The 144,179-nt window shown below is 38.9% G+C and overlaps 3 protein-coding genes and 1 long non-coding RNA gene across 9 annotated transcripts in view; 2 read left to right on the top strand and 2 right to left on the bottom strand.

Moving 5' to 3' along the window:
* The window catches only part of SSBP2 (single stranded DNA binding protein 2), a gene marked incomplete at its 3' end in the record, with an annotated part of 330,177 nt that extends 322,356 nt beyond the window's left edge, over positions 1 to 7,821 (top strand). For all 4 annotated transcript variants that reach the window (XM_081231547.1, XM_081231546.1, XM_081231543.1 and 1 more), the window contains one exon: positions 7,221 to 7,821. In XM_081231547.1, the coding sequence (XP_081087673.1) occupies positions 7,221 to 7,250 (30 nt within the window). The remainder of the gene's footprint in view (positions 1 to 7,220) is intronic.
* A 42,752-nt stretch (positions 7,822 to 50,573) lies between these two features.
* Positions 50,574 to 110,320, top strand: ACOT12 (acyl-CoA thioesterase 12). 3 transcript variants are annotated; one of them, XM_081231079.1, is made up of 15 exons: positions 50,574 to 50,956; positions 55,783 to 55,852; positions 60,753 to 60,813; positions 71,838 to 71,939; positions 76,643 to 76,778; positions 81,060 to 81,216; positions 82,772 to 82,891; positions 83,752 to 83,902; positions 84,409 to 84,464; positions 84,750 to 84,813; positions 85,488 to 85,571; positions 103,451 to 103,584; positions 105,333 to 105,461; positions 106,837 to 106,963; positions 107,227 to 110,320. In XM_081231079.1, exons 1-15 carry the CDS (start codon positions 50,824 to 50,826, stop codon positions 107,374 to 107,376), a joined length of 1,674 nt encoding a protein of 557 aa, XP_081087205.1. In that variant the 5' UTR covers positions 50,574 to 50,823; the 3' UTR covers positions 107,377 to 110,320. The 3 variants fall into 3 exon arrangements, with proteins under 3 accessions (XP_081087205.1, XP_081087206.1, XP_081087207.1); XM_081231080.1 differs by lacking the exon at positions 71,838 to 71,939; XM_081231081.1 differs by lacking the exons at positions 50,574 to 50,956; positions 55,783 to 55,852; positions 60,753 to 60,813 and adding an exon at positions 60,828 to 60,958.
* On the bottom strand, positions 82,902 to 110,432 carry LOC308615549. The gene is made up of 5 exons (XR_014015524.1): positions 110,314 to 110,432; positions 107,236 to 107,321; positions 102,459 to 102,672; positions 98,980 to 99,325; positions 82,902 to 83,846 (listed from the first exon to the last, which is right to left on the bottom strand). It is a non-coding gene; the product is annotated as an uncharacterized lncRNA (long non-coding RNA).
* A 5,799-nt stretch (positions 110,433 to 116,231) lies between these two features.
* Positions 116,232 to 125,696, bottom strand: ZCCHC9 (zinc finger CCHC-type containing 9). Its single transcript, XM_081231082.1, has 6 exons — positions 125,617 to 125,696; positions 124,081 to 124,487; positions 121,263 to 121,413; positions 120,868 to 120,960; positions 118,661 to 118,729; positions 116,232 to 117,390 (listed from the first exon to the last, which is right to left on the bottom strand). The coding sequence occupies exons 2-6, from the start codon at positions 124,462 to 124,464 to the stop codon at positions 117,272 to 117,274; spliced, it is 816 nt and encodes a 271-aa protein (XP_081087208.1). The 5' UTR covers positions 124,465 to 124,487; positions 125,617 to 125,696; the 3' UTR covers positions 116,232 to 117,271.
* Between the last annotated feature and the right edge of the window lie 18,483 nt (positions 125,697 to 144,179).

The following is a 144,179-nucleotide window of genomic DNA, read 5'->3' as shown; positions in this document are numbered from 1 at the left end:
AGGTATATTATGATAATTAATTCAGTTCAATTCAACATGTATTGAGCCTGCACTATGCAAAGCACTAGGTTAAGGACAAAATATTCTGAAACAAACATAACACATCCCTAACCTCAAAGAATGCAATCTGATGGGAAGAACATGTTTACACAACTAATTAAACCATATGTCAGATTAATAAGTGCTACAATAGATATAAACCAGGTGTTTTAAGAGCACCAAGGAAAGTATTAATTTTGTATTGGAAAAGAAAACTTCTTTAAAAAGGTTCCACGTGACTTTAACTTTAGGGGCATCGACGACAGGAACTCTCCCCCCTTCCTTCCCAGATTTGTTGTGGGCGACTGCCGCCTTGTTTGCCAGAGAGGGGAGCTGCTTCAGAGTTGGCATCAGAAAGCTCTTCACGGGGATCAGAGAATCAGATAGAACAGGACTTAAAAAACTACTTCATGCAGAATAAACACCAGCCTCATCCTTTAACCCCAAGTGGATTATGCACATGCTGGATAGCAGATCCCTCTGGGAATATGTGCGTAGCATATAGAGCCACTGGAGTAGGGCTTCCCCCACCCCTGACTCCTGACCCAGCCTCGCTACCCTTGAAGCCAAGAAGCAGGTAAAACGCCAGACTGTTGTGCAGAATTAGCAGAAAACAGAAGCTCCCTCCTGTCTCCCCCCTCCCTCTCTCCTGTCCCCACTAGCAAAGTCCCCAAAAAAGAAATACTTGGATGGTGGTTGAGAACCTGCACCACCACCTGGAGGGTACTGCAGCCTTGGAAGCGGGTCCACACTGGCTGCGCTGTTCTGTCTGCCGGGTGAGGGGTCTACATGCTGTGAGTGACACCCTGGTTATCTGTGGCTTCCTCTATCACATCCACACATTTTTGTTTGCACCTTTTTAAAAGATCAAGAAAAGAGAGCAGAGAGGAAGAAGACAAAAGAGATTCATTGCTGACAAATGTAGTAAGGCCTTAAAGAAGTAAATAGACTAGGTATCTCCACTAAGTTAGCTTTACTATCATCAAGGAAAACCAGGAGGTCCAAGAGGGAGGGGATATATGTATACATATAGTTGATTCACTTCACTGTACAGCAGAAACTAACACAACATTGTAAAGCAATTATAATCCAATTAAAAATAAATAAATAAATAAATTTTAAAAAGAAAACACTTCCAGTGACTAAACATGCAAACTGAATTCTAGTGGTTTTTAATGCACATAAGTCTGAAAAGCACAGATTTTTTAACAGTCTGCCTTTTGAGGGTTTGTCGGTCTTTATCTTGAAGTTTAACCACATAAGAGGCCTGGGAAGAGAGCAAACGTCTATTGACAGATAATCATGTGCAGATACTATCCCAGTCACCTTACACATACTACTTAATGTAATCAATATAGAAACAGAAATGTCCAACCCAAAGGCAGAAACCTTGCAGTGCCAACACGCTTTACACAAGAAAATAGGAATCAAAAAATGTTTCAACATTCAGACTCTTGGGGGGGGATCAAAAAAAAAGCCTTAATTTCAAGAAACAAAGATGCCCCCTAGTGTTCAAATTCTATAAAATGTTTGGCTTTAAAAACAATACAAAAAGGCTTAATTCAAAGAATAGTGCTTCGTGCCTCTCAAGTAAAGAAAGCAGTTAGTCTTATTTCTTGAATTAATTTAGCAGAATATTTTCACCATAGCATTGAACTATAACCAACTGAGCAAACATGCTATTAAAATCATGGTGTCAAATAGAAATTATAAACAAGGTGGTAGATCATTTCCTATTACCCTTACTGCCTTTTTTCTTTTTCTTCTATTGTAAAGAAATCACATATGCCCCAATTTTTTTTTTACATAGTCACATACACACTAGATTTATTTCACTTTAGTTCAGCTCAGGTATCTGTAGTATTATCTCTCATTAAGAAAATAAAATATTATACAGATGCTTAGAAATAGAAATGTAAGATCTGAAGTGTTCTTGAAGTGTATGAAGAGAAATGTAAGATCTGAAGTGTTCTTGAAGTGTGTGAACAGAAATGTATGCACATTGTTCAAAGATTTAATGGATATTTCTGATGGAGTCCATGGTACATGAACTGGGTATAATAAATTCTCTAGCTCATGTTTTACACGCTAAACCAAACACTGATGCAGTCAACAGCATTGTAAGGCCATTTTATCATTTGATCGAGGAGAACCAGACTCAGAATAGTTTTGAATGCTGTGATATCAGGGCAACCTGATATCACAGCATTCTGACACAAACACTAGAATATGTCATGGCATACTGATGCAGCCGTACAACAGAAACATTGCAGTGTGGTCTCAGGACAACACACCGTGAATATTTTATGTCTCTAAACATGACACCCCATTTAACACTTGCTCTTCTACTTCTAGAAAACTGTAAGCCACTTCTGCTTGAATAGTAATCAATAGCAAAATTCCTTTTTGCTGGCACATTCTGTGAGTTTCCCTAGAATGTTTGCAATTTCCCTCAATCTTACTTAGTTGAAGCAGTTTCAATAAAGGCAGCAGGAGATGAGCAGTTTACAGCCTTAGCAGTGCAAATAGCACATCGCTTATAAAGACAGTCACACACAAATACAATCTATTTTACTGTACCAGATACACTTAGGGCATCATTTTATAGTTACTTGTACTATTCAAAATTTAAATTTCATTAGATGCTTGCTAATTTTTGAGCTGTATTGCTTGGAGATGGTGCTTCCATCCTTTCTGACTGAATCTGGCCCTGACTTTCTTGTTGTACCCTATTTTCCACTCAGTTTCCTCCCTGAATAAGCCTAACTCTCTTAACTTCCCAATGAATCTGTAACAAATTCTCATTTTACTGTAAGATTTGCTTAAGACATTTGAAGTAACACAGGTTAAAAATCCTAACAATTGCCAGTGTTAAGAAATGGGAGCAACCAATACCCATGCTTGGTAGCAGAGAATGTGCATATATACTTGTCTCTACATACACATACTTTTAATGGTGTATAATTAGAATGAAGGCTATAATATATTCTTAACTATATTCCTTAATGTTACATTGCATTTGAATGAACTGGAATAATCCTTGTGAAAAAAGGATTCAGGGATTTTTAAAATCTGATTATTCAGGGTGTGCATTAAATGAGATGGTCTCTAGAATTAACTATGACTTATCCAGAAAATTTTTTTCTGACATATCCTTTGAAGTCCTTTTAAAAAAAGGAGACTTTAAAAAAGCTTTAAAGTCTTTCACTGTTTTTAGATTGGCACAATATACCCATTAAAATCTTTGTCTTTAAAATAATGATTGATGGGCTTCCCTGGTGGTGCAGTGGTTGAGAGTCCGCCTGCCGTTGCAGGGGACACGGGTTCGTGGCCCGGTCCAGGAAGATCCCACATGCTGCGGAGCAGCTGGGCCTGTGAGCCATGGCCGCTGAGCCTGCGCGTACAGAGCCTGTGCTCTGCAACGGGAGAGGCCACAACAGTGAGAGGCCTGCGTACCACAAAAAAATAATAATAATAATAATAATGATTGATGATCTAGCTGTGCTATTTAAAATTAAATACAGTTAAATTTTCAGTTCCTAAATTACACTAGCTACGTTTTAAGAGCTCAGCAGCCATGTGTGGGCGCTGTGCTGAACAGCACGGAATAGAACATATCCATCATCACAGAAGGTTCTACTGGGCAGTACTGACTGGCTCACTGATCCTTACTATAAATAACAGTAGCCATAGAAAGCATAGATTAAATTTCCTATGCCCATTTTGCCATATTCTTATGTTTTCTACTTTTAATAAAACCTTAGTATCCATTTATCTTCTTGTTTTAGTCTTGCCCCTAAAGGTCAAATGCCAAATTATGATGATTTTGTCAAAGGTTGTGGATAGGTCACGGCAGTGTGCTGTCATTATTTGTAGTGGAGATTTGCATGGTATCTCCTGTTGAGATGGGGGTAGATCCCCTCCCAGCTCAGGGACAGGATGGGCTCCACTTCACTGATCCTTCTCAATGATTATTTGGGGGTTTGGGGTTTTGCTTAGCTTTGCTTTTTCGTTTCCACTATCAAGCATAAAGAGAGAGTTTTTCTATCAAACTGAATCCCCTTTCGCTTCTCTGGTGGTCTCCCCTTTATATCACCCTACTCACTGTAATCCAATGTGGAAGGTCAGTAACATATATAAATTAGCTTTCCTATACGGAGGAAATTTGAGGCTATTAAGGGATTAACAAGTAGATTTTTCCTTGATTTGACCTGTGTTTAAAGGATTAACAATCCTCCCCCTAAGGTCGTGACCCGTTTTCAGGCCTAGTCATCTGCTTTTACTCAGGATCAATGTGGGTTTTTTGGTTTGAGCACTAGATCAAACTCTAATGACCTCCAGTCCAGAATTCTGCCAGATGAGCCACTGTCACCTGTACTCTTCCCTGGGAAATCCTGCTTTCTCCATATTAACAAATCCATCCCTATCTAGTACACACCTTATACTTCATTTCTGGTTCCTGCACAACCTCCGCTCATTTGGAATTCACTTCTTTCTGTTCTGTCTGTTCCTTTTTTAGAAGGTTCATGCTCCCCTTCCCAGGACCATCACTGTTCCTGGTTAAGCCCCTGCAGCCTGGGACCAAACCCTCTCACTTTCCTCTTTCCATGAGGTGCAATCATTATTAGCGCATTAAAAGGAATTCCCTTTTGCCCTGGTCCTCACAGGTTCTTATAAAGGATTTAAAATATTCAAGAGGTCATATTAAATACGGAAACTGTTACCACTTGGAAATAGACGCGCCTCCTTCCTGTCACAGGTGATCTATAATGTGCTGTCCAAGATGGTAGCCACCAGCTACGTGGGGATATTTAAATAAGTTAAAGTTAAATAACATTAAAATTTTAGTTCCTGGGCTTCCCTGGTGGCGCAGTGGTTGAGGGTCCACCAGCCGATGCAGGGGACACGGGTTCGTGCCCCGGTCCGGGAAGATCCCACATGCCACGGAGAGGCTGGGCCCGTGAGCCATGGCTGCTGAGCCTGCGCGTCCGGAGCCTGTGCTCCACAACGGGAGAGGCCACAACAGTGAGAGGCCCGCGTACCGCAAAAAAAAAAAAAAAAAAAATTTAGTTCCTCAGTGGCACTGGCCACACTTCATGGGCTCAAGTTGCCACATGTGGCTAGTGGCTTTCGTACTGGACACCACAGGTTGTGGAATGTATCCATCGTTGAAGTAAGTTCTGTTGGGCAGAGCTGCTCTAGAATTTTTCTGTCACAGTCTATTCCTTAAGCATATGAGGGTAGATTGGCATCAATATCAAAATAATTGCTGTTTGTCATTTGTTAAGACCACTTTTCCAAATTTCTGAAAGTCTCACCTTTTACCAATGGTCAGCCTCAAACTGACAAGTAACATGTAACAAGAATGCCCCTACTCCCACCCAGAAATGCCTGTGGACTGAGATAGGAGTCACAGCTTCAAGTAAGAAGTTTATATGCTAAAGTATAAATCAGACTCTTAAGTATTTTCTAAATGCTTTAATAAGGATTTCTTATGGCCAGCTGGGAGTTATACTATTACTCCAGCATTTACTGAGCACTTTCCGTGTATTCAATAAATATAGTTTTAAGGGTTATATACTCAGTCCTCCCAAAACCCGTTTAAGATTGATATTATCAAAGACAACCCTCAGAATGGGAGAAAATATTTGCAAATGAAGCAACTGACAAAGGATTAATCTCCAAAATTTATAAGCAGCTCATGCAGCTAAATAACAAAAAAACAAACAACCCAATCCAAAAATGGGCAGAAGACCTAAATAGACATTTCTCCAAAGAAGATATACAGACTGCCAACAAACACATGAAAGAATGCGCAACATCATTAATCATTAGAGAAATGCAAATCAAAACTACAATGAGATATCATCTCACACCAGTCAGAATGGCCATCATCAAAAAATCTAGAAACAATAAATGCTAGAGAGGGTGTGGAGAAAAGGGAACACTCTTGCACTGCTGGTGGGAATGTGAATTGGTACAGCCACTATGGAGAACAGTATGGAGGTTCCTTAAAAAACTACAAATAGAACTACCATATGACCCAGCAATCCCACTACTAGGCATATACCCTGAGAAAACCATAATTCAGAAAGAGTCATGTACCACAATGTTCATTGCAGCTCTATTTACAATAGCCCGGAGATGGAAACAACCTAAGTGTCCATCATCGGATGAATGGATAAAGAAGATGTGGCACATATATACAATGGAATATTACTCAGCCATAAAAGAAATGAAATTGAGCTATTTGTAATGAGGTGGATGGACCTAGAGTCTGTCATACAGAGTGAAGTAAGTCAGAAAGAGAAAGACAAATATCGTATGCTAACACATATATATGGAATTTAAGGAAAAAAAATGTCATGAAGAACCTAGGGGTAAGACAGGAATAAAGACACAGACCTACTAGAGAATGGACTTGAGGATATGGGGAGGGGGAAGGGTAAGCTGTGACAAAGCGAGAGAGTGGCATGGACATATATACACTACCAAACGTAAGGTAGATAGCTAGTGGGAAGCAGTCACATAGCACAGGGAGATCAGCTCGGTGCTTTGTGACCACCTAGAGGGGTGGGATAGGGAGGGTGGGAGGGAGGAAGATGCAAGAGGGAAGAGATATGGGAACATATATATATATGTATAACTGATTCACTTTGTTATAAAGCAGAAACTAACACACCATTGTAAAGCAATTATACTCCAATAAAGATGTAAAAAAAAAAAGATCGATACTATCATTAAGCTGATTTTACAGGTGAGGAAGCAAGCACAGAGAGGTTAGTAACCTCCCAAGTTTACACAGCTAACAAAGACTATCCTATCCCTCACATGTATTTGATTATTATGAATCAACCTTGGACTAGATTTACCCAAATTGTTCCAAGGGCCTATGAAACATGAATCTGGCTAGAAGGAGAAAGCTGAGGGACTAGGTACTTATCAAACCCCTAAGCTCAGAGAGAGAATGAGACTGCTTGCTTTCCAGAGGAAATATTTAACAGTTCAGGACAGTCAATTCTATATAATTTTACTCTTTTTATGCTTTCTTATTTTTATGCTGTATTTAAAGCTTGTGCATAAAAGACATTAGAATTCACAGTTACTATTGTTTACCAAGGGGAATGTTAGTGGCCTGTAGAAGAATTGTTGTTAAAATATGGATTCTTCTCTCCTTCTAGTACTCCCCTAGCATGACAATGAGTGTGTGATCCATTACCAAGTCTCCTCATGGAAACCACAGTGAGTCAGCCCTTCACAGAACTACTACGGAAGAAAATTATTCATCACAGTGTACAGTTAAACAAAGGAATCTCAGTCACACCAAACCAACCTTTTTATTTCCTGCTCTCTCCCCTATTTTGTGAAGAAAGCGGGTCCAAACGTGATTCGAACAACTGTACAGAGCGGCACATTAGAATTGCCCTCAACGGAACTGCAAATGATTATCTGTGTATGTATATGTGTGGGAAAGAGAATGTATTGTATGTGTGTATGTTATATGGACACATGCACATACATACATTGACCCACAGGACATTGTAAAATACTATCACATGACATCTTAAGTAGAAATAAGTAGGGACTTTTATTCCATCCTTTTTTTCACGTTTACATTTTAATTATTAAAAGTTGCTCCTGCCCCTCCCTGATCTATTTTGTGCTGTGTATATCACTGCTTTATATAAGTTATTTTTTAAGGTGAACTCAGATGTTATGGTTTTGTAAATGTCTGCAATCATGGATAGGAATAAAATCGCTTATTTGAGAGCTTTCATTAAATTGCGTGTGATGCAAGTTATCCTGTGAATCACAAAGTGTACTGTCTCAGAAAAGAAGTGTGTCTTCATCTTTATGTCAAATCAAACAACTTCTCAGTAACCTTCAGTGAATATTTTTGTACTTTTTATGTAGGAAAAATATTACTTCAAATCAACAAAAGCTTAACTGGGGCCTAACACAGTATATTTCTGCAATAACTGCTCTAGATGGAATTCTTGATTTGTCTTAGATGATACAGAAAATCATTAATTAGCTGTGATTGCTTAGCAATAAAGTGACAGGGGTCGTCATATTTTTAGCAGCATATTTCCTCTTTAATATGATAAAGCCCAGAAGTGATAACACAGCTATTTGCTTGAATATGTCACTTGTCACCAGGAATGCTAGAGCTAAATTTTTAATAACGTACTAACGTGAAATGTACCTCATTTTTATTCAGACTTGTGAACATCTCCACATAGACACTGCAAAGGAGATACATTCAAATGATTGAGACTTTCAGCACAAGGGGGAGGGACTTTTTAATCACATGCCAGGGGCTCTGGAGTGCTGCTTCTCTACCCAGGTATCTTAGTAGCAGCAAAACTGACCGTCCCTTCTTGCTGCCAGCAGAGCACCTGCTCTGTTCCCAGGATGTAGGACTTATAGTAGAGCAAAATTATTGATAGTAACTATAGTTCATCTAGCCATTGACTTCAGTAGGCTACATCTGCCTCATATAACTGTTCATAAAACATTAGAAAAATTTAAACAAAACACTTCCCTACTGAAAGCACATTGCTCTATGGCCCTTTCCAGATCGTTTGGGTTTTCTGTGTTGAATCAGGCATACAAACACCAAAGTCATAATAGAAAAGTCTGAAGACTGATTTTACATTCTAAAGCTAAGTTGGTGATCCTTTCTTTGAAAATTGTGATAAAAATAACCATTGATCAACAACTATATATCCAGACTCCAGAGACTTTGAAAAGCATTGTTTAATCTCAGGTAAGGGGCATCCATCTTTCTTTAGGCGTATGGTCTCTAAAGTGAAATTTTGGCACTATATTTACTAGTTCCTCATCCCAGATGACTTATTTCTCTCAAATCCATAAGGATTTATTCCTTCTGAAAATAAAGATTCTTGCCTGTGCATGACAGGGATGTCAGGCAGAACTGTTAAGAGGGGAAAAGGAAGCTGAATTAAAATTTATGTTCCAGATTTAAACTAATCAAACTAGTTGCCATTAATCACACAGTGTGCAGAGGCTAGGACTGCACGCTGGAGAACAACTTCAAGCTTTCAAGCCACAGAGAGGCTTTCATGAAAAATTCAAACGACAAGGTCTTTAACTCAAGCCAAGGTAACCTGAAGATGACACCTTGTACAGACACATGAATTTACCAAGAATAATTTTAACTTTCACTTTTTATGACAACTGTGTGAACACTGAGAGTCTTGTGATTATTAAGCTTAATCTTATAATGCTAGAATTTTGAAACCTTTTGTTGACTCTTTTCTCTATTGTTACTGATCTTGAATTTCTTTCGTTTGCCTTCTAAGAAGGCATTGTTTCTTATAATCAAAGAATCCTGAGCATGATTTTACTTGCTCTTATTTTGGAAGTAATATTGAAATATGAAGGCAATAGGGTCCCATTATTTCTAGCCTATTTGGTCAAAATAGTAAAATTGACTTTTTCCAAGGTATAGCAATCAATTCAGCGTATTTCTCTTTCTCTTGGAACCCAGATTAAAAACAGCTAGTTTTTTAAATTCCTGAGATCATTGAAAATTTGAAGAAGTTGTATTCAAGAAAACCAGAAAACAAAGATATTTAATTCCAATATCAAATAATTTTCTCATGCACCGAATGGAGGATAGTATATCTGTATATTAATTTTGTTTAGGTTTTGAATCATTTAAACCTTAGCCTTTTCTCTTTTCACCCATGTTTTCCATGCATTTGTGTTGGTCTTTATATATACTACCTGTTCCTGAGTTACTTTTAACATTTCACCTCGCAGTAACATTAGCAATTCTTGCCTACTTTGAACATATAAAATATACATGTGAAATATAAAAATAAATAGGTGAAAACATTAACTCTTATTACTCTGCTTTGCATTCTGCCTAACTCACTACAGTTGAAAATATATGTCAGAGTCTTTCTAAGGTACATATGTCCTTAACCAGCTGCCTTTCTTATAGCAAAGCTGCACACAGGAACAGAGGCTGTGAGGTGCCACTGATCTGGTAACAACCCACACATTTGATGGGTGAATGTTCATTCTCCTTTCCAAGTGTTCCAGTTTGGACTCAGTTGCTGATGAACAGGAATTACATGGGGAAGAATCTGAGGTTAAGGTTTCTCTATTGCCAGAAAATTAACAAATCTGCTCCCTGAGCCATGGAAAGTGCCCAAAACAACCCTTTCCCTCCAGGAATAAAATAGAGAAAAGTGCCATTTCTATGTTTATGATTCTCTAAGCTATCTGAACTCTGTTGCATTTCATAGGATCATTCAGTTAACGCTCTTCTTGTAGTTTAAAAGAGCAAATGAAAATACATGAGTTCAGTTTGGACATGAGGAGGCCCTACGTCTGTCCATACCTTTTCTCTATCATTTCATCCTGAGAATGTGCAGCAAAGCATTTAGAACTGTGCCCTTGGCAAAGAGTTTTCCATAGTCCTTAATACCATGAAGTCTTGATTGGGCTTTTTCTCCATGCCTCCTTCCCAATCCCTGCATCCTCCAGTAGAAATAAGATACAAACTGACATTTTTACCTTCTTAGCCCTTACAGTTTTCTTCTTCATATAGTATATAGTTTTCCTAGGGGACGTAATCACAATTTCCACTTTCTGACTGCCACTGTTAATTGGGTCAGTGAACCATACCTTGAGAAATACTGGAAAAGTGAACCACTATTAATACACTTCCATTTGGCATATTAAACTTGCGTGTGTGTGTTGGGGGTGGCAGTGTGAAGTTTGCTCACAAAACACTTCCCTTATGACTTATGTTATATTATTGCACAACTGGTATCTATTAATTCCTTCCTTTGATTGTATGTTATTTCAATGGTAAAATAGCTGATTAAAGTGATTTTGGATGGAAAGAGTAATACAAAACATAAGCAGATGGACTCGCCTGCTCTCACATCCTCTGCTAGCTTGTCCACATTAGGCTTTCTTAAGAAGGCACTGCATCTAGAGGTAAGAGCATAATGACCATCTAATCCTTGGTCACTTCACTGCCACGAATTGTGCAATAATTACAGTCTTTTGATGTAGACATTTGTTTAGAAGAAATTGAGTTGATGTTATTTCACCAAAAATGTCAACTTTACCCATGAACTGTAATTCACATTGAAAGGAGTGACCTACAGATGAAAACACCGGAGACCTCTTTAATTACTTTCCTGAACTATATTCTAAAGAGAAATTATCAGTTGAGTAGGTCTCCTAAGGAGGATTTCCTCTAAGTTTCCCATGTTAACTTAGTACAAATGGTCTTCCTGAGTAGAAGAAAAATAATTTCTGTAAGTATTGATAGTTTAATGTGAATATTTTTGCTGTCTACATCCTTAAGTATGTAGACAAATATATAGATACTGTAAAATTTAAAGTGGGACTAAGTGTTTTCATGTATAGTTTGTCTTTTCCCCCTTTGCGGATTTACTGTCCTCAGGATAAATTGGACTCACTTTGATTATCCCAGTTATTGAAATGTAATGATATGTCCCTAGAAATATTTAGCATTTCCATTTTTTAAGTGAGATGTGCAATTAACATGACAAAGGCAAGTATTAATATTCCCATTAAAAAAGTATTCCCAGTATTTTTTCCCAGTTAACATTAAAACTTTATCCCACTTTTCTCTTTTGTGCCAAATGACCTCGGTACATTGCACAGAAAATGAAATTTGGATTCTTCAGTGTTCTCAGAACCAAGACAACATGTTATTAGCTAAATTACCATCATGACCTGACAGAATTGCTCAAGAAAACACAATTAATCATCTACTTATTAGAAAACAACAACTCAAATAACCTTTCCAGTTTACGTAATTTGAAAATAAATCTAATTTTAGCCACACCTTAGAAATGTTTTTAATATAAACAGATTAAACTGTGTATGTGGCTTTCTATTAGATTATATTTCAAAATATGTACTTTCCATGCATTACAACAGTTAAAAACTTAACAGAAACTATATGTTAGAATAAATAAAGGACATGGTGTTGTTTCAAACATGAATGGACAAGTCTTTATAAAGAGGGTTCTTTATAGCCATCAGCTTATTTTACTGTTTAATTTGTCTAATTGTGATTTTAAGAATTTAAGATGTTTTCTTACTACATGTGTTAAAATGTTACTTATAATATCTTCCTGGAAAAACAATTATTTGTCAGGCTTTTATGAACGCACAATTAATGTATATCTGTAACTGGAGTCTGCGATGCCTCTTCATAATCTCCTGTCCTTCATTCTACTATGGCCACCAGCTACCCAATACATTTTGTAAATTTAGCGTCTGCCTGTGTGTGTGTGTGCACACATGCATGCACATATGTGCATTATTACATTTTCAATTGGATTTATCACTCCCCATTTTTGTACAGATATTTGAGCTAGTCACGCAATGGAAAAGGTTGCCATAAAGATGTACGTAAATATCCCTTAATTTCGCACATTTTCACATTTAATTCTAAAAATAGAGATTTTCATCTACAGTTTCTACCATTTCTAGCCTCTAACTTCATTACTTATTGAAAAAGTAAAGGAAATTGTTCATATGAAGCTAGCATAAATGCTGTCTGAATGATAAAATTGTAATTAATGTGGACATCTGTGTCTATAATTGAATTAGACATTATGCTTTATGTAAAAACCAGGTGTCTCTAATATCAAAGAATTTCTTTATATGCATTTAAATAGGTTATGATGAGTGGCTAGCTCTATGTGGTCAGATAACTAAACTGTGAATACCAAAAATATAACTAATATTATTAGCAAATCTGTTAATGGGTAAAAGTTCAGTATTTTATTCCAAGTAGGATTGCACATAATGTGGAAATCTGAAGCAATTATGCAGGTAATTCATGTAAAACTCTGCTTCTCCTCAAGTACATTCATCTTTCTGATGAATTATACAGATGGTCGCCTCAGCTCACCATGAGCATTTGCCCAAATACAAATTCTGAAGTAGGTTCTGCACACTACTGCATAGATATTTAAGAATATAGGAGGAGGGAGGTCTATAACTGAGATTAAGAATTCATCCTAGATAAAATGGAAGCATATAAATTATTTTTTAAATAAATTCTTAAATGCTGTTTCTGTATTATTCAAGAGAATTTAAGTGTTAATTATTTTTAGCATTATGGTTTTGATCCACACAGTGTCTTCTAGCTCACTGCTGCCACACATTTGTACGTAGTCTTTAGAAAGGGTAATGCTGTAAATCCCACTGGGCAGACACCTTATTGAGCTGAAGGTTACCTCAAGTAACTTATGAGGCAGTTTTAGCAAGGTGTCTGGATTTCTGGGAGATGGAAGGTAGGTAGCAAGGCAACTGGAGAGTCCCTGAATTGAAACAGGTAGAGTCCTATAACTAAGAACTTCTCTGGACGTTGTTACTTAAGCTATTTCTAATGGTGCAAAAGTGGCTATTAGTGGTAGTAACATCCTGTAGATTCTGGACAAGAGTAACATACATTAAAAAAAAAAGTCAGTAGAATTAGTTTAATGCCTCCTCGGCTCCTTTTGGTAAGTGAGATAACAGTAAAAGTACAAAATGAAGGCTAAGGGGCTGGAGACTGCACACCCAGGCCCACACAGTGAGACCAAGTGTTTGTTCCCATAGCTCAGTGTATCTCTAAAGGTAAAACAAACCCTTTATATCTAGAGAGGCATAAAAATTAAAAGAAATTCCAGAAGTTTTACTCCCTACAAAATTGTCTGATGAGGAATATGGTATTGCCGTTTAGAAAGCTCTAGAGCCAATAGACATTATACATGTAAATGTTTATCTGTCTTACTCAGTTTGCAAAGTTTCCCTTGAAGTCTGAAGGGCTCTGCTTGGCTACAGGTGCATTTCTCAATGTACAATGATATCAAATTTTCCTCACGTGACTGTATCTTTGCATCTTATAGCATGTAATGCTTGACGATAATAGGAAACTCTTGATATCTACTCATGTCACATGAAAAACTTTGCTTTTAAATGTGCTCACAATATAATCTCAGTTATCACATATAATATAAAACATAAAAATTAGAATACATTGTATAAAAGAATTCAGTGTTTATTATTTTTGTAAATATTGTTCCAGAGAAAGAAATAGTTTAAGAATTGAAAAGTCAAAAGTATTCTCTTGACAGTCTTAATGGTGCTCACTGTCTTGTCATGAAGTTAATCATTATTCACTTATGACTGAAGGGATAGTACACATATTTAATGGTCTCAAAATTGTTTTAACAGAACACATGTATAAATAATTGAAGTAGTAATTAATTTTAATTTTGAGAACTCAGCATGCTATTACAACAAGCGGTTACTAGCCAAATTTCATATATTTACTTCATCTTTGAGAAGTACTTACCTAGGTAAAATTTTTTTTTTTTTTTTTTTTTTTTTTTTGCGTGGTACACAGGCCTCTCACTGTTGTGGCCTCTCCCGTCGCGTAGCACAGGCTCCGGACACGCAGGCTCAGCGGCCATGGCTCACGGGCCTAGCCGCTCCACGGCATGTGGGATCTTCCCAGACCGGGGCACGAACCCGTGTCTCCTGCATCGGCAGGCGGACTCTCAACCACTGTGCCACCAGGGAAGCCCTACCTAGGTAAAATTTTTAATTTGATTGAAAAACCTCCAGAGAGTTGAACTTATACCCACTGAAAAAGAGAATACGATGAACACTTTCAAACATATAAGCAATAGGGGCTTCCCTGGTGGCGCAGTGGTTGACAGTCCGCCTGCCGATGCAGGGGACACGGGTTCGTGCCCCCGTCCGGGAAGATCCCACATGCTGCGGAGCGGCTGGGCCCGTAAGCCATGGCCGCTGAGCCTGTGCGTCCAGAGCCTGTGCTCCGTGACGGGAGAGGCCACAACAGTAAGAGGCCCGTGTACTGAAAAAAAAAAAATATATATATATATATATATATATATATATATATGCAATATATGAAAGTGTTTTATGAAAATAGATCACTAGCAATTGCAAGAGATCATCTCACCATAAAAGTTCTCAAACTAATACACAATTCAAAATTGAAATGTTCAGTATAAGAGTTACTAATAAGAAATTTATTGAATCCAATAACCAAATCAAAACCAACATAGGAGCCATATCTAATTTGTACCAAAAGCACATTAATAAGACCAGTACCAGTATTTCTAAGATAATTATCTCCACAAAAATCAGAACATAACCAAATTCTCAATATTGAGACAGAGTTTAAAATTCAATCCATTTAGTGAAAATTCCTTTTGAAATAGGCAGCAAAATCATCTCAGGCCCTTCTCAAAAAATAGTAATCTTGCTGAAAGATTTCTGGTTGTAAAACTACATGGTCCAGTGAAGCTCAGTTTAGAATGTAAAGCATTCAAGGTCCAAATCTCAGTAGAACATATATGCTGCGAGTATCTCTAAGATGAGCCTTTTAAATCATCTCCGAGGGGAGGTGGTCTGGGGTGAGTAGAAGTCTGGCAAGCTCTCACTGGTTACTTCACTTCCCAGATGACTCAAAACCTTGTTTAATAAGGTAGTTACTACTGTATTTAAGTTATAGAAAGCTTTTGTATAGTGTTTCTGTGTAAGAGAGTTACTGAACTGTGTATCTGCAAAAATGAGTAAGCAATATCAACATCTTTTCCTTCAAGTAACCAGAAATATTATGTTGTTTTGCTCTGGGAGGCAGCACTTCAGGAAACATGAAATGTAGACTGGAAAAGTATCTGTTCCAGATAACTTTGATCTTCATTTGAAATCTGTTAAATAAAATATCTTTCTGGTTCACTTGGCAGTATTATTTCTCATCAAGTTTGCCATGACACGAGCTCTTGCATTGGGCCTCAAAAATTGAGGTCCACACTTGTGCATTGAAGAGGCACTGAGGGACTTCCCTGGTGGCACAGTGGTTAAGAATCCGCCTGCCAATGAAGGGGACACGGGTTTGAGCCCTGGTCCAGGAAGATCCCACATGCTGCGGAGCAGCTAAGCCTGTGCGCCACAACTACTGAGCCTGCACTCTAGAGCCCATGAGCCACAACTGCTGAGCCTGCATGCCACAACTACTGAAGCCCATGCATCTAGAGCCCGTGCTCCACAACAAGAGAAGCCACAACAATGAGAAGCCCATGCACCACAACAAAGACCCAACACAGCCAAAAATAAAAACAAATAAATAATTTCTTTTAAAAAAAAGGCACTGGAAATGTAAAAGCTTATCCAGCTGAAGAGGAGTTTTGGAGCAGACAAATAATTAAATCACATATCTTTTCCATTTGAGTTGCACAAATAGATGTACTTACTCCTAATAAATAGGAAATTGGCATTTACCAAGGTTAGTGATTAATCACTGAACTGCCACATAAACTTCAGAAGTAAATGTGTACAGTTAATCCCTAACCTATTGTGGATTTCTTCCCACTAAAGACAAAAATTTATGCTATAGGCTCTATATTATGGATCGCTTTGTGGTGGATCTTGATTCTGCTTGCCAAAATAAGCTACATCATTCCAACTGTTTTCAGATATAAATGCCAGCAATTGAAACACTTCAAATCTGTTTTTGACAAAAACTTAAACACAAAAGAGGGGATTCAAACAAAAGAATTGTGAAAAATAACTAGGTAATTTGGGACTTGGACAGCGAGAGAGAGTATATATGTGCTAACAGTGATTTATTAACATTTCAACTTTCAAACTCTTTAGAATAAATGCTTATTTCACAAATTGAATTTATATTTTACCATTTGATTAAAAGTTGAAAATCAACATAAATATTCAGAATGTGCTTAGAGTTCAAGACATTTCTTGGTTACTTGGCTATGAATTTTTATTTTCAATGATTATGTTAAAAGAATATATTGAAAAATTCGACTTAATTATAAGAAATCAGAGATCTAAGAGTTTGAGATCACGATGGCAGAGTAGGAGGATGTGAAGCTCACCTCGCCTGATGAACACATCAAAAATACATCTACATGTGGAACAACTGTCACTGAAAACTGGAAACTGGCAGAAGGACTCCTGTACAACCAAGGATCTAAGAAAGATACACAGGTAATCAGGTGGGAAGGGAAGAAAAGCAATAGGATTGGAACCTGTGCCACTGGGAGGGGACTCAGAGGAAAAGGAGAATACACGGGGGGACACCCACCCTGGGGAGTGAATGGTTGGAACCACAGATTGGGCACCCCAGTCCTGGGGTCCTACTTGGAGGAGAAAAGCCCCCTTGGCTGGTTGGAGGACTGCTAGGAGTAACGGAAGGGCTGGGGGAGCCTGGACTCTCCTTGTAAGGAACGCACGTTCACTGCCTTGTCTCTGAGGCAAGACAGAGAGAGTTCTGCTCTAATGGCTGCTGGGTTTCCTGCAGTCACTTTGCCACACATTCCAGCCTGAGCCAAGCCAACACTCTGGCCCCACTCACGTCACACCACAGTGCAGCACAGGATCTGGAGCAGCCATGACCAGGGGAAAGACGTGACCGTGGGACACAGAGGCAGCCTGGTCCTGGGGTGGAGCCTGGGTTGGATGGCAGTGCCACTGTTAGTGATTACACAAGCAGCGCATCAGAAGCTGCCGAGATCTCTGACAGTAGCCACTCCACCACATTTCACCCCCCAGTACACACCAAGAGTCTGCATGGGGCCTGCCTGCCCTGAGGAGCAATTCTACACAGGGCAGGGGCAGCAGAGGCTGGGGGCAGCGATTGGCTGTGAGGGACAAAGGGGACTTACACCTGAGGCTGCATCTAAACAGAGCAAAGGAAACAATTGTGGGTGCCTGCAAAGGCAGCACATCGGACACAGCTCCGATCTCTGTCAGCAGAGGACATGTTCTGAGGGCCTGCACAGGCCCCACTTGCTTCAGCATGCCCCCACTCTGGGGCAAGGGTCGCAATGAGGGGAAAGGGAAAAAAACATACACTTAAAGGGAACAGAGCCAGCTCAGACCCAGCTCTCAGGCTTCTGACAGCCCTCAGGGCCTCAGGGTAGTGACAGCCACTGAGCAAAGGGGAAGTCCCACACCCAGAACCAGCTCTAGTGACTCCATCTCCAGCCCCACCACCTACCAAGGTGATAGCTGCCAGCACACCCTGAAGAAAGATGTGACTTACATCCATGTCAAATCCAGCTCACCCACCAAAGGCACTGGGCACACTCAGTCTGCATAGGGATGCTCCCACATAAGAACACCCCTTCAAGACCACAATAGGTAACTGTTTCACATAAACTCATAGAGGCAGAGAAAGTTAAGCAAAAAGGCAGAAGAACTACTCTCAATTGAAAAAGAGCAAGAGAAACCCCCTGAAAAAATAATGAAATAGAAATAAACCATTTACCAGATAAAGAACACAAAACATTAGTAATAAAACTATTAACTGAATTAGGGAAAAGGATTGATGTACACAGTGAACATTTTAACAAGGGACTAGAAAATAAATACCTGATCATAAATGAAGAATTCAATAGCTGAAATCAAAAACACACTAGAAGGAATGAATAGCCGACTGACACAGAAGAATGCATAAGTGATATGGAAAATAGAATAATGGATATCACCCAATTATTAGAATATCTAAAGAAAAACAAAAATTTTTTAATGAAAACAATTTAAGAGATCTCTGGTATAACATTAAGTATACCAACATTCACATTATAAGGATCACAGAGGAGAAGAGAGTGAAAAGGGGATCAAAAATGTATTTGAGGAAATTACGACTAAAGACTTCCCAAACATCAAGAAGGAAATAGATACCCATGTACAGGAATCACACAGGGTCCCAAAAAAGATGAACCCAAACAGACCCACAGCAAGACATATCAGAATCAAGATGACAAAAAGACAGAGAATTCTAAAGGCAGCAAGAGAAAAACAAAGAGTCATATACAAGGGAATCCCCATAAGGCTATCAATCAGCTGATTTCTCTGCAGAAACTTTTCAGGCCAGAAGGGAGTGGCATGATAAATTCAAAGCTCTGAAAAGGAAAAATATGCAACCTAGGATACTATACCCAGCAAGATTATCATTTACAATAGAATGAGAGATGAAGAACTTCTCAGATAAGCAAAGACTAAAAGAGTTCATCAATACTAAACCTACCCTAAAGAAATGTTAAAAGGGTCTTCTCTAAGTGGAAAACAGGTAAGTATCTGTGGCAAAAGGAAAATCCCACTAGGACAGGCAAATATATTGTAAAGACTGAGGATCAACCACTTAAGCCAGTCTGAAGATTAAAAGACAAAAACTATAAAATCAACTACAACTATAATAAACAGTTAAGAGATAAACATGAAGATATAAAATATGACATAAAAATGCAAAAAGTGGGGTAGGGGAATAAAAATTTAGATATTTTAGAATGTGTTTGAACTTAAATGACTACAAGTTTGAAACAAGTAGATATAGCTATAGGACAACATATATGAACTCCATAGTAACCACAAATCAAAAACCTAAATAGATTCATAAAAACTAAAAAGAAAGGAACACAAGCATACTACTGAAGAAAATCAAACCACAAGGGAAAAAGCAAAAAGAAGAAATGAAAAAGCAAAAAGAAGAAATGAACAGAGAGGAACTAAAAAAGAAAGAAAAATGGAAAACAAGTAATAAAATGGCAGTAAGTACATAAATGCTCCAAACAAAAGACACAGGATGGCTGATTGGATAAAAAAATGACCCTTCTATATGCTGCGTACAAGAGACTCACTTCAGAGCTAAAGACACACACAGACAAAGTGAGAGGATGGAAAAAGATTTTATACAAACAGGAACAAGAAAGCAGGGGTAGCAATACTCATACCAGACAAATTAGACTTTAAAACAAAGGCTATAACAAAAGACAAAGAAGGGCATTATATAATGATAAAGGGATCAATACAAAAAGAGGATAGTACACTCATCAACCTATATGCACCCAATACTGGAGCACCTAAATATAGAAAGCAGATATTAACAGACATAAAGGGAGAAATTGACAATAACACCATAATAGTAGGAGACTTTAACACCCCATTTACATCAGTGGACAGATCATCCAGATTGAAAATCACAAAGGAAACAGTGGTTTTAAATGACACCTTAGACAAGTTGGATTTAATATCTACAGGATATTCCATCCCAAAACAGAAGAATACACATTCTTTTCAAGCACATGGAATGTTCTCCACAATAGGTCATATGCTAGCCCACAAAAAAGTCTTAACAAATTTAAGAGGATAGAAGTTATTTCAAGCATTTTTCCAACCACACAGCATGAAACTAGAGTACAGAAAGAAAAATGGGAAAAGAACAAGCACTTGGAGACTAAACAACATGTTACTAAAAATCAAATGGGTCAGTGAAGAAATCAAACAGGAAATCAGAAAATACCTCAAGATAAATGAAAATGGAAACACAATACTCCAAAATCTACAGGATGCAGCAAAAGCAGTTCTGAGGGAAGTTTATAGTGATACCAACCTTCCTCAAGAAACAGTAAGGATCTCAAATAGACAACCTAAACTACCACCTATAGGAATTTTAAAAAGAACAAACACAGCCCAAAGTCAGCAGAAGGAAGGGAATAATAAAGATCAGAGAGGAAATAATTAAAATAGAGATTTAAAAGATAGAAAAGATCAATGAAAGCAAGAACAGTTGTTTTCTTTTTTTTGAAAAGATTAAAAAAATGATAGGGTTTCCCTGGTGGAGTCTGCCTGCCAATGCAGGGGACTCGGGTTCGTGCCCCGGTCCGGGAAGATCCCACATGCTGTGGAGCAGCTGGGCCCGTGAGCCATGGCTGCTGGGCCTGCGTGTCCAGAGCCTGTGCTCCACAACAGGAGAGGCCACAACAGTGAGAGGCCTGCATACCGCAAAAAATATATATATTTTTATAAAACTTTAGCCAGGCTCACCAAGAAGAGAAGAAAGAGGACCCAAATAAAACAAAATAAAAACTGAAAGAGAAGAACAGATAACAACAGATACCATTCAGATACAAAAAATCATAATACTGTCAACAGTTATATGCCAATAAATTGGACAACCTAGAAGAAATGGACAAGTTTCTAGCAACATGCACTTGCCAAGACTGAAGCAAGAAGAAACAGACAACTTGAACAGACCAGTCACTAGTAGTGAAAACAAAAATAGTAATTAAAAAAAAAACTACCAACAAACCAAGTCCAGGACCAGATGGCTTCACAGGCAAATTCTACAAACATTTACAGAAGAGTTAACACCTATCCTTCTCAAACTATTCCAAAAAATTGCAGAGGAAGGAATGCTTCCAAACTCATTCCATGAGGCCAACATTACCCTGATACCAAAACCAAGCAAAGATATCACACAAAAAAGAAAATTACAGGCCAATATCACTGATAAACATAGATTAAAAAATCTTCCATAAAATATTAGCAAACACAAATCCCACACTACCTCAAGAGAATCATACACTATGATCAAGTGGGATTTATCCCAGGGATGCAAGGATTTTTCAATATCTATAAAATCAATCAAAGTGATACACCACATTAACAAATTGAATAAAAACCATATGATCATCTTAGTAGATGCAGAAAAAGCTTTTGACAAAATTCAACATCCCTTATGATAAAAACTCTCCAGAAAGAGGGCATAGAGGGAACATACCTCAATATAATAAAGGCCATATATAACAAACCCACAGCTAACATCATACTCAATGGTGAAAAGCTTAAAGCATTTCTTCTAAGATCAAGGACAAGACAAGTATGTCCACTCTCGCCACTTTTATTCAATGCAGTTTTGGAAGTCCAAGCCACAGCGGTCAGGAGAAAGAGAAATAAAAGGAATCCAATAAATTGGAAAGGAAGAAGTTTGCAGATGACATGATACTACACATACAAAATCCTAAAGACACCACCATAAAACAAAGCTCAACGAATTCAGTTAACTTGCAGGATACAAAATTAATATACAGAAATCTGTTGCATTTCTATACACTGACAGTGAAACATCAGAAAGAGAAATTAAGAACACAACCCCATTTACAATCCCATCCAAAAGAATAAAATACCCAGGAATAAACCTACCTAAGGAGGTAAAAGACCTGTATTCAGAAATCTATGACACTGATGGAAGTAACTGAAGAGAAAAAACAAACAGATGGAAAGATATACCCTGTTCATGGATTAGAAGAAGTAATATTGTTAAAATAACCATACTACCCAAGGCCATCTACAGATTCAATGCAATCCCTATGGAAGACCCCAAATAGTCCAAATGTTCTTGAGAAAGAACAGAGCTGGAGGAATCACACTGACTTTAGACTATACTACAAAGCTACAGTAATCAAAAGCATATAAATAGATCAATAGAACAAAATGGAAAGTCCAGAATAAACCCATGCACTTATGGTCAGTTAACGTACAAAGGAGGTAAGGATATACAATGGAGAAAAGACCGTCTCTTCAACAAATGGTGCTGGGAAAACTGGACAGCTATATGTGAAAGAACGAAATTGGAACGTTTTCTCACAAATAAACTCAAAATGGATTAAAGACCTAAATTTGAGACCTGAAACCATAAACCTCCTAATAGAAAACATTGGCAGAACACTTTGACATAAATTGTAGCAATATTTTTTTCAATCTGTCTCCTAACGCAAAGGAAACAAAAGCAAAAAGAAACAAATGGGACCTAATTAAACTTAAAAATTTACACACAGCAAAGGAAACCATCAACAAAACTAAAAGTCAACATACTGATTGGAAGAAATTATTTACAAATGATGTGAATGACAAGGGGTAAATATCCGAAATATATGAACGGCTCATACAACTCAACATCAAAACAAACAACCCAATTTAAAAAATGGGCAGAAGAACTGAATAGACATTTTTCCAAAGAAGACAAAGAGATAGCCAACAGGCATATGAAAAGATGCTCAACGCTAATCAGAGGAGTGTAAACAAATCAAAAGCACCATGAGATATCACCTCATACCTGTCAGAATACTTACCTTCAAAAAATCTACAAATAACAAATGTTGACGAGGATGTGGAGAAAAGGAAACTCTCACACATTGTTGGTGGGAATGTAGATAGTGCAGTCACTATAGGAAACTGTATGGAGGTTTCTCAAAAAACTAAATATATAATAGAACTACCATATGATCCAACATTCTCTCCTGGGTATATATCCAGAAAAAGATGAAAACACTAATTTGAAAAGATACATGCACCCCAGTGTTCATAGTAGCACTACTTCCAATAGCCATGATATGGAAGCAACCCAAGTGCCCATGAAGAGACAAATGGATAATAAAGATGTGGACTATATATATACATATATACAATATTATATTACTCAGACATAAAAATGAAATTCTGCCATTTGTAGCAACATAGATGGACCTAGAAAATATTATGCTTAATGAAATAAGTCAGACAGAGAAAGACAAATACTATATGATATCACTTATATGTGGAATCTAAAAAATAATACTGATGAATGTATATAGCAAAATAGAAACAGTCTCACAGATATAGAAAATAAACTACTGGATACCAGTGGGGCAGGGGAAGGGGAAAGGAGCATGTTAGGGGTATATGATTAAGAGATACAAACTAGTATGTATAAAATAGATAAGCAACAAGGCTATATTGTACAGCACAGGGAATTACAGCCATTATCCTGTAATAACTTTTAATGGAGTATAATCTGTAAAAATACTGAATCACTATGCAGTACTTCTGAAACTAATATTGCAAATCAAGTATATTTCAGTAAAAAGAAAAAAGAAATCAGACATCTTAAAGAACTTGTTTTTGAAGATGTTTGTATATAGAACTGTTTCAACTGGAAACCATAATCTGAACATTTCTGGAATGCAAAGAGAATTATAAGATTACTTTCCCATTAGGTAAACTTTGTCCTCCTAAGACATTTAGCCAGTATACGGAGATGAGAAGCTAGCTGTGTGAAGTTTACTTTGACCTTTACATTCTAGAAGAGATGAGACCAGGAGTCTTGCTGCAAAGAACCAAGAAATTTATGTGCAGGGTTGGTTCCTCTGTCTTCCTTTGAAATAATTCCATTCATATATCCAACTTGAGCACAACACTTCTTTTCCTGCAGTTAGTTTGACAGCTTCTGCCTGCATCACAGAACCTTATTTCTCAAGCCACGTTTAAAACAAAGAGGGTGAATTAAGATGGAGGGATGAGAATGGAAACTTCAAGAAGGAGGCTTTAAAATAAACAAACCCTGTTTTCAGCTTTAGAAAAAAAAACCTATTTTCCTTTCACAATAGAAGAGTACATAGAAAAAACTCTTACGAGTCAATGAAAAAATTAGTTACCCAATCATGCATTATCTTGATCAAGTGAAATCTAACTTGTCTAATAAGAAATTCATATAATTTTTGTAAGTAGAATTACATTAAATCCTCTCTATGTATCTTTCTCTCTCACTTGGGAGTCCTGTTATCTCTAGTACCTGCAATTAGTCCTTGTAGTTAAGGTACCATGTAGAATTATTGAAAAGTTAATGCACCTTCATAAGTAGTTATTACTTTAAAAGGATTAATGTGGCTCTTGAAACAACGACTTTATTCCTCAAGGAGTAACTTTGACACTGGTAAAAACAGTGTCCAATCTTTTTTGGAACCTTATTAAGACAAAAAAAAATGACTCCAGGAAAACCCAGTTAAATAAAGCCAAGTTGATACAAATCTTAAACTACTGTGGCAAGTGGTAATGGCATCTCACAATTACTATAATCTTTCCTGTAATGAAAGATTACAATTTGATAAAAGAATTCCATTTCTCCATTAAGCAATCTTTCAAGATGTTTTGCTTTGGGGCCAACTACACTCTTCACCTCTACCACAAGATCCATTATTTACATTCAAGCCAGTTAAAGGTAACCTTTCTCAATCTCTCCCTACTTGTACCCCTCCCCATTGGTCCCTGGAGTCCTGTTTGGATCTGCAGCAGGTGGTTTATAGCACGCATTAGCAGCTACTCAGAATGAATCCTCACTGCTTCCCTCCCTTGTACCCCAGTCTCTGTCAGTCCCCATGTAGACCCACGAAACTTTTAGCTATTCTACGTTTTACCTCCAACTTCTATAGTTTGCACTGTGTCAGTTTGGGTTTTGTTTTTCAAGGTTTTTTGTTTTTGCTTTTTTCCTTTTACTTGTCTATCTGGCTGTTAGCAGTTGTTAAGGAAAGAAAGTGTTCAGTGACTGATAGAACATGATAGCTCAACAACGAACTGATTATCTTTTTATTAAACATGATTACTGGTTTCTACTGATAATTGTTAAGCATGTCCTATTAGGTAGGCGTATGATTCTTGAAGACCCTGAGTTCACTCTGGTTTTTTGGCTCCACATATTGTAACACTGAGACAAACATCTATTAATATCTTACAAATTAGCTTTGATGGAATATTATAAATGTGTAGTTTTCTTCCCAATGTTTTGAAGCGATGCGGGAGAGGAGGGGAGGGCGAGAGCATGCCCCTTCCTCTTTCATTATTGATCCTTTACATGGATGAAGTGTGAGCTGATTGTTTTATAACAAGCCGCCTCCACCTCTTCCATCAACAGTTCCTCAATGTGGTTTATAGTAAACATACCTAGGCTTCTAAGACTTCTAAAAATCTATAAATAAGTAATTTAAATATTTTAGATGCATGCTCATTACATCTATGAATTTCTTCTGTGAACCTAATTCATTAAAACATGCCAATGCAGTATTTTTTCATCTAAACACGTTCAATTATCTCAATATCTGACGTGAGGGAAAGGGGAGACTCTTGGTGGTAAGGCAGTCATATCCAGCAAAAACACATTAGTTGTATGGCTTTGAAAAATTAAAATAGGAAGCATTTCTTAAGGAAAATAATTAAATCATAGCCCAACATACTTCTGAAACCTGAGTATTCGATGATTGCTTACAATAATTAACTGGTTACTTCCCTGAGATGAGACTTCTTCCCTCGTAGGAAACAAGTAAAATTAACAAGTGAGTATGCTGATTAAAATGCTGTGATTTCACTCTGTGTCCCAAGTGCTTCACACGTCTACTCAAAGGCTAAGATTAAAGTGGGGTGTGTAGGTGGGACAGAGAAGTGCAAGCAGCTCCTCTGGCCAGCTTGGCAGACAAGGCTGCTGTGTAGCTGAATGAGTACATGCCCCTCTCCGGGGTAAGCTCCCTCTCCCTGAGCCTGAATGGTACATGAAAGCCTAACGGTCTCCAGAAATCACAGCGCCAGGATGTTCCCAGTGGGCGAATAGCATCAAAGAGCAGCAAAATTCTTAATCTTTAAAGTCTACATGTTTTGTTTGTTTTAAATCATTTTATGGAGGTATGATTGACATGTAAAGAGCTGTACATATTTTATATATACATATTGCTAAGTTTGGGGATAAGTATACACCCATGAAACCGTCAGGAACACAGACATATCCATCACCTCCCAAAGTTTCCTCTCACCCAATTTGTCACATACGTGTGTGTGTGTTAAGAATACAGTACTGTTAGCTATTGGCACTATGCTGAATAACAGGTCTCCAGAAATTATCTTACATAATTCAAACTTTCTACCCTTTGAACATTATCTTCCCATTTCCTACTTCCCCCAACTCCTGGCAAACACCATTCTACTGTTTCTATGGGTTTGATGATTTTTAGATTCCACATACAACATTCATCCTTGTGTCTGGCTTCTTTCAGTTAGCATAATGTCCTCCAGGTCCAGCCATGTTGTTGGAAATGGCAGGATTTCCTTCTTGTTTAAGGCTGAATAACATTCCATTATACATATATACCGCATTTTCTTTATTCATCCATAAGTGAACATTAAGGTTGTTTCCATGTCTTGAATATTGTGAATAATGCTGCAATGAACACGGGAAGGCAGGTATCTCTTCAAGATCCTAATTTCAATTCCTTTGGATCAATACCCATAAGTGGATAGCTGGACTATATGGTGTTCTATTTTTAAGTTTTTGAGGAACCTAAATACTCTTTTCCATGGTGGCTGCACCACTTTACATTGCCACCAACAGTGTACAAGCATTCCCTTTTCTCTACACTTCTCAGCACATTATTTTTTTAATAAGCAATATCCTAACAGGTATAATATTTCATTGTAATTTGGATTTGCATTTCCCTAATAATTAGTGATGTTGAACACCTTTTCAGATCCTGTTGGCCATTTCTAAGTATTCTTTGGAAACATGTTTATTCAGGTCCTTTGCCCATTTTTTGATATTGAGTAATACGAGTTCCTTATATTTTGCATGTTAAGCCCTTAATAGACATATGGTTTGAAAATACTTTTTCCATTCCATAGGTTGCTTTTTCATTCTGCTGAATATTTCCTTTGCTGTGCAGAAGCTTTTTAGTTTGATATAATCTCATTTATTTATTTTGCTTTTGCTGTCATATCCAGAAAGTCACTGCCAAAAATCAATGTCTAGGAACTCCTCTATGTTTTCTAAGAGTGTTAACAGTTTCAGATTTTATGTTTAAGTGAAACATAAAAATTTGACTCATCCCAAACAAGAAGATGGAGACATATTCCTAATAAGGAATACGTGTAAACTATGGCCAAAAAAAAAAAAAACCTTCAGATATTAACTTTCAAAGTTTTGTTACTTTTGCTTATTAAAATATTTTGGTTATTTTTAAAATTAAGAAATTAAAGACCTCTGATTAGAAGCAGTATAGTGTCACAGTGACCATAGTATTAGCAGACAGAAAGAAGTGGGCGTTATAATCTTGCTGTCATGATATGACTCAACAGGTTATGTTTTTCTCTGAGCCTCAGTTTGTTCAGCTCTAAAATAAGATCATAGATTTGAAAAATCTCTAAGCATCATAAACTTCAAGAAAGTAACAATGATAAAATATCTCTTCTTAAAGCTATTGCATTTTGATAATACTACTACTAATACTATATCTAACACTGTTAATGTCAAGATAAGATCTTATAAATAGCTAGAAAATTGTACTGAGGTAGAGAAACAGTCTGATAATAAAAGCAGATTTGGAGGCCTGATTTTTCTGAAAGTTTACCACCATTTTTTTTTTTTTTTTTTTTTTTTTTTTGCGGTACACGGGCCTCTCACTGTTGTAGCCTCTCCCGTTGCGGAGCACAGGCTCCGGACATGCAGGCTCAGTGGCCATGGCTCACGGGCCCAGCCGCTCCGCGGCATGTGGGATCTTCCCGGACCGGGGCACGAACCCATGTCCCCTGCATCGGCAGGCGGACTCTCAACCACTGCGCCACCAGGGAAGCCCTTACCACCATTTTTGAGTTCACTTTCCTATGTTAACAGCCAATTTTCCTATGTTGTTATTGAAAATGCCAGAGAAATTATCTAATAATATCAATCTTTTCAGACTTTAGGTTCCTAAAGAAAGAAGCAGCTAAGAAGTGATGAGGGTCAGAAGTAACATGATTAAATGCGTCCCCTGCCCAATGCATTAGCCCTTTCACATATTTAACAAAATTTTTAAATGTACCCACAACTCTATAGGACTAACTTTTGTTCCCTTGACTACGTTCTGAGATTTTACTACATCTAAGCTCTAAAACTCTGACCTGGGGAGTTACTTACTAATAATATTTCAAGAGTATTAAAGAATAAAGAAGTATATTTATGAAGTTATCTTGTTCTTGTGGCGTTGTCTGCTCTTCTTTTTCATTCATTTGAAGAGAACTCTAAATGTCCACTTGAATGAAGGAAGCTACCGTAATTATACAATCATGCAGCAATGACATTTTGGTAACTGAAATATTTAGAATTTAGAAGACACACTGATGAAGAAAGATGCCACAGGAAAGCAAATTCAATGAAAAGGTCTCAATCAAAATGCCCAAAATCTAATAAGCCATGCAGTGGTTAACATCAGATGTGACAGAACCTGATTTATTTTAGAGGTAAAAAAAAAAAGGTAGAGGTGGCAGTTGCCAGATCATACAGGAGATTTTGGAAATAAATCATTTAGTCATTTTATGAAATCTTTGTTCATTAGTCTATGACATGTTGTAGACTTGTTATGCAATCTGTTTGCAATTAGACTACAATTAATTTGAAGCACTCTGCACAGATTCAAGTGTACATATAGCTTGTTTTTGTACTTGAATTCACAGTTTACATAGTTTTGTGTTTTACTTTGACTATTTTTTAGAATTATGCTAGAGTTAATATATGTAATTTGTTTTGAAACAAATCTTTATATTGAGTTTTTATTGATAAAGACTTCTTAAAGGCTAAAATTCTGTTTCACCATTTCCTGTACGTATATATTTACCTGTTTCAATGGTACCTGTGTCTTGCAGTTTGGGATATGTTTTAGAATAAAGTTTCATATTATAAAAAATTATATAATATTGTATAAAGATAATTATATAATTATATTAAAAATTATATTAAAAATTATATAATTATATTAAAATTATATAAATTATATAAAAATTATATTTAAATATATATTATATTAAAATTATATAAAATTATATATTATATTTTAAAAATTCAATATACTGAATTTCTGGAGAAACTCCTAAGAATTAAGCAAATTTCAGATTATGTAAGAATGTAATCATGCCTAAAGGAGGCAGTAATGTACAGTGGAGAAAGGACAGCCTCTTCAATAAGTGGTGCTGGGAAAACTGGACAGGGACATGTAAAAGTATGAGATTAGATCATTCCCTAACACCATACACAAAAATAAGCTCAAAATGGATTAAAGACCTAAATGTAAGGCCAGAAACTATCAAACTCTTAGAGGAAAACATAGGCAGAACACTCTATGACATAAATCACAGCAAGATCCTTTTGGACCCACCTCCTAGAGAAATGGAAATAAAAACAAAGATAAACAAATGGAACCTAATGAAACTTCAAAGCTTTTGCACAGCAAAGGAAACCATAAACAAGACCAAAAGAGAACCCTCAGAATGGGAGAAAATATTTGCAAATGAAGCAACTGACAAAGGATTAATCTCCAAAATTTATAAACAGCTCATGCAGCTCAATAGCAAAAAAACAAACAACCCAATCCAAAAATGGGCAGAAGACTTAAATAGGCATTTCTCCAAAGAAGATATACAGACTGCCAACAAACACATGAAAGAATGCTCAACATCATTAATCATTAGAGAAATGCAAATCAAAACTACAATGATATCATCTCACACCAGTCAGAATGGCCATCATCAAGAAATCTAGAAACAATAAATGCTGGAGACGGTGTGGAGAAAAGGGAACACACCTGCACTGCTGGTGAGAATGTGAATTGGTACAGCCACTATGGAGAACAGTATGGAGGTTCCTTAAAAAACTACAAATAGAACTACCATATGACCCAGCAATCCCACTACTAGGCATATACCCTGAGAAAACCATAATTCAAAAAGAGTCATGTACCAAAATGTTCATTGCAGCTCTATTCACAATAGCCCGGAGCTGGAAACAACCTAAGTGTCCATCATCGGATGAATGGATAAAGAAGATGTGGCACATATATACAATGGAATATCACTCAGCCATAAAAAGAAACGAAACTGAGCTATTTGTAATGAGGTGGATAGACCTAGAGTCTGTCATACAGAGTGAAGTAAGTCAGAAAGAGAAAGACAAATACTGTATGCTAACACATATATATGGAATTAAAAAAAAAATGTCATGAAGAACCTAGGGGTAAAACAGGAATAAAGACACAGACCTACTTGAGAATGGACTTGAGGATATGGGGAGGGGGAAGGGTAAGCTGTGACAAAGCGAAAGAGAGGCATGGACATATATACACTACCAAACGTAAGGTAGATAGATAGTGGCAAGCAGCCGCAGAGCACAGGGAGATCAGCTCGGTGCTTTGTGACCGCCTGGAGGGGTGGGATGGGGAGGGTGGGAGGGAGGGAGATGCATGAGGGAAGGGATGTGGGAACAGATGTATATGTATGACTGATTCACTTTGTTATAAAGCAGAAACTAATAAAAAAAAGAATGTAATCATGCCAATATTATACAGAATAAAACTGTAAAATATCTAGAAGCTTGTTATAATCTCAAGCATTAAGTTGACTCTGAAGTCAGGCTGCTCAGGTTCAATTTCTGGTTCTACAAGTTCCCACTGTGTGTGACTATGGACAAGGTGCCTAACTTGTGCTTATTTCCTGAAATATAAAATAGGAATTCTTAGTATTACCTTATACTAATCCATGCAAGGTTTTGTGACAATTACATGAAATGATGCATGTAAATCACTTTGTATGCTGTCTGGCACAAGCAACAATAAAGTACTAAAAATAAATAAAGTACTAAATAAGTCTAATAATTCTCTTTTATAATTAGAAATTATTGAATGAAAATTATTTTAGGTTGATTCTATTACGTGAAAAAAATATTTAGGGTTTACAAAAAAATCCCAGGGACTTCCCTGGTGGTGCAGTGGTTAAGAATCCACCTGCCAATGCAGGGGGCACGGGTTCAAGCCCTGGTCCGGGAAGATCCCACATGCCGAGGAGCAGCTAAGCCCGCGAGCCACGAATACTGAGCCGACGTGCCACAACTACTGCAGCCCACGTGCCTAGAGCCTGTGCTCTGCAACAAAGAGAAGCTACCGCAATGAGAAGCCCGCACGCATCAACGAAAGTAGCCCCCGCTCGCCGCAACTAGAGAAAGCCCATGCACAGCAACAAAGACCCAACGCAGCCAAAAAACAAGTAAATAAATAAATTTATATTTTTAAAAATCCCAAATTATACATGCATATTTCTTTTAAAACCAACTGGTAAATCTCCTTTTTTCAAATTAAAAAAAATTAAGGTTTTGCTCCGTTTCAGTCTATGAGGTGCATTGGTTGACTAAGAACTTAGAACTTTGAGTATTCTTTAATTAAAAATCTCATGTATAGGACTAAATTTTTATTCTATATGGATTTAGCTTTTTAAAAACTTACCTAGTCTGTCAGAAGATGGCGGAAGAGTAAGACGCGGAGATCACCTTCCTCCCCACAGATACATCAGAAATACATCTACACGTGGAACAACTCCTACGGAACACCTACTGAACGCTGGCAGAAGACCTCAGACCTCCCAAAAGGCAAGGAACTCCCCACGTACCTGGGTAGGGAAAAAGAAAAAAGAATAAACAAAAGAGACAAAAGAATAGGGACGGGTCCTGCACCTCTGGGAGGGAGCCGTGAAAGATGAAAGGTTTCCACACACTAGAAGCCCCTTCGCGGGCGGAGACTGCGGGTGGCAGTGGGGGGAAGCTTCGGAGCCGCGGAGGAAAGCACAACAACAGGGGTAAGGAGGACAAAGCGGAGAGATTCCCGCACAGAGGATCGGTGCCGACCGGCACTCACCAGCCCGAGACGCTTGTCTGCTCACCTGCGGGGGCGGGAGGGGCCGGAAGCTGAGGCTCGGGCTTCGGTCGGAGCGCAGAGAGCGGACTGGCGCCGTGAACATAGCCTGAAGGGGCTAGTGCGCCACGGCTGGCCGGGAGGGAGTCCGGGGGAAAGTCTGGACCTGCCGAAGAGGCAAGAGACTTTTTCTTCCCTCTTTGTTTCCTGGTGCGCGAGGAGAGGGGATTAAGAGCGCTGGTTAAAGGAGCTCCAGAGACGGGTGCAAGCCGCGGCTAACAGTGCGGACCCCAGAGACGGGCATGAGACGCGAAGGCTGCTGCTGCCGCCACCAAGAAGCCTGTGTGCGAGCACAGGTCACTATCCACACCTCCCCTCCCGGGAGCCTCTGCAGCCCGCCACTGCCAGGGTCCCGGGATCCAGGGACAACTTCCCCGGGAGAACGCACGGCGCACCTCAGGCCGGTGCAACGTCACGCCGGGTTCTGCCGCCGCAGGCTCGCCCAGCATCATGCCCCTCCCTTCCCCCCCCCCGCCTGAGTGAGCCAGAGCCCCCGAATCAGCTGCACCTTTAACCCCGCCCTTCGGCGACCTACACGCAGAGGCGGGGCCAAATCCAAAGTTGAGCCCCGGCAGCTGTGCGAACAAAGAAGAGAAAGGGAAATCTCTTGCAGCAGCCACAGGAGCAGCAGATTAAATCTCCACAATCAACTTGATGTATGCTACATCTGTGGAATACCTGAATAGACAATGAATCATCCCAAATTGAGGAGGTGGACTTTGAGAACAAGATTTATGATTTTTTCCTCTTTTCTTTTTGTGAGTGTGTATGTGTATGCTTCTGTGTGAGATTTTGTCTGTATAGCTTTGCTTTCACCATTTGTCCTAGGGTTCTATCCGTCCGTTTTTGTTTTTTTTTTTTTCTTTAAAAATTTTTTTTTCTTAATAATTACTTTAATAACTTTACTTTATCTTACTTTATTTTATTTTATGCTTTCTTTCTTTCTTTCTTTCTTTCTACTTTTTCTCCCTTTTATTCTGAGCCGTGTGGATGAAAGGCTCTTGGTGCTGCAGCCAGGAGTCAGTGCTGTGCCTCTGAGTGGGAGAGCCAATTTCAGGACACTGGTTCACAAGAGACCTTCCAGCTCCACATGATGTGAAATGGCAAAAATCTCCCAGAGATCTCCATCTCCACACCAGCACCCAGCTTCACTCAACGACCAGCAAGCTACAGTGCTGGATACCCTATACCAAACAACTAAAAAGACAGGAACACAACCCCACCCATTAGCAGAGAGGCTGCCTAAAATCATAATAAGTCCACAGACACCCCAAAACACACCACCAGACGTGAACGTGCCTACCAGAAAGACAAGATCCAGCCTCATCCACCAGAACACAGGCACTAGTCCCCTCCACCAGGAAGCCTACACAACCTACTGAACCAACTTGAGCCACTGGGGACAGACACCAAAAACAGTGGGAACTACGAACCTGCAGCCTGCAAAAAGGAGACCCCAAACACAGTAAGATAATCAAAATGAGCAGACAGAAAAACACAGCAGATAAAGGAGCAAGATAAAAACCCACCAGACCTAACAAATGAAGAGGAAATAGGCAGTCTACCTGAAAAAGAATTCAGAATAATGATAGTAAAGATGATCCAAAATCTTGGAAATAGAATAAAGAAAATGCAAGAAACATTTAAAAAGGACCTAGAAGAACTAAAGATGAAACAAGCAACGATGAACAACACAATAAATGAAATTAAAAATAATCTAGAAGGGATCAATAGCACAGTAACTGAGGCAGAAGAACAGATAAGTGACCTGGAAGATAAAATAGTGGAAATACCTACTGCAGAGCAGAATAAAGAAAAAAGAATGAAAAGAACTGAGGACAGTCTCAGAGACCTCTGGGACAACATTAAACGCACCAACATTCAAATCATAGGGGTTCCAGAAGAAGAAGAGAAAAAGACAGGGACTGAGAAAATATTTGAAGAGATTATAGTTGAAAACTTCCCTAATATGGGAAAGGAAATAGTTAATATAGTCCAGGAGGCACAGAGAGTCCCATACAGGGTAAATCCAAGGAGAAACATGCCAAGACACATATTAATCAAACTGTCAAAAATTAAATACAAAGAAAACATATTAAAAACAGCAAGGGAAAAACAACAAATAACACACAAGGGAATCCCCATAAGGCTAACAGCTGATCTTTCAGCAGAAACTCTGCAAGCCAGAAGGGACTGGCAGGACATATTTAAAGTCATGAGGAGAAAAACCTACAACCAAGATTACTCTACCCAGCAAGGATCTCATTCAGATCTGATGGAGAAATTAAAACCTTTACAGACAAGCAAAAGCTGAGAGAGTTCAGCACCACCAAACCAGCTTTACAACAAATGCTAAAGGACCTTCTCTAGGCAAGAAAAACAAGAGAAGGAAAAGACCTAAAATAACAACTGGGAATAGGAACATACATATCGATACTTACCTTAAATGTAAGTGGATTAAATGCTCCCAGCAAAAGACAGACTGGCTGAATGGATACAAAAACAAGACCCATATATATGCTGTCTACAAGAGACCCACTTCAGGCCTAGAGACACATAAAGACTGAAAGTAGGGGATGGAAAAAGATATTCCATGCAAATGGAAACCAAAAGAAAGCTGGAGTAGCAATTCTCATATCAGACAAAATAGACTTTAAAATAAAGACTATTAGAAGAGACAAAGAAGGACACTACATACTGATCAAGGGATGGATCCAAGAAGAAGATATAACAATTGTAAATATATATGCACCCAACATAGGAACACTTCAATACATAAGGCAAATACTAACATCCATAAAAGGGGAAATCGACAGTAACACATTCATAGTAGGGGACTTTAACACCCTACTTTCACCAATGGACAAATCATCCAAAATGAAAATAAATAAGGAAACACAAGCTTTAAATTACACATTAAACAACATGGACTTAATTGATATTTATAGGACATTCCATCCAAAAACAACAGAATACACATTTTTTTCAAGGGTTCAAGGAACATTCTCCAGGAGAGATCATATCTTGGGTCACAAATCAAGCCTTGGTAAATTTAAGAAAATTGAAATTGTATCAAGTATCTTTTCTGACCACAATGCTATGACACTAGATATCAATTACAGGAAAAGATCTGTTAAAAATACAAACACACTGAGGCTAAACAATATACTACTTAATAACGAAGTGATCACTGGAGAAATCAAAGAGAAAATCAAAAAATACCTAGAAACAAATGACAATGGAGACACGACGACCCAAAACCTATGGGATGTAGCAAAAGCAGCTCTAGGATGGAAGTTTATAGCAATACAATCCTACCTTAAGAAACAGGAAACATCTCGAATAAACAAGCTAACCTTGCACCTAAAGCAATTAGAGAAAGAAGAATAAAAAAAAACCCAAAGTTAGCAGAAGGAAAGAAATCATAAAGATCAGATCAGAAATAAATGAAAAAGAAATGAAGGAAACGATAGCAAAGATCAATAAAACTAAAAGCTGGTCCTTTGAGAAGATAAACAAAATTGATAAACCATTAGCCAGACTCATCAAGAAAAAAAGGGAGAAGACTCAAATCAATAGAATTAGAAATGAAAACGGAGAAGTAACAACTGACACTGCAGAAATACAAAAGATCATGAGAGATTACTACAAGCAACTCTATGCCAATAAAATGGACAACCTGGAAGAAATGGACAAATTCTTAGAAATGCACAACCTGCCAAGACTGAATCAGAAAGAAATAGAAAACATGAACAGACCAATCACAAGCACTGAAATTGGAACTGTGATTAAAAATCTTCCAACAAACAAAAGACCAGGACAGATGGCTTCACAGGTGAATTCTATCAAACATTTAGAGAAGAGCTAACACCTATCCTTCTCAAACTCTTCCAAAGTATAGTAGAGGGAGGAACATTCCCAAACTCATTCTACGATGCCACCATCACCCTGATACCAAAACCAGACAAGGATGTCACAAAGAAAGAAAACTACAGGCCAATATCACTGATGAACATAGATGCAAAAATCCTCAACAAAATACTAGCTAACAGAATCCAACAGCACATTAACAGCACATTCATTTATATCCTGTGCATTAATTATCAAGGTGTGGTAGAAAGTCCAGAATTATGAAAATTTTTATATTTGTTGCACTACAGATGATAGCAAGACAGTGGGCCTAAGTACTTAAGATCTTCATCAAGTGCTGAAGTTTAAAAAGCAGTTCTTCTTAACCCTCTAATATCAGGAAATCCAGTTAGCTAATGTGTTCAATGTTTGCATTACTGCCTCCTACTCTTATTGTGGGTCTTGGCCAAAAAGTCACCTCCCCAGAGAGCTCTTCCCCGACCCCTGTAGCTAAAGTTGTCCACCCCTGCCCCTGCCCCATTTCATGTTTTATTTTCTTCATAGCACATATTTCTATGATAAATTATCTTACTTATAGTTTATGTGTTTATCTTTGGTCTTCTCCCACTAACATGTGAGTTCTATGAGAGCAGGAACTCTGACTGCTTTGCTCACTGTTATGCCTAGAACAGCATCTGACACATGAATGAATGGAAACAATGAACATGATCACAAAACAGTAGGTTTGCAGCCTCATCTTTGTTCTGTTGTTGAGGGTGTGGGGGGTGGTGGTTAAAAGTGGATTAAACCCCACATAGAGTCCTGTCATTGTTTCCTAGACTTCTGTCCCTACGTAACGGAACAATGAGGTGACAATGCCCTTATATTAAAAGGGGCCCCCTGCCCTGGTCCTGCACTTTAAAGGGCTCCATGTAACACAGGCATGCCCACCCAAATTTTTATTAAACTATACATGTGATACTCTTGGGGTCTGGCACTCACTGACGTGGCACCATCCTTAACCCTAAATATCCATTCTAATGAGTAACACTGTCCAGGTCTCAGGGAAATGCCTCTCCACCCTGCTTGCCCTACACCCTCAAAAGGTGTCTGAATTTAATAAAGGTTTGTGATTTTTCAGTCAGAGGTGAACACTGCTTTAGAATGTGGGAGGATTTCATTGGGAGAAGTTCAGTGAAAAATTTCAGCAGGTGAAAAGAGAAACTAATTCACCTGACAACTTTACTGTGAGATGGTTATGTATACAATAGATTCTATTGCACACCAAGGTATTTCCTGGGAGTTCTTTTTTTCTTTTCTTCTTTTTCCAGTTCCTGACTGGGGAGATACCTGGGAATTAGGGAACTATGTGCAACAGTAGGACATAGTGGCTGTGTAACTTGCTACGATATGAAACAGTTACTTACTCATCCAAACATCATCAGCCCAAAGACATGTGTAATAATAAATTCATTTCTGTTTTTTATTTTGCCAACTTTCCATTTTGTCATTATAAATGTATATTTTAAGATGGGAGGATAGACATATTTTAACAATTTGCTCACTTGATTTATAATTTTTAAATATTTAGACATATGGAGTGTGGGCCTCCATTTGGACTCTTGTTCTAAAATGTACAATTTTTAGGAACAGGCTTGCAATGAAGAGATATGAAACAATCATTTTCTCCCTATCTGTGCTGTAAGTCATAGTCTAAAAGGAAAGGTTTCCTTATATCTGGAAGAAATTACAATCACCCTCATCAGTTAATTGAGCCCCATATTAATTCTTGTTCTGCTTGAATCTAGTTCTGGAAATTCCTACCCAGTTCAGTTTTATAATCTTAAAGTTATGGGAAAAACTCTCACTTGTCAAAGTTATTCTATTTGGACATGTCAAATTTCCAGGAATTTTATATCATTTCTAGACACAACATAATACTTATTTGACAATGCTTCCCATATAATTTAACATATATATATATAGTTGTAAGATGCAGCCCTCTTAGGTAATCAAAGACCTGACACAAAAGAAAAAAAAATGACACCACACAAAATCTTTGTTTTCTAGGCAGATCACTGAAAAGGCAAATAAAATGCACTGCTTACAATTTCTCATCAAGAAGAGACCAACAATCTGAAAACTCATGTGAGCCAATAGAGAATTCTGTACTACATTATAAGGAGAGCCAAATATTTTAATCAAAGTTTTCTAACCCAAACAGTTTCTCTGATGATTGAGCACACTAGCATAGGAAACAGACACACAATACAGCAGGAAAAGATACACCTTGACCCTGGATTTTTCTCTTAGAATAATTCCTCCACTCCTCTTACCTTCTTTTACCAAAAACATACATGCTACTTTTCATATATAGTCATTTTCTTTCATTCTTATTATTCCTAGTAGTTTTGTACAAATCGATTTCTGGCGACAGCAGTCTGTATTTTTAAAAGCTTCTTTTACTCCCTTTTATTCTCATTACTTTCCCACACATTCTGTCTCTTAATCAGGTTTTGTCATCACCTGAATCTTAATCTGTGGCATCTAATGTCCTCCTAGCTTTGCAAAATGTGAGGCTAAGTTCTCTAACTTATTATCCTGTTTTTCCATCTTGTCTTCCCCAAGCTAGCAGAGTAGTGGGCAACCATTTGTCCTTCTACCTTTTAATTCATCCTCATAGTAAGTTTTTTCAATGTGGCATGAACATGTTCAATACATCCAAATATCCCCAGTTCCTCTGCAAAAAGGAACAAAACTCTAATGGTGTAAATTACCTGTAAGGGAACGTGTATTTGTTTCCTATTGCTCCTGTAAAAAAAAAAAAAAAAAAAAAAAAAAAAAAAAACTAACACAAACAGTAGCTGAACACAGCACAATTCATCCTTTAATAGTTCTAGAGATCAAAGTCCAAAATCAGTCATCAGGGCCACCTTTCTTCTGGAGCTCTTGAGGAGAATCTGCTTTCCTGACTTTCTCCTCTTCTGGAGGCCACCTACATTCTTTGGGTTGTGGCCCCTTCCTCCATCTTCAAAACCAGCAGTGAAGCATCTTTTCTCTTCTTTGACCTCCTGATTCTCTCTTAGAAGGACGCTTGTGATGACATCTGGTCCACCAAGGATAATCTCTCCATCTCCAGATTGTTAACTTAATCATGTCTACAAATTTCCTTTTGCTGTGTAAGGCAACACATTCATGAGTTCTGGGGAGAAAGATGTAGACATCTCTGGGAAGCCATTCATTATTCTGTCTACCACAGAAGGGAAGGGAGCAGACAGGGCAGAGGGAGAAGTTGAACTATGATATAGGTACATCAGAGACCTCAGCCAATCCCACAGAGATTCTAAACCAGGCGTGTTCTTCAGAGATGTCCCAGACTGAAGCAAGAGGCCAGGCCCTTACACTCCCCAAATTAGCCAGTCACTGAATACAACTTCCCTATGGGAAGGGAACATAAATAAAAACCCAGCAGTTTCCTTCCACTAAGGGCAAATCCTGGGGAGGTGCCCAGGTGTCATCCAAGAATAGGGACACTCTTGGTAACTGGGAGAATGACAGCTTGGGTCCTGAAGGGGGTATCGTGTGCAGTGCACCACAAAATCCACTGAAGTCCACCCCTTGCCTGCTCAGATCCACTTGCCTTGTACAGTAAGTCAGACAACTTTGGAACCAGCCACTCCAAAATTCTAGCTGATCTCTTTTCCTGGAGAAAACTTACAAGAGGAAACTTAGTGGGACAAACTGTATCCCCCATGCTGCAGCTGGTTTCAGAAATGTGATGATGCTAATAATCACCCTCCTCAATTGTCCATTCTAGATTCCCCTTGGCTACACCTCTACTGGCTTAGGCGGTTTACCAGATGAGTTAACTACATCCTCATCCCTGAGGGATCTTGTTTATCCTCGTCATCATGTCCTTCACAGGACATGGCTGCTGCACAGCTCTATTAATCACCAAAATTGGGCAAGTGAGAACCAAGAGATGCTCTGAAAATTACTGCATGCCGAATGTATTTTTGCCTTCCTCAAAAATCTAACCTACTTCTGGAGTTTTAGGTCAGTGGCCCTCGCAGGAATGGTGACACCTTTCCTTCCTGCTGGTCTCTTGGCACAAGGAGACTGGAGTGACCGGGACTCTCACTGGACCCCCAGCAGAAGTGTCCCCCTTTGGGAATCAGGAGATCTACACCTACAAAGCCCTGAGTTGTGAATTGCAAGGACTGGAATCACACATTTTCCAAGCAGCATAAGCGACAGTGACTGGGTTCATCCCTACTTCCATCCCCTGCGTCCCAGACACTTGGGTTCTATTACATATACCTACGATGACCTGCAATGGTCTCCTAATGCCCCTTCTTGCACCTTTGCCTCCAGCAATCTATTCTCAACAGAGCAGCTAGACTTATCCTTTTGAAATGTAATGCAAATCTTATCGTTCCTCTACTCAAAGCTCCCCAATTCCCCATTTCATTCAGACTAAAAGCCAAAATATTTACAGTGACTTCAAAGGTCCTGCACAACTTCTCTCTCCCTTCATTACCTTTCTGGTATCATCTCAGGACCCTTCGGCCCCATCTGCTCCACCCAGCCTCTGCACTGTTCCTCCAACATGCCACGTACACCCCCAGCTGAGGGCCTTTGCACTGCTGCTCCCTCATCCAGAACACTGCTACATTAGTCGCAATAACCTAGGCAATGTTGCAATAACAAACCACCCCCAAATCTCAGGGTTACAGCAACAGAGTCTCTGGTTAGCTTTAGGTCCCGGCCCACGCTGTTGTGCTCGAGATGCCTCCTGAGAGGGCCTCTTCTATGCGGACCCCACTGGCTGAAGAGAAGGGAACACAACAAACCAAATCTCCCTGACCCTTAAAGTCCTTTACCCCCCGCTGCTTACGTCTCATTGGTCAAATCAATTCATACTCAGGGAGATACGAGATATAGTCCTACCATGTGGCCAGAAGGACAGGAACATTAGCGAACAGTCCTGAAGACAACCTTCTCCCCTAGAGAGGCCTCATGGCTTCTCTGTCACTTCCTTCTGACCTTTGCTCAAATATCGAGTCTCAGGGAAGCTTTCCTATTCTGTGTAAAATTGCAGCCATGCCTACCTCCCTCCACCCCCAGCTTCATTTTTTCTCCAAGCATCACACACACACACACACGTTTATTTTGTTCAGCTTCTGTCTCCCCTCAGCAGAAGGTAAGCTCCATGGGACCAGGGTAAGCTCTCAACATTTGCTGAGGGAATATTCGGGACCCTCTTGGCTTCCTACCCTCGTTTGTATTAGGATTTTGAAATACTAATTATTGTCGTCATTTGCCTCCAAACTTCTTCTGACCAAATTCTGACAAGAATAAGAGCAAAATAGTAAGGAAATTTTTATGTTCCTTTGATATCCCAGGCTTCATGTGTGATTCTATCGAGGAGAGAATGTGCAAGACAGTCGTAATTCCAACAGGTAGGAAATATATTTTTTCTAAGATTTACTAAAATCTTTATTAGTTCCAATTGTCTTTATTAGTTCTAATCTGTAAACCAACATTTTTTTGACCTATGAATTACTGTCCTGTAATGTAAATTTCAATTTTCTCCTCTTTGATTTTCTCTCATGTGATAAAATTAAGAGAAAAAAAATCCTTAATGAAAAACCCAAGATGTCAATATCTACATTATAGAACATTGTTTTCTTTTCAAATGCTATATGATGATTATTAGGATATTGTTTAAAACATTCATGTTATTTTAGCTAAATAACATCGCAAATGGCAAGGGTAGTTTGTGCCTTGGATGCGTGACTCAAGAAGCAGAGTTACTTAGGAATTCAGATTTGATTACTGATTAGGTGGACAATGCAGGGTAAATATCTGGACCTTAGTTTTCTCATTGAAAAATTGGAGTAATTATAGTGGCTGCTCCCATGCAGAGTGTCTTGTGAATTAATTAACGGTTCTAAAGCCCCTCAGGATAATGCAGCATTATATAAAGTTGGGTTACTTTTCTAGTCTCCCATAGGGACAGGAACTGACCTGGATCTCTTTGATGCTGCTTTGCGTGCCCCACAGCACCCAGGCAGGGCTCATGCTGGCGAGACCTTGTGGGGACCGAGCGGCTGCCTGATTTAAAGACACACTGACGACTGTGGAGGTTTCGCATCTCTAGCCCAGTCAGCTGCACGGCTGAAGAACTGATTTCAAAACTGCTGTAAGAAAAAACTATTTCCAATGTGTGTTGCCTTTGTTTTATTAGGATGCTGCAAAGCGTGTAATCAAACATCATTATAAAAGTATACCACCTATTTGAGAAAAATGACTTAAAATAAAAATGTTATATTATGGAGCTGGATCACTCACCTGATATGAGCTAAAAATGAGAAGCACTGATGTCACTCAGAGACTGGAAAAATAAATAAAAATGAATATTTTTATAGCAAATAAAAGACAAATAAAGAACTGCCAGCAATTGTGTAAGAACATTGTGCGGGTGTATCAGTTAGAAACCTTTTGGTTACACATGACAGATAACCAGACTCAAATGGGCTTAAACAAACAAGCAAAAAAAAGTGGGGGGAGGAAGGGCCATAGAAAAGACTTATCTGTCCATGTAATTGGAAAGTTCCAAAGTATGTTGGTTTCAGGTGAGGCTTGATCCAGCAGCTGAAGAACATTATCAAGGACTTGCCTTTCCCCATTGTCTTCCCCATGCCTGAATGCCTTTGTACAAGTCACTGCTAATTTTTTAAAAATTGTCTAGCTTCCCTTCTCCATTCCTAATCAGAGATCAATTTCCTTTGGGGGAATAACTTCTCCCACAGTGGGTTTAATCTTAGTGAGAAAGTAATTCCAGGCACCTGTCTCATCTTTACTGAAACCAAGAGAAACAGGTTTTGCCCTTCCTGTACCCTTCCCTTCCCCAGTCCTAGACCATGAGAAGACATATGAGTTAAGCTTGAGCAGATAGATGCTCTCTCCTGGGACTTTAGATCTTAACCAAGGTCCACAAGGAAGGAAGGAGCAGAGGCAAGGCCATACCAGAATCTTCTTCTTCTTTTTTTTTTTTAATAGGGTCTCTCTTTTTTTAAATTTATTTAATTAATTTATTTTTGGCTGTGTTGGGTGTTCATTGCTGCGTGCAGGCTTTCTCTAGTTGCGGCGAGCGGGGGCTACTCTTTGTTGCCATGCGTGGGCTTCTCATTATGGTGGCTTCTCGTTGCGGAGCATGGGCTCTAGGCACGCGGGCTCAGTAGTTGTGGTGCATGCGCTTAGTTGCTCCACAGCATGTGGGATCTTCCCGGACCAGGGCTCGAACCCATGTCCCCTGCATTGGCAGGCAGATTCTTAACCACTGCGCCACCAGGGAAGCCCCAGAATCTTCTTAACAAACATTTGCTGCACTTCTCAGCCCTGCAGCACAGCGTTTGCACTTGCCCACTGTCAAGACTGGTTCTCCAAATCTAGTGAGTTCTGGGAGCCCCCAAAGCATTCCCCTTTGCTTAGGATGCTTAGGTCCTGCTGCTTGATTGACAAAGTGATGAACAGTTTCTGGGGATGACCATGCAGAGGAGAGCCTCCCCTCTCCGTGTCCCCATGGCACTGTGTACAGTATCTAATGATATGCCCTTTTCACATCACTCTACTGATGTAAATACCAGACTGAGAGCTCCCTGAGCTCTGAGAATGGGGGCCTTACCTACGCTTAGCCCAGTGTCTGGTCAATATTACATATTTAAGATAACATGTTCAATGAAATAGTTGATGAATGAATCTCTTTAGAGAGAAGAGTCATGCTGGTATTAAACAATTTTAAAATTTAAGCAGTATATTATCAAGCACAAATCATAAAGCCTCTTTACAAAGTATGGAACTGACAGAAAGAATATTTTTAGACTGTTTTATGAGGAGTTATTGCACATTCTTTGAGGATCTATATACCTGTCAGGACTAATCTTGTTTCATCCTTGAAATTTAATCTGAAGGCTCCTTCACAGCAGATTGATGCCTATATAATAGGGGAGAAATATCCAATTTGCCACCAAGAAATGCCTCTGATGTTTAGGTACAGGCCTCTTCCTAAATGAAATAAAGTATCGAAACCTCCAGGTTGGTTTTAGCCTTCCAGCATCACTCCAGTCACCAAGTCCTGGCTGATGACTCCTCGTGGGAAAAGATGTACTTGGTCCTGCAGGGTGAGGGCGTCTCAGTGGGCGCCTGGCCCTGGCCCCTCCCACCGGCTGCAGGGTCACAGCCACATCTAGCCCCGCTGGGGTGGGCTCACGCGTATCCCAGGGGGAGTGGGGCTTGCACGGGGCTGCAGGGCGTTCAGCAAGCAGGGGCAGTGCCGGCACACCCAGTCAGGGCCCGCCTCTTCCTCTCCCCTTCCCCTTCCTTCCTCTTGCTTTCCTCAGCCACACAGCCTAAAGCCATCATGTGAGGTGAGCAGGTGGTGTGTGTATGCGCAGGTTGCCTGAGCGGGAGTCTGTGCCTGCCTAGTGGGGAGGTGGCCCAGGACAGGGCCTGGCTGGGTGTTGGAGCCTGAGCAGGTGAGGAGGGCGCCCCTCAAGGGCAATAATGACCCGGAGGTGGTAGATTGGATACACACAGAGGGACTGACCAAATAAGGCAATCTGCCAAGTGGGATGTAAGCCAGGCTTCTCATTGTTAGAAAATGGAGTTAGAGATATGCTGAAAGAGAAATAAAATGAACCCTGCATTGGTGGATGGGAACTGATGTATCCATCTGAATTTGGGGGGACTTCCCTGGCAGTCCAGTCCGTGCTTCCAATGTAAGGGGCGCAGGTTCGATCCCTGGTCAGGGAACCAAGGTCCTGCATGCAGAGCAGACAAAAAAAAAAAAAAAAAAAAAATCTGAATTTGGAGTTTTATAGATAGTGTATCAGTTTCCCAGGGCAACGAGTTACCACAAACTGGGTGGTTTAAAGCAACAGACATTGCTTCTCTCAAGGTTCTGGAGGCCGGAAGTCAGAAGTCAAGGTGAAGGCACAGATACACTCCATCTGTGCCCACCTCTCCCAGCTTCTGGTGGCTGTGTGTTCCTTAGCTCATGACCACATCACTCCACCCTCTGTCTCCTCCTCTCCTCTGTGTGACTTGTCCTCTGGGTGTCTATCTTATGAGGATACATGTGATTGCATTTAGGGCCCATCTAGATTATCCATGATAAGCTTCTCCTCTCAGATCGTTAATCACATTTTTTTTTGTTTGTCACATAAGTTAATATTCATATGTTCTGGTGAGTAGGACATGGACATATCTTTGGGGAGGACCATCATTCAATCCACTATAGACAGATATACACACATACTTACACTTTGTAGCTGTGTCCACAGTGAGGGCCTGGGAGCAGTGACACTCCAACAGCAACAAGCACATCTTTGTATGGTACTTCCACTTTTCTGTAAGTTTGTGACTGTCTAAAAACACACACATAAGTCAGGAGTGATCTTCAGTCTAGTAAATGGTCAACTGCCGGATATAATTTGAGGAGCTGTCCAGAGCCATCAGCTAGTTTCCATACATGTTTATCACTGCTTCATCCTTATTAGAATGATTTACATTTTTGTAGCACATTTTATTAAACCATGAACTCTATAAAGTCAGGGACTAAATCTATTTCACTCATTTCATTTATCCAGTGCCTTGAACAGTCTCTGGGACACAGGAGGCACTCAATAAATATGCACTGATTGAATGAATGAATGAATGAGTGAAGGTAGCTTGACTAAGAGAGGCATGGCCTTTGAAGTTAGATGTGGGTAAACTCCCATCTCTCTCATTTCCTAATTGTGTGGTCCTGACCCCACTGGTCACCTTCTCAGCCTAGCTGAGACTCCAGCCAGATTATCGGGTTTGAATCCTGTCTTTACTATTTCCTAGTTGTGTGGTCTTGGGCAAGTTGCTTCAGTTTCCTCATCTATAAAATGGGAATTATAATAATACCCACACTTCATAGGGCTGTGTAGCATGCTATGAGTAGCTCAGATGGTTTCACTGGAGAATTCTAACAAGTGTTTAAAGAACAATTTCTTCTAGAATATAGAGGGAACACTTCCCAATTCATTTTATGAAACTGACACCAAAACCAAAGACAGAAAAAAAAGAAAAAGAGAAGAGACACCAATATGTCTCAAAAATGTAGATGTAAAAATCCTTAACAGAATATCAGCAAAGAGACTTCAGCAACATGTAAAATGAATTATACCCCATGACCAAGTGGGGTTATTCCAGAGATGCAAGGCTGGCTCCATATTTGAAAGCAATCCCCAGAGTCCAGCCTACTGTCAAGCAATGGGGGTGGCAGCCAGGGGGTTCCACTGAGCTGTTCCTGGAATGAAGGTAGGGCCAAGCAAACTCTGGGAAGAGAAAATATTGGACTCTATATACATGGCTTTTGTTCAAAAAAATAAAGTGCTGCACTCCACATGCATTAGGTAACACCTGGCTTGTACACCTAATGCTTGTCTGAGAGCTGGGGCCACGGAAGGCACAGGAACAAACAGGAGAAAGTTTTGCTTGAGGCTCCAGGCGCTAAATGGGACAGTTCAATTTCCCAAGGTCAGCGTGACCCCAAGAATAGGGTCCAGGAGCAAAAAAGACCCTCCAGGCAGAAGTTGGCACCCGAAATATATGGAAACACACTCTGAATTTTTTGTTTAGGAACTCTGTATTTAAACTTTGAACCATATCCGTATAAATTTGAATTTGAAAACACTGACCTGGTGCCTTTCATAACCTCTACCAAAGGTGGAGAGAGAGACTGCTAGCTAATAAAGTTCATCTCTGTGTGAAACACCTTAAATGACCAAACCCTCTGCCTGGGATTCGTCTCATAAAAAGAAAAGGCTCCCAGCTGCCCCTGGTGTTCAGAACAGTAAGTATCATGGCTCTTGGTACCTTGCCAACATCCCCTCGGCACTCGCCGTTCCAGCTTCCAGTACAAGCTGACAGCATCCTCCCTTCCTAAGGAGGCAAAGTTCTACCTGAGAGCCCGCTCTTGCCCTGCAGTCAGTGTAAGTGCTGAGGAATTCATGCTGGGAAGCAGCCCTCAGCCAATGAAAGGTGGGGACTGGAGGGTAGAAACCTCCAATCTCCTCCATGTCTCCGGCAGGAATAACTGAGGCTGTTCTTCACAAACTTGGATGTGCTTATGACTCCCCTGGGAATCTTAATAAAATGCAGATTCTGATTTAGCAAGTCTGGGGTGGGGCCTGAGATTCTGCATTTCTAACAAGCTCCCAGGTGGTGCTGATGCTGGTCTGAGGACCACACTTTTGACTCTCATACAGGTGCTTTCTGCAGTTTTCTCCCAAATAAACTGCTTGCTCTCAAATTCCTGTTGGAGGGTCTGCTTCTGGGGGAAGCACTTTTTCCTGTCTCTTTTCTTATATTTCATGCTCCTTGTTCTCAGTTTTCTCAAAGCCTGACCATTATCTTTGCAATGTGACCCAGGGCCAACATCTCATTTCGTCATCTCCAGAATGACGGGGTTCAACTGTCTAGTTTCCCTCCTACACCAACATTCTAAAGATGTTCTTATTATTCTAGTGATTATCATACTTGCCATACTCTTCCTGATCAGCCTTCCTGCTCTTGTGCATGACCTTCTAAAATCAAGCTGGGTTCACAGCCTACTCATCTCCAAAAGATGTCTCTAAACAGAAATGGAAAATGGAAGCCCTTTTTTCAAACATAATAGCAAAAATCCTTAACAGATAAAGGATATAGCAAATGTTCACACATGCAGATGTTATTCAGAAAAACATAAGAACAGTAGTTTTAGGCAGAGGCTATGAAAATGAAAATCAGTACAAAACCAACAAAAGCTATGAAACCATAATCAAGACATCTAATTAGGAGACAGTATATATAACAAAACAATAGTGACTTTGTGTACTGTGTCTGCTTCTTTGATCAAACATTCCTAGACATACATATGCAGACACGTGCTATCCCTTTACAGATTATCACTTCAGAAAGCCACCAAGTATACATATAAAGCAAGTGCACAAGTACTTACATATTATTATCACTTCAGTCACTGTTTTTTACCCAAAACAATACAACCCAACCTAAACACATACTTTATTTCCAATAACTTAATAAAATTTCTAAAATATTAATAAATGAAATTCATGCATGTAACCGTTATTTATTGCTGTGTAACAATCCCCCAATCATAGTGACATGCAACAATAAATAGTTATGTCTCATTCAGGAGTCTGCATGTCTGCTGTGCGGATCAGCTTCAGGCTGCAAGTCTGCAGGTTGGCTGGAATGGCTCTGCAATATGTGAATTCAGCCCGGCACCCAGATGCCGATGGGGCAGCAGCTCAGGCTAGCATCTTCTCACTGCAGAGGTCAGGGGTTCCTGAGAACAGGAGCATGTGGTACCTCCAAGGGCTAGGTCCAAATTGGTACACTGTTACTTCCTCACATTCTGTTCCAAAGCAAGTCACGTGGCCAAGCCCAACACCAATAAGTGCCTCGCATGGAGTTATTAGTAGACGCAGTGAATATTTGCTGAACAATGATCTAATCTGCCAAGATGCTATTAAGAACTCTAGAGGCACTTTCCAATGAGGAATGCCAAAAGTGATATGAGTAATAACAATGTCATTGAAATCAGCGTATAACCACATGAGGGGACCATCTGGGAAGCACACATTTTAATTTGTTTGTTTAAAAAAGTCATTTTCATGCTTTTTATAAAAATCAAACTTCATACTTCCCTAACTGCATGCATTTAATTCTTATTTATGCTTATATGGGATGGAAACCTACTCACAGAGGATCCTGAAAAGTTATCAAGTCCATGTTTCCTTCATTCCTCTATTAAAAAAAAAAAAAAAAAAAACCTTTAAAAGGAGAAGCAAAATTACCAGAATCTCCATTCTGATGCTCCAGGCTGGGGCTTGGCAGGCCATCTGCACAAGGATAAAAAAGCAGCACTGATTTGTTGGAGTCAGTTAGACTTTGTGGTAAGTCAGGAGCCCTGAGTTCAAGTCAGGTGCTCTACTATCTTAACTGCTCCTTTTACATCAGCTGCCTGCCTGACACATGGTTTTCTCTCCAGGAGTCCATTCCCTCACCCATCCCAGATGCAGCCAGCCCTCACAATATGACATCTATAGCTCTATTACATGCTGGAGGTTTTCTGGTGTCACTGTTTCCATAATGGGAACTGCTTTGTAGAGTCACTGATTTCAGCTCTAGAAAGTGTAACAGCTTATATGTGCTAAAGTTTGACAATGAGAACTCTTATTTAATGTTCTAGATTCTGTCTCTCATAAAGAATAAATTCTCTTGGGATTTGTTGGGCTCATTTGTCGTGAGTTGACCGGTTTTTTGGTTTTGTTTAATTAATTAATTTATTTATTTATTTATTTTTGGCTGTGTTGGATCTTCGTTGCTGCGCACAGGCTTTTCTCTAGTTGCGTTGAGCGGGGGCTACTCTTCGTTGAGGTGCGCAGACTTCTCATTGCAGTGGCTTCTCTTGTTGCAGAGCACAGGCTCTAGGCGCGTGGGCTTCAGTAGTTGCAGCACATGGGCTCGGTAGTTGTGGCTCACGGGCTCTAGAGCGCAGGCTCAGTAGTTGTGTAACATGGGCTTAGTTGCTCCGTGGCATGTGGAATCTTCCCAGACCAGGGCTCAAACCCGCGTCCCTTGCATTGGCAGGTGGATTCTTAACCACTGTGCCACCAGGGAAGTCCAAGTTGACAGGTTTTAACTGTAAATTCTCTATATTAAAACCAAAAGGTTGCCTTCCCTTATTCGGTGACTTCTGATGTGCCAGCAAAGATCAGCCCTTTTTAAATTTTTCTCTGTGTTTGGCAGTGGAGGTAATTTCATAACAAAAAGATGAATAACAGGGTTTTTTTTTTTTTTGGAGCCATTATATTATCCTAAGACTCAGAAGGTGAATTTTGAACTAGGGATGGGAGGAGTGAGTGTCCACCCTACCTGGCAGTCTACAGCCAGAAAAAAAAGAAAATAAGAAGTTAAATACTTTAAAATCAACTTCTAAAGCAAAAGGTCTACATTTCTCTGGACAGCATTTAACTAATTAATTATTAACTCCCCATCACCTGTCAAGTTCTTCAGACGGATAATAACCTCACTATTTACTTGGCAAACACCTATGTCACCTTAGCCAGGCACACGCTATGACTTTTGTACTTTACCTCATTTAATTCTCTGCACAGTCCTCTTGAGATAAGTACTGCTCTCCCCCCTTTAGAGGTGAGAAACCCGGTCTGGTTCCAGCTTTGCCAACCTCGGCCGCCCGAGTCACTGTCTTCTGAGACAGAAGAGAGTTCCCTTTCGCCCTCCTCGCGGTATTCCTGGCCCCTTAAATCTCACCTCCCGGTGCACCAGCCGGCCCAGTGGCCAGCAGGGCGCGGGGTGCGGGGCCGGGGTGGCAGCGGCTCGGTGCCCTTTGGAGCGGGGGCGGGCCCAGCTGGTGGCCGGGCGGCGGCCAGGCCCGGTTGCTTCGCACTCTTGACCGGCCATGGAGCTGGAGCGGCCGGAGCCCGGCGAGGTGAGCGTGAGCCAGGCCATCCAGCCCGCGCACGCCAACCTCCGCGGAGAGCTGAGCGCCGCTCAGCTGCTCAAGTGGATCGACGCTGCCGCCTGCCTGGCGGGTAGGGGTGCTGGAAGGGGAGGGTAGGATGGAGGAGACGCAGGGTGCCGGGGGTCTGGAGTGGAGGAGCCCTGAGTGGGGGCGGGGCCTGGTGTGTGTTGCGGAGGGGTGTGTCTGGGAACTGGGAAGCGGGCTGGGATGTGGGGATGCGGGGTGGCGGGGGTCCGGACGGCAGAGGTCGCGATGCTGACACACCAGGACCCCTGATCGGTGAGGAGGGAGAAGGAAGGAGAGGAGGGTTTTGACAGAGCTTTAAGCCCTGTGCAGCTGGGAAGTAATGATTGAGATTGTTCGTCCAACACTGGAAATGACCTAGACCAGTGGTTCTCAAACCTTTTAGTCTTAGGACTCCTTTACCCCATAAAATAAACGAGGACCCCCAGAGAGCTTTCGTGTTGGTTCTTTTATCCATATTTACCATATGTGAAATTTTAAAAAATAATTCATTTGAAAAGAAAAACCCGTTACATATTTTTATTGTAAAATAACTATATTTTCAACAAGAACAAAAATGTACTTAGAGAAGTGGTATTGGTTTACATTTCTGCAAATCTCTTTAATGTCTAGTTTAATACATCACTCACCTCTTATATCTGCTTCTGAATTCAGTTTGTTACCTTCCACACCATCATGTAGTCTTTGCAAAGGACCTTTGCACCTGCTGTTCTTTTTGCCTTTACACTTTTCTCTTGGCCCTTTCCATACATTCGGTCTCCACTAAGTATCATTTATGCAGAGCAGTCTTTCCTAACTACCTGCTTTACATTTGCACCCTTTCATCACAACACCCTTTCCAAATTCCTCCACACCACTTAACACAATCCGTAATTACTTGGTGTACTTATATGTTCACCTTTTATTTCCTGCCTGGCCAATTAGCATGTAAACTGAAGCTTAGTAAGCACTTAATAAGTAAGCACTAAATAAAAACTTCCTGATTATATGGATGGGTAGTTGGATGGATGGGTCCAGAACTTGGAATCTCATTTCTTAAAGGAAGCCAGGCTTTGCGTAAGGCACTTAATAGACTCAGCAAATGTACATTTTAAGTAAAATATGTTAGGATAAAATATTAGAGCTGGAAGGAGCTTAAGATCGTGTATCCCAGGACTCTTATTTTATAGAGGAAAACAGTAAAGCTCAGATGATTACAAATCTCTGTTTTTCTCAGTGAGTGTGCATAGAGTTTCTAATCCCCTGTGTGTTAACCACCCACAAAATTCAGTCATATATCTGATGCCAATCTGTTTATTTTCTGTTTGTTGATAGGTCTGTTTGGTTTCTGTCTTAACAGTTTTTATCAGGATTTGAGGTCTGTTATAATAACAATAATGGAGACATGAATATAAAAGTAATTCACATGTAAGAGAAACAAGTATAGAAATTATTCAGTTGCCATGCCTATTTCCATGGCAACTGAATTCATTATGTGAATATTGATGTGACTTTTAAAGTTACCTCACTTAGTGCTTCTGTCCTATAATGGAGAAACAATTGCCCTCCTGCAATTTTCATTAAAATTTCTATGGTTTTACACCTTTGGAAACTCGGATCACAGCAGGAATCAATTGATAACCAATTACTGTGGACCTTAATAGTTATATTACTAATAATACAATATTGAAGAAACCTTTATGATAAAGTTGGTTTGGAAACATGGTTAATGTTAATCCTTGTAGGAAAACAAGGATTAGAATTAGCCACTGACCTCGATAGAATTAGCCACCGGCCTCATCTGGAGACCAGAAGATACTGAAACAATATCTTTAATACTAAGTATTATAAAAATTGTCAACCAAGAGCTTCAAGGCCCTGTGCATGGTTTATCCTCAGCCTTCCCCTCAGCCTTATCTCACCTACTCTCCTCCTTCCTTTTTGAATTTTTGCCACAAAAACCTCAGGACCTTTGTAGTCACTGTTCCTTCTGCCCAGCAAGCCCTCCCCTGCTCTCCTCCACAACACACATCTGTTTTACTCCTTCTCGTCTTTCAGATCTCACTTCAAGCATCCTCTCCACAGGGAAACGTTCCCTGACATGCCACCTAGGTGTGGTTCCTCAGTTACAGACCTTCATAAAATCCATGTTTCCTTCAGATCATGTAACTCATTTTGTTCTTATGTATTCATTTAATTAATGTCTGGCTCCTCACTAGATTCCATGAGAATAGGGATAGTAGCTGTTTTATATTTCCAGCACCTTACAGAGAGGCTGGCATAGCACGAGTGTTCAACCAATATTAGTTAAAAGAAAGAATGAATGAAGCCACCGTCATTTTTATCAGTCATCATACCTGGATTACATCCACTTAGCTGTTCCTCGGCTTCTCTCAGTTTCCCCAGGAAATCAGAAATAGCTTTAGGGTTTCTCCACTTTTACTGGCATACTGCATGAAGGACAATCAAAACCAAGAACCAGAACAGACTGGTCCTGTTGAATTCATATCTGTCACACTTGTAAAAAGAAAATAAACACATGTAAAAATTGTGGCCCTGTGTTGGCTCCCCATATTTTAATTTTTCATTTTTAATTTAATGGCCCTTAAAAGTCTGTAATGTAAAACATGGCAGTTGAGCTCCTGAATCCCATATTCAGCCAAGTACTTCTCTAGGGAGCATTCCTTGGTTGGTCTTTTCTTTTCTCAGAGTTCCTGTTGCTTCTGTAGTAAAAATAACTATTTAGAACAATGTATTTGATCTTTATAAGCCAAAATTGCCTCTTTATAAAATAGAACTAATAACAGTATCAACCTCATGTAATTGATATGCATAAATACTTAGCTCAGTGCCAGGCCAATAATAAATCATAATTATTATGATTATGTTTCTTTGTGATTCCTAATGCAATCTGGTATAGTGCTATATATACATAGAAGACACCCAATATATACAATAAAAATTTAGTCTTTTATTGGGTTTTTCACTTTAGTTATCATTTACATCATTCAAAATTTGGTAACTCGTGTTGGTGTACATGGTAACACTTTACCTATAAGAATAGTTTAATAAACTCAATATATCATTCCCTCATGTCAGGTGACCAGAATGAATGTCTATTACATACCTTTTAGTCAACACTTTACTGACTATGGCTAGATCTCTGTCACTGAGTAGACTCATTAAAAGATAGGACTGATAACAGCTCAGTGTCTGGAAATCAATGCGAATTTAACAAATGTTTGATACAGTGAATTAAATTGAACCCAACTTCCTAGAGTCTAATACTTTTATGTTTCCTTCCTCTAATTGAACTTTAGAGCTGGGAAACCCATTTCCCCCCCTCCATCACTCACACACAGAGTTCTGCTATGGTTAGTTTTCTGGTAACTCAGTTTATGTTATCTGCATATTTGGAAGAATAGTTATTTCCAACTAGTAAAACCAGAATGTCCAGTTTTCTACAGAATTAGATCATAGAGAGGAATGTTTTAAATACGTGCTCTCTGGAGTATTTTCTCATATCACTTTACCTGGGACTATCAATATATATTGCAATTAAAGTAATCCACTACACACAAAGAATGCAAATTCAGTATAATTCACTGTCTCTTTCTTTTTCATAATAAGACAGCAGGAGTGAAGTCTCCAAAATTAAAATGGAGTTAAAATTTCTTTAAAAAGCTAATGCAGTCTGTTTGGGTTTTAACTGACTGTTCCTCAAAATGAAATTCTGGAAAAACCACATATCAAGATTTTTCCCAAAGAGGAAAACTTCTGATACTTTTACATAAAGTAAAACCAACAATCAAAAAAAAAAAAAACTCAACAAATTAAATGCAGACAGAGGGACTTCCCTGGTGGTGCAGTGGTTAAGAATCTGCCTGCCAATGCAGGGAACACGGGTTCAAGCCCTGGTCCAGGAAGATCCCACATGCCGCAGAGCAACTAAGCCCATGCACCACAACTACTGAGCCTGCGCTCTAGAGCCTGCAAGCCACAACTACTGAGCCCATGTGCCACAACTACTGAAGCCCGTGCACCTAGAGCCTGTGCTCCTCAACAAGAGAAGCCACTGCAATGAGAAGCCCATGCACCGCAACGAAGAGTAGCCCCCGCTCGCTGCAACTAGAGAAAGCCCAAGGGCAGCAACGAAGACCCAACACAGTGAAAAATAAACAAATAAACAAACAAACAAATATTTAAAATAAATAAATAAATAAATGCAGGCAGGGAACATGGAAATAACTGGAGTGCTTCCCTAATCTCTCTCATCCTACTCAATACTTTTCTCCTCCAACATAATTAATGCATAGTGAATTTCATATGAATTTGGTAGTAATAAATAATAAATATTGATTAAATACTTACTATGTGCCCATCTCTATTTCTCTAATGCCCAGACAAGTTTCTCTCTGATTTGGGGTATGAACTTGAGGTCTTCCACACTGTTCAGTGCTTGCACTGGTTAAGTGGTTTAAATATATTCAGCTACTGGTTATGTGGGATAATAGATACAGCTTTGATGCATTGTTTTTTTTTTAAACGAAAGAAGGGTAGTACCTGACAAAATATTTAAATTTGACACCAACTTACTAAAGTTACTATCTGAATAGCTAGATATGCTGGGTATTGGTACTGAATTTCAAATCAAAGATAGTATAAGTTAAAACTCAGGAGAAAGTACAGTAATTTCCATGCAGTAGAAAAATAACTTATTGAGCAAAGGAACTGTTATCAATCCAGTTCATCCAGAAGTGTGGCATAGTGGTCCTATACTGCATAAGAGGATGAGTTACTAGAATAAATCCACTTGCTTTATTCCTTTTCCTGCATGCTGAAATATTTAAACATAACTATTAATGCAGCCCATTTTTAACCTATTTTTTGAAGCTGAAAAACATGCTGGGGTTTCCTGTGTTACAGCCTCAGTGGATGACATACAATTTGAGGAGACAGCTAGGTAAGTGGCATTGCTTTATCATGCCTTTCTCCTGGGTTTATTGGTTCATTTACAACATGTATTGGTGGCACCTAAGCGTACTCATTTGGAGTCAGGGTTCAAATTTGTTAATAAGTAACATTTGAACCAATGTAAATCAGTAAAACAATAATAATAATAATTTCAGGACCTACTTTTAGTAAATACTATTAAGTGTAAATTTACAGCCCTGATTTTGTTGAGAAATAGCTCTCAGCATTAAATGCATTCTGGTATAAGGCACTGCAGGATTTCTAAAAGCTGGTCTGAATGGCTCCTTCCTTTACTATTAATGATAATAAGTATCTCTATGATGGTGAATCTCATCATTACGTTGTTGGGTAAACATTAATTCATCTGAGTAGACGCGTTAAATTATGAAAAACATTTTATGTGTGGGAGTGTGTATATGTTTTACCATCTCTTATTGTAGAAAATTTCAAGATACACAAATCTTTCAACCATATACAAAAGTAGAGAGAATACTACCATGTATCCCCAAGGACCCAACACCTAACTACGACAATAATCAACTCATAAATGCTGTTGTTTTATCAATACCCTTCCATACTCCCCCACATACCTGGATTATTTTGAAGCAAATCCCAGACATCATCTCTGAATATTTCAGTATATATTTCTAAAAGATCAGGGCTCTTTTAGAAAACATAATAATGTAACTGCAATACCATTAAGAAAAATTATCATCCCCAATGGTCTCAAAAAAATTTTTTTTTAATTTAAACAATTGGTCTATGGATTGAATCAGGATCCAATATGGCTGATATGACGTTTTACATAAAAATTTCCCTTTCTTCTTTTCTCTTGCAATTTGTTTTTTAAAGAAACCTGGTCATTTGTCCTATACCATTTACCACATTTTGTATCTGCTCATTGTATACCTGTTTAACGTGCTCACTGATGCAGGATTGGTCATTATTTCTATGCCTTTTTGGTGGACAGAATTAGGAATTATTTTTTTAAAGAGGTTACATTAATAACTGTAATAAACTAGGGTTATATGGTTTTACTTAATTTATCTGATTTTATGTTTGTATCTCTTTTTTTGCTTTCTGAATATCTTGATCCTAAAAGAACCATCCCAGACTAGAAACAGATGATCTTCTCTCTTCCTTTTTCTTATGTTATGTTTAGAAAAAGGAAGAGAGAAGATCATCCGTTTCTAGTCTGGGATGGTTCTCAAGGACCATGGGGGAGCTGCCACCAGTTTTCAAACCCTAAGTAGTCTGTCCAGTGAGATGCCCACTTCATCTCTACAACCTCCAGCTTACATTTATCTATTTGGCACTTATTCATTTATATACAAACAAAATTAAGTTAAATAAAACGACATGCATAAAGAAGTTATATCTCCAAAGCTAACCCAAAAGAAATTTTTGGTAGGCATTAGAATCATAGATATGGAGAGACCTTTAGAACTCAACCCAATCATCTCTTTGTACTGATAAGAAACTGAAGCCTAAGGCCCAGAGCCAGCCAAAGGACAGAGGATACTTAGAGCCTGGATCTTCTTATGCTCTATCCAGTGCTTTCTCTAACCCACTTCTTCTATCTTTGTGATCAGCAACCTTTATTGAACATCTCCTGATGCTTGTTCTCATAGGCAGCTGCAGTGTCAGTGAAAGAGCCCTTGACATTCTAGAGACTTGTAGATATAGATAAAGGACTATTGGGTCTATTGACTAAGCACAGATACTAGCTATGTGATTTTTCCTGAAGAAGAGAAAGTTGACATGTGTTTGTATCTCAACACAATTACAGATTACTGAAAATCCAAACTTATTTGGGAATAGATTAAAGCACCATTATTAAACTTAGGAATGCCGACAGTATATTGCAATAAAACATCTATTATGTACTTTCCAATCCTAAATTCTGTAACTTAGACTTAACTAATAACCTCATCATTAAAGTGTGGTTTGCCATTTGAACCATTTTGTGTTTATGTTATCAGAAAGGATTTGTGGCCACTAAAATATATGGGACCTGCACCATTAAAAAAAGAAAATTGAAAGCTACATATACAAAGCCATACAATTTGTTTAAAAGCCATATTATTTTTTTTACTATATTGATCTTTAAAAATATTTATTTATTTATTTATTTGGTTGCATCGGGTCTTAGTTGTGGCAGGCGGGCTCCTTAGTTGTGGCATGCAAACTCTTGGTTGCAGCATGCACGTGGGATCTAGTTTCCAGACCAGGGATCGAACCCGGGCCCCCTGCGTTGGGAGCGCGGAGTCTTAACCACTGTGCCATCAGGGAAGTCCCATATTAGATACTTTTTAAATTCACAATATATATTGAATATACCAAAAGTACTGCTCTAAGCTCAATAGAATCTGTGAATGTTTATGACACAATACTGAAGTGTGGCAGTCACTCAGTCTGGTAAGAAAGTCAGACAAATACATAGTCATCAGAATAGAAAGTATGATAGGATGCATGCCTGGGGTGAGATATAAATTCTGTGGGGTAGATAAAAGGTACATTTTGACTGGAGAACCAATGAGAGTTTCATGATGGAGGTAGTATTTAATGTGGGCCTTAAATGAGGTATAGATTTTCACTGGTGAGTAGGAAAAGGACTTCACAAGATGAGGTACATGTAAGAGCCTAAGCACTGAGGTGGGAAGAAGTGGGGGGTGCTTAGGAAAAGCCTGGCATGCAGAGATGATACCCCAGCAGCAGTGTGGGGCTGGGAACAGAAGACCTTGAATGCCATGCTATGAAATTAATTTTACTTGGGATTTTAGCAGAATGTAAAGCAGAATGTCTCCTGCTTTTAAAGGAAGGGCAGAGTTCACAAAAGAGACCAAAACGTGGCAAGGTGGACTTCCCTGGTGGTCCAGTGGTTAAGACTCAGCGCTTCCACTGTAGGGGGTGCAGGTTCGAGCCCTGGTCAGGGAAGTTACACATACTGCATGGTGTGGCCAAAAAAAAAAGTGGCAAGATGCTTCCCCTCCTCAGAGTCTGACAGGCAGAGGCGGAAGATTTTGGTAGTATATGAGTACAAAGTACTACAGTAGCTTTGAAGAGGGACTCTCTGCCTCGTGTTATCACTGTAAATCTCTGCTAGAAACTTTACCAAACAGAGCTAGGAAATCTAGGAGGAACAAATTTAAGGAAAAGAGAAAATTGGTTTGGGTTTGCATGTGCTAAGTGTGGGGATTAAGTTAAATTAGGTAATGTGTGTGTAAGCAGCTATCACTCAGCCTAGTAGGGCCTCCATAACCATTAGCTGAATCTGCTGAGAGAAGTTTGAAAATATGGCTCTGTGTTTCAAGAATGAGGTTTGTGCTAAAGATTTAGATTTGAGAATCATCTCTATAAAGATGATACGATTGTGGAAGAGAACAAGGTCTTCAGGAAGAGGCTGAAATGAGAAAAAACAGAGAACATAAATTTGGTGGATGGCTACCATTAAGGTTTAAGTAAGGGAAATCAGTGAAGAAAACTGAGAATGAAGAGAGAACAGTATTTTGGAAGCCAAGGGAAGAGAAGTTTTCCTGAAGAAAGAGGTTGATTGATGCTGTTAAATGAGAGAAGACCTTGGATTTAGCTGTTAGGAAGTGACTTCGGAGAGATCAGGAGTAAGATGGGGAAGCAACAGCTAGATTTGAGTGGCTGAGAAGTGAATGAGAGATGAAACCCCCAAACTTCTGAACCTGACAAAATCATAATCTTTTAAGACCCATCTCAGATGTTACCTCTTCTATGGCTCCTTCCCTGACTTTCAAATTAGTCACTTCTGGGTGTTTTTGCAATACTTGATTCTTTCTTCCTTTTGAAAAATTTCATAGCGTTGTACCTCAGCTGTCTGCATCCTGGTGTCCCAAGTGAAGACTGGTCTCCTTGATGTCATCAACCTTGTCTTGTTAATCACTGTATCCTGAGGTCTTAGTTTAGTGCCAGGACTAGTTGTAACTCAGTAAACATTTGTTAAATGTATGAGCTGGAAAAAGAAAAAGATTATTTTAGGAAGTTTGAATATGGAGAAATATAGAGGAGAAGAGAAAAAAATGTTGTGATAGAATAAACTTGAGAGAAAGATTTTTAGCAAGGAAAAGCCTTGAACATTTTCACAGACTGATAAGGAGTCAAGGAAGGGGCAGAGATTGAGGGTACAAAAGAGGAAAGAGCTGCCTAAGCCAGGCCATGGTGCAGGAGGAAAGGTAAGAGCAGGATGGGATCAAGGGCACGGGTAAAGAAAGAGGTCTGGAAGAGATCTATTTTTCTTCCCCTGAAACAGAAGACTGAGAATAGTGAGAATGTAGTTCAAATTTGAAGTCAGGGAGAAAAATTGAGGAGGCTTATATTGGGTAGACCCTTAGGTGACTGAAGGGCCAGAACACAAAAGCTTTGAAACAACTAGGGTTACATGACCAGAGTCCCAGTAATAATGTGGAGTGAATGGACCATCTGGCAACATTGAGGGCTCCTGTAAACCTAGTGAAGGTATTCAGTTTGTTTGCTTGCTTGCTTGCTTGCTTGTATGTTTACCATTTATTTGTTAATCAACATTTTAAAGTATCAGTTGTATAGGTTTGCATGTGTGTTCGTTTTCTCTTAACCAAACAGCTGTGGTACAGTCAAGTATCTGTTGTAGATTTGGAAATCATTTTGCACACCATCTTTGCAAAGGCCGTCTTCTGTTAAAAAGAGGTAGTCAGCTAACTCTTGTGTGGTTTACAATAATCAGTATCTATTTTTAGTGCTGTCTTGTTATGTTATTGAGTTTCTCATGCATGAACATTATCAGCATAAGGTGGAACTGTTCTATGGCACACACATTTAAGTGAATCTTCAAGTCTGAAATGAGATGTGCTAGAATTACTGTTTTGTTTTTTTTTTTTAACTAGAGTTGGACAAGTTATAACCATCAAAGCGAAAGTTACTAGAGCGTTCAGCACAAGCATGGAGGTAAGAGGCTCCCTTTTCTTCCTTCTGCCTGTTGGTGCTCATTTCTTCATTGTTTACAGAGGAGAGAGGAGGAGGCCTGGAATAACTTGGAGTTCATATGATTCTGAATTTCAGACGGCCCTTGAATCTGTAGTCAGGCTCACAGGTAAATAATAAGCCTGTGTTTCCCTGATACTAAAATTAAATGTGATGCAATGAACTATTTTTACCTAAAAGGATATACACAAAGTAAACATACAAGGGAGGGCACTCTCTTGGTTCTTTGCCAGGTATAAGTTTTATTTTATTTATTTTTTTGCTGTATGCGGGCCTCCCACTGCTGTGGCCTCTCCCGTTGTGGAGCACAGGCTCCGGACGCGCAGGCCCAGCGGCCATGGCTCACGGGCCCAGCCGCTCCGCGGCATGTGGGATCTTCCCGGACCAGGGCACGAACCCGTGTCCCTCGCATCGGCAGGCGGACTCCCAAACACTGCGCCACCAGGGAAGCCCAAGTTTTATTTCTTAATTATTCTGACTCTATTACTATTCAAATTCTACTTGTTCTCTATCTCCTCACCTATAATGAAAACTAGCCCCCACGATTAACTAGTTTTTGAAAGGCAGAGTAATTGAAGCAAGAAGGGAAGCTTAGATTTTTCTTCTTCGTCTACTTGGTTTTCTTTTCTTTATTATAGCTATGAATACAAAATTCTTGGGAGCATTTGAAGTCTCTATCCAGGTTAAAAGAGCAGGAAAGGAGTTCGTGGATCCCATGTTGCAACTTGTAGTTTGCTCAGTAGCAGTCCCTTTGATCTCTGGGCACAAAAGACATGTAGGGACTTACATTTGTTTCTTAGGGATTCTATGACAAAGTTTCACAGATTAGGTGCCTTAAACAACAGAAATGTATTGTCTCACTGTTCTGGAGGCTAGCAGTCCTAAATCAAGGTGTCAGTAGGGTTGGTTCCTTCCAAGGCCTATGGGAGAGAATCTGCCCCCATCCTCCCTCCTAACCTCTGGTGGTTTGCCAGTGGTTTGCTTCACCCCGATCTCAGCCTTCATCTGCACATGGTGTTCTCCCTGTGTGTGTATGTGTCCAAATTTTCCCTTTTTATTAAAAAAAAATTTTAACATCTTTATTGGAGTATAATTGCTTTACTATGGTGTGTTTCTGCTTTATAACAAAGTCAATTAGCTATACATATACATATATCCCCATATGTCCTCCCTCTTGCACCTCCCTCCCACCATCCCTATCCCACTCCTCTAGGTGGACACAAAGCACTGAGCTGATCTCCCCGTGCTATGTGGTTACTTCCCACTAGCTATCTATTTTAATTTTGGTAGTGTATACATGTCGATGCCACTCTCTCACTGCGTCCCAGCTTAACCTACCCCCTCCTCGGGTGCTCAAGTCCAATCTCTTTGTCTGCGTCTTTATTCCTGTCCTGCCTCTAGGTTCTTCAGACCCCCCCCTTTTTATTTTTAGATTCCATATATATGTGTTAGCATACGGAATTTGTTTATCTCTTTCTGACGTACTTCACTCTGTATGACAGTCTCTAAGTCCATCCACCTCACTACAGATAACTCAATTTCGTTTCTTTTTATGGCTGAGTAATATTCCATTGTATATATGTGCCACATCTTCTTTATCCATTCGTCTGTTGATGGACACCTAGGTTGCTTCCATGTCCTGGCTATTGTAAATAGAGCTGCAATGAACATTTTGGTACATGACTCTTTTTGAATTATGGTTTCCTCAGGGTATATGCCCAGTAGTGGGATTGCTGGGTCATATAGTAGTTCTATTTGTAGTTTTTTAAGGAACCTCCATACTGTTCTCCATAGTGGCTGTATCAGTATACATTCCTACCAACAGTGCAAGACGGTTCCCATTTCTCCACACCCTCTCCAGCATTTATTGTTTCTAGATTTTTTGATGATGGCCATTCTGACAGGTGTGATATGATATCTCATTGTAGTTTTGATTTGCATTTCTCTAATGATTAGTGATGTTGAACATCCTTTCATGTGTTTGTTGGCAATCTGTATATCTTCTTTGGAGAAATGTCTGTTTAGGTCTTCTGCCCATTCTTGGATTGAGTTGTTTGTTTTTTTGATATTGAGCTGCATGAGCTGCTTGTATATTTTGGAGATTAATCCTTTCTCAGTTCCTTCATTTTCAAATATTTTCTCCCATTTTGAGGGTTGTCTTTTCATCTTGTTTCTGGTTTCCTTTGCTGTGCAAAAGCTTTTAAGTTTCATTAGGTCCCATTTGTCTATTGTTTTTATTTCCATTTCTCTAGGAGGTGGGTCAAAAAGGATCTTGCTGTGATTTATGTCATGTAGTATTCTGCCTATGTTTTCCTCTAAGAGTTTTATAGTGTCCGGTCTTACATATAGGTCTCTAATCGATTATGAGTTTATTTTTCTGTATGGTGCTAGGAAGTGTTCTAATTTCATTCTTTTACATGTAGCTGTCCAGTTTTCCCAGGACCACTTATTGAAGAGGCTGTCTTTTCTCCATTGTATATTCTTGTCTCCTTTATCAAAGATAAGGTGACCATATATGCATGGGTTTATCTCTGGGCTTTTTATCCTGTTCCATTGGGCTATATTTCTGTTTTTGTGCCAGTACCATACTGTCTTAATTACTGTGGCTTTGTAGTGTACTCTGGAGTCAGGGAGCCTGATTCCTCCAGCTCCATTTTTTTTTTCAAGATTGCTTTGCCTATTTGGGGTCTTCTGTGTTTCCATACAAATTGTGAAATTTTTTGTTCTAGTTCTGTGAAAAATGCCAGTGGTAGTTTGATAGGGATTGCATTGAATCTGTAGATTGCCTTGGGTAGTACAGTCATTTTCACAATGTTGATTCTTCCAATCCAAGAACATAGTATATCTCTCCATCTGTTTGTATCACCTTAAATTTCTTTCATCAGTGTCTTATAGTTTTCTGCATACAGGTCTTTTGTCTCCCTAGGCAGGTTTATTCCTAGGTATTTTATTCTTTTTGTTGCAATGGTAAATGGGAGTGTTTCCTTAATTTCTCTTTCAGATTTTTCATCATTAGTGTATAGCAATGCAAGAGATTTCTGTGCATTGATTTTGTATCCTGCTACTTTACCAAATTCATTGATTAGCTCTAGTAGTTTTCTGGTAGCATCTTTAGGATTCTCTATGTATAGTATCACGCCATCTGCAAACAGTAACAGTTTTACTTCTTCTTTTCCAATGTGTATTCCTTTTATTTCTTTTTCTTCTCTGATTGCTGTGGCTAAAACTTCCAAAACTATGTTGAATAATAGTGGGGACAGTGAGCAACCTTGTCTTGCTCATGATCTTAGTGGAAATGGTTTCAGTTTTTCACCATTGAGAATGATGTTGGCTGTGGGTTTGTCATATATGGCCTTTATTATGTTGAAGTAGGTTCCCTCTATGCCTACTTTCTGGAGGGTTTTTATCATAAATGGGTGTTGAATATTGTTGAAAGCTTTTTCTGCATCTATTGAGATGATCATATGGTTTTTCTCCTTCAATTTGTTAATATGGTTTATCAAATTGATTGATTTGCATATATTGAAGAATCCTTGCATTCCTGGGATAAACCCCACTTGATCATGGTGTGTGATCCTTTTAATGTGATGTTGGATTCTGTTTGCTAGTATTTTGTTGAGGATTTTTGCATCTACGTTCATCAGTGACATTGGCCTATAGTTTTCTTTCTTAGTGACATCTTCGTCTGGTTTTGGTATCAGGGTGATTGTGGCCTAGTAGAATGAGTTTGGGAGTGTTCCTCCCTCTGCTATATTTTTTTAAATAAATTTATTCATTTATGTATTTATGTATTTATTTATTTTTTTGCAGTACGTGGGCCTCTCACTGTTGTGGTCTCTCCCGTTGCGGAGCACAGGCTCCGGACACGCAGGCTCAGCGGCCATGGCTCACGGGCCCAGCTGCTCCGCGGCATGTGGGATCTTCCCAGACCGGGGCACGAACCCGTGTCCCCTGCATCGGCAGGCGGACTCCCAACCACTGCACCACCAGGGAAGCCCCTCTGCTATATTTTGGAAGAGTTTGAGAAGGATAGGTATTAGCTCTTCTCTAAATGTTTGACAGAATTCACCTGTGAAGCCATCTGGTCCTGGGCTTTTGTTTGTTGGAAGATTTTTAATCACAGTTTCAATTTCAGTGCTTGTGATTGGCCTGTTTGTATTTTCTATTTCTTCCTGGTTCAGTCTCGGGAGGTTGTGCTTTCCTAAGAATTTGTCCATTTCTTCCAGGTTGTCCATTTTATTGGCATATAGTTGCCTGTAGTAATCTCTCATGATCCTTTGTATTTCTGCAGTGTCAGTTGTTACTTCTCCTTTTTCATTTTTATTCTACTGATTTGAGTCTGCTCCCTTTTTTACTTGATGAATTTGGCTAATGGTTTATCAATTTTGTTTATCTTCTCAAAGAAACCACTTGTAGTTTTATTGATCTTTGCCCATCGTTTCCTTCATTTCTTTTTCATTTATTTCTGATCTGATCTTTATGATTTCTTTCCTTCTGCTAACTTGGGGGATTTTTTGTTCTTCTTTCTCTAATTGCTTTAGGTGTAAGGCTCGGTTGTTTATTTGAGATGTTTCTTGTTTCTTGAGGTAGGATTGTATTGCTATAAACTTCTCTCTTAGAACTGCTTTTGCTACATCCCATAGGTTTTGGGTCATCGTGTTTTCATCGTCATTTGCTCCTAGGTATTTTTTGATTTCCTCTTTGATTTCTTCAGTGATCTCTTGCTTATTTAGTAGCGTATTGTTTAGCCTCCATGTGCTTGTATTTTTTACAGATTTTTTCCTGTAATTGATATCTAGTCCCATAGTATTGTGATCAGAAAAGTTACTTGATACAATTTCAATTTTCTTAAATTTACCAAGGCTTGACTAGTGACCCAAGATATGGTCTATCCTGCAGAATGTTCCAAGAGCACTTGAGAAGAAAGTGTAATCTGAGGTTTTGGAATGGAATGTCCTATAAATATCAATTAAGTCCATCTTGTCTAATGCATCATTTAAAGCTTGTGTTTCCTTATTTATTTTCATTTTGGATGATCTGTCCATTGGTGAAAGTGGGGTGTTAAAGTCTCTTATTATTTTTGTGTTACTGTCGATTTCCCCTTTTATGGCTGTTAGCTTTTGCCTTATGTATTGAGGTACTCCTTTGTTGGGTGCATAAATATTTACGATTGTTATATCTTCTTCTTGGGTCGATCTCTTGATCATTATGTAGTGTCCTTCTTTGTCTCTTGTAATAGTCTTTATTTTAAAGTCTATTTTGTCTGATATGAGAATTGCTACTCCAGCTTTCTTTGGATTTCCATTTGCATGGAATATCTTTTTCCATCCCCTCACTTTCTGTCTGTATGTGTCCCTAGGTCTGAAGTGGGTCTCTTGTAGACAGCATATGTACATGACTTGTTTTTGTGTCCATTCAGCCAGTCTATGTCTTTTGGTTTGAGCACTTAATCCATTTACATTTAAGGTAATTATCAATACATATGTTCCTATTACCATTTTCTTAATTGTTTTGGGTTTGTTATTGTAAGTCTTTTCTTTCTCTGTGTTTCCTGCCTAGAGAAGCTCCTTTAGCATTTGTTGTAGAGCTGGTTTGGTGGTGCTGTATTCTCTTAGCTTTTGCTTGTCTGTAAAGGTTTTAATTTCTCTGTTGAATCTGAATGAGATCCTTGCTGGGTAGAGTAATCTCAGTTGTAGGTTTTTCCCTTTCATCACTTTAAATATGTCCTGCCACTCCCTTCTGGCTTGCAGTTTCGGCTGAAAAATCAGTTGTTAACCTTATGGGGATTCCCTTGTATGTTAATTGTTGCTTTTCCCTTGCTGCTTTTAGTATTTTCTCTTTGTATTTAATTTTTGATAGTTTGATTAATATGTGTCTTGGTGTGTTTCTCCTTGGATTTATCCTGTATGGGACTCTCTGCGTTTCCTGGACCTGATTATTTCCTTACCCATAGTAGGGAAATTTTCAACTATAATTTCTTCAAATATTTTCTCAGTCCCTTTTTTTTCCTCTTCTTCTTCTGAGAACCCTATCATTTGAATGTTGGTATGTTTAACGTTGTCCCAGAGGTCTCTGAGATTGTCCTCAATTCTTTTTTTTTTTTTTTTGCTTTATTCTGCCCTGTAGTAGTTATTTCCACTATTTTATCTTCCAGATCACTTATCCGTTCTTCTGTTATTCTGCTATTGATTCCTTCTAGAGAATTTTTAATTTCATTTATTGTGCTGTTCATCGTTTCTTTGCTCTTTAGTTCTTCTAGATCCTTGTTAAACGTTTCTTGTATTTTCTCCACTCTATTTCCAAGATTTTGGATCATCTTTACTATAATTACTCTGAATTCTTTTTTAGGTAGACTGCCTATTTCCTCTCCATTTGTTTGGTCTGGTGGGTTTTTACCTTGCTGCTTCATCTGCTGTGTATTTCTCTGTCTTCTCATTTTGCTTAACTTACAGTGTTTGGGGTCTCCATTTTGCAGGCTGCAGGTTCGTAGTTCCCGTTGTTTTTGGTGTCTGCTCCCAGTGGGTAAGGATGGTTCAGTGGGTTGTGTAGGCTTCCTGGTAGAAGGGATTGGTGCCTGCATTTTGGTGGATGAGACTGGACATTGTCTTTCTGGTGGGCAGGACCACGTCTGGTGATGTGTTTTGGGGTGTCTGTGAACCTACTATGATTTTAGGCAGCCTTTCTGCTAATGGGTGAGTTTGTGTTCCTGTCTTTCTAGTTGTTTGGCATGGGGTGTCCACCACCATAGCTTGCTGGTCGTTGAGTGGAGCTGGGTCTTAGCTTTGATATGGAGATCTCTGGGAGAGTTTTTGTCATTTGATATTATGTGGGGCTTGGAGGTGTCTGGTGCACCAATGTCCTGAACTCGGCTCTCCCACCTCAGAGGCTCAGGCCTGATACCCGGCCGGAGCACCAAGACCCTGTCAGCCACATGTCTCAGAAAAAAAGGGAGAAAGAAAGGAAGGGAGGAAGGAAGGAAGAGATGGAGTGAGGGAAGGAGGGAGAGAAAAGAATAAAATAAAATAAGTTATTAAAAATAAAAAAGTAATTTAAAAAAGAGAGGAAGAAAGAAGAGAGTAACCAAACCAAAAAAGAAATCCACCAAGGATAACAAGCACTAAAAACTATAAAAACAAACAAACAAAACAGACAGTCAGAACCCTAGGACAAATGGCAAAAGCAAAGCTATACAGACAAATCACACAAAGAAGCATACACATACACACTCACAAAAAGAGAAAAAGGAAAATAATGTATATATAAATTAAAAAAGGAAGAGAGCAACCAAATCAGTAAAGAAATCTACCAATGATAATAAGCTCTAAATACTAAACTAAGATAAACATAAAACCAGAAACAAATTATTTGGAGAAAGCAAACTCCAAGTCTACAGCTGCTCCCAAAGTCCATCGCCTCAATTTTGGGATGATTCGTTGTCTATTCAGGTATTCCGCAGATGCAGGGTACATCAAGTTGATTGTGGAGATTTAATCTGCTGCTCCTGAGGCTGCTGGGAGAAATTTCCCTTTCTCTTCTTTGTTCGCACAGCTCCTGGGTTTCAGCTTTGGATTTGGCCCCGCCTCTGTTTGTAAGTTTCCTGAGGGCGTCTGTTCCCCACCCAGACAGGACAGGGTTAAAGGAGCGGCTGACTAGGGGGCTCCGGCTCACTCATGCTGGGGGTAGGGGGGTATGGAAGGTGGGGCAAACGTGCGGCGGCAGAGGCCAGTGTGATGTTGCAACAGCCTGAGGTGCGCCATGTTCTCTCCTGGGGAAGTTGTCCCTGGATTATGGGACCCTGGCAGTGGTGGGCTGCACAGGCTCCTGGGAGGGGAGGTGTGGAGAGTGACCTGTGCTTGCACACAGGCTTCTTGGTGGCTGAAGCAGCAGCCTTAGCATTTCATGCCCGTCTCTGGTGTCCACACTGATAGCCATGGCTCACACCCAACTCTGGAGCTCATTTAGGTGGTGCTCTGAATTCCCTCTCCTCACACACCCCGAAACAATGGTCTCTTGTTAGGCAGGTCCAGACTTTTTCTTCGACTCCCTCCTAGCTAGCTGTGGCACACTAGTCCCCTCCAGGCTGTGTTCATGCAGCCAACCCCAGTCCTCTCCCTGGGATGTGACCTCCAAAGCCCAAGCCTCAGCTCCCAGCCCCTGCCTGCCCCGGCGGGTGAGCAGACAAGCCTTTTGGCCTGGTGAGTGCTGGTCGGCACTGATCCTTTGTGTGGGAATCTCTCCACTTTGCCCTCTGCATCCCTGTTGCTCAGCTCTCCTCCGTGGCTCCAAAGCTTCCCCCCCACCCCCCACCCCCATCCCTGCCAGTGAAGGGGCTTTCTAGTGTGTGGAAAATTTTCCTCCTTCACAGTTCCCTCCCCAAAGTGCAGGTCGCGTCCCTATTCTTTTGTCTGTTTTTCCTTTTTTCTTTTGCCCTACCCAGGTACCTGGGGAGTTTCTTGACTTTTTGAAGTCTGAGGTCTTCTGCCAGCATTCAGTAGGTGTTCTGTAGGAGTTGTTCCACATGTAGATGTAATTTTGATGTATTTGTGGGGAGAAAAGTGATCTCCACATCTTATTCCTCTGCCATCTTGAAGGCGCCCCCCCCCACCAGATTTTCCCTTTTTATAAGGACATCAGTCATATTGGATTAGGGGTCCATCCTACTCCAGAGGGATCTCATCTCAACTAATCACACCCTATTTTCAAATAAGGTCACATTCTGAGGCACCAGATTTGGTGAGGGACACAAATCAACGCATAAAAGAACTATTTTGGCAAAAACCACACCTATGGTGATGGCTTTACCCTGATTTAGTCACTTTCCCCCAGTATGTTTATAAACAGAATAGAAAAAAACTTGAAGAAATCAGAAAGGTAATAAAAACTTGTGGATAAAATGAGCTGTGTCAGAGACAGTTTATGATGGTGCCTCTGGATCCTGTTTTCTCAGCTATGGGGCTCTTGAGCTTTGCCTCACAGTAGCCTCTGGGTCTGGCCTTTCTCCTGAGAGACAGCACTCTCCTTTATATTCAGCCCATACACAGATGAAAGTTCCCTTTCTTTTCTCCTTTCTTCCTATTCCCTGATAGCAGCTAGAATTTCCAGAGGACGTTTGACTAAAATCTAAGAATAGAACCCGATGAGTTTGAAAGCACAGATTTCTGATCTTAAGAAAAATAAATGCTAGCCCCATCTAGGGCTAATTTAGTCCCTCTACTAAGTTGTGGTCTTCTATGGCCTCTATGAATGTGTTGTGTATTCACTTAGGTCTGGCTGGAGGGAACACCAGATTCCTAGCACTGTATGAGCTCTTGGAACTGTTTACCTTACAATAACTGTTTCTTCCTCAGAAGCTGTTCTTTTCTGGCTTTGTCAGATTTCACCCTACACATGCTCAGACTGGTATCAACCCAAACACTCAACAGGAACAATATGCACATACCTGGAATTCTTTCCTTTTGTAGCTCCCTCCTTTCTGGGACAATCTCAGCTGCCTTGATCTCCTTGATTTCTGGTTCTTCAATTCAGCAAGTTTCCATTTCCCCTCCTTGGTCATAGTCTGGGAATTACATGCAGGCTGAGAACCCAGGAAATGCAACTACTCCCTTCATTTATCTCCCTTTCCTTGGAGATCACAGGTCTGTGTTGTCCGTTGTCCTATGTGTGAAAATAGTTGCCTCCTATACTTGGTCCTATTTTCCAGTTGTTTTCATAGGATGTAATTCCAATCTGACCCACTCTGTAATGACACAAAGTGAAATTCTCCCTGGCATATGTTTTTGAGACATTTGTCCATCGTGCATAACTAAATTAACTGTTCTAATAGAAGACAATGTTTGGAACTTGTTTTAACTCTCCAGAATTGTTGCTTTGTTTTTACTATTAGTTGTCTATTCTATTTTTTATTTGCCTATTTTTCTGAAAGTAGAAAGCTATGTGGGGTTGAGAGTTATTGGGGGTTGAAAGTGGATGGTTTAAATTTGGTTAATCACCATCTAGTTAACTTATGTTTACCATGCAAATACTAATTTGGTTTCATAAGTTAAGTGAATCACCGATTGATGATTATTTTTGTGCGTGATGTGCTTGGCAAAGATGTAGAAATAGATATTATCATTGATAACACAGTGCTGAACTAAGATGCCTGAGGTTGCCCACTATTTCAAGAAGGTAGTATTATTTCTCTGAGCTATGTTCCCAAGTTTACCTACACTTCTGTAGTGTGTGATCATGAGGACCAGAGCTTCAGAGTTCTTCACATGGGGAGATCCAGTCCACTGTGGTGTCACCATAAAATGTCTCAGCTACTTCTTGCTATTCCTGAAAAATAAAACTCCTGAAAGAGGAAACAAAGCTGCAAATAACATTCTGCCCATGTCAACTTGGTTATAAAACTCAGACTAAAGATTTTTTAAAAAGTTATGGTGCATCTCTCTGATGAGCTATAAGGAATTCATTAATATCTTGTTTTCAAAAGCACATTTAGTAATAGTGGGATTAGAAAATGCTTATCATATAAATGCCAAAAATTTTCATTATAATATAAAATTGTAAATACAGTATGATAATCTCTTGTGTTTGTGTGTATACACAGACACAACTATATACATATAGATACATTTCATACATATGTATATATATAAAACTGGAAGAAATTTTATATAAAGGTTAGTAACTATTAATCTGAGTGATGGAATTACTGATAATATTTACTCTTGATTGTCAGATTCCATCTTTATCATTTATCTATTTTTATACTTACCAAATTTTCCATGGTAAATATATATTTTTCTATAATCAGAAAAAAAATATTTTTCCAATTTTATAGAAAATCATTGAGAGGAGAGTATTGGTTAAAAGTAAATTGAAATGCTGGTATTATTCAAAAAACAAAACAATGGTGAAGTGCAAAAATGAATTTTTAATGATGCAGTCTCATATGTTGTCTAGATGGCTGAAAAGTTTTGAATTTATTTTTCTTTCCTTTTTAGATCAGCATCAAGGTCACAGTACAGGACATGTTCACTGGCAGTGAGAAACTTGTTAGTGTGGCTTTCTCTACGTTTGTAGCCAAACCAGTTGGAAAAGAAAAGGTAAATTTCTTTGTGAAGAGTATCTAGCATGTAATTCAGGGACATATCAACAGAAGTATAAGCATCAGAATTATTATGGAATAAGGGACATTTCTTTTTACCGTGAGATATACTTTCCCAAGATTTGGTACTCACCAATATTTATCATAATTCTCACCAATATTTATGTGGTAATATCAAAGTATTAACTGCCTTAGAGAAAATGAGAGATGTAGCCAGTTTGAGAAAGAGAAAAAAAACATTGTGTTTTTTTTTTTTCGGTACGCGGGCCTCTCACTGTTGTGGCCTCTCCCATTGTGGAGCACAAGCTCCGGACGCGCAGGCTCAGCGGCCACGGCTCACAGGCTCAGCCGCTCCGCAGCATGTGGGATCTTCCCAGACTGGGGCACGAACCCGTGTCCCCTGCATCGGTAGGCGGACTCTCAACCGCTGCGCCACCAGGGAAGCCCAACATTGTGTTTTAAATGATCTGAAGGTCATGTCTGTTTCCCCACAATATTTCTTGCTGGTTTAGTTCTTTTCTTTTGTGCTTATATAACTCAAAATTGAGATAAAATATTTTTTTAAAGCAAGAGCTTTTTAGCTAGCAGTTGTGTCTTATGGTCCAATTACTTTTTCATACCTAAAGGAATAACATCAAAGTTGCTGAGTTATTGAAGTTTAAACATAAGCTGCACGACATATAGGGTAAAAACACCCTTAAAAGAAATATGTTGGCCTGATGTGGCTGCCCAGTGGGCTTGCCTGGCTTTGGCCCAGAGCAGCATGTCCCCTTGTCTGCTGCGGACTTACTCATAATTTCTTGGCTTTTCTTTTTAGGGTCAGAGTGCCTAGGGGAGGATCCGCATTTAGTCTAAGCATTATTTTTTAAACATTTTATTTGTTTAGTTAGTTTATACAGCAAGTTCTTATTAGTTGTCTATGTTATACATACTAGTGTATATATGTCAATCCCAATCTCCCAGTTCATCCCACTGCCACCCCCCCACCCACTCTTTCCACCCTTGGTGTCCATAAGTTTGTTCTCTACGTCTGTGTCTCTATTTCTGCCTTGCAAACTGTTTCATCTGTACAATTTTTCTAGATTCCACATATATGTGTTAATATATGATATTTGTTTTTCTCATTCTGACTTACTTCACTCCGTATGACAGTCTCTAGGTCCATCCACGTCTCTACAAATGACCCAATTTCATTCCTTTTTATGGCTGAGTAATATTCCATTGTATATATGTACCACACCTTCTTTACCCATTCGTCTGTTGATGGGCATTTAGGTTGCTTCCATGACCTGGCTATTGTAAATAGTGCTGTAATGAACATCGGGGTGCATGTGTCTTTTTGAATTATGGTTTTCTCTGAGTATATGCCCAGTAGTGGGACTGCTGGATCATATGGTAATTCTATTTTTAGTTTTTTAAGTTCCATACTGTTCTCCATAGTGGCTGTAACAGTTTACATTCCCACCAATAGTGCAAGAGGGTTCCCTTTCCTCCACACCCTCTCCAGCATTTGTTGTTTGTAGATTTTCTGATCATGCCCATTCTAACTGGTGTGAGGTGATAACTCATTGTAGTTTTGACTTGCAATTCCTCTAAGAATTAGTAATGTTGAGCAGCTTTACATGTGCTTCCTGGCCATCTGTATGTCTTCTTTGGAGAAAAGTCTATTTAGGTGTTCTGCCCATTTTTGGATTGGGCTGTTTGTTTTTTTAATATTGAGCTGCATGAGCTATTTATATATTTTGGAGATTTATCCTTTGTCTGTTGATACGTTTGCAAATATTTTCTCCCATTGTGAGCATTGTCTTTTTGTCTTGTTTGTAGTTTCCTTTGCTGTGCAAAAGCGTTTAAGTTTCATTAGGTCCCATTTGTTTATTTTTGTTTTTATTTCCATTACTCTAGGAGGTGAGTCAAAAAAGATGTTGCTGTAATTTATGGCAAAGAATGTTCTTCCTACGTTTTCCTCTAAGAATTTTATAGTGTCCCATCTTACATTTAGGTCTCTAATCCATTTTGAGCTTAATTTTGTGTATGGTGTTAGGGAGTGTTCTAGTTTCATTCTTTTACATGTAGCAGTTCAGTTTTCCAATCACCACTTATTGTTTTTTCACCACTGTATATCCTTGCTGCCTTTGTCATAGATTAGTTGACAACAGGTGCATGGGTTTATCTCTTGGATTTCTATCCTGTTCCACTGAACTATATTTCTGTTTTTGTTCCAGTACTATATTGTCTTGATTACTGTAGCTTTGTAGTATAGTCTGAAGTCAGGGAGTCTGATTCATCCAGCTCTGTGTTTTTCCTTCAAGATTGCTTTGGCTATTTGGGATCTTTTGTGTCTCCATACAAATTTTAAGATTTTTTGTTCTAGTTCTGTAAAAAATTCCATTGGTAATTTGATACGGATTGCACTGAATCTCTGGATTGCTTTGGGTAGTATAGTCGTTTTCACAATATTGTTTCTTCCAATCCAAGAACATGGTATATCTCTCCATCTGTTTGTGAAACCTTTGATTTCTTTCATCAGTATCTTCCAGTTTTCTGAGTACAGGTCTTTTACCTCCTTGGGTAGGTTTATTCCTAAGTATTTTATTCTTTTTGTTGCAATGGTGAATAGGATTGTTTCCTTAATTTCTCTTTCTGAACTTTCATTGTTAGTGTATAGGAATGCAAGAGATTTCTGCGCATTAATTTTGTATCCTGAAACTTTACCAAATTCATTGATTAGCTCTAGCTGTTTTCTGGTGGCATTTTTAGGATTATCTATGTATAGTATCATGTCATCTGCAAACAGTAACAGTTTTACTTCTTCTTTTCCAATATGTATTCCTTTCCTTTGTTTTTCCTCTCTGATTGCCATGGCTATGACTTCCAAAACTGTGTTGAATAATAGTGGTGAGAGTGTACATACTTGTCTTGTTCCTGGTTTTAGATGAAATGCTTTCAGTTTTTCACCATTAAGAGTGATGTTTTGTGGGTTTGTCATATATGGGCTTTATTATGTTGAGGTAGGTTCCCTCTATGCCCACTTTGTGGAGAGCTTATAATAAAATGGGTGTTGAATTTTGTCAAAAGCTTTTTCTGCATCTGTTGAGATTATCATATGGTTTTTATCCTTCAATTTGTTAATATGGTGTATCACATTGAATGGTTTGTGTATATTGGAGAATCCTTACATTCCTAGGATAAACCCCACTTAATCATGGTGTATGATCTGTTTAATGTGTTGTTGGATTCTGTTTGCTAGCATTTTGTTGAGGATTTCTGCATCTATATTCATCAGTGATATTGGTCTGTAATTTTTTTTGGTAGTATCTTTGTCTGGTTTTGGTATCAGGGTGATGGTGGCCTCATTGAATAAGTTTGGGAGTGTTCCTTCCTCTGCAATTTTTTGGAAGAGTTTGAGAAGGATGGGTGTTAGCTCTTCTCTAAATGTTTGATAGAATTCACCTGTGAAGCCATCTGGTCCTGGACTTTTGTTTGTTGGAAGATTTTTTTTAATAAATTAATTTATTTTTGGCTGTGTTGGGTCTTTGTTGCTGCTTGCAGGCTTTCTCTAGTTGCGGTGAGCGGGGGCTACTCTTCGTTGTGGTGTGCGGGCTTCTCATTGCAGTGGCTTCTCTTGTTGCACAGCACAAGCTCCAGGCATGTGGGTTTCAGTAGTTGTGGTGCACAGGCTTAGTTGCTCTGCGGCATGTGGGATCTTCCTGTACCAGGGCTCGAACCCGTGTCCCCTGCATTGGCAGGCGGATTCTTAACCACTGCGCCACCAGCGAAGCCCAGTTGGAAGATTTTTAATCACAGTTTCAATTTCATTACTTGTGATCAGTCTGTTCATATTTTCTATTTCTTCCTGGTTCAGTCTTGGCAGGTTATATGTTTCTAAGAATTTGTCCATTTCTTCCAGGTTATCCATTTCATTGGCAGAGAGTTGCTGGTAGTAGTCTCTTAGGATGCTTTGTATTTCTGCAGTGTCTGTTGTAACTTCTCCTTTTTCATTTCTAATTTTATTGATTTGAATCCTCTCCCTCTTTTTCTTGATGAGTATGGGTAAAGGTTTATCAATTTTGTTTATCTTCTCAAAGAACTAGCTTTTCGTTTTATTGGTCTTTGCTACTGTTTTCTTTGTTTCTATTTCATTCTGTTGCATCACAGTTCCAGGTTTCTGGAGGTCAGTTAGAGCTTTATTCTGACTTATTGATTTTTTCTTTTTGCTTATTAGACAATGTTTTCACCATGTGTTGAAATTTCCAAATTGGGAATATCTCTTGGTACATGATAGCTTTCTCTAGAACATCTTTATTCTCTCCCTTTGATAGATTTATTTTGCAAAAGGTAGAAAGCATTTCTTGATAAGAATTTAGTGGAGTCAAAGTCCCTCTCCTCACTCATTAATCTGAAGAATTTTTAATTTTGTAGTTCTGTTGAAAATTTTTTAAATCAGGGAAAATTAATATTTGGAAAACTTTTTAAGACACATATTATATGAACAAATAATTAAGTCTATGTTGATTTTTTTAGTTTAAAAAATATTTTAAGAAAAAAATTAAGTCAAAATAAAATGTGTATATAAACACCCATAAATGCTCTATTTACTTTGAGTTAGAAAACAATGTAGCATATCATTTGTTTTTGCAAAATTCATGATGTGCTTTTATAGTTTAACAGGGCAACGAAAGATAACTGTTTTTCTTTCTCTAGATTCATTTAAAACCAGTCACACTTGTAACTGAACAAGATCATGTGGAACACAATCTGGCTTCTGAGAGAAGGAAAGTTCGATTACAACATGAAGATACTTTTAAAAACTTGATGAAGGAAAGTGGCAAGTTTGATGGTCAGTAAATCTACTTACAGGAACTTTAATTATATGACTGTGGCCTAGCATGTGATCTATCCTGGAGAATGTTCCATGTGCACTTGAGAAGAATGTGTATTCTGCTGCTGTGTTGATCCTTTCCAGTAATGAGAAAGAAAACCAGAGATAAAATAACCTCAATTCAGGTCAGAGTTCCTGACCAGAAAATGTGGGATAAATGTAAAATTGTCCAAGCAGAATGACACAATACTTAATGAACATCCAAAGTACAAGAAATGAAATTGACCTCCAGATGAGTGTACCCCTATTTGGAAGCCTGTAGAAAGGGTGACATTTGTTTATTGTACTTAACATAGGTACACAGCCAGAGCTATGAGCCTAGACTGGTCTCTAAACCTGGAAGAGCCCTATTTCCCCATTGATTGGCAATTACCTCCAAATAGGCACACTTCTGCACCAAGGTCCCCTATACTCAATATATTTCTGTGTAGATGTCATAGCTGATGCTTATACATATATGACCTGCCCTAGTACCCTCCTCTATGTGTCCCAGTGTAGGCCATGTATGTCTTCATAAGAATCAAGTAGCTTTTTCTTTAATTATCCCTCAGAAAAGGAGTTGCCTTATATTTGAGTCTTTACAATACAGTATAAGGTCCTCTTTTAATTTTTTATTTTATCCTGGTAACACAATATTCAAACAAGTATGCACCTTTCTTTTTTTCATTTAACAATATAGTTTACAGATAATTTATATTAATTTATTTTGAAACAAGAAAGTACCATTTGTGTAAGAGAAATTAACCTTAAAAAATCTCAATCAATACTAGTTTTGGATGTTTATAGAAAATTATCTAACAAAATCAGTACTTAAAAAGAAGTTGGAAGGGATTTAAGACTTCATATGCTTTTTAAGGATCACTTTAGGAAGCAATCCAATTCTGATTACAGCACTATGGTGGACTTGGAGTCTGAAAAAATATAAAATTTCTGGATGAAATATTTACAAACATCTTTGCAAACACATCTCAGCAGGCAAAAAAATAAGAGAAAGCCCTGAAGTCCACAAATGATTAGAAACACAAATTCAGCAGTGTAAGGAGATACAAGAGTTGGCATTTACTGAGGAGGAACCTGTATGTGCCAGACCTTGAGCTGTGTTTTAATGGGCCTGCCAGGGCTCAGGAGACACAGCCAGGTGGAAGGTTGGATCAAGGAACCATACCTGGAGCTGCAACACCCCCAAAATGATACCCTCAGTGGGTCAATTGGAAAAATCCCACCCCTCAGAGAGCTCTGGTAGGGATGCTTTCCACTTAGCCCTAGGTGGAATGGAAAAATAACTGTTTCTCTTTGAGGATTCAATCACAAATACATTCTCAAGCAGATTTGGTGTCAGAATTCACATAATTTATTTGGCCCAAAACAGACCAAGTGATACTTAGTGTAAAGTGGTACTGTGCTACGTACCCACGGGTGATCTGCAGCCACAAATGCAAATCCTCTGTGAAGAAATGACTTTAAGCCCAGCCCTTAAGAACTGTCACAGATAAAGATCCAAGGAATGTGAGCTCCTAGTCAAAAATCATAAAAGACAAAAATAAGTCACCTAAATCCAGAAAAGCACCAGACCATAGAATGAGGTCCACAAAGACTACAGATATTGAATTTACCATATAAGGAATTTGCAGTAAGAACATTAATATATTTTAAGAAAAGAATATCAAAAGTGTTATATAGGAACAAGAAAATGACCTAGCCTACTTGACAAAGAAGCAAAAGGAATTTCTATAAAAAAGAATATATAATAATTAAAATTTGAAACTCAATGAATGGGACTTCACTGGTGGCGCAGTGCTTAAGAATCTGCCTGCCAGTACAGGGGACGTGGGTTCGATCCCTGGTCTGGGAAGTTGCAACATGCCATGGAGCAACTGAGCCTGTGTGCCACAACTACTAAGCCTGCGTTCTAGAGCCTGTGAGCCACAACTATTGAGTCCACACGCCACAACTACTGAAGCACATGTGCCTAGAGCCCACGTTCCTCAACAAGAGAAGCCACCACAATGAGAAGCCCATGAACCACAACGAAGAGTAGCCCCGGCTCGCCACAACTAGAGAAAGCCTGCGTGCAGCAATGAAGACCCAATGCAGACAAAAAAAATAAATACAAATTAAAAAAAAACCTCAATGAATGAATTAAACAGCATCTAAGACAGTAAACTGGAAAAGTAAATCTGAAGAAGTTACCTAGAATACAGATGGATAAACAAAGAAATAGGAAATATATAAGAGAGAGTAGGAGAGGTAGAGAATGGAGTAAGAAGTCTAACAAGCATCTAATCAAAGTTCCAGGAAGAGAGGAGAAAAAGAAAGGGAGAGAAGTAACATTTGAAGCAAACAACATTGACATTTCATTAAAGGGTAACATGAAAGTTTCATATACATATGAAAAGATGTTGGACCTCATTATTAATCAGGGAAATGCAAATTATAACCTCCATGAGACACTATTTCACATCCATGAAACTGGAAAAATTCAAGAGTCCACAATATTATTTAAGTGAAAATGGGGAGCAGTAGGAACTGTAATAAACAACAGACAGAAGTATAAATCAGTACAATCATTCTGTTACCTAAAAATATTCTGTTGTTAGTAAGAACTGTGAACGTGGAATAAATCAGCAAAGTTAAGTTTATTCATCCATTTATTCATTCAATAAATATTGACTGAGCACCCACATTCTGGAATTTTATTAGAATTTTAAAAAATCAGTCCTTGCTCAAAGGAGCTTAGGATATAGGGGGTCAGATAATCAAAGATCACACAAATAAACATAAAATTATAGCCATGAAAGAAAGGTACAAGTGGGAGCTCATAATAGTGGGGTTGCTGTGGTCAGAGAAGGCTTTCCTAAGGAAGTAGTGACTGAGATTGGCCAAGAGAGAACAGGAGGTAAGTGGAAGAAAGTGTGGGTGGCCGGTGGAACTGCCACTGACAGAGGGAGCACCATGAACAAATGCCCTGATGTTGAGGGCAACATTTAGTTACAGGAACTGAAAAAGGGCTATTGTGGCTGGAACAAAGGGAGAGAGAGTTTGAGAGGGGAAGGGGTGCTAGGAGCAAATCAGACTAGCTGGGGCTGGAGAGGTAAGCATAGGCCAGACAGGAAAGGAAGGGCGTGGGGCCATAGGAATGATTTAGGTTCTTCTAATAGGCCAAGGGAAAGTCACTGCATGTTTTTAAGCAGGGGACTGAAATGATCAGTGGAATGAAGGGGAAAAAACATAAAAGAAAAATACTATCAATTAATGAAAAATATAATAATTAGATCAGGAAATGGAGTTAAATCTCTGTAACAACTCTTCTCTGCGCATTTATATGTGACTGTGATAAGAAAGGCTCCATTCCCACTTACCAAAAACAGCCGGGCATGTCTGTGCTCTCACACTGAAAGCTCAGCTGTGCCTCTGACGGTACAACCAGGACGGTGCCCTACTCTGTAATTCTTTCTCCCACCTCCTCAACAATAGTACGTGAGATTTAAGCCTAGCTGGTGATTCCCTTGATGATGCAGGCAATACAACTGAATACATTTTACTGCTTTTGCCACCAAAGTAATTGATTTCTCCATTGTTGAGAGTCAAAACCAATTTGTCAGCAAATGAAGCAGATATGATTCAAAGAAAGCAGAAAGACACTAAGAAGTACAATGTATTGTGTCTTTTCTGTTTGTGACTGCATTCATTACAAAACAGTAACTACAGGAGGCCATATTCCCATTCTGAAGTTTATCATACAGCAAACTATTCCAGATTTTTAGTGTCTGTGGCCCTTTAAAGCTCAAATCCCTTTCTTTTTAATAACTTTACTAACACACCATAAATGGCCCATACTTAAAGTGTACAACTTGATAGGTCTTGAGACATGTATACCCCCATGAAACCATCACCACAATCAAGATAATAATATATCCATCAATCCCCAAATTTCTTTCTGCCCTGACCTGCTCTGATCTGCCCCTCTTCTACCTGAAGCAACTCAAACTTAAACTTAAACATTCTTTTAATCAGAATTCTGGTTGACTTGTAAAACAGGTTGGAATACAATCTCTAAAATGCCCTTTCTGATCTGTGGTCTTATCCAATTCACTGTAAATAAAGCCTATTCATTTCTTCAGGAGTTTTAAGCCTTTGGTAATAATTTAATTTTTCTAAAAATCCCATGAGTTGAAGGAAAGGCTGTAGCCTCAGGTTCTGCATTTAACTCCACCATCTTTGTTCACATCCACCTTTCAGATCCCACTTGTGATGAAGAAGAAGGAACGGTTTCCACGAAGGTCACCTCTGTGCAGAGCATTGAACTTGTCCTCCCACCCCATGCAAACCATCATGGCAATACATTTGGCGGCCAGATCATGGCTTGGATGGAGACGGTGGCTACTATTTCTGCAAGGTTCTTGGTTTGGACCTTTGGCTTGTGATCTTGAGACCAGTGGGGAGAGGATAGAAGGGTCTGAGGCTCAGCTATTGGGCAGTCAAGGAAACAAGTAGAGAACAATGTTGCCTTTTATCAAAATGAGAAAATGATAAGTCATTTTCCTGTTTACCTTAGAATTATTCTGTCCTTTTTTGAAGGTGAATGTTTAAATTCTTGGTTCAAAAATAAAAATGAAATGACAGTTCTTATACTTGATTCTGAATTATGACTGTTGATCTTATGACACTGCAACTCCTTGTCACATTACTTATGACAAAGTAGATGCAGGACAGAAATAGAAGATAGCCTTTACACTTAAAAACGGTCAAGATACAAACTTTTATAAAGGCGGTTTACAATTAGGTCTGATCTCTGAAGGTGCTGGTTAGAATCATCATGGCCAAAGGATTAACTGAAAAATAAGATGAGAAAGAGGAAAGAACTTAGAAAAGTACTTTTAAATGTTCCTCAGTTTCAAAAAGGTTTCCTTTATTCTTAATGAAGCCATGTAGGTAATTGAGCAGCTTTAAAGAACACTGTGTTCTCTGAAAATGGATTTGAACAGAATCTGCCCTTCCGAAAATTTTTGTAACCACTGAAAATTGTTAAGGTTTTATTTTCCCCAAATTAAAGGAATTTAATTATTAATATGTCTACAGTTATGACTATAATTAGAAACCTGTGGTTATCCTTCCTATAAATTGTGCACAAATGTAAGAGCTTGTTTTTAAAATGCTATTGTCACTCTTAATGACAATAAAGCATTTGAACCTGTTCTATTGTAAAGGCTTACAATATAATTAACTATGGCAGAGTCTGTTCACTTATTGTTGGCACAATTCTTTAGAGTAATTGGATGACTACAGTGGGAATCTAAAATGTAGAAAATTATGGAAGTAACTTTCTGAGATTAAATTTTCTTTATAGATTTTCAAAACTCCCCACACCACAAAATCATAAAATGTATTCTTTGTAGCCTCTCAGGCTTTGTGCAACAATCCAGGTAATTTTTCTTTGGGGAAAAAAAATTAGTCTTTGACATGCGGGTAAACTCAAGTAACAGTGAAGCCAAGGAATGCATGTGAATGGCACCAGCTGACAGTTCTCTTCACTGTGCCCCACTCCAACCTGGGAGTCACAGCTTTCTGTGATTGTAGTCATGAACTGTCAGGAGGGAAAAAAATCCCTCAAATTAGAACAAACGACAGTGGTTTGTTTTTTGGAGATACTTCCATAGGGCACAAAACAAGAGCAGGACTGTCACCACAAGAGCAGGAGCACCAGCATCTTGGTAAAGACCCCACGGCCTGGGGACGTGTGGCATTTCCTAAAATATTTGCAGGTAATGTACAGGACCACTCTCAACACACACAATCCAGTTGTTCATTTCCCTCTTGAGCTAAAAGAGATATTCATTTAGAAAGCACCCTGAACACTGGTCTATTGCATCCATTAAGCAAAGCAACAGTTCCTGAAAATATTTTGGAGAATGATCACTTTCTTCTCTCTCTCCTTCCCTTTGTTTCATCAGCCGCCTGTGTCGAGCGCATCCCCTTCTGAAGTCCGTGGACATGTTTAAGTTCCGGGGACCATCTACAGTTGGAGATCGTCTTGTCTTCAATGCCATTGTCAACAATACATTTCAGACCTGGTAAAGCATGTCTGGTGCTCTTAGGCTGCTATAAATGAATTCAAACTTGCACATAAGCAATATTTTTTGTTTTATTTCAATCTGGAAGTAAGTATAGTGACTACTTTAAAAAAATCAAGTTCCTTCTAATTTTTTTAAACTTCACTTAATCTTCGAAATCCAGAGACACACATTTTAACTCTCTGTTCCACTTCAGGCCTCCTTACACTATTATGATAAGTTGGTTTTTGTCTCATAATAAGTGTGACTGTATGTCCTACTTGATCCAGGATGGTCTTGGTTTGCACCTGTCATAATTATTAATTCTTCCTTTCACTCTCAAAAGAGTCCCAGTGACTGTGTGGTCAACCACTTCATAATGGAACCGTCATTTATCACCATGAAGTCCAAACCACTTCCCAGTTATTTTTATTATTCTTGATACACAAAGAAAAGATTTAATTTAGTATTTTTTTCTTTTTAAATGTAAAAAAGAACATCTGTGTTTCCTAACCAGTTTCAGTGTTCGATGCTTTTAAATTATAGGACTATTGTTTTTAGGAGAGAAAACTTGACTTTGGCACAATTTAACCACCCCCTCCCCCATTACCAAAATATGTTCATGAAGTTATATAGAGTTCCACTGGCCTTTTTACCACTTGAAAGTGGGAAAGTAAAGCAGAAATGCTCCCAGGAGCTTGTACATCAGATCAATCGACCTGATGAAATGGATGTTAACAGTTGCATAGATTAGCAGATGACAATGAAACAACCCAGGGTCCTCATTCTCTTCCTTCCCTGGAGGAGGTGGTGGGGCAGTGGGCAGAGTAGGCCTGGCATGCTCAGGTTCTCTGCCCACTGCCCTTGTCGCCCGTCTGCAGTGTCGAAGTGGGAGTGCGCGTGGAGGCCTTTGACTGCCAGGAGTGGTCTGGGGGCCAGGGCCGTCATATCAACAGTGCGTTTCTCATTTATAATGCTGTCGATGATAAGGAAGAACTGATCACATTTCCCAGAATCAAACCGATGTCAAAGGTCAGTTATTAGCATGTGTGGTTCAGTAATCAGACCACTTATTCTGGGGAAGCTGTGCGTACAGAGCTCCACACAGAATCTTCCCCTGAACTGGCAACAACCTCCATGTCTATTCCCCTTTGGTTTTCTTTCTTTTCTGCATCACAAAGTAAAATGGTCTTTTTCTTCTTTTTCCAAATCACTCTAGTCATTTCTTTAAATGGTGAAGTCCCTGAAGACCTCACATCTACTCAGCCACATGCTGCTGTTGGAAGCATATCGTCTTCCATGTCTCACTTCTGACTCTCTTCTCCCACTTTACACCCAGTTCTCTATGCTGCTCTACACTCACTGGAATTAAGTCTTTCAGAATAAGCTGCCTTACTGCCAACTCTGACCTGAAGATAGTTCACGTAGAGACTCCGTGTTCCAATTAGCCTTTTCAACTGACTTAGGAGAGAGAAACTTAAGGATTGTAGCACTAAAATATTAGAAATTTATTGATTTTACTTTGTTTTTTATTTAAGGATGATTTTAGACGGTATCGTGGAGCTCTTGCACGCAAGAGAATTCGCCTAGGCAGGTAAGGGACTTAGGTGTAAGGATTTTATGGAATCTTCTCTCATCTGACAAATTACATAGCAAAGAGCCCTCTCTGTGTCTCTATTCCTACATAATGTAAAAAGAGAAGGTCTGATGCTTTTTGACTGTGGAGACTACTGTGATGGAAATTGTTCTTTCTGATTGTTCCACCAGTAAAAGCAGCTTTTTAAAACTGCTGATTTCAGTTCAAGAAACTGTCATAGTTATTGCTGTGTGCTAAATACAGGGAAGAAAACTGTTATTTAATATTTTAATTTTTTTCCAGAAAATACATTATTTCCCACAAAGGAGAGGTTCCACTTTGCATACACTGGGATACTGGCAACCAGGTGATTTTTATGATCTGAAGTTCTTCATGTAAAATCACTTCATTACAAAAATGGAAATCCCCTCATTTAACTGACTCACGTTGTGCCTAAACAGGTTAGATGAAAAGGTGAATTATAGCAACCAGTCATCTCAAAATGAAACAAAACCAAGCTATCCGTAACTAGTTATCAGCCAGCTGCTTCACTGCCTTGTTTGAATTATATGTATAGTTCCTGAGTTACAGACTCTGGATGCTCTGCCATCAAACGCATTCAAGCAACATAGGACATTGAGGATCTGGTGTTTCATCAATAGCTTGTGTTGATGACATGCCCACTGGCTTGCATTTTTATAACACAATAGCAAAGTATTAGTCATTTTAATGTTTTTGACCATAAAATGTAAAGGGAAATCCAAGTTTACTTATTACCCATTGATTACAAGTCATACTGAAGGGTGTTCTTATCTTCGCTTAGGATGCTAATTAAAATGATACTAATCTGCTAAGCATATATGACTCACATTACCTCTCTGAATTCTGCATTAAGAGTTTGAGACAGAAATTATGTTCCTGTAACTTAGTTCTAACCTCAACATCATCACTTTGGCTCTAACAGTGCCCACTTTCTAAGCAGAAAATATTTGATCACATATCTGCACTGAACTCACAGCATTTCAAATATTTGTGTTTTAGGTATCCTTGAGTAATGGCAATGTGGAGGCTCTCAAAAGCCTGGCGGCCAAAAGTGGTTGGGAGGTTACCAGTGCTGTGGAAAAGGTAGGAGGCATCCAGGTATACACACAACTCACTGCCCATCACAAATGAAAGTTGTCATGGTAGTGGTTGTTCTGCTACTTCTAATGCTGCTTTTAAGACGGAAAAAATGGAGATCAAGATGGCAGAGTACAAGGACACTGAGCTCACCTCCCACTACGAACACATCAAAAATACATCTACATGTGGAGCAATTCACACTGAAAACAAACTGGAGAGTGGCAGAAAGACTCTTATACAACAAACAAGGCTGTAGAGAAAGATCCACATGGAGTCAGGTAGGAGGGGAAGAGAAGCAATCAGGTCAGGACCTGCATCCCTAGGAGAGGACACCTCAGCCCTGGGGTCTGATACCGGGAGAAGGAGTCCCCTTAGCTTGCTTAAAAACCAGTGGGACTAACAGGAGGGCTATAAGAAACCTAGACTCTTCTCTTAAAGAGCATACACATGCTTCCTTACTCCTGGGAACCAGGCAAAGGAAGCAAATTGAAACTTCCCAGGGCTCTGGCTGGTTTCTTGCAACGACCCCAGTGCATACCCTGGCCCATGCCAAGCATCCACTCCAGCCCCTCTAGCTCCACTGCAGCTCCCCACTAGGGTGAAGGTTGCCACTGCTGAGGAGGTTGCACAGCTGGCAGAAATGGAGCCAGCTCAGACCAGGCACTGCATCTGAACAGGGCGAGGGTGGCCATTACTGGTGCTCATGAAGGCGGTGGATCACGAGCTCTGACTGGTGTGCCAAGACTGCCTAGCACATATCCCTGCCTACACCGGGTACCCACTCTGGGCCTTCTTGCTCCAGCACTTCTCCCCTCTGTGGTGATGGTGCCACTGCTGGAATAGGGGAGAGTGCACACTTAGATGGAACAGAACTAGCTTGGACCCAACCCTCAGGGCTTCTGCGCCAGCACCTTGGGACCCCCTCACTCCCCCAGTAGGGCAGTAATGGCCACTAAGCATAGGAGAAGCCCTAGCTCACAGCTAGCTCTGGCTTTAGCCCCTCCATATCCAGCCCCCCCTCCCACCAAGGTGATAGCTGCCAGCACACCCTGGGGGAAGATGTGACTCATGCTCACATCAGATCCAGCTCTCCCACCAAAGCCACTGGGCAGATATGGACTGCATATGGACGTTCCCACACAAGGATACCCTTCAAGACCAGGATAAGTAACTGTTTCACCTAATTTCATAGAAACAGAGAAAGTTAAGCAAAATGAGAAAACAGAGGGATTTGTTTTAAATGAAAGAACAAAAAAACCTGACAAAACAACTAATGAAACAGAGATAAAGAACTTACCAGATAAAGAGCTCAAAGCATTAGCAATAAGAAATGCTAACTAAACTAGGGAAAAGAATAGATGAACACAGTGAGAATTTTAACAAGGAACTAGAAAATATTTTTAAAAAGAACAAGCAGGGATAAATTAGGAGTCAGGGATTAACATATACACACTACTATATATAAAAGAGATAATCAACAAGGACCTACTGTATAGCACAGGGAACTCTACTCAGTATTCTGAAATAACCTATATGGGAAAAGAATCTGAAAAAGAATGGATATATGTATATATATAACTGAATCACTTTACTGTATACCTGAAACTAACACAACATTGTTAATCAACTATACTCCAATTAAAAAAAAAAAGAACCAGTCAGAGCTGAAGAATACAATATCGGAAATGAAAAACACACTAGAAGGATTTAAAAACAGACTAGGTAATAAAGAACACATAAGTAACATGGAAGATAGAATAATGGAAATCACCCAATCAGAACAGCAAAAAGAAAAATAAATTTAAAAAAATAAAACCAGTTTAAGGGACCTCTGGGACAACATCAAGCATACTAACATTCACATTATTGGGGTCCCAGAAGGAGAAGAGAGAAAGTGGTCAAAAATGTATTTGGAAAAGTTATGATTGAAAACTTCCTGAACCTGAAAGAGGAAACAGATATTGAAGTACAGGAAGCACAGAGAGACCCAAACACGATGAACCTGGAGACCCACATCAAGACATATCATAATTAAAATGGCAAAAGTTAAAGAAAAAGAGAGAATTCTAAAGACAGCAAGAGAAAAAACAGAGACACATATAAGGAAACCCCCCACTCCCCAGTAGGCTATCAGCTGATTTTTCTGCAGAAACTTTACAAGAGAGAAGGGAGTGGCATAAAATATCTAAAGTGCTGAAAGGGAAAAACCTACAACCTAGGATACTCTACCCAGCAAGATTATCATCCAGAATTGAAGGAAAGATACAGAACTTCTCAGACAAGCAAAAAATAAAGGAGTTCATCAGTACTAAACCAACCCTAAAATAAATGTTAAAGAGTCTTCCCTAAGTGGAAAAGAAAAGGCTACAACAAGAAGTAAAAAGTCATAGGAAAGGAAAAACCCCACTAGTAAAGGCTGTGGATCAACCATTTAAATAAGCTAGTATAAATATTAAAAGACAAAAACTATAAATAAAATAAAACTACAATAAACAGTTAAGGGATAAACATCCAAAACATAAAATGTGAGGGAGGAGAGAAAAAAATGTAGATCTTTTAGAATGTGTTTGAACTTAAAGGACTATCAGTTTGAAACAAGCAGATAGTTACATGACAACATATATGAACACCATGGTAACCCCAAATCAGAAACTTAAATAGATGCAAAAAAACAAAAAGAAAGGTACTCAAGCATACTACTAAAGAAAATAATCAAACCACAAGGGAAGAAACAAACAAACAAAAAGAAATAAATAAGAAGAACTACCCAAAAAACTGGAAAACAAGTAATAAGATGGCAATAATATCAATAATTATTTTAAATGTCAATGGGCTAAATGCTCCAATCAAAAGACACAGGGTGGTTGATGGATAAAAAACAAGACCCTTTTATATGCTGCCTACAAGAGACTGACTTCAGAGCTAAACACACACACTGACCAAAAATGAGGGAATGGAAAATGATTTTATACAAACAGAAACAGCAAGAAGGCAGGGGTAGCAATAATCATATCAGACAAAATAGACTTTAAAACAAAGTTTATAACAAAAGACAAAGAAGGGAATTATATAACGATAAAGGGGAGAAAGACAAGATAGTGGAGTAGAAGGACTTGAGCTCACCTCCTCTCATGAAAACACCAAAATAACAACTGCTGAACAACCATCGATAAAAAAGATTGGAACCTACCAAAAAAGATATTCTACATCCAAAGACAAAGTAGCCACAATGAGACGGTAGTAGGGGTGCATTTGCAATACAATCAAAATCCATGCTCACCAGGTAGGCAACCCACAAACTGAAAAATAATTATATCGCAGAGGTTCTGCCACAGGAGTGAGAGTTCTGAGCCCCATGTCAGGCTGCCCAGTCTGGGGGTCTGGCATCGGGAGAAGGAGCCCCCAGAGCATTTAGCTTTGAAGGCCAGTGGGCTTGACTGCAAGAATGCCACAGGACTGGGGGAAACAGAAACTCAACTCTTGGAGGGCACACACAAGATCTCATGTGCACCGGGACATAGGGAAAAAGCAGTGACTTCATAGGAGCCTGGGCCAGACCTACCTGCTGGACTTTGAGGGTCTCCTGGGGAGGCAGGAGGTGGCTGTGGCTTACTGTGGGGACAAAGACACTGGTGGCAGAGGTACCAGGAAATATTCATAGGAGTGAGTTCTCCTGGAGGACTCCATTTTGACACCAAGACCTAGCCCCACCCAACAGCCTGTAGGCTGCCAAGTCTTCCTGAGCCCACAGCCACCTCTAAACACACCCCTTGACATGGCCCTGCCCACCAGAGGGACAAGATCCAGCTCCACCCACCAGTGGGCAGGTACCAGTCCCTCCCACCAGAAAGCCTCCACAAACCTCTTAGACCAACCTCACCCACTAGGGGGCAGAAACCAGAAGCAAGAGGAGCTACAATCCTGAAACCTGCAGAACGGAGACTGCAAACACAGAAAGTTAAACAAAATGAGATGGCAGAGGAATATGTTCCAGACAAAAGAACAAGATAAAAACTCCAGAAGAACAATTAAGTGAAGTGGAGATAGGCAATCCACCTGAAAAAGAATTCAGGGTAATGATAGTAAAGATGATTCATAATCTCAGAAAAAGAATGGAGGCATAGACTGAGAAGATATAAGAAATGTTTAACAAAGTGCTAGAAGACATAAAGAACAAACAGACTTGAACAATAAAATAACTGAAATGAAAAATACACTAGAAGGAATCAATAGCAGAATAAATAAGGCAGAAAAATGGATAAGTGAGCTGGAAGACAGAATGGTAGAAATCACTGCTGTGAATAAAGAATAAAAAATGAAAAGAAAGGAGGACAGTCTAAGAGAATTCTGGGACAACATTAAATGCACCAACATTCACATTATAGGGGTCCCAGAAGCAGAAGAGAGAGAGAAAGGGCCTGAGGAAATATTTGAAGGATAATAGCTGAAAACTTCTCTAACAAGGGAAAGGAAACAGTCACCCAAGTCCAGGAAGCACAGAGAGTCTCATACAGGATAAACCCAAGGAGGAACATGCTGAGACACATATTAATCAAATTGACAAAAATTAAAGGCAAAGAGAAAATATTAAAAGCAACAAATAACATACAAGAGAATCCCCATAAGGTTATCAGCTGATTTTTCAGCACAAAGTCTGCAGGCCAGAAGGGAGTGGCACGATATATTTAAAGTGATGAAAGGGAAAAACCTACAACCAAGAATACTCTACCCTGCAAGGCTCTCCTTCAGATTCGACAGAGAAATCACAAGTTTTACAGACAAGCAAAAGGTAAGAGAATTCAGCAGCACCAAACCAGCTGTACAATAAAAGCTAAAGGAACTTCTCTAGACAGAAAAGAAAAGGCCACAACTAGAAAATTACAAATGGGAAAGCTCACCAGTAAAAGCAAACATACAGTAAAGGTAGGAAATCATCCATACACAAATATGATATCAAAACCAGCAATCATGAGAAGAGGACAATACAAATGCAGGATACTGGAAATGCATTTGAAATTAAGAGACTATGAACTTAAAACAATCTTGTATATATATAGACTGCAATATCAAAACCTCACAGTAACTGCAAACCAAAAATCTACAACAGATATACACACAAAAAAGAAAAAGAATCCAAACACAACACTGAAGATAAGTCCTCAAATCACCGGAGAAGAAAACAAAAGAGGAAAGGAAGAAAAAAGACCTACAAAACCAAATCCAAAACAAGTAACAAAATGGCAATAAGAACATACATATCGGTAATTACCATAGATGTAAATGTATTAAATGCTCAAACCAAAAGACACAGACTGGCTGAATGCATACAAAAACAACACTGGTATATATGCTGTCTATAAGAGACCCACTTCAGATCTAGGGACACATACAGAATGAAAGTGAGGGGATGGAAAAAGGTATTCCATGCAAATGGAAATCAAAAGAAAGCTGGAATAGCAATACTCATATCAGAAAAAAATAGACTTTAAAATAAAAACTGTGACAAGATACAAAGAAGAACACTACACAATGATCAAGGTATCGATCCAAGAAGAAGATATAACAATTGTAAATATATATGCACCCAACATAGGAGCACCTCAACATGGCAAATGCTAACAGCCATAAAAGGAGAAATTGACAGTAACACAATAATGGTGAGGGAGTTTAACACCCCACTTTCATCAGTGGACAGATCATCCAGACAAAAAAATCAATAAGGAAATACAGGCTTAAATGACACACTAGACCAGATGAACTTAACTGATATTTAGAGAGCATTCTTCCCACAAAAAAAGAAAATGACAGGCCAGTATCGCTGATGAACACAGACGCAAAAATTCTCAATAAAACACTAGCAAACCAAATCCAACAATACATTAAAAGAATCATACACCATGATCAAGTGGGATTTATCCCAGGGATGCAAGGATTTTTCAATATCCACAAATCAATCAGTGTGATACACTACATCAACAAATTGAAGAATAAAAACCATAGGATGATATCAGTAGATGCAGAAAAAGCTTTTGACAAAATTCAACACCCATTTATGATAAAAACTCTCCAGAAAGTGGGCATAGAGGGAACCTACCTCAACATACTAAAGGCCATATATGACAAACCTACAGCTAACATCATGCTTAACAGTGAAAAGCTGAGAGCATTTCCTCTCAAGACAAGGATGTCCACTCGTGCCACTTTTTTTTTTTTTTTTTTTTTTTTTTTTTTTTTTTTTTTTTCTTTTTGTGGTATGCGGGCCTCTCACTGTTGTGGCCTCTCCCGTTGCGGAGCACAGGCTCCGGACGCGCAGGCCCAGCGGCCACGGCTCACGGGCCCAGCCGCTCCGCGGCATATGGGATCCTCCCAGACCGGGGCACGAACCCGTATCCCCTGCATCGGCAGGCGGACTCTCAACCACTGCGCCACCAGGGAGGCCCAACTCGTGCCACTTTTATTCAACATAGTTTTCAAAGTCCTAGCCATGGCAATCAGAGAAGAAAAAGAAATAAAAGGAATCCAAATTGGAAAAGAAGTATAACTGTCACTCTTTGAAGAAGACATGATACTATACATAGAAAATCCTAAAGATGCTATCAGAAAACTACTAGAGCTCATCAATGAATTCGGTCAAGTGGCAGGATAGAAAATTAATACACAGAAATCTGTTGCATTTCTATACATGAACAAGATCAGAAAGATAAATTAAGTAAAGAATCCCATTTATCAACACATCAAAAGGAATAAAATGCCTAGGAATAAACCCACCTAAGGAGGCAAAAGACCTGTACTCCAAAATCTATAATATACTGATGAAAGAAATTGAAGATGACACAAACAGATAGAAAGATATACCATGTTCTTGGATTGGAAGTATCAATATTGTTCAACTATACTACCCAAGGCAGCCTATAGATTCAATGCAATCCCTATCAAATTACCAATGGCATCTTTTACATAACTAGAACAAAAAATCTTAAAATTTGTATGGGAACACAAAAGACCCTGAATAGCCAAAGCAACCTTGAGAAAGAAAAATGGAGCTGGAGGAATCAGGCTCCCTGACTTCAGACTATACTATAAAGCTACAGTAATCAAAACAGTATGATACTGGCACAAAAACAGAAATATAGATCATTGGAACAGGATACAAGGCCCAGAAATAAACCCACGCACCTATGGTCAATTAATCTATGACAAAGAAGGCAAGAATATATTGGGTTGGCCAGAAAGTTCATTCAGGTTTTTCTGTCAGATGTTACGGAAAAAACCAAACGAACATTTTGGCCAATCCAATATAATGGAGAAGAGACAGTCTCTTCAACAACTGTTGCTGGGAAACTGGACAGCTACATGTAAAAGAATGAAATTAGAACATTCTCTAACACCATGCACAAAAATAAACTCAAACGGATTAAAGACCTAAATGTAAGACCGGATACCATAAAACTCTTAGAGGAAAACGTAGGCAGAACACTCTTTGACATAAATCGCAGCAATATCTTTTTGGATCTACCTCCTATAGTAATGAAAAGAAAAAGAAAAAAATGGGACCTAATTAAACTTAAAAGCTTTTGCACAGCAAAGGAAACCATAAACAAAATGAAAAGAAAATACACAGAATGAGAGAAAACATTTGCAAATGATGCGACCGACAAGGGATTAATCTACAAAATATACAAACAGCTCATGCAGTTCAATATCAAAAAAAAAAAACAACCCAATCAAAAAATGGGCAGAAGACCTAAACAGACATTTCTCTAGAAAAGACATACAAATGGCCAAAAATAACATGAAAAGATTCTCAACGTTGCTAATTATTAGAGAAATGCAAATCAAAAAAAAAAAAAAAACAATGAGGTGGGCTTCCCTGGTGGCGCAGTGGTTGAGAGTCCGCCTGCTGTTGCAGGGGACATGGGTTCGTGTCCCAGTCCGGGAAGATCCCACATGCCATGGAGTGGCTGGGCCCATGAGCCATGGCCGCTGAGCCTGCGCATCCGGGAGAGGCCACAACAGTGAGAGGCCCATGTACCGCAAAAAAAAATAATAATAATAATGAGGTATCACCTCACACCAGTGAGAATGTCCATCATCAAAAAGTCTACAAACAATAAATGCTGGAGAGGGTGTGGACAAAAGGGAACCCTGCTACACTGTTGGTGGGAATGTAAACTGGTACAGCCACTATGGAGAACAGTATAGAGGTTCCTTAAAAAACTAAAAATAGAGCTACCATATGACCCAGCAATCTCACTCCTGGGCAGGTATCTGGCAAAAACCATACTTCAAAAAGATACATGCACCCCAACGTTTGCCGCAGCACTATTTACAGTAGCCAAGACATGGAAGCAACCTAAATGTCCATCAACAGAGAAATGGATAGAAAATGTGGTACATATATAAAATGGAATATTACTCAGCTGTAAAAAAGAACAAAATAATGCCATTTGCAGCAACATGGATGGACCTAGATATTGTCATACTGAGTGAAGTAAGTCAGAAAGAGAAAGACAAATACCATATGATATCACTTATATATATATAAAAAATGATACAAATGGACTTATTTACGAACAGATACAGACTCAGAGACTTAGAAAACAAACTCATGGTTACCAGGGGATAAGTGGGGGAGGGATAAATTAGGAGATTGGGATTGATATATACACACTACTATATATAAAATAGATAGCTAATAAGGACCTACTGTATAGCATAGAGAACTCTACTCAGTACTCCATAATAACCTATATGGGAAAAGAATCTGAAAAAGAATAGATATATGTATGTATGTATGTATGTATATATATATATATATATATATATATATATATATATATATATATATATATGTATAACTGAATCACTTTGCTGTAAACCTGAAACTAACACAACATTGTAAATCAACTATACTCCAATATAAAATAAAAATTTTTTAAATGATAAAAGGATAAATACAAGAAGATATTACACACATTAACATATGCACCCAATACTGAAGCACCTAAATATATAAAGCAAATACTAACAGACATAAAAGGAGAAACAGACATTAAAACAATAATAGAAGGGGACTTTAACACCACACTTACATCAATGGACAGAACATCCAGACAGAAAATCAATAAGGGAACAGTGCTCTTAAATGATACAATAGACCACTTGGACTTAATAGAAATCTAGAGGACATTCCATCCCCAAACAGCAGAATACCCATTCTTTTCAAGTGCACATGGAACATTCTTCAGGATAGATCATGTGCTAGGCCACAAAACAAGTCTCAACAAATTTAAGAGGCTAAAAATCATATCAAGCATTTTTTTCAGATCACGACACCATGAAACTAGGAATCAATTACAGGAAGAGAAGAGGGAAAAACACAAACACGTGGAGACTAAACAACATGTTACTAACAAACAAAGGGTCAATGAAGAAATCCAAGAGGAAATCAGAAAATACCTCAAGACAAATGAAAATGTAAACACAACCTTCCAAAATCTGTGGGATGCAGCAGAAGCTGTTCTACAAGAGTAGTTCATATTGATACAAGCTTACCTCAAGAAAAATCTCAAATAAACAACCTATCCTACCATCTGAAGGATTTAGAAAAAGAAGAACAAAGCTTGAAGTCAGCAGAAAGAAGGAAATAATAAAGAAGGAAAATAAATAAATAATAATAAAGAAAATAACATACAAACTAAAAAAACAATAGAAAATATCAATGAAACCAAGAGCTGGTTTTTTGAAAAGATAAACAAAATTGATAAGCCTTTAGCCAGGCTCATCAAGAAAAAAAGAGGGAGGACTCAAATAAACAAAATAAGAAATTAAAGAGAAGAAGGGACTTCCCTGGTGGAGCAGTGGATAAGACTCTGTGCTTCCAGTGCAGGGGGCCTGGGTTCGATCCCTGGTCTGGGAACTAGATCCCCCATGCATGCTGCAACTAAGAGTTTGCATGCCACAACAAAGGAGCCCATGTGCCACAACTAAGACCAGGTGCAACCAAATAAATAAATAAATATTTTTAAAAACAAGAAATTAAAGAGGAGAAATTACAACAGATATCACAGAGACACAAAAAATCATAAGAAAATATCATGACAGTTATATGCCAACAAATTGGACAGCCTAGAAGAAATGCATAAATTTCTAGAAACACACAATCATCCAAGGCTGAATCAGGAAGAAATAGACATTCTGAACAAACAGTGAAATTGAATTAGTAATCAAAAAAATTCCAGCAAACAGAAGTCCAGGACTGGACTGCTTCACAGGGGGATTCTACCAAACATATAATGAAGAGATAATACCTAGCATTCTCAAACTATTCCAAAAAACTGAAGAGGAGGGAACACTCCCAAATTCATTCTATGAGGCCACCATTACCCTGATACCAAAACCAGACAAAGACACTACAAAAAAGAAAATTACAGGCCAATATTTCTGATCAATATAGATGCAAAAATCCTCAACAAAATATTAGCAAGCTGAATCCAACAATATATAAAAAGGCTCATACATCATGATCAAGTGAGATTCATTCCAGGGATGCAAGAATGGTTTAGTATTAGCAAATCAGTCAATGTGATATACCACATTAACAAAAGGAAGGATAAAAATTATATGATCATCTCAATAAATGCAGAAAAAGCATTTGACAAAATTCAACGTCCATTCATGATAATAACTCTCATCCAAATTGGCATAGAGGGAACATATCTCAATATAGTAAAGACCACATATGATAAAATCACAGCTAATATCATACTCAGCTAATATCATACTCAATAGTGAAAAGCTGAATGCTTTTCCTCTAAAATCAGCAATAAGATACCCTTTCTATTTAATATAGTATTGGAAGTTCTAGCCACAGCAATCAGACAAGAAAAAGAAATAAAAGACATCCAAATTGGAGGGGAAGAAGTAAAAGTGTCACTGTTTTCAGACAACATGATACTATATAAAGAAAACCCTAATAAAGTCTCCAACAAAAAAACTATTAGAATAAATGAATTAAGGAAAAGTTGCAGGATACAAGACTAATATACAAAAATCTGTTGCTTTTTGTACATTAATAATGAACTATCAGAAAGAAAAAACAAGAAAACAATCATTAAAGTCACATAAAAAAGAATAAAATACCCAGGAATAAACTTAACCAAGGACGTGAAAAATACATTCTCTGAAAACTATAAAACACTGATGAAGGAAATTGAAAATGACAGAAAGAAATGGAAAGATATTCCATGTTCATGGATTGGAAGAATTAACATTGTTAAAATGACCATACTACCAAAGCAATCTATAGATTTAATGCAAACTCTACCAAAATACTCATGACATTTTTCACAGAACTAGAACAAATAATCCTAAAATGTATATGGAACCACAAAAGACCCCGAATAGCCAAAACAATCTTGAGAAAAAAAGAGCAAAGCTGGAGGTATCACACTCCCTGGCTTCAGAGTGTATTACAAAGCTACATTAATAAAAACAGTATGGTACTGGCACAAAAACAGACACACACAACAATGAGACAAAGTATAGAGCCCCCAAATAAACCCACGTACTTATGGTCAATTAATTTATGACAAGAGGGCAAAAATATACAATTGGGAAAGTCTCTTCAATAAGTGATGCTGGGAAAACTGGGCAGCTACATGTAAAAGAATGAGATTAGAACATTTTCTCACACCATATACAAAAATAAACTCAAAATAGATTAAAGACTTAAGACTGGAAACCATAAAACTCCTAGCAGAAAACAGAGATGAAAAACTCTTTGACATAAGTCATAGCAATATTTTTTTGGATCTGTCTCCTAAGGCAAAGGAAACAGAAGCAAAAAAAAAATCCAAATGGGACCTAATTAAATTTAAAAGCTTTTGCACACCAAGGGAAACCATCAACAAAATGAAGAAACAACCTGCTGAATGGAAGAAAATATTTGCAAATGACATGACAAATAAGAGGCCATATAAACAGCTCATACAACTCATACATATAAACAGCTCATACATATAAGCAGCTCATACAACTCAATATCAAAAAAAAAATAAACAACCCAATTAAAAAATGGGCAGAAGACCTGAATAGATATTTTTCCAAAGACATACAGATGGCTAACAGGCACATGAAAAGATGCTCAACAGTCCTAATCATCAGAGAAATACAAATTAAAACCACAATGAGTTATCACCTTACACCTGTCAGAATGGCTATCAACAAAAAGACCACAAATAACAAATACTGGTGAAGAAGTGGAGAAAAGGGAACCTTAGTACACTGTGGGAATGTAGACTGGTACAGCCACTTGGAAAACAGTATGCAGGTACCTCAAAAAACTAAAAATAGAACAACCATATGATTCAGCAATTCTACTACTGGGTATATATCTAATGTATAAATATAGATATGTACATCTATATAGATTCATATATAGTCACATATATATTCATATATATAGGAGTATAAGCTATAAAGATATTAAATCACTATCTTATACACCTGAAACTGATATAATATTGTAAATAAACTGTATTTCAATTTTTTTAAAGGTAAAAAAATTGGGGGGGGGGGAATTTTTTTAAGAGTCAAGTATCTTTCCAGCCCTGTCTCTACTCCTCCACACTGGCTGATCTAGGGTCCTCCAAATCGCCCTACACATTCCTACCTCTGAGCTTAGTTCTCATGTTCCACCTCTCTCTCCTTCTCCTCTCTATCTATCCCAGTCCTACCTGCTCTTCATGACCCAGGACAAATGCTTTTCCATAAAGTCAATCACCCCTGACTGAAGGAACTTATCCCTCTAGGAACTCCTTTAACAATTACTTCTTTATGATTAACCTGTCAATTAATTATGCATTATCTCATGACATTTCTCCCACAGCTACGTTGAGTTAGTATTTCTCTTACATAGTAATTTAACTTTTTACACATGGTCTTTTTCCCTAACTAGATTATAAACGTCTTAAGAAAGAAGCCTTGTCTTGACATCTTTCTTCTCAGCACCTTTTACAATGTTTTGCATGTCATCAAATTTAAATTAATATATATATATATATATATCATTTGGATTTTAATTTTATCTAATTTCAAAGGTATATCAGGAGACCCTTTGAGGCTGATGTCCACACTAAACAGATTATAAGCTCTTTAAGGACCATTTTGTTCATGACTATAGTCCCAGAACACAGCACTGCCTAGCATTCAGGAGATGCTCAATAATGCTGACATTTTCTCTATGCTCACATTTCAGTGTGTACTGTTTTTCATCATCAATGAAACAGTAGCCTCTAAAATATGATTACCATATGTTCTGGTTTTCCTGGGACAGTCCTGGTTTTCCCATCATAAGTATTAACAGTGCCTAAGTGTTCCACTTTGGATAATAAGTTATATGGTCACTTACCCTGAAATCAAAGCAAATTCAGATACTTCATTTATTGTTTTCAGCTCTGACTTTGACCTCCTCTGCATGTTTTGGCTTTGGTTGTTTGCTTTTATTATGTCTTGGTGCTCACTTCTGAATCCTTTCAGGGTCTTCCTTACCTTCTTTGGATCCAGTTAGGTTTCCATCTGTGTTTGGTTCAGTGATGCAGAAATACAGGTTTAACATAACTAAGTTACTTGCTTCTCTTTATCCCTCATAAAAGCTGCTTCAAGACTGTTTTCTTTTACTAATATGAAATCTGTTTCTTGCATCATTGCTGGCATCCGAGCATTCATGAGCAGCGTAGCAAAGGACAAACTCATGTCTGGAATAAAGGAAGAGAACATATTTAGTGAAGTCATTAAAATTTCAATTCTTAAAGAGTTTGGTGCCAGAAACCAATCTAAACAAATAAACGTATATTTGCTAGTGTCTAAGGAGAGCCATCAAATAATTAATTCTTAAGTTTTGTACAGATACTTATTAGAGAACACTGTATAATTAAACATTCTTATGTTATCTCTGTTGAATTTGAAGCCCTCCTTTTTCTTTAGATTGTATTTATAATAAAAATCTAATGTTTTCTTTCTGAGTTATCCCCCTCTTCTCTCCCACTTTTTAAAGCTTTTATGTGTTGTTTGTTTGTTTGTTTGTTTGTTTGTTTTTAACGGTACGCGGGCCTCTCACTGTTGTGGTCTCTCCCCTTGCGGAGCACAGGCTCCGGACGCAAAGGCTCAGCGGCCATGGCTCACAGGCCCAGCCGCTCCACGGCATGTGGGATCTTCCCGGACCGGGGCATGAACCCATGCCCCCTGCATCGGCAGGCAGACTCTCAACCACTGTGCCACCAGGGAAGCCCTATGTGGTTTTTTATAACCACATTCATTATTATATGCTTTTAATTTTAAAATACAGCTCACATTTTTTTCTGTCACCTTTTAGCTGAATAAATTCTTACAACAAAACAGTCTGTTAAGAATTATACTTACTTTGGGTTATAAAAATCTATACTTATTTTGATATAAATTTTGATAGATGGCAAAATTCTAAAATTTCTAGTATTTGTAATGAAATTGGGCAGTACTTACTGTTTTAACCCATATTTCATTTTCAATATATAGTGTTGGAATTAATAATACCAGTAATACAAGGAGCAAAAGATGAACCCCCATCTTAAAGGAGCTTATAGTCTATTGTGAAAGCATCACATATATACATATCATAGCTGAAGGATAATTTTTTTTTTTTTTTTTGCGATACACGGGCCTCTCACTGCTGTGGCCTCTCCTGCTGCGGAGCACAGGCTCCGGACGCACAGGCTCAGCGGCCATGGCTCACGGGCCCAGCCGCTCCGCGGCATGTGGGATCTTCTCAGACCGGGGCACGAACCCATGTCCCCTGCATGGCAGGCGGACTCTCAACCACTGTGCCACCTGGGAAGCCCTGAAGGATAATTTTAAGGTAGTTTATAAACAAGTGAGAGATTGTAGTATTTAAACCACAAATGTCAGCTCTTAGGCAATTCAAAGTCAGGGAAGACAGTTGTTTAGAGGCAACTTTGGAGAGGAGTTGATTCTTTCCTCCTTGAAGATAGTGTATGGGTAAATTGCTGGAGGGGTAAAGGGTGATTTCTAGGCAGTGAGTAGCTTTGAGCCAAACCTTCCTGGTTGGAATTGGCATGGGTAAGAGACTGGCCTGACAGGAGTAGCTTTTTATTTAGGGAGTAGCTGAGAGCGTACTGGAAGACAGAATGGCAAGGATCATGTGAAAACCTTCACACAGGACAAAACCCACAGGAAACAGACCAAAGAAGAGCTATTCTCATTGAAGCTGGGGCTGGTCCCAGAGCTCCACCTGATCATGTCTCCTCCCCTTAGCTCAGGGGGTAACCTACCTCCAAGGACTCTACCCCTCTCCCCATGACTCTGTAAAAACCAGTTTTGTCCTCCTTTCCACAATATAGGCTCAATAACATATTTGTCAACAGATAGTATAAAATTCTAAAACTTTGAGTTATTTCCTCTTGTGCTATTTGTATAAGATCCAAACCCATTAAACAGAATCTTATTAGAATGAAAAAATATATCATTAGTAAAATGTTATCAAGCTCCAGCAGATTTTGGGCCTACTATAAGCTTCATTTCATAGACTGAAATTCTCCAGGCACCAAATGATAAAACATTTGAGATGATAAATGGAATTTAACCTGTATTCTTCCAAGCATGAAAGGGAACTCGTTTTCTTGGAGAATTTTTACACTAAGCCAAAGTTGGCTTTCCTAAAATAGTACGGTTTAAAGAGAACCAACATCAACTGCTGCCTTTCCTTGTCTGCTTTGTCTGCATCAATGTCATTAACTCTGATCGTCTGCTACTTTTAACTCTGGGGAAAGGATCAAAATATCATCCACTCATGCAATACTGTACTTGGCACTGGATAAGTCAAGTGAGTTTTATAAGGGCAGAATTTAATGATGGTTACTTAGTGTGAAGTTTGTTTTGGCTCCAGGATAGGAAGTAGCTGCATGTATCTGCAACTTGGGGAGCAGCTTCCTGGAAAAAGTGCTGTGATAGTTTCCTAGGGCTGCCATAAGAGTACCACAAACTGGGTGCCTTGCAGTTTTGGAAGCTGGAAGTCTGAGATCAAGGTGTTGGCAGTGTTGGTTCCTTCTGAGGGAGTGAGCGAGAATCTATTCCAGGTCTTTCCCCTAACTTCTGGTACTTTGCTGGCCATCTTTGGCATTCCTTGGATTGTAGATGCACCACCTAACCTCTGCCTTCACCTTCATATGGGACTCTCCCAGTATGTGTGCGTGTATGTGTATGTTTACGTGTCCACATTGCCCCTTTTTATAAGAACACCAGTCATATTGGGTTAGGGGCCCATTCTACTGCAGTATAACCTCATCTTAACTTATTACACCTGCAATGACCCTATTTCCAAATAAGGTCACATTCTGAGCTACTGGGGGTTAGGACTTTAATATATGAATTGGGGGAGGGGGGGACACAATTCAACCCTTAAAAAATGCTCAGTCCAGTGTTACATCCTACTCCACCCTGGTTCCACCAAGGTTGACCATGGTTGCCCCATGGCCAGAATCTGACTGAGGTGGTGGAATTCACTCTGGCCCCCTGCCCTTGCCTCCTCTGAGACTGCAGAGCCCCAACAGGCTGGCTAAGAGCCACATGGACACCAGGCTTTGATAAGGTGACTTCCCTCTGGATTTATACCAATGAACCTGCTTCGACTTCTGCTGTACGGGGGGCAAAGGTAGGCATGTCTATGCTGGGGTGAGTCTCAGTCACCAACTACAGCTGCATTCATGGTTTTCTTTCTCTTTGATAAGTGCCCACAGCCTACCTCATGTCCTCCTTTGCAGGCTCAATTTAAAGACAGGCTTCGCACTGAGGTCAGTTAGAGAGGTAAAATAGCATAAGCAAATAGTCACTTCTTACCTTTCTAAGCTGCTTTTAGTCAGTTTCTCATTTCTTCATTCTCTTCCTAAAGATATTTATGTTTAAATAAAGGTTTTCTCCCTCACAGCCTGATTTTTCCATCTGCTTGATTCCTGCAGTGAAATCTTAACCCTATGTTTGTTTCTCTTCTCACAGCTTGTTGCCATGGGAATGATTATAAGATGGCAAATTTCAACACTGTCTTCAAAGCACCCTGAAAGAGATGGAGAAAATGGGCAGAATAGAAATATGCTCTTAGCTGAACACATATCTCTGATTACTGGCCAAAGCACAGTAGAAGGAAAGTTCAGAGTAACAAGGGATACATGAATGTTTAAGTACACATCAAATGGATCCCCACGACAAGCCTCCTCTTATCTAAGGAATAATAAGCAATAGAAACCCAGAAATTGGCCGCCTTGAAAGATGAGTTCTTGTGATTCACAAATGAAAGAATGCTTTGTGCTGAAGAAACGCTTCAGCGGCCCTGTTGAGAGGCTGAGTTGGCTCTAGAGGCGTTGACTTACTCCCTGGGCTCCCTCAGCCCACGTGAAGGCATGCCTGACATCCTGAGAAAGTACGTTAGGCTGCAGCCTTGGCTCCAAGGTCTTAGGGGGAAATGAAGCACTGACTTGTCCAGAAGTCTGGTTATAATTTCTGCTGTCCCTGGATAGAGGCAGGGAAATACCACAAAGAGATAAAGAAAGAAAGGCTTATGTTCTTAATTTTTCATGAGAAAAACTATTGCACAATAATAACCCACCCTCAAGTCACATATTGTTTAGATGACACAGGGGCATAGCATCCTGGTCTGCTCTCTAGACATCCAAGTATTTAAAGTGAACTTGCCATCACTTGGCTTCATTATTATCCAGGTGCCAAGATGCCTTAGCTAGTGCAATCAGCCTATGATTACGTATATATGCTTGTGGATTTAATGTAAAAACACCTATTTTTCTTTTGTAATTTTTTTTCTTGTTATTTTCTTTTAGATAAAAATATATACTCTGGAAGAGCACAATATTTTATCTGTTTGTGTTGAAAAGCATGTGGAAAGACCAGCACACTTGGCTTATCATCTCTTGTCTGACTTTACCAAGCGGCCTTTGTGGGACCCCCATTACATGTAAGAATAAATTTTAAATATTTTCTTATTCAACCCTGACATCATGTAAAAGATGACCTCTACATTGCAGTGTATCTCCACTGCCCAATGTATGACCTATTGTTTTATTAAACAGTATTTGCTAAAGCTTGCTCTGCATGGAAAACTGCATCAGGTGCTACTGAGAGACACAAAAATTATTATAATCTATTTTTCATCTATATTGAGTTGACATGCTTTACCCACATCTATTGTACTCCTATCAATAACTCTTCAAAGTTGATATTATTCCTATTTAACAAGAGAGAGATCTCAAGCCTTGCCAACATTACACAGGCAGTAAAGCAATGGAACCTGAGTTGGAACCCAGGTCTGTCGGGCTCTGAATTCCACACTCTTGTACTTTAATACACAGTCTCATTGCTCTTGAGGAAGTGATTATCAAATAGTCCCTCCAACTTCCCACTCTTGATCTTTATTTGGTAGTCCCCTCTTTTTCTGTGAAGCAGCACTCCCTGGTGAGAAGCTGGGAGAAGCAGCTGTGTGAGTACATTCCTTCCTGCTCTCCATGTCTGATCAGGGCCGGCTCCTGTCAGCCTACATCTCTTCTGTTACTCCTTGTCTCCCACATCCCTAATCCAATCTTCTCCACTCTCCCTCCTTCCCTGGAATGCAGAGCTGGGCATCTTGTCAACTGCACTGTCAGGGTAACACCCCCTTCTCCAAGGAGTCCAAGCTCCTGGGCTGCAGGGCTCAGGCCTCATGGACACCTTGCTTGAAGGAAAGGATTGGTAAGATTATACCCATTATATTCAGCATTACCATTTACTTCCTAATTTGGACAAAGTAGAGTTTCATCTTTTAAATGTCCAAATCTCACTGTGATTAACAGCATGTAATAGACAATTTAACACCACTAAGGTGAAACATCTCTGGGCTCATGTGCTACATTTGCATAGATGCCAGAATGATACATCCTGGTTAATGTTACCATAATAAACATTCGGAGAGAAGAGGAAACACTTGATGATTTTCTTGCATCGATCTTTGTAGATACTCTGTAAGTACAAAGATTTTAGCAAGAATAATGCCTAAACTTGCTGCTCTTTTCAAATGTTTCTCCCACTATTTTCTATATCACTTGACATTCTAGCCTAATTGAACTTGAATGAATGAATGAGTGAATTCTAATTCCACTTATTTTTTTGGTGCATCTATCATGATTCAGGTACTGTGCCAGGTGTTTTCACTTGATCCTCACAATAACCCCATAGGTACTATTATCTACATTTTATAGATGAAAAAACAGTGACTTGCCTAACATAACATAGCTACTAAGCAATCTGAGACTCAAAGGCAAGTTGCTTGATTCCAAGCTTAGTGTTCTTTCCCAATATACCATATTCCTTTACCTCAGAGTCGTTGGATTGTCCATATAATTCACTAGTCTTCAAAATATTATTACTTGATCCTAGAGAAAAATAATTTTGTGGAAAAAAGAAAAGTGCCTTTCTCTGCAGTGTTGAGGGCAGTGACCTTAGAGTCAGATGGCCAGCATTCTTTTCATCACATGCAGAATTATTCCTTCTGGCCAAACAACTCTAAAAATGGACTTTAAGAAATGATGCTGGCTTTGGGGGGATGGTTATGTGAGCAGAAGGGTGAATATGGACACCAATAATGAAGTTATGCAAACAAACAAAAGAAAGGAATGCCTATTCTACCAGGTAGAAAAATGCAGACTTTCTGTTACTGTTCTATTTACATAGGTCCTGTGAAGTCATAGACTGGGTAAGTGAAGATGATCAGATATATTATATCACTTGTCCTGTGGTGAATGATGACAAACCCAAAGACTTGGTAGTACTTGTTTCACGAAGAAGGCCTCTCAAAGATGGGTGAGTATATGTAATTCAAGTGTTATAGCAATGTCTTATAGTACAAAGTAGAAAGAAAAAGTTGATATGAAAACAAGGAAGTCAATGGAATAAGCATTTCTGGTCTTGAATGATGTTCATGTGAATTTTTTCTAGATGAGGCTATAGTTATCATTAAAAAACAAAGAACCAGAAAGAAACAATTATCTATTAAGTGCCAGCCATGTGCAAAACATCTGTAAGACTGGTAAAGCAGTTCCCTTTCCTTTTGCTCTATGCAGATGTAAAATGGCTATTTAGCAAACCTTCAGAATATTCCGTTATTGTAAAACTGCAGTGAAAGCCAAATAAAATACCAGGAATTGGTTTTGGTTCAGAATTTACAAAGACTCAACTGTACTAGACACCCAAAATGGCTGGCTGTCAATTAGAGTATCTGTTCATGGCTTCTCCATGGGCATTGGACTTCTCAGAGAATAGTGTCTAGGTTCTAAGGGGAAGGGTCTCAAGAGCAGGTATTCAAAGGGACAAGAAGTGGAAGCTGCCAGGGCAGTTATGGTCTACCCCTGGAACTAGCCAGCATTATTTCTGATGTCAAAGCTGGCCTATAGAAATAATCCCTCCCGTGTGGGATTAATGCACATGGATGTTCAGTGTAGTATCATTTACTATGGCAAAAGATATTAGAAATAAACTGAAGCTCCATCTTATTAATTATGGTAGAACCATACTACAGAGTACTATACCAGCATTAAAAAGGATGAAGTAATCACAGAGGCATTGATACAGAAACACCTCCAAAGTTTTACCGTTAGGTGAAAATTCAAATTATAGACCAACATTTGTAAAATGATTATATTTATGTAAAAATCTACATATGTCCATTTGCTTACATAAATGTTATATGTTTATAAAAAGACCTGGAGGATCACAATATAACGTGGTCATCTCTAGGATAAGTATGTATTGTGCTTATGGTGGACTGAAGGATGACTTCTATTTTCTAATGTATAGGGCTCTCTATTGTTTGAAGTTTCCTTAAAACAATGGTATTATTTTTTCATTAAAAAAAAGAAGAGACTGAAATTACAACCCATTAGGGCACCAAAAAAAAAAAAAAAACAAACAGTTTGGAGGTTGACTGCAGCTTTGTGGAGTTATACAAAGTATATGTAATTCTTAGGCAGAAAACACCTATGGCCCTTATTATTATTTGCTATACTCGAATGTATCCATAGAGAATGTTTTCCTATGTATACCACTCATCTAAAAGATTTGGGTGTCTATAGTTTTACTTCTACTATATAAACAAGTTGCATTAACTGTAGGAATTTATTTTCTAACGACTGTTCTTTGTTTCTCTCAAGAACTTTGAAAATGTTCTTTTATCTTTCAGTCACACTTACACGGTGGCAGTGAGGTCAGTTATTCTGCCATCAGTTCCACCTTCTCCACAGTACGTCAGAAGTGAAATCATAAGTGCCGGATTTCTCATCCGTGCTATTGACAGCAGTTCATGTACCGTAAGTTTGATGAAACATCTGCAGATTAATTTGTTCCTACAGATACAGAGGAACATTTTACCTGGATTTACTAATTAACTGTAATTCTGCAATGTGTGTCCACCCACACCCACCAGGGAATCCTAAGGTCATCCTTTCAGATCCATTCCCAAAAGATTAGGGTCATAGCCTCCCCTACACCAATAAGATTGAGATCCCTGCTTGAAAAAGCTCCAAGTCAATAAGAAATTAAAATATTGTTTTGTTTTGTTTTTTTTAAACAGGTATCTTACTTTAACCAGATTTCTGCTAGCATCCTTCCTTACTTTGCTGGAAATCTTGGTGGCTGGTCAAAATCCATCGAAGAGACAGCAGCCTCCTGTATACAATTCATAGAGAACACTACTGATGATGGGTTGATAAGCATATTTTAAATGATAAACTTTAAATTATCTGTCATTTTATTTTCCACTTTCAATTTCAAGCACCCTTAGCTCTGACACCTGACAAGCTTCTGGGCCACAAATAATTTAATATCAGTCTAAGCAAAATGCAGTTATGAAGAGGTTAGAAAACAAAATGCATCCCAAGTCCAATACCAGTGATTTGGGTTAACATTAAAAGAGATTTAAAACTCTGTTTTAGATCACCCGTGGCTTTGCTCCCTTCCAGGGGCACAGGCAATGGAAAATTTCCCACATGCAATATTGTGTGCTCTGTAAAATGGTGGAAGTTAGGTTAAAATAATCAAAACATTTTTAGGCTACATGTTTGTTTCAAAGTTTACAAAATTTTATAAAATCAGAAATGATAAGTTGGCTAGTTGATTAATAGTATGGGGTTGTTCCATGTACAGCAGGTATCTGTATGTCAGGAGCATCTGACAAGATGTATTACATGTTTTAGAGCTTTAAATTAGGAAGACATTAAAACATAATGGAATCCAATCAATTTTAGTAATAGGAACTACTTTCCTAGTGTCATTTAACATATATCAAGTTAGCTGACCAATTTAGTATCTATTGCTCTATCTACACTCACAAAGTACCTGCAAAGTGTGATATTGTAGAGAAAGCATTAACTGAGCTCTACTTTCATAATCATTACATTAGAACTTTATTCCCTAGACTTTTTAAAATTTTTTATTTATTTTATTTTTGGCTGTGTTGGGTCTTTGTTGCTGCGCATGGGCTTTCTCTAGTTGCGGTGAGCAGGTGCTACTCTTCATTGCAGTACACAGGCATCTCACTGTGGTGGCTTGTCTTGTTGTGAAGCATGGGATCTAGGGTGCGTGGGCTTCAGTAGTTGTGGTACGTGGGCTCAGTAGTTGTGGTGCACGGGCTTAGTTGCTCTGCGGCACGTGGGATCTTCCCGGACCAGGGATCAAACCCGTGTCCCCTGCATTGGCAGGCGGATTCTTAACCACTGCACCACCAAGGAAGCCCCCCTAGGCTTTAACATTTATTATTTTACGCTGTCTGTGATTTGTCTTAACTCATAAGACAAACCAGCATACGTCAAGTTAGCCTCCTCTACAGGACAACTTCTAAAAGTTAAAGGACTTCTCCGTTAAGAGTTTAAAGCACTTAAGAGATTAGTTACATCCTGCTTTAGTTTGTCAAATCTTTACTTCTGTCCAAATTTGGTTGTAATTATTTTTATTAATCTGTGCCAGCAGGTTTTCATTTATATGAACTGTGGACTGTGCCCCAATTTTATGAATTAACATTTATATACAATAAGAAGAGTGGATATGTCGATTAAAAAATGCTTATACACTACATTCCAAAAGTAGATTTTTGAGAATATTTTTAGATTTTAAAAAGGTGAAAAAAAGGAGCAGTAAAGAGGGTTACAGTGCACTAGAGTTTTGTACGCTAAAATTCCAGCCCTCTCCTACAATTGAAACACTTCTAACTTCTGTCTCTCCTACACCTCTGAATTTTTTTTTTTTTGAACCTTTTTCCTGAACAGTAACAGAAACATTGTGAGGTTGAAGGAATAGAGTAACTTTGGCTGGATCACTTTTAGAAGTAAAGCTGTTGCCCACTCTAACTTGTAACACAGGCATAGTCAAGCACTGTCCAATATGGTAGGCACTAGCCACATGTGACCATTTAAATTAATCAAACTTAAATAAAATTTAAACATCAGCCACACTAGCCCCACTTCAATATTATCAGTCACATGCAGTCATCATGGCCTATATTGAAGTGCTCACTTTCAGACTACTGAACTAAAGAGACTTTAAAAGGGCATGACACTGGAAAAGATAGCAATGCATTCAGGCTCTACATAGGGCATCTCAAAAAGTTTAAAATCTATTGCCTCAAACCATGACACAACTGACTAGGGCATTCCTATTGCAAAATTCAACAACAGCCCTTAGGTTTACATTTTCTTTTTTTTTCTTTTTTATAAATTTATTTTATTTATTTATTTTTGGCTGCGTTGGGTCTTCATTGCTGCACGTGGGCTTTTCTCTAGTTGCAGAGAGCAGGGGCTACTCTTCGTTGCGGTGCACAGGCTTCTCATTGCAGTGGCTTCTTTTGCGGAACACACACTCTAGGCGCAGGGGCTTCAGTGGTTGTGGCTTGTGGGCTCTAGAGCGCACGCTCAGTAGTTGTGGTGCACGACTCTTTTGTTCCACAGCATGTGGCATCTTCCCGGACCAGGGATGGAACCCATGTCCCCTGCATTGGCAGGCGGATTCTTAACCACTGCACCACCAGGGAACCCCTACATTTCCTTTTTTTTTTTTTTTTTTTTTTTTTGCGGCACGCGGGCCTCTCACTGTTGTGGCCTCTCCCGTTGCGGAGCACAGGCTCCGGACGCGCAGGCTCAGCTGCCATGGCGCACGGGCCCAGCCGCTCTGCGGCATGTGGGATCTTCCCGGACCGGGGCACGAACCCGTGTCCCCTGCATCGGCAGGCGGGACCCTCAACCACTGTGCCACCAGGGAAGCCCTACATTTCCTTTTTTAATGGAAATGTATTTGATTGCTCTTTCACTCATTCAATAAATATTTATTAAGAAACTACTTTGTGTTAGACACTTTCAGGCACTGTGGGTTCAGCAAGGAACAGAAGCATACTGATAACATCATAATAAAATATTGATAAATAAATAGAATATTTAGGAGATAAGTGTTAAATGGAAAAATAAAGCAGGGTAAAGGATGTGAGTGCTGGGGAGGTGTTGGAGGTAGTTGTTCATATTTTAAATAGGGTGGTCACTTGCCAGAAGCAGCAGGAAAATGCTTCTGCTGCTTCTGGGCCCCCCTCCCCAGGGCTAGGAGGCCAGCGCTATGGCTCAGTGCAGAGCCCAGGGTCCCTCAGCCCCGCTGACTTCGCAGACCACCCCCTCCTTACCTCTGCCACCCACACTCCAGCTGGGCCAGGGCTGGAGGGGCCTTATGAGGAGTTCCAGGAGTTGCCCTCGTGCCTGGGAATGCAGGCATGTGGACCAGGCGTCAGAAGTGTGAAGCTTCACATCTACTCCTTAAGGCCACTGCAAGTTAAAGACGTAAAATTTAATAACATTTTTCTGGCCATGAAACATGACTTTTGTTAAACAACAAGAAGGTGTGGCGGGGGGGAGTTCACACTGAAAGATAGTAAATATTCTATGTAGCAATATATACATCCAGGATTTGGGCTTTTGGTTATTGATGGCCTGGTGGATAGGGTGGTCAGAGTAGGCCCCATTGAGGGATATTTCAGTGAAAACCTGAAGGCAGAGAGGGACTGAACCATGAGGATCTCCGGAGATAGCATGTTTTCCTGCAGAAGAACTAGCCCAGGCACAGCCTTTGAGATGGGAATGTGTTTCTGGCACATTCCAGGAAAAGCAGACACTGGAGAGGCTGGAATAGAGAGGTAATTAACGACAGATGAATTCACGACAGCCTTTTCTGGATTTCTTTGGTGCCCTGACTTTAAGCAAACACGACTAAACCAAGGGTAAGCAGCAAAGCTAGTTCATCAGCAGTCACCCTCAGGCTGCTGGAGACTAAGGACAGAGGGAACATAAAAATGTAGTCATGCTTATTTTCTCCTTTGGAGTGTCAAAATATCCTCCAGAAACACTGAAGATTTCATACCTTTCTTGATAGTAAGGGTTTTCAAGTGTGTCTAACAGGACTGAAAGCTTTTTGATTAAGAAAGGAAGTTCTTCCCTATTAATTCTTCCTGGTTTTAATGCAACTGAGTTTCTGATTTATATTCAGTTTTTCTATCATATTTTTAAAGAATTCTAGAGAAAAAATGTAAAAATTGATCTATACAGTTTAGGATATAGTTTACCGTTATGGTCTAACACCTCTAGGAAATAATGAACAATTTTAATTAAACCTAGAGAAATCCAGAGTATTTTTATATATACCATCACAAGGTTTTGTTCATATTTCTTATTGCACATTTCAGAGACAACCTTGGAAATTTTTATTGGTATATTTATAGGAGTAGTTTTGAAAATATATGTTGAAAATGTGTATGTTAAGGAATAAGTTTTATGTTTCGAATAAATTATTGAAATGTAAACTATGAAGCTTGTTCAATGACTCATTTTATGCATTTGAAGGTTGTGTTAACTACTGCGACAGGCAGTTCACCATGGGCCCAGAGGGGTCCTGCATATTATTGCTGAGTGTGCCAAACTGCAAGACTTATTTATCCACAGGCAAATGCTAGTCCCATAGGCAATTAAGCAGGTCAAGGTGACCACAGCTTGACTTCAGTGTAATGGCTCACTCTCTGGGCGTAGGAAGGCTGGCTTGTTTGCTCTGTGCTACAGTGTTTGCAACTTGTTCCTCAGCTGTGACACAAACCCGCTATGTCTATAGCATCCATCTGGGCCCATCATGTCACCCTGTGGGGACTAAGGGAAAAAGGGAAGCAACAGAAATAAGTTGATACTCACGATACTCACGGTGTTTGCTGTGCCATGCATACTATCTTTTGTCTCTGAACCAGGATTCTCATGCCTTGTCCACATCCATGAAACAGTAACAGACTAGTGTATTAAGAACCTCAGACCCTTCACAGTTCTTGATAGTAACCCACCTCCAGATTCAAAAGTCAGAGAAATATTATAAAATGTCTTTCTCATTGTACACCTGAAGGTATAAAGTACCATATAAAAATTACACATCTGATGCCATCTTTCCCTTCCTCATTTTGTGACATTTTTAGGGACATTTGAAAATAGATTCAAAATTAATATTTCTGTCATTTCCATAGCTCATTATCCCTCTCCATGTCCTCCCTTCTTTCCTTATCTGGCTTAGATTCCATGGTCTATCATTAATATCACACCCTGGAAAACGCCTGTACCTTTTCCTTTCATTCGACTTGTCTGGCAAACTCAAAACTGTGGTTAAAGTATTTGTAATACCTCACCCCTGCACTAAGCACCTGAAAACTGTGGACGGGTCTCACTTGAAATTTATGACCACAGATTTCAAAAGGCCTCTGATAATACTACTACATTTCCTATATGTTTGCTATTTCACACTGCCTTCTCTTCCTTCAAGTTTCTCATGTCTCCTACCCTTTCTCAGTTAATGAAATTTAGAAAATACTCCTTTGAGGAAAACATAAACCATTAGGCAGGAGTTGTCTCACCTCCCCATCTATGTACATTCCACATCTTTGCCATCCTTCCTAACACAATGAATTAAACATCTCTACCCTAGCAAAGAACCATTTCTCTAACCTTCTCCGAGGCTTCCCTCCTCCAATTCTCTTTTTTTCTCTATTTCAGGAGTCTTTCCTGGATTATTTTCATAGCCACTATTATCTCTTATCTTAAAATAAATAAAAACAAAGCAAAACAACACTTCACCTGATCCAGTTTCCTAAAGGCCACCTATCTCTACTCCAATTATCTATAAATGTGGTCTTCATATCCTTATTTCATTTACCAAACTGTACTTCTCCCTCTATTACTCCACAAAGACCTCTCTTATTGCCACAACTAATGGACCTGTTAGCTTACTTAGCCTCTGAGCAGCATTAACAAAGTTGACTAGTTCCTTCTTTTTGCAGCATTGTCTCCACTTGGCTTCCATGATGTCACACTCTTGGATTTCCTCCTGCGTGACCAGTCACACTTTTAAATCCTCTTGAAGTTCTTCCTCCTCCACCAGACCTCTAAATTTTAGACTACCCAGGGCTCTGTTCTTGGCCTCTTCTCCTCTATCTCCATTCCTCAGTGAGTCCACCCAGCCTCTGGGTTTTAAAAGACATCTACTTGCCAATAACTCCCAAATCTGTGTCTCAAGCCCTAAACTCTCCTGAACTCCACACTTGTATATCTAACTACTTATTTGACATTTCCACTAAGATAATCATCATCTCAAAGTCCACATTTCCAAAATAGATCTCTTAATTCTGCCACCTTTCCCTCCATAAATCCTCCTTCCTTCAGGAAATCTTATTAACTCTATGTTAAAAATATCAACATAATCAGAACCTGACCCCTTCTAACAACTCCACCACGACAACCCTCATTCACACCATCTTCTCTCACCTGAATTATAACCTGTTTTTATCCTTACTACTCCCTTCACTCTGCTCTCAACTCGGCAATCAGATCATGTCACGTTTCTCCCCAAACGTGTGAAAAATTTTGCATATCACAGAGTGAAAGCCAAAGCTTTATAATGGTCTGGGGTATGTTGTGGTGCGTTGGATTATTTTTCAGAAATATTCACTCCCTCACCACCATTCCCACCTCCACGAATGGAGCGCTCTATTCTACCTCTTGTCTCTGAGCTTGATTGTGTGACTCATCAACAGACATGATGCAACCAAAGGCTTGAAAATGGTTTTCCAAGTGGACCTGCCCTCTTACATCTCTGCCACTGTCCTGAGAAAAACATGTCAGGGATAGCCTGCTGGTCCCAGGAAAAGGAAGAGAGACACCTGCAATAGAGCTTCTTCATCTGAGCCTAGTTTAGATCAGCTGACCCCAAACCAACTTCTTATGGATGTGAGCAAGCCCAAATGAGATTAGCAGAGCTGTCCAGATAAGCCCAGTCTAGATCTGACTTATAGGCATGAGCTAAATAACCACTTACTAGTGTATGCTTCTGAGAGTTTGTGGTTTTTATGTGGCAGAAACTGGTAGAGGCTATAAGATATGACCCCTGTTAACTCTCTGATCTTCTACTAGTTTATCCCTCTCTTTTCCAACCATATTCGCCTCTTTGCTGTTTTTCAACTATACCAGGCAGGCTCCTTCCTCAGTATCATTGCATTTACTTATTACCTCACATCAAGATATCCAAGGCTTTCTCCCTAATACCTCCCTGTGTACTATACAATGTAACATTACAAATGAACCTCGAAAACATTATGCTAAGTGAAGGAAGCCAGTCAAAAAGGTCACATCTTCTTTCTGCCCCTCAAATATGGCAAGCTCATGGCTTTGACTATTTTCTCTCCCTTAAACGCTCTTCCTCATTATCTTCACAACAAATTTCTTCCTGTCATCAGATTTCAGCTTAAAAGTCTTTCCCTCAGAGGCCTTCCCCTGATTATCCAACCTGAAGTAGCTACCCACCCTCTTGCATCATCTGTGTTAATTCTATCACATATTCATTTAATTCACTCATTCATTCAACAAGTGTGAATGCTCTGTATGCGCCAAGCACTTCTGAGGATAAGACTCAAAATTCCTGCCCTCATGTAACCTATAATCCGGTGGAGAGGGGACAAATAGTGTTATGTAGGAACATAAATTATGGAGAAAATTTAGACAGCAAGAGAATGAAAAGTTATTGGGATGAGGAAAAAGCTATTTCCTATAAGGCCGGTCATAAAAGACTCTCTATTAAGCAGATTATAGGTAGACGCCTGAACGAAGTCAGAGAGGGTTGACTCTGGGGTGTGGTGGGGAGAATGTCAAGAAAAGAGTAACTTGAGATGCGAGCCTACAGGCTTGGAATATAATTGTACTGAATAAAATGGAGACAAGAAAGGGAATTAGTCCATTTTTTCCCGCAGGGGAAGTGATGAGATTTAAAGCTATTATGAGTTGGAGGTGTTAGTGCAACATCCAAGTAAGACTGTCCAGCAGGCAGGTGAGAAGACAGAACCGAAACCAGGGATTTTAGGGCAAGATGGAGATTTAGGAGTCAGCCATAGCAAAGTGAAAGATAAGCTTGTAAAGAGAGATGACATTTCCAAAGGACTAAAGGAAGAAAAGAGTGCTAACCACTAAGTCTTAGGGGATTCAACAAAATATTTATAAAATGTATAAAATATCCCTATTATTTTTATTTTTTTATTTTTTATTTTTTTTGCGGTACGCGGGCCTCTCACTGTTGTGACCTTTCCCGTTGTGGAGCACAGACTCCGGATGCGCAGGCCCAGCGGCCATGGCGCACGGGCCCAGCCGCTCCGCGACATGTGGGATCCTCCCAGACCGGGGCACGAACCCATGTCCCCTGCATCGGCAGGCGGACCCTCAACCACTGCGCCACCAGGGAAGCCCATCCCTATTATTTTTACTGATATTTCTGATATGTATTTTTTGTTCCTATGTCTCCTCTCCATTCTTCAGCCCCAGCAGAACGCATGTGGCCTTGTTTGTCTTATTCACTGCCACAATCTCAAGTGCCTGAAAGAGTACCAGGAACATAGTAGGTCCTTGGAAAACATATAATGAATAAAGTAAATGTGTGCCTTCTTCTTTTGGCATTCTTAGTTAAGAAAATAACCAACATCAAGCAATACACAATCTCTCAGGATGTCAGAATTTCTGTCTCTGGTGAGTTTCTTTAACAAGGTGTCCATACAGCTTTCCAGTGTTACATTCAGCACCTGCAATTTATTTCCAATGATTTCACTGCCTACTTTGTAGACCATTAAAATGTAAATAAAGTAACCCCAAGGAACACAAAATGGACATCCCTGCATTGAAGACTACATAAAAAACATTAGACTTAACTTGCAGCTGACAGGTTTTTGACTTTCCAGAGCCTTTTGCTCCTGATAGGACAGGTGAAATAAATCTGGGTGTGTTCAGACTAAATGACCAGGGCAGCACTGCTGTCCTTTTCCAGCTGCATGACTTGTACCATTCCTTTTAAATGGCACTCATTTCCTTAAGTTCTGGGATGCTGAGCCATATTGTCATGTTTTCCTCTGTCACTGAAAAAAAAAAAAGAACAGCTCCTATTAAGATTAGAAATGTTCAGAGGTACAGACATTAAAACAGAAAAGTGTTCCTTTTCTTATTTGGTAAATATTTTGCTTTTGAAACATCAGTAACTAATCACAGCTGTTTCCTTTTATTACAAATGTATCCAATCAGGTAAAGTTCCAAATGAAACACACAATCCAACAGTCATTCCATTATACAGAACAATGGGAGGCTTAAGCCTTGTGAAATATATGTATTAAGTATGCATGTATTCATCAAATCAAACAAAGAAGCTAATGGGTCTCTGATTAGTGTTCTAACTCTGTTATGATGATGATGATGCTTGCGTCTCATTCTGACTCATCTAAAACATGTGAACAAAATGCTATTAAGTTTGATAGACAATCTGTTATGTGCCATCATCATTCTGGTTAAATAGCACAAACTGAATTTTGGCTAGAATTTCTCTCTTGAAAATCAGGGGCAAAGAAAGAGCTGCTGTTAAGTTGAGATACTCTTCTATTTTAACCTCAATAATTTGTTCTTTATGTCAAAACTAAAAGAAAAATTTTAAAAAATTAAGCTCATCTAGGATTCATAAAGATTGTGTTTCCAAAGGGATTGTTACATGGACATTAGTGGACAATGGCTCACTCAATCCAAAATTAGGTATTCAGAAAAATAAGTAAATAGCAAGTGAGTTTTTATTAAATGTTTTTAAAATACAGATTTTGTGGCAATTATAAATTAATTTCTAATATAATAATAAATTGATACTTTGAACCAAGAAAACAATATAACAAAAATGCATTTCCTAATGCAAAGCAGGTACCCTATTTTTAGGGATAGTTCATATTAATGCGTAACTTTGTTTTTAGAAAAAGATGATTGTTACAATCAGGTATATAACCACTTAGTTACACCTAAGTTCTGTTGGTTAAAAATATATTCTTTTAGAAAATGCATTTTGAACATATTATACTTTTTTTCAGTGATTTTCTCCAAACAATGGTAGAAGTGCTCCTTGACGGACAGAACTCAGGAACCGGTTTGACCACACCTAGATTATACTGATATCTACAATACAGGACTCCAAGGGAGAGTCCAGCTCCAACTTATGAAGTAGGCCCAGTTCAGAATGTTTACCAATGAGGTGCTAACAAACGATAGCACTAATCATCAAAAATTAACAACTTTAGGTATCTTTGTTTTGGGTTTCTGTGGTTTAGGCACATCCAAAATGTCTTCATAGTCCGCACTCATTCCCTTTGCCCAGCGACCAACTGTGACCATTCGATCTGTAAAGACATAGAAAAGTCAGAATGTAAGAGAAACAGTCATCAAATACATCCACCTAGATTGGTATTGGTTTAGCAAAGGAACTAGTTTTGACATGAATAATCACAAAGAGAGAAGACTCCATCACTAAAGGAAAGTGAGCAATTCTGTAATTGATTATAACCCTTGATTTCAGAGTACCACAGGCAATTTCTCATCCCAATTAGGGAAATGCAGCAACTGCTTTGCAATGCACAAATTGATGAGAAAGCTCTTTCATTCTTTCCCAGAGTTCATCATTACAGAGTCAATGAATTCCAAGAGTCTGCAAACAGCAAGACTTATGAAGCATCAGTTTCAAATGAACAAGATTCCACCTGTGAAATTATACAACATCTGCTTGTCAGTCTTGTCATTTGGGAAGAGGCAATCCTCCCAGGAGGGAGAATTCAAATTCCACTTCATCATTTCAATCTCACTGCCTACAGTGTAGTAAAGACTATCTTCTTCTAGACAAGATTGTAAACAAGAACTCTTGGTTTTCAGATTCAAGTGCTAGGGGTAGGAAGTAAGAATGGGCAGACTTATTTGTGTGGTACTATGACTATACGATATAAAAAGAAATGTGCTTTTTCCCCAAGAAGCACTAGTGGGCTATCCTACTGTCTTGCTTTCTTTCACACAGGATTATCATCATTTTAAGCTAGGTAAACTAATGTAATAATGGTCTCCACATCCCAAAAAAATCTACCTTAGGTTTGGTGAACATTTATGAAGTTTTTGATGACCGAGGGTAGTATTTCACTGGGAAGAAAATATAACTGGCCAGATGCTGTGTGGATAACACAATTTTAATATTTTTGGCAGTTTTTGCAACTAACTGAATCCTTTTGGTTTCAGAGCATACATGAGGATACTCAGTCATAAGAATACTGTAAGTTATTCTCAAATTTCTTATTTTCTCTTAGTGAATTAATACTTTTCTTCAAGTAAGAGAATTGGCTCTATTATTAAATACAGGGGTGAGCAAATAAAAATATTTATGAATAAGATGCTTTATAAAATCAGGGTCCTCTGGGGCTTACTGGTCATTTTTTTTTCCCACCTGAGAACAGCAGCTGATGCTCAGTTAGTACTGCTGATAAAGAAATGATGAAGTCATCACTGCAGTAGGAAACCAGGCAGCCTTAAAATTAGTTGTACATCAACAAGATATTAATAACAAAATTCAGCAAAAACACAGAGGAATACTAATCTCACCCCTTCAAAATGGAGGCCCAGAGATCTCACCTGATTTCTGACTTTCGGGGCAATCTTTCTTAAAATGTTCTACAGAGCCACAAAGTCTGCAGCAACCACCTATAAGAAGAACAGAGTGATTGAAAACCTCTAATTTTTACATAGGGCTTTTAATGTCTCAAAGCACTTTCATATCTTATTTGGTCCTCACAACCTTGTTAGTTGCGAAGGTAGCTGGAGCCAGGAACTTACTCCTATTAAGTCCATTCTCCATTCCTCTTGACTTCAAAGAGCACTAAACTGTACCTACCCACCATTTCTTGCCCCTGGCCTTCAGGTCAGATGTGGGAAAGAGAAGTGAGATATGACAGAAGATACGTGTCCTCTGGAGTGTCCAAGAGCCACTGCACAGAAGCCTGGATCTTTACCACAGTTAGAAAGGGAAGGGTTTGTGAACTCTGAAAAATCTGTGTGCAGATGCATTTTTTGAGAATGCCCACAGTTTTTAATCAGATTCTTTAATGAGCAGAATGTTTAACCATGAGGTGCTATGAGGTCCCCAAAGGGTTAGGAATCACTGCTCTGCTGTACAGGTCAGATGGGGGTGAGCAATTACAAAAGGAATGAAATTAACTTTTGTTTCAATGCCTTCTATCTGCCAGGCATCCTAACTCGAGTAAAAATGCCTATTGGTCTTCTTTAAGCAACATTCCAGGACTGTGAATTACAACACATTTGGTTTCTAAAATGAGTCTTCACTGAATGGTCGAACACTATTGCTTAACCGTCAAGCATTATCACGATCATGCTCATAATGTTAAGTGACTCACTCAGAAAAATGACCCTAATAGGATGAATTCTCACTTCTATGTGACCTACTCCCCTGGCTGCACTTTTTTATATCTAGTCATTTTGGTTGACCATACAAAGGCATCTTTGCTCACTAGTCATATTATATGACCTGTTTCTTTGTCTTTTTTTTTTTTTGCGGTACACAGGCCTCTCACTGTTGTGGCCTCTCCCATTGCGGAGCACAGGCTCCGGATGCGCAGGCTCAGCGGCCATGGCTCACGGGCCCAGCCGCTCCGCGGCATGTGGGATCTTCCCGGACTGGGGCACGAACCCGTGTCCCCTGCATCGGCAGGCAGACTCTCAACCACTGCGCCACCAGGGAAGCCCTGACCTGTTTCTTAAGTTCAAAACTGAAAGGCACTTTTGAGCATCTTCCAGGTCCAGGACTCTTTACTGTTGTAGATGCCATAGTGAAATAGAAGAGGCACTTGAATAATATATTTTAATCCTTATAACTCTTAAGGTAAAATATCATAATTCATCAAATCTAAGACACCACTGATTATAAAATGTATCATTATTTTACATTGCTCTCTGGAAAAAAAAACTTCCAATTATGTGACACTCCCCAATAGTAAGATACATTGAGTTCAGAGATACTAAAATATGAAAAAAATGTGTATTTCAGAATCAATGAAATACAATTTTCTCATCTCCATTTTACAGGTAAGGAAACTGAGAAGAGAGACGTTAACTTGGCCAAAGTCCCACAGTTAGTGAGTGGTAGTGCTGAGGCTATAACTGGTCTAACTCCAAAGCTATGCTTTTTCACTGGACTTCTGCAAGGGGACCCAGTCACAACACAAGTGGTTTCTAGAACCTGATGGTACCAGCATCACATTAACAAATGACTCACATTAACAGATGACAACCTCCTCCTTAAAGCTTTAAACATCACAGACTTTATTGTGGGCACCTTAAGCCATTAGTTGAGCTAAAGGTAAGAAAGTTACTTGATTCCCATGCCAGACAACTAACTAAGGAAAACATTCAGAAACAAAAGTTATTACAAATATGAATAGTGTGTACCAACCCTTCTACCCAAAATGGTATGCCAGACTGATATTAAATTCACAACACTATTTTTAAAATCTTATCCTAGTTTGAGAAATTATCCCTTTGCTTCTTTTATGTTTAAAAGTAGGTACTTATACTCTCACAAATGATGCTGAAGCAAGCACAGATATTTTGAAGTATACACGTCAGTTTTTTCTGATTTGATGTATTAAAAATAATACCAAGTTACATTACACAAAAAGTCTAGTACATAGAATAGTGCTTGATAATGAAATTCTCAAGATTTTGCTACTTACTCAAGAATTTATTTTAAAACTGTTTAAGTATAAACTAAATCACAACTGCATGATGACTCACCATTTTCGACATATAAGAGTAAAAGTACTCACCATCAGCATAGAGTCCTTTGGGATTATCAGGACAAGATCTGGACAGATGTCCCATTTCCCCACAAACAAAACATTTTGCAAAAGGAAATTCACCTGTAACAATCAACAGTTCCTGTTGTTAGTTTTATATATAAATATATATATATACATATATATATATACATTATGTCATTCATATTATTTTAAAACACTGTATTCTCAGAGTGTTTTCAGAGTGTTTAAAACACATATTTGTTTTTACATGATTTAAAGTTTAATCTCATTTGATTTCAAAATAGTAAGTGACACACTCATAACAAACCCTGTCAACAACAAAAAAAACAAGTTGGCTATTTACTGGCCACTTTCCCCATTAACCAAATAAAAAATTGATAGTAAAAAAGATACATTAATACCAAAAGCTGGGTCTACTTTAGCCTTGCACTTGGTTATTTCATGCTCTGTGGATCCACACCGGTAACATATTCCAGTGCCCATTTCTTGATTCTCAAGGGCAGCTGGGCAATCTGCAATCCCGTGGCCAGGTTTTCTACAATGGAAACATACCTAGGAAAACAAAAATGTGAGTTTCCACACTGCAACACTACACTGGCTTTATTAATTCTAGTCATCAAAAATGTCTTTAAAACATTCCTCATTTTAAAGTTATCTAGTTCTTTTTTTTGAAATCTCAGTATTTTATCTGTAGAAAAGTGTTTCACATATTCCTAAACCATAAGAAATGTCATTTCCATCAGAGAGTTTCAGTGCTTTTGAAAACCCTCAATCCATAAATCTCTCAGTCTCAGACACAAGTTATAAATGTCTTTGTAGGAGGTAATTGCTTAAATGAATTAAGCAAATATGGACTATTCATTTCATTAATGGGGATGTCTGTACCTAGAAACACTGAGTTTTCTGGAGGAGATGGACAATGACCATAAAAATTATCACTCAAAATTAATACTTTCACTTTTAAGGTTCACATAATTGAATGAATTTGGGTCAAGTGATTCCATTTAAATTATGATTCGAATCATAAGATATATTTCATACCAAAATGTATACTTAAATTTTTATATCTTTCATACATATTCCTTAATATTCATAAATAGATAGAGGTTTCATTTTAGAATATATGCACATTTTCAAGGTATAATTCTAAGATGAATTATTTGGCTCCAGCCTAACATTGAACAATGGTTTGGTGTCTTTACATACTACGTAGCAATTTGCAGGATATTTTTCGCTGCAATGAATGAGAATATCAGTCATAATCAAAGACGGTAGATAGCTGAAGTATTTTATTTAAACTGGAAAAAAGTATATTTTTTGGATAACAAATAATTCATCATTTAATTTTTTTTTGAAATAAGCACAAGGTTTTTAAAAAGCAAATTCAGTAGGCAAAATAATATTTTGCAACTATGCCCTCACTTTCTTTTTCTCCTGTTTAGTAACATACTGGAAAAGAAAGAGTCCCTTTAGTCTTTATTAACTTTTACTTTTAAAATGAGCTAGTGCAAACAAAGAAAATTCATTTATTCTACAACTGCAGGAAAAGTTACTACCCAAAACTGGATCACCAACATAAGAAGTCTTGGATTTTTGGTGAAGTCAAGGTTGTCTCTAGTAACCTGACAGCTTACTGACTAGGGTTTTATCTGTAAAAACCTAATCTTCACCAAATACAAACTTTTTGAATGATCCTTAAATTTAATGTAGATGGGATTGTGGAGAGTAGACTGGTAAATTTCTAGATGTCAACTTATTAACAATAGAACTGATGCTTAGTCTGCTTAGTCTGAGGTATTAAAAAGAAAAACAAGAAAATGAGTTGAAGGGTCTCAACAAGCCATATATTATTTAAAGCACATGCTTTAATATAAAGAATTCCTTTTTTTTTTTTTTTTGGAAAAACAATGTCCTTCCCCTTAATTAAAAACATAAAACTTCTCTTAAAAGGTCACAATACTAAACTTTTTCAAAAAGTATGCAATTCACCACATCGCCTATGTCAATGAAATTATCTTTACATTATCTTTACATTAAATTAACTTGACTTTAAAATATTTAAAAATTGTATAATTTAAACAAAACTATCTTGATCCAAATAGAAATGATTATCTTTTCTAGCCCAATTTATCCATAAGGAACATTTTATCAGTACTGTCCCCACAAAAGAATCTTTAAATATGACCCTGCATAAAACTAATCCTGCAAATAGTCAGAAGCCACATTTATAGAGGCTGTAACACTTCAAGTCTACACTGGTGCAAACAGTGCTCTACATGTAGTAATTCTAATAAAAAATAAAACTGTAAAATAGCAACAAGTCCTGATTCTTACGTAGTATCCTGCTAGAAGAATCCCTTGCTAGAGAAGGGAAAGAATTATACCAACTATGTCATTTCCTGTGTCTGACACAGTTTAAAATCCAGGTCTTGGCACCATGGAAATAAACCTGTAGCCCCCAGCACCCCTCTCAGTGTAACATGGGGAAGGAGGGAGCAATGACTAGGGAGAGTCTCAAGGAGTTTTAACTCTGCTATTACTCTGTTACTAACCAGTATGATTCTTATTAGATCTCCTTCCTGTGCAATCAGTTTTTCATGGATAAAGATAAAAGGAGACATCCTTTCCAACTAATGGGAACCACACATATCTAACCTGTTGTACTTAACCTTCCCCCTTATTTTGATCTTTCTAAAAAATGGCTGTTTGAAAAAGGGCTACTGGAAGGGGTGAGAACATAGGTCTTAAAGTCAGACTCTGGGTTTAAATATCTTCTTTTTTTCTTTTGGCTGAACTACATAGAGTTAGCAGCTCATTTAGGTTCACATTTATTTAATAACGCATATACTTATAAAGTGCCGACCACAATTCTAAGTAATCAAATATTAACACCTTTTCCTGGGTTTGAATTTCTCCTCTGCTATTGGCTAAGTGGCTTTCAGCAAGATACTTAACCTAGCTGCACACCAGTGTTTTCTACCCAAAATATGGAAATAATGCCACCATCTTTGTATGTTGTGATAATTAATCAGTACATCAACTGTCTAGCATAGAGAAGGTGTTCAAAAAAAGTCCTAGTGCCATTACTAGCCCTCAAAAAGATGCCGTATAAGTCTAGGACATAACCACAATCAGACTCTGCTAAAATACATATCTGAGTGTATGAATAATAGTTTCTAGCCATACAAAGTAACATTTTAGTAGAAGTGATAATCTTACCATTGCATTTTTCTTTGCTGCTTGTCTTTTTAATCGTCTTCCTTCCCGGCGACTATCTTTCTTTAAAGCAACTGCAATTTCTTCCCTGACTTCCTGACTGTCTGCTGCTATCATCTCCCCACTGCAAACCATCTGTGAGTTTTGCCTTAGATATTCCATGAATCCATTCACATCTTCATTTAAATACTCCTTTTTCTTTTTATTCTTTTTGTGTTTTGCTTGGGGTGCATGATTTTTAAAGGACAGACTATCGGCTTCAAGTTGTTTACTCTTTGGTAGGTTTTGGCTTTTTCCCTCAAAGGACCCCTTCTTCATGTCCTCCCATGATGTTGCAGGGAAGGGTCTTTTGTTCTGTGTGGTAGTAACTCGTGCCCACCTGGTCATGGCTTCATCAGATGTTTATCAGTCTTTAAGACAAGCATAGCCAGTTAGTCACCATCTCAAATAAAAAAATGAAACTAAAGATACATGCTATATCACTGTATCACCTGTAACCATATGTTAGAGTTTTAATTATTAAAACACTTTTTAACTTAGATATCTGTATATTTAATTCTATAACATGCTGCAGAGATATGCCTGTAATGTAAATCTAGCCCTTGCTATCACACCAGTAAGAAAACAAACAGCAACAACAAAAAACACACGGATATAAATACTTGCTTCAAACTGGAAAACAATTCATTAAGAAACCAAATTATTTCCAAAATTAAATCACATAGTAATAGTAAATGAAGTTACTTTTCCCAAATTCTGCAGTTTTCTTAGCGGTTTATTTTCCTATCTCTAAGTCCCAGGTCTACTTTCTTCCAATCTTCTTGCTTAGTCTGCCATTTCATCGCAAATAATTTGCACAGCAAATTAGTAAGTATACACAACTCCTGTCCTTTGACCTGAAGTCTGTCATTACAACTCTTTCCGGCAGATTGATAAGCAAAATATGTGTTTGCAGTCACGTGATAATACCGAGTCTTCCTTTTATTAATCAGAGCGTAAGCTACTTCCAGCCCAGCTGTTTCAAATAATTTTCAGTTATTAAGACGCCCCTCTTTTAGGGGAGCATCCCGTGCGGAAAACCTCAGTTCCTGCCACGACATCCCTTCAGCACAAGCTGCGGGGCGGAGCCAATGAACAGGTGTGGGGCTGTGCACGCCACTTTACACTACGCGCGCGCACTCGTCGCTGCAGATCCTGTGACTGTCACAGTGGGGACTGGAGCTGTTCAAGAGGAGAAAGGTTATCCTTCCCCTGAGTACATGGAACAGGGGAAGCTCTGAGTACCCGGTCGGCCGGATCCATTCGACCCGACGGGTCCCAGTGGGGTTGGCCCGCGCCGGCCCAAGCGGCCAGCCTCCTACAGCTGAGGAGGATCCCGTCACCGGCGGCCTGGGCCCGCCGCGGTGCCCGGTGCTTCAGCCCCACCTGGCGCTGGGGGCCCTCGGGGACGTAGCCGCCACTCCCTCCACCCTCCCACCGCGTCCCAGGGAACGAAAGAGGGGTTCCCACCACCTTACTCCCCAACGCGCAGCTTCTTACCACGCACGAATCCTCCAGAGCAACAGAGTTGGCAGGCCAGAGAAACCCGTCCGGCTGCGGCGGCGGGGGCGACAGTCGGGAGCGGAAGCGCGTCGCTCCTGACAGCGCGTCACTTCCGGGGAGCAATTGGTTCACACGCTGAGGTGCGGCTGCCAGGCGCTATGGTGCCTCTCGGCATCAGTAAATGTGGCTAATTAGAAAATGTGCAGCTCGCAGTGTTTGAGGGGCCCCGCTCTGGACCCCGGAGACGCGAAGTTGAGAGTGCGCAATCTGTGCTGTGTGGAACGCACAACATAACATAGTGGGCGAGATGGATGGAAGTATCTGTGGGGTGGGAAAGGCCCGAAAGACTTCCCTGAGAAATGATCTTTGTACTGGACTTCGAAAGATAAAGCAAATAATTCTTGGGATTGGCGGCGGGAGTTACGTTTTTCTATCCGAAGTAAAGTAAAATTATTAGCGCAGTGGGAATGGATCGCTGTGATAGAAGTGTAAAAAGGACATTTGGGGCCCTACTGGGTGAAGGGCGGTGCCCCATAGTCCTGCCCAATGCTAGTTCAGCGTTCAACTGAAATACCACCCTGTGGAGCCAAAAACGTTCTCCTTTAAGAGAGAAATTGTAGTCTCCTGAGCAACTCTTTATCTCAGCTAGCCACCCCTCCCCCCGCGCCCCCCAACAAAAAAAACTTGGCTGCCACCAGCATTTGTGCTTGGTGGAAAAACTGACAATCCAGCAATCCACTCAGTTCGCCAGGACACCTGCTCCCATCCCCATCATCATGCTCGATCCCTTTTACCTCTTAAATATCTGTCCACTTTATCGCTACTGCTACCTCCCTTGTTCCAGCTTTCATCATGTCCCGCCTGGATTACTGGCAGCTGATCTGGGCATCCTTTCTTGTTGCACTCCCTCAAATCCATTTTCCGTGCCTTAGCGAAGCAAACTTTTGAAATGTAAATCAGATTGTTGCTCCCCTGCTTTAAAACCTTCCATAGTTTCCCACTGTTATTAGGATGAAGTTCAAACTCATTAACAAGATAAGTCCCTGCCTATTTCTCTAGCCTCACGCTGCACAAGTTCCGCCTCTTCTTTGAGCTCCATGCATAGGAGTCTCCTCAGTTTGTCAAATGCCACACGTATCTTGCTATCTCCAAGCCCTTATATATGCTCTTCTGTTTGTATGGTACTCCTCCTTCTCTTCTTCCAATTAATTTCTACTCACCCTTCAAGGCTTTTAACGTTTTATTCTCAAGTAAGCCTTCCAAAGCCCCCTCCTCAAACTAGATCAATCCCTAGTATACAGTCATGGCACTCTATACTTCTTTGTGGCGCTTTTCAAATTCGTAATTGCATAATGAATTGTGTAATAAGTTGTTTGTTGTACCCCCATTGCCTGGTACATAGTTGATGCTCAGTATGGCTTGTTAACTAAATGAAGAATAAGTATTTTGCAATGCTTGTTAAAGTAAGCTAGAAAATGAGTCTATTTTAAGAGGAAAGATTAAAGTCAATGCTATAGGAATATTGGAATTTGGTATAGTAAATATCACAAATATCCTAGGTCTTATGGTGGGGAAAATTTTAAAAGATTAAAAAAAAAATCCTCCAGCTCTGGAAGAGAGGGAGCTTCCTAAAAGATGTGAGAGTGCCACTCATACCATCATGTTCTTAACCAGCTGGCTTCAGGCTCTAAGTGCCGACCTAAAACCTGACATTTCATAAAGAGGTTTTCTCTGGCAGATGCCAGGTTCTTGAACATAATGTATGCCACTAGAGGGTGCATTCAACTAAAACTCGTCTTTAGTATTGTGCTGAATTTTAATCTGTAGAAGGTTGTATATTCCTGGAAGTGAAGGAACATGATCTCAATTTGCTTTTGTGGAAATGCATCAAATAAAAATTAGAAATTGAGCAAATCAGCCATAGAAATCCTTTGGGATTCAGAAGAAAGTATTAGTACTAATTATAGCTAACTCCCACTGAACATTTTATAGGTACCTAGCACTCTGTGCTTAATGCTTTCCATTCATTAACTCATTAATCCACCCAGTATCCTGAGAGGTAGAAACTATTATTTTCTCCACTTTACAATGAAGAAACAAGCTCAGAGAGCTAAAGTAACTTATCCAAGGTCACAAATTTAGTAAGAGGCAGAGTCAGGATTTGAACCATAAGCTCAGTCCAAAGCTGTGAGCTCCACTATGTTGAAATACTATAGGGGATTGTTTGCCAGCTTGAACCCACTTTAAAATAGACTTACTCAGTTAGCCTTGCCCATATGAGACTTTATTTATTTAGTTAGTTTTAGAATGTATTCACTTTTACAGTTCAATGGATTATCTTTTTATTAAATTTTTCATTCAGATATCATTAAAATACTGTAAATGTGTTATTTTCAAAACAGTATGATCCAGAGGATAAACGTTAAGTGAGGAACTGAAGTTCTGGTTATGAAGGGCTGAAGTACCTCATTTTTAGGAAATTATGAAGTGTATGATGTATACAGAAAAGTATATAAGACATATGAAGTAATCATAAAGCACGTGTTCACGTAAACACTGCCCAGTTTAAGAAGCTGACAATTGCCAGATATTGTTTCAAATCATATTAATTTTTTTTGCAGAGGTAGTACATTTTAATGTTTCAAACAAAAGTAGTTTGTTATAATGATATAAGCTTTCTACAAACCATCTCTTATCCTGATGACTATATATTCTGGATAAAATACAAAAAATTACCTGAAGATTCTGAAGAGTAAGCAAAAGCAGACATTTGTGGAGGGGAGTCACAATATGAAGAAGCAATTAGCACATGATTGTGTGTCCCTTTGTGTGTTTGTGTCTTTGCCATGAGAGTGGGCCACAGTCACAAACTACATGAACAGCTAAAACTGCAATGGAAACCCCACCATCAACTTTCTGGTTGGAGGAACCAGGGGAAGAAGCATGCAACAGCCATCCCTGGAGAGTGAGGGGAGAAGATCCTGGAAGGAAGAGTGCCACACGAAGCTCTTTTTGTATTCGTATGCATATGTATATGAAGATGTAGATGTAGGTGTATGTATACGTATCCCTCACAAATCCCAAGCTGGTCCCTGAACCCACATGCACAAGACAAACTTGGGGGCTAAAAGAATAAACTGAGATTTGAATTTCCACTGACAAAAAGTGAGGCAAACCTGTAACCCAAGTCTACACAAGTTAATTGCCTGGTGAAAAATTTTTTCCCTAAGGAATAAAACAGAACTCAGAGTATATACAAAATAACATCCATAATGTCCAGGATAAAATCCAGAATGTAAATTTAGCACTGATTCAGTGGTACTTTGAATTCTGATCTTCCCTAATTTGCCTGCTACTATTTTTCAGAGTGCTCAAATAGCTGATGTATGCATTATCTTTTATAGTTGGATTCACTGGGAGACAGGGTGGAGGTGTGCTTATTCCATCTTACCTGGAATTGGAACCACTACCATTAGAATTTTAAATTCTCATTCTTGCCTGGATCCCCTCAGAGTAAGAAGCACTTGTCAGCCTGGCTAAAGTCACCAGTAGGTGCTGTAGGGCTAGGAGTGTCCAAGACCCACACTGGATGAGCCAGCCCTCAAGTTGAGTCACATAGCACGAGCAGCTTCGAACACCTATTTAGCTGTAGAGTAATTTGGAATGAAGGGTTAGTGCATCTAAAAAGGTGGGCTGGCACCAGATTTTACTAAATTAAAGGGTTTTTTTTAAAATGCCAAATCAAAGTGTTTGTATTTTATCCTTTAGAGCTTAAGCAATGAAGACCTATACATAAGAGGGTTGTATGTAGAAAAATGTACTTTATGCAGTGCTCAGGACCCTCTGGACACTTGCTGAACTTCATTAAATATACAGAAAAATAGCGCAGGAGAGAAAAAGAATTAGTGATTCTACTGTTGGAAATAAAAATGAGATCCAGACCAGTGACATTCTAACAGCTTCTTTATTAAAAATCTGTCAGTGATTTTTTTTTTTAAATCTGCTTTAGGGCCCTTACAATAAGACCAATGGGTAATAGAATTATGAGTTCCTTTTTTCTTCTTTAAATATTATTTTTACAGATGTTCCTTAATGAGCATAAATTACCTTTAAAATCATTATTAAAGAGCTTTTTAAATCCATGGATATTTTGAGACAGCACATGAGAATTTCCAATTACATATAGATTTGTAGAAATACATACCTTTAAAAATCTTGTTTTACAGGTCAGAGAAGTTAAGTGATTGCCATAGGACACAGAATTTTATTACCTGATATGCACATAGAGATGGTCTTATATTTTTAGTTTTTTATTTGATTGTTGGTTTTCTCACTCAATAATAGAGTTACAAGCAGGATCTGAAGTGCCCAACAGGAGAAACCTGTTAGTGGAAGTTGCTTGAGTTTGCTAAGGACTAAGGAATAGAAATAATATGAAGTTTGTGTTCTTCCATTTGAATCTTTTTCATATTCTTTGCTTAAACATGAGAAAAGAGTAGCACTGGAAACATTAATCACAAAAATGATGTGGTCTTCTGACTCTCATCTCACCCTCTTCTGGTGTGTCTCTCAAGTTTGAGTTCCTAATCAAGCATTTTAGTGGTTAGAGTGTCAAGTGCTTCAAATGAATACTTAAACCTAAATTACAAGTAAGTGGTAAGATTTGCAAGCTCTCTTCTCTGAAGTGAGTACTTCTCCCTTCCTCCTTAGGCCTCAGGAAATGCTACCTGATATGGGCCTTAGATTGTCCCTTCCAAGGGAAAAGTGAGAGGTCTGTATTTACAAATGGAATTCTATAAAATGGGGTGGGTGAGGAAAAAGCATTTTTTTATATCCACTGTTTGCCAATACCTTGTTAAAGACTAGATATAATATATAAAAATGACAGTCCTTGCCTTTAAGCAGCCAACAGCCTGTGAGGGTAAGACATGCAGACTCATAAACCACTAGTAAGGTGGTAAGTGAAGGAACTACACTGGCAATACAGATTACAGATAAAGTCATTCTTCCTGGGAGATTTTTGGAAAACCTCACAATAGAATGTGTTGCAGACAACTGGAAAGAGGGATTTGGGAGGTTATGGGGAGGAATCAATAAAAAAGAAAAAATCTAACCATCCTCTTCAATAAGCTGAAATGCTTCATGTAAATAAGGTGCGATCACACACACACATATACGCACGAATTTAGGGTAATACTTTATAAAAGACCAAAGTGAACACAACCAGATGGCCAAAATATTTAGTACAGATTTAGTGACTACTGTAAGTAATCTACCTATAAGTCTCTGGGTAAAAAAATAATAATAATTAATTTAAGAATACCACATAGTAGGAAAAAGTAGCCCTCTAAAAATTATGGCATAGCAAATAAATGATCATGGGAAAAGAGGTCCCATAACTACTTTAAGAAACGTTTATGGACCAGTAAAATGTACAGTCATATTGCATTTATTTTGGAAAATGTGAGTATATGATGGTGAGCTCTATGAAGATGAATTGGGCACCATCCATACCCCCAGAAGAATCTGTAATCTAGTGGAGGATTCAGGAAAGTAAGCCAATAATACCCCCAAGGAGTAAATGAAGGAAGGCAAATGTAGAGGTGTGCCCAGGTATGCCCAAGGCAGCACAATATGGAAATCACCAGCAAGTTTTCAAATAGAAATTGCCTATATTGGGTGTATGTTGCTTTAGATATCTAAGCCATGTCCTGGAGTAGCACAGCAAACCAAACAGAGGGATTTCTTTCAAGAACTCATCCGAATGTATAGTGATGGGGTTCAGGGCAGGTTGCTCCAAGATGTGTCACTCTGGCATGCTGATTATTTTCAGCTGAAAACAAGCAAGCCCCAGAATACTCGAGAAGACCATTTGAACATCCCCCATACTGCCTAAAAGAATTTAAGATAGGAAGCTTGTCCCAGGAAGGAGTTATCACCATAAATAACAACTATTTTAAATATGAACTAAGAGTGGTAGACAGGAAGAAACCTAGCAAGGCCCATTTGATCAAAGTCCTCTCTGTGCCCCATTGTCTCTGGATGGCCCAGCAAACATTTGTTTACCAAACGTTAACTCTTTTTTACCATCCTGTGCATTACCTTACTTCCCTTTGAAATCCTAGAGCCTTACCTACTTCTCTTTAGTCCAGAATAACAGATATACCTCATCTTGCCATCTTCGGAATACTTCATATTTATGAGGGTTTTCCCATGCATATGTAATACATTTGATATTTTCCTATTAATTTGCCTTATGTCTGCCTTTTAATTACCATTGTAAACAAAGAGTGTTTTTATTCACCACTCAATTCTGCAAGGATTAAGTCGTAACCTGCTGCAGTCACTGACTGACACTGCACTCTGAGAGGAAATTAAGACCATAACAGGATGCTCTGTGCTTTGGACAAGCAGGCCCCATACATAGTTAGATGTATATCTCAGGAAGAATTTTAATGAACCCAGATTCTTGCCTCTTCCCATACATAGAGAAACCCTGAAATCATTAACTTGAGATACCTGTTCTTTGTGAATAGCAGTAATCTTTTACCAAGATATATGCTTGACTGCACAGATTCCCTCGCCAAGCATCATATATATATATATACATACACACACACACACACACACACACACACATATATATATATACATATACACTGACTTCTTTCCGTACATCTTCAGAGCAGTTCCTCAGAGCTACTGAGAGGCTGTCTCTTGGGCTGTAGTCCTCAGTAAAAATCCCTGAATGAAACAAACTCACAACTCTTACTTTGTGTGTTTTTAAGTTGATACCAGCCAAAAGAACTAAGAGGAGAAACGGGAAAATCGCTCTCCCACGCAACAGTCTTCAGTCTATAGGTGTTGCTGTTTTTCCTGTACTGGGTATTTGTTTTAAAAATATATTTAAGATAGTGGTGATGATTACACAGCAGGGGAAGTGTGCTCAGTGCCACTGAACTGTACACTTAATGGTAAATTTTATGTACATTTTACCACAATTTAAAAAATAGAAAAAATGATATTTTACATTTTTATTAGTAGTATTTTTCATCTTGATTCTCTTGAAGCTTACTTTTTTTTTTTTTTTTTTTTTGTGGTATGCGGGCCTCTCACTGTTGGGGCCTCTCCCGTTGCAGAGCACAGGCTCCGGATGTGCAGGCTCAGCGGCCATGGCTCACAGGCCCAGCCGCTCCGCGGCATGTGGGATCTTCCCGGACCAGGGCACGAACCCGTGACCCCTGCATCGGCAGGTGGAGTCTCAACCACTGCGCCACCAGGGAAGCCCATGAAGCTTACTTTTTACAACTTTACTTACTATTTAAGAAGCTGTTCTTAAATGTAAGAAGCAAGTTGTTATCCATGTATTATTTCCCTTTCTTATCGCAAAATCACTCATCAGTTTGAATTTAGAAAGCGCTATTTGTGGAGTACATTTTTAAAATAATTATAGCCACTATTAGTAATCATCTTAAGTTCTAAAGCTTCCCAAATAGTCATGAATGATAATATTCATGATATAGTCATGAACAGTAATACTCATTAACACCTGGGGAAAACTAAGATACAGAAAGTTTAACATTAAATTTGTCAAAACTGTATCCAGGCTTTGAAATGTCTGTTCCCTTTCCGGCACTCAGAGATATGGCCATGTCACCTTCCTGTGGTTGCCTAACATTTCATTCTGTTATTTGCCAGGCTAATATTAAAATAAGCATTGATACTTAGCAAACATTCATCTTTCCTTCCCAATTTCATATTCTGCTGAATCTCATAGTGAAGTCCTATTTGAAGGTGGCTGGGCTCCCCCCCGGCCCCGTCTCATGATGAATACATTCCTAGAAAAGATTAAAAAAACAGGGGCTGCATTGGCTTATAAACGTGCTAGCAGCTTAAAAGAGAGAAAAATGACATCTCAGCAATATAATGAGAAAATTTGGAATCTGAGAGAGAACAATTATTTAGTTTCTATTAAAAAAAACAGGACAGCAAAAGACAGATAACTCAGCTGCTGTTTTAATTAAGCTAAACCTATAGCCCATTTAAATGAATGTTGAAGAGATGTGGCAGGGAGTATGTTGAACATAATGTGTTACTTAAAACCTTTAATAACCAAAATTTTTTACCTGTCTTCCAGAGAGAGATGTGATTGCACTGTGAACCAAATTGTTGTCATGTGAATAAAATGCATAAAAGACTTTAAAACCAACCCTCTTTTACTCATTAAAGTCTTCTAGTGCTTCATTAATTTTAATGGTATAATCTAGTTCTGATTGAAGTGCACCTGAATGCAGTTAGTGCCTCATCAGTACTGATGAGTTCCAAGTAATTCAGGCCATGTCTGCAGAGTGATCACAAATTATGTCTTTATTTACATCTACTCTATGCCTGTTTGCCCATGTCTTCAACAGCACAGCTTTTACATTCCAGGAGCCCAGCATCTTCCTCTTTGACCTTACCTATATTATTTTAAAGAGATTTCTATTTTCAGAGCTGCTTTTATATTAACAACCGAGTTCTGTGCAAACAAAAAAAAAAGATTTTGTGGAGATGCCAAGATATGACATTTCTTCCTCAGATCTTCAGACTGAATATAGATATAGAATATAGATATGAGTCAAATGCATTTTTGAAAAGTAGGGAGTCTGATGTATATGTTAGAAAGTAAATGAATATCAGTTTTGCATTTCCACTGTAACTGTTTCATAAAACTAATTTTTTTAGAAAAACCTCTTCTTAAATCCTCTTAGAATTGCATAATTACATCTCTCAAACTAGATTTACTCATTGTCAAATACAGGTTTAGCTTACAGATTGAAAGCACAATTAATCATGGGGCACCTCTAATCATTGACCTCTAGTACGAGTATTTTAGCGGTACTAGAGTAAGCGACTCTGAATATATAGACCCAAAGCAAGAAGATCAAACAATCTAACCCCATCCTCACCATAGGAACTAACTAAAGAGGATTTGGACATTAGTAGCACCTGAGTGGGGCTTTCTCTAATGATGCTAAAGGTGCTTTCACTAAATGTGGTCTCTTCCTCCCCCTTTTCTAAGTTCCATGATAACAATTTGCCTTCTCTTCACATAGGCTTTTTGCAGAAAGGGTAAAATGTACTTAATTTGGCTTCCTTTTCTGAATCATCTGATTCCAGTCTTGTAGTTCTTTGGTTTAGTCTTAGATCCCAGGCAGTTCTTTGATTTAGTTTTCCAGGTGGCTAATCTCCATTATGTGCAAATTTTTCTAGTTGTCAGATGGCAGTTTAATTTACTTTTTTTCTTTTTTTGAGGGTTTTGAGGCTCCCTCAGATATGTTTTATTCCCCCAATAAAATTCTAAAGCCTTGTATAGTTCCCTACACAAGTGAGAAAAAGAGTGAATATTTTTAATGTAGAGAGATGGTGATTATTTCATTTCTACCTTGATTATTGGATTAAATACAGTAGATATTGCATAATTTGTACCAAAGTTTTTCTCCACTAATATTAATAGCAACTGTGTATCCTTTCACATTTAAAAAATTAGGCATGATTAACTGTCAAATTTTTAAAAGTTGTTATGAAATATATTTGACATTCAAAAAGCAATAAAAGACTTCTTATGTCTGGGGACCAGCAGATGAGGATTCATCATTGTGAAAAGGGTAATCACCAAATACCATGGAAATCAGAAGGTTAGTGGAACAAAATATTTAGAACTGAAAGAAGGAGGGGTGGGGAAGGAGAGAATTTAATGTTTATTGAGTCAGGTAACTAGGTCTGTGTCTTTGAAAATGTGAATTTCATCCCATAAATGTGACATCAGTTTAGAGGATCACAATCAGCTTTTTTTTAAAACTGAAAGAGAATAAGTTAATATAGAATAGAAAAGCATCAAGTGCATCTCACATAGTAAGGATAACTATTATTACCTGAAACTTTTATTTGGGTTTTACATACATACACATACACACTCACTTGCTTACTCATATATGTGGGTACCAGATTCTAATGTAAAATATATTTCTTCCCAGAGGTTACAGTGAAAGAAAAAAATGCAAGTCACTGCCTTATATTATTTAATCATCATAAAAATTTTGTAAGGCAAATTATCTCCATTTTACAAATGAAACCAAGACTCTATTAAGTTAAATCATTTGCCCTTGGTTATACACCTGGTTAGTGGCTGAGCTTGAATTTAAGGTAAATCTTTTGACCTCAAAACAATTTCTTGATCCAAATCAGGGCACTTGTGAAAGAATTGCTGATAGAGATTGGTTCAAGATGGCAGAGTAGAAGGCCATGCTCTCACTGCCTCTTGCAAGAGCACCGGAATCACAACTAACTGCTGAACAACCACCAACAGGAAGACACTGGAACTCACCAAAAAGAGACCCCATATCCAAAGACAAAGGAGAAGCCACAGTGAGATGGTAGGAGGGACACAATCACAATAAAATCAAATCCCATAACAGCTGGGTGGGTGACTCACAGACTGGAGAACACTTATACCACAGAAGTCCACCCACTGGAGTGAAGGTTCTGAGCTCCACATCAGGCTTCCCAACCTGGGGGTCCAGCAATGGGAGGAGGAATTCCTAGAGAATCAGACTTTGAAGCCTAGTGGGATTTGATTGCAGGACTTCGACAGGACTGGGGGAAACAGAGACTCCACTCTTGGAGGGCACACACAAAGTAGTGTGTGCATCGGAACCCAGGGAAAGGAGCAGTGACCCCAGGGGAGACTGAACCAGACCTACCTGCTAGTGTTGGAGGGTCTCCTGCAGAGGCGGGGCGTGGCTGTGGCTCACCGTGGGGACAAGGACACTGGCAGTAGAAGTTCTGGGAAGTACTCCTTGGCGTGAGCCCTCCCAGAGTCCGCCATTAGGCCCACCAATAAGCCCAGGTAGGCTCCAGTGTTGGGTTGCCTCAGGCCAAACAACCAACAGGGAGGGAACCCAGCCCCACCCATCAGCAGTCAAGTGGATTAAAGTTTTACTGAGCTCTGCCCACCAGAGAAACAGTCAGCTCTACCCACCACCACAACCTCCCATCAGGAAACCTGCACAAGCCTCTTGGATAGCCTCATCCACCAGAGGGAAGACAGCAGAAACAAGAAGAACTACAATCCTGTAGCCTGTGGAACAAAAACCACATTCACAGAAAGATAGACAAGATGAAAAGTCAGAGGGCTATGTACCAGATGAAGGAACAAGATAAAACTGCAGAAAAACAACTAAATGAAGTGGAGCTAGGCAACCTTCCAGAAAAAGAATTCAGAATAATTATAGTGAAGAGATCCAGGACCTCAGAAAAAGAATGGAGGCAAACATCGAGAAGATGCAAGAAATGTTTAACAAACACCCAGAAGAATTAAAGAACAAACAAACAGAGATGAACAATACAATAACTGAAATGAAAAATACACTAGAAGGAAACAGTAGCAGAATAACTGAGGCAGAAGAACGGATAAGTGACCTGGAAGATAGAATGGTGGAATTCACTGCCACAGAACAGAGTAAAGAGAAAAGAATGAAAAGAAATGAAGACAGGCTAAGAGACCTCTGAGAAAACATTAAACGCACCAACGTTCACATTATAGTGGTCCCAGAAGGAGAAGAGAGAGAGAAAGGACCGAGAAAATATTTGAAGAGATTACAGTCAAAAAATTCCATAACATGGGAAAGGAAATAGCCACCCAAGTCCAGGAAGTTCAGAGAGTCCCAGGAAGCATGAACCCATGGAGAAACATGCCGAGACACACAGTAATCACTGACAAAAATTAAAGACAAAGAAAAATTATTGAAAGCAACAAGGGAAAAAAGACAAATAACATAGAAGGAACTCCCATAAAGTTAACAGCTGATTTCTCAGCAGAAACACTACAAGCCAGAAGGGAGTGGCACGATATATTCAAAGTGATGAAAAGGAAGAACCTACAACCAAGATTACTCTAGCCGACAAGGAGCTCATTCAGATTTGACAGATAAATCAAAAGCTTTACAGACAAGCAAAAGCTAAGAGAATTCAGCACCACCAAACCAGCTCCAAAACAAATGCTAAAGGAACTTCTCTAAGTGGGAAACACAAGAGAAGAAAAGGACCTAAAAAAAAAAACCCATAACAATTAAGAAAATGGTAATAGGAACATACATATCGATAATTACCTTCAATGTGAATGGATTAAATGCTCCAACCAAAAGACACAGGCTCACTGAATGGATACAAAAACAAGGCCCATCTATATGCTGTCTACAAGAGACCCACTTCAGACCTAAGGACACATACAGACTGAAAGTGAGGGGATGGAAAAAGATATTCCATGCAAATGGAAATCAAAAGAAAGCTGGAGTAGCAATACTCATATCAGATAAAATAGAATTTAAATTAAAGAATGTTACAAGAGACAAGGAAGAACACTACACATTGATCAAGGGATGGATCCAAGAAGAAGATATAACAATTATAAATATATATGCACCCAACATAGGAGCACCTCAATACATAAGGCAACTGCTAACCGCTATAAAAGAGGAAATCAACAGTCACACAATAATAGTGGGGGACTTTAACACCTCACTTACACCAATGGACAGAGCATCCAGACAGAAAATTAATAAGGAAACACAAGCTTTAAATGACACAATAGACCAGATTGATTTAATTGATATTTATAGGACATTCCATCCAAAAATAGCAGATTACACTTTCTTCTCAAGTGCACATGGAACATTCTCCAGGATAGATCAAATCTTGGGTCACAAATCAAGCCTCAGGAAATTTAAGAAAATTGAAATCATATCAAGCATCTTTTCTGACCACAATGCTATGAGATTAGAAATCAATTACAGGGGAAAAAAAACCTAAAAACACAAACACATGGAGGCTAAACAATACATTACTAAATAACCAGAGATCACTGAAGAAATCAAAGAGGAAATCAAAAAATACCTAGACACAAATGACAATGAAAACACGACGATCCAAAACCTATGGGATGCAGCAAATCAGTTCTAAGAGGGAAGTTTATAGCAATACAAGCCTACCTCAAGTAACAAGAAAAATCTCAAATGAGAAATTAAACCTTACACCTAAAGTAACTAGAGAAAGAAGAACAAACAAAACCCAAAGTTAGTACAAGGAAAGAAATCATAAAGATCAGAGCAGAAATAAATGAAATAGAAACAAAGAAAGCAATAGCAAAGATCAATAAAACTAAAAGCTGGTTCTTTGAGAAAATAAACAAAATTGATACATCATTAGCCAGACTCATCAAGAAAAAGAGGAAGAAGACTCAAACCAATAAAATTAGAAATGAAAAAGGGGAAGTTACAACAGACACCACAGAAACATAAAGCATCCTAAGAGACTACTACAAGCAACTCTATGCCAATAAAATGGACAACCTGGAAGAAATGGACAAATTCTTAGAAAGGTATAACCTTCCAAGACTGAACCAGGAAGAAATAGAAAATATGAACAGACCAATCACAAGTAATGAAATTGAAACTGTGATTAAAACTTTTCCAACAAATAAGAGTCCAGGACCAGATGGCTTCACAGGTGAATTCTATCAAACATTTAGAGATGAGCTAACACCCATCCTTCTCAAACTCTTCCAAAAAATTGCAGAGGAAGGAACACTCCCACACTCTTTCTATGAGGCCACCATCACCCTGATGCCAAAACCAGACAAAGATACTACAAAAAAAAAAAAGAAAATTACAGACCAATATCACTGGTGAATATAGATGCAAAAATCCTAAAACAAATACTAGCAAACAGAATCCAACAACACATTAAAAGGATCAAACACCATGATCAAGTGGGATTTATCCCAGGGATGCAAGGATTCTTCAATATACACAAATCAATCAGTGTGACACACCACATTAACAAATTAAGGAATAAAAACCATAGAATCATCTCAGTAGATGCAGAAAAAGCTTTCGACAAAATTCAACAACTATTTATAATAAAAACTCTCCAGAAAGTGGGCACAGAGCGAACTACCTCAACATAATAAAGGCCATATATGACAAACCCACAGCCAACATCATTCTCAATGGTGAAAAACTGAAAGCATTTCCTCTAAGATCAGGGACAAGACAAGGATGTCCATTCTCGCTACTATTATTCAACATAGTTTTGGAAGTCCTAGCCACGGCAATCAGAGAATAAAAAGAAATAAAAGGAATACAAATCGGAAAAGAAGTAAAACTGTCACTGTTTGCAGATGACATGATACTATACATAGAGAATCCTAAAAATGCCACCATAAAACTACTAGAGCTAATCAATGAATTTGGTAAAGTTGCAGGATACAAAATAAATACACAGAAATCTCTTGCATTCCTATACACTAATGATGAAAAATCTGAAAGAGAAATTAAGGAAACATCCCATTTACCATTGCAACAAAAAGAATAAAATACCTAGGAATAAACCTACCTAGGGAGACAAAAGACTTGTATGCAGAAAACTATAAGACACTGACAAAAGAAATTAAAGATGATACCAACAGATGGAGAGATATACCATGTTCTTGGATTGGAAGAAACAACATTGTGAAAATGACTATACTATCCAAAGCAATCTACAGACTCAATGCAATCCCCATCAAATTACCAATGGCATTTTTCACAGAACTAGAACAAAAAATCTTAAAATTTGTATGGAGACACAAAAGACCCCAAATAGCCAAAGCAGTCTCGAGGGAAAAAAACGGAGCTGGAGGAATCAGACTCCCTGACTTCAGACTATACTACAAAGCTACAGTAATCAAGACAATATGGTACCAGCACAAAAACAGACATATAGATCAATGGAACAGTATAGAAAGCCCAGAGATAAACCCACACACCTATGGTCAACTAATCTATGACAAAGGAGGTAAGGATATACAATGGAGAAAAGACAGTCTCTTCAATAAGTTGTGCTGGGAAAACTGGACAGCTACATGTAAAGGGATGAAATTAGAACACTCCTAACACCATACACAAAAATAAACTCAAAATGCATTAGAGACCTAAATGTAAGACCAGACACTATAAAACTCTTAGAGGAAAACTTAGGAAGAACACGCTTTGACATAAATCACAGCAAGGTCTTTTTTGATCCACCTCCTAGAGTAATGGAAATAAAAACAAAAATAAACAAATGGGACCTAATGAAACTTCAAAGCTTTTGCACAGCAAAGAAACCATAAACAAGATGAAAAGACAACCCTCAGAATGGGAGAAAATATTTGCAAATGAATCAATGGACTAAGTATTAATCTCCAAAATATAGAAACAGCTCATGCAGCTCAATATTAAAAAAACAAACAACGCAATCCAAAAATGGGCAGAAGACCTAAATAGACATTTCTCCAAAGAAGATATACAGATTGTCAACAAACACATGAAAGGATGTTCAACATCACTAATTATTAGAGAAATGCAAATCAAAAGTACAATGAGGTATCACCTCATACCAGTTAGAATGGGCATTATCAGAAAATCTACAAACAACAAATGCTGGAGAGGGTGTGGAGAAAAGGAAACCCTCTTGCATTGTTGGTGGGAATGTAAACTGATAGAGCCACTATGGAGAACAGTACGGAGGTTCCTTAAAAAACTAAAAATAGAATTACCATATGACCTAGCAATCCCACTACTGGGCATATACCCAGAGAAAACCATAATTCAAAAAGACACATGCATCCCAAAGTTCATTGCAGCACTATTTACAATAGCCAGGTCATGGAAGCAACCTAAATGCCCATCAATAGACAAATGGATAAAGAAGTGGTACATTTATACAATGGAATATTACACAGCCATAAAAAGGAACGAAACTGGGTCATTTGTAGAGACGTGGATGGACCTAGAGACTGTCATACAGAGTGAAGTAAGTCAGAATGAGAAAAACAAATACCATATATTAACGCACATATGTGGAACCTAGAAAAATGGTACAGATGAACTGGTTTGCAGGGCAGAAATAGAGACACAGATGTAAAGATCAAATGTATGGACACCAAGGTGGGAAAGTGGCAGGGCAGGGGTGGTGGTGTGATGAATTGGGAGATTGGGATTGACATATATACACTAATATGTATAAAATGGATAACTAATAAGAACCTGCTGTATAAAAAAATAAGATAAAATTAAAAAAATAATAAAGACAGAAAAAAAACCCAAAACCAAAAAGAAACCAATTTCTTCTGGCTGCTTTCACAATATGCTCTTTTATATACTTTGGCCTGAAGAAGAATAGCCAGTTCCACATAAGCAGACATACTGTGGCAGCACAGAAGTCAAAGAGAAGGACCCAAGGAAGATAGCCAGAATGGTTTCCTAGCCATCAAAGCCTAATCTAGCTGTATTCTTCCCCAGATACAAGGAATATTGCAAATTTTAAGTCTTGTGACACAAAACCATGCTTTGTTCACATCATTGCTCGATGAATATTGACTGAAGGAGACCTTAGTTAACAGGAACTCTTTGCATGCTGTGACTACTTTGGCTGAAAGATATGGCATTCAATTAGAATTTAACTAATAGATAAGTCTTTTTATCTCTTTCAATTGACCCTTCTGTTACATAAAAGATCTCTTATTTTCACTGTAACATCACCAATGTGCTTGTTTCTTGTAGCAAAAGAAATCACAACTTCTGCAAAGAGGATCACATCATTCAAATATCCGGCAATGTTTGAGGAGAAAGAATATCCTTGTATCCAATTTAAGTGCTATTCCATGCTCTGAAAATTGAAGAGCTGTCAGGGAAGGATATTTGATGAATATGGAAGGTTTTAACAAAACCTGAGGTGCCAGATTGAGTATTTAGGAATCCATTGCAGACTTTGTTTAAATGATTGCATTTAGTTATGAATATCTTGCTCTGAAAGAGTAAAGTCACACATGAGTACATTCCAAGTAATACAATAAAGCAGTGGTCCCCAACCTTTTTGGCACCAGGGACCAGTTTCATGGAAGACAATTTTTCCACAGACCGGGGAGGGAGGGGAATGGTTTTGGGATGATTCAAGTGCATTACATTTATTGTGCACTTTACTTCTATTATTATTACATTGTAATATATAATGAAATAATTATACAACTCACCATAATGCAGAATCAGTGGGAGCCCTGAGCTTGTTTTCCTGCAACTAGATGGTCCCATCTGAGGGTGATGGGAGACAGTGACCCAAAGTGTGTTGCTTATGTCCAGTCTCCTCCGTGATCTCGTTTTGGTCACTGTCACTGCAGAAAACCCTGCTTCACAAAGATTGGATGTTGGAAATGGAAGCAGGCTTTTCAGTGCCTTTGTGGCAATCTCAGGATATTCTGCCTTGACTTTAATCCAGAACGTATGGAGATTTGACATTGTCTCAAGCATACTTTTAAGGCCACCGTCATTTGCGATCTCAAGCAGTTGATCGTCTTCTAGCTCGGACAAAGTCAATTTACCTGGCTTATTCACAAATGGGTCGCGGATCTATTCCTTCCCAGTTTGGGGGTCTTTTGTGGTTGGGAAGTAATGCTCAATCTCTTTAGAAAGCTGAGATGAGTGATCATGCACCAGCTGGGAGAAAGAAGGCCCTGGCTCAGTCTCTTTCAAAATCTCTGCTAATGTTTGAAACATGTCAAAAATCCTAATGTTCACTTGTCGCCCCCACAATTCCAGTTTGGCTTTGAATGCAGCCACTTTATCTGCCGACTTGAACACAGTTGTCATTCTCCCCTGAACTGACAGATTGAGTTCATTGAGCAGGTTGAATGTGTCACACAAATAAGCAAGTTTTGTGACCCATTCCGTGTCACCGAAATGTGCTGCCAGTGGTGACTTTTTCTAAAACTCTCTGGAGCAGCTCTCATGACTCAAAAACTCTGGCCAGAGATCTACCTTTAGAAAGCCACCTCACTTCTGTGTACAAGAGAAGACGTGTGTGCTCTGCGTCCATCTCCTCACAGAGCAGCATGAATAGATGTGAGTTAAGGGCATGTACTTTAACGTGGTTGATAATTTTAATCACATCCTGCAAACGTTGTTAAGTTCAGGTGACGTTTTTCGGCTAGCCAGCATTTCTCTAGGGATGACACAATGCTCAGACTCACATTCAGAAGCAACCTCTTTGACCCGAGTAGTGAAATCAGAAAGCCGTCCAGTCATGGCAGCCGCTCCGTCCATGCATATACCAACACAAAATGACCAATTCAGTTTTCCTGATGTGTAATCGTTCAAAAACTTCAGTAGTTCTGCAGTTGTGGTGTTGGTTGGCAACAAAAGTGCACATAACATATCCTCATGCACATCCTCCCGAAAAATATATTGCACAGAAACAAGCACTGTTGCCTTGCTGTCAATATCGGTATACTCGTCAACCTGGATTGTGTACCACGGTGACTCATTAATCCTCTCTGACAAGTGTGCCTCAATGTCCTCTGCTATTTCATCAATTCGTCTAGTTATGGTGCTGCCGAAAGAGGAACACGTGCCACCTTATGAACTGCAGCCTCTCCTAAAAGTTCACGACAAATGCCCTTAGCAGCAGGCAGGATCAACTCTTCACCAGTAGTAAAGGGCTTCTTA

The sequence above is a fragment of the Mesoplodon bidens genome (assembly GCF_964165515.1).
Source record: "Mesoplodon bidens genome assembly, chromosome: 4".
NCBI lineage: Eukaryota > Metazoa > Chordata > Mammalia > Artiodactyla > Ziphiidae > Mesoplodon > Mesoplodon bidens.
This window is presented reverse-complemented; position numbering and strand designations above follow the sequence as displayed.

Excerpts from the sequence above, each read along its gene's own strand:
- ACOT12 (XM_081231079.1), top strand. The coding sequence starts at position 50,824 with ATGGAGCTGGAGCGGCCGGAGCCCGGCGAGGTGAGCGTGAGCCAGGCC. Across the intron at positions 85,572-103,450 it reads TTACCAGTGCTGTGGAAAAG|ATAAAAATATATACTCTGGA; the intron begins GTAGGAGGCATC and ends ATTTTCTTTTAG. Across the intron at positions 106,964-107,226 it reads TTGACAGCAGTTCATGTACC|GTATCTTACTTTAACCAGAT; the intron begins GTAAGTTTGATG and ends TTTTTTAAACAG.
- ZCCHC9 (XM_081231082.1), bottom strand. The coding sequence starts at position 124,464 with ATGACCAGGTGGGCACGAGTTACTACCACACAGAACAAAAGACCCTTC. Across the intron at positions 121,414-124,080 it reads CAGCAAAGAAAAATGCAATG|GTATGTTTCCATTGTAGAAA; the intron begins GTAAGATTATCA and ends TTGTTTTCCTAG. Across the intron at positions 118,730-120,867 it reads CAAAGGACTCTATGCTGATG|GTGGTTGCTGCAGACTTTGT; the intron begins GTGAGTACTTTT and ends TTCTTCTTATAG.